We start from the raw sequence: 106,403 nt of genomic DNA, 5'->3' as shown, positions 1-106,403 counted from the left end.
AAGGCAGCTGCATTGCCCACTACCTCCTCTTTACTTAGCGCCCACGACAACAGAAACTTACTACAATTTTTCTTGAGAGAAAAATACTAGTCTCATGACGTCATCATGCAGTCATCCTATCAGAACTCTTCTCTCACAGGCTAACCGCACGGCCGCCGGCGAGAGCTGAGCTGCTAGTGGTCCCTGCTTCAGACCGACGCAAAGGCCCCGGGGGCGGGGCTTAGAGACGAGTAAGGAAGCGTTAGCTACTTCCGGTTACAGAATGATACTGTACTGCTTGTGCTGCTGCACAGATCCTGAACACGGTGTGACACTGGCATTAGCTGGGGAAGTGTTTCAGCGTTGCACAATGCCTGTGTTTGCTTGTTTCCAGAAAACATAGCAGTTTTGACCGTGACGTAAATAAGGGTAGGTGATTACCGTGTTGTGTGCAGTAGCCATGTAGCAGGGGTGTCTCAGGTTGTCCTGTCCCTAGAGATGTCAGTCATAGTTTATACATGTTTCATAGATATTTACTGAATAAACGTGTTATTCACATTATGTTGTAAATGAGAAGCTGTTTATAAATATATTAGTAGAAATTCAGTTTGCCAGTATTGCATACCTCCCAACATGACCATCTCCAGGAGGGACACAAATGCGCTGCTCCTGGACTTTCTTCTTAATGCATGATTACCTTCATCTGTGTTGAACAGGTTAATTGCGAAGAAAGGCGCTTCACCACAGGTGATGGCAATCGTACATTAAGAGGAAAGTGCAGGAGCAAAGCATTGTGTCCCTCCTGGAGGGGGTCATGTTGGGAGGTATGGTATTGTCTAGGTTAGGAGTCTCCAACCTGGGTGCGAAAAGCATGCCCAAATATGGGAACAGTTATTTTGATTTAACCACCTGTGCTGAAGCCTGAATGTCAATAAACCTTTGAATATGTTTTTCACACTGACATATATTTCCTGGGTTATTGCACACGCATCAATATAGGATATTGGTCAGTGGGAAAGGGTCATGGTAGATTATGCCGGGTCCAGCATTCTGGGATTTCAACCCAGGTTTGGATCCGGAACGCTTGCGGGTCCAGGCGCAATGTTACCGGGTATCTATCATCTTCCAGCGCTGCCCTGGCCCCGCCTTCAGATGACGCCACCCACCCTGCTGCTATTGTGAAAGCGTTTGCAAGCCGGGTCGCACCTGTGATTTTTTTACTCGGCTTGCAAGCGTGCGCCTTGAGGACCGAGGTTGGGAATGCCTGTTCTTGGTCCATTTATATAAATACAATATACATCTTTTATCGTACGACATTTTAACCTGTGATAAGATGTGCAATCTCAAAAAAACATTGTACAAAGTTTGTTCTCCCCAGTAGAATGTAATAGATTTCACTTCTCTTGGATTTGCCGCCTAGAGAGATTTTTGCTAACCATCAGCCCACCAAGGGCAATTTGTTCCTGAAGCTAATTAGAGAGCACATACAGTTCCTCATATACAGCTATTTATAATATTATTGTAAATATTTGTTTAACTTTGGCCTTTATTAACTGCTATCTGTAGTTTGCTTCAATTGAATACTGGCAATATTATGAATACGACGATGTGCTGTCAGCTCTTTGTTATGGTATGTTATTTATTGCTTTTCTTTTCTCTCCAGAGTAGAGAAGACCTGGGAGATGGCTGGGCGCAGGAAACAAGCTCCTCCAGTGAAGCTCGACGATGGAGCCAAAAAACGACTATGTTGGAATATGCATGAAGACCGGAGGAACGACTTAACCATAGAAGAGAATGGCGGCGAACCAGAACCAAGCACATCGTTTTCTTTCACAAATGATAGTCTTGAAAGACCAGTTTCCACCTTTGACCAATCCATTTTTAGATTAGAACTACAAACAAAAGATCTTTTGGAATCTAATAACAGTGTGGCCCAATTGTCTGTTGACTTTAGCATTGTGGTCTCTCCTCTTCCTAGAGATGATGTTTGGAGAGCATTGCTTGGTACATTCTGTCTTCATTGTATTTCTGAACAATATGTTAATTCAGATTTTAATGGGTGCACTTTTACATTGACTAGAACTTATCCAGGCTCTTCACAGCTATTGCTTTGTATACATGAAAGTGTAACTGAGGAGGGCGATTATGAAGGGACAAAACAAGGATCAAGCAGAGTTTATGCAGAAGAGATTGTGGTTGAAGCTTCGCTTAGTGCTCCATTTTTTGAAGACTTAATGTGGTTGCAAAAGAAGAAGCTTGTTTCACTTTGTCAGAGGCAAACCCAACATAAAGAAATTGAGGTATTTAAATAACTTTCTGCGTTCATTTTGTTACAAATGTTGTTGAAAGAGTCACTCTGCAAAGAAGTGCAGAACAGGACATATATGCATGGCGTGTGCGTGTGGTGGGGGGGGTCTTTTTAGCATGTTCTTATTGTATTGTTTATTGTGTCTGTATATATGTATATGTGTATATGTATATGTGTGTATATGTATATGTATATATATATATATATATATATATATATATATATATATATATAATCTCGCATGACTTGCTTCGCTCGCCATGCTTCAGCACTGTGCCTCGCTGCACATGGCACACTATTGAATTCTTACTCTATGCCCACTTGGATAGTAAAGTAAGAAAAAACACTTTTTTATTTAATATTTTTATAAAATAAAAGGTACTTGTGTAGTTTCACGGCGCCATGCTACTTCCGGGTTCTACGCTCGCCACAAACTATGTTAAAAAAGTAACTTAACTCCATGCCAACATGGATAGTTCATACCTCCATTATCCATGTTGGCATGAAGTTAATTTTAAATAGCGTGGCGAGCCCGCAAGGGGACTCAGACGCACAGCGCCATACTGGTGCCGTGAAACTACACAAGTACCAAATAAAAACTCATGTCTACCATTTGACCTTGCTTGCGTCGACCCTTTCGCAATGTCGACCTAAGCTGTGTCTACCCTTTTTGTTGTCGACTGTTGACAATTAGTGGTCGACCTAGACATTGTCTATCCACTGACTGCATACCCATGGGAGGTGAAGTATGAAAAGTAGAAAAAATTAAAAACCATTAAAAAAAATTTAACGTAACCTTTTTCTTGTGTAGACATTTTGTATACGTCATCCTTGTTATTATCTACCATATGGTGTTAACCCGCTGACCAGATCCCGGGTAAATGGAATGTATACAAATTCTAGAAGAGCATCAGGTTGGTGTGCATTACATTAATTGATGTTAGCAAGCCTATTGAGTCAAATTGAATAGCTCTGGGCATTAAGGCCTGAAGCTACCTCCCATTTCACCTTCAGTAATTTATCCAGGGTAGTATCGGATTGTCCCAAATCTCATCACGCAATCGCGCTGAAGGCATTACAGATTGTTCTTTCTTTTTTTTCCCTCTACAATGTTCTCCTTAGGGGTAGATGTGCTGTAGTTTCTAAAAATGGTGCAGTTACTCTAGTGCATTTTAGAAAATAATAAAAAATCTGAATATAACTCCTCCACTTGTTATCACCCCAAAGCGACAGTCTAATTGGTATAAAGGGACAGATGTACTAAGCTGCAAAAAATGATGAAATGGAAAGTGATAATCTACCAGCCAATCAGCTCCTGACATTTTTCAAAAACAGCCTGTAACATGGCAGTTTGGCTGCTACTTTAGCTCTCCACGTTATCACTTTTTGAAGCTTAGTATATCTGGCCCAATATGTGCAATTGACTTCATCTACAGATGTGTCCTCATACATCTTGCCTCAATACACCACACACCGTGAAATGCCTGGCTTGAGTGAGCCGACGGATCCCATGAAACTTGATTAGCGTCAACCATGTGTCTTATTCACATTGCTATGGGAATAAGATGCACAAGCAGACTTTGCTGAATAAAATGTGGCACGCGTACAGTATATTCTGTATGCGACTGTGGCTATATCTGAATACGAAATGCAACTTATTATTTGTATTCAGATATAAATGCAGTCATACATAGAATATAGGCATGCTGCATAGAATTTTAATAAGCAATAGCTGCTTGTGTGTCCTTTTTGCATAATTTTGTGATTAAGATACATTTTATTGAAAGAATCGCACTAAAAGATGCTTCATGCTACCAAGCTACTCCGCCGCATGGTGTGACTAGAGGGCTGTTTAACATGCAGGTAGGCTAGATGTAAGTGGACATCTGTATACACCACCTTCCGCTGCTGTAGCTAGCCATGGTAGGCCATAGGGTCAATCTTATTAGGTCCGAAGGATGCGAGGTGCCATTTTCATGCATTTAAACACTGAAAACGGCACCTGAATTAAGCCGATCTCGCATTTTCTGGGCCGCTTTTTAACACCCCTATGGAGATCTCTTTTAAGCGATTTCAGCCTATCAGAAAGTGCGGCCAGTGCTGTGATTATTCGCATTCGCATGGAATTGGATCGACCCCCGTGTGTTCTGCAGTTACTGGATGCCTCACTTCTATGATCTCACTGCCAGAAAAGTTTGTCAATTTAAATTTAAATACAAACTACTGAATCCTGGTAATAGACTTGTTTTAATAAAGTGAGACTGTAGACAGAAACACATGGCAGCAATACTCCGTAAGAGTTTTAAGAAGGGTCAGTGTTATTGTCTTTACCTTGTGCATCATCTGTAGAGAGTTCAAATAAAATCGAACCGTATACCTACAGCACATCATTGTCATCAAAGTACTATTGGGACATTTTAACATTGAATTGCTTGTGCCTGTTAGCATCATTATTCAGTTACTGCATTAAAGAAAAAACAAAAACAAAAAAAAGCATGCTAGCATGGAAGAAAAAAAAAGCTCACATGACAGTTATGCAACTGGGTTACACAAGTGTAGTAATAACAGATGATTTGAATAACAGGGTGTGGCAAGCAGTCACATATTAATGATAGACTGAAAAAACTCATATGAGAAATGTGAGTTTTAAAGAAAATGGAAGACAGGGACAACTGGGCGGTAGGAAAAAACAATTGGGTGTTATCAATAGCCATAAGGTGCGTACACACGGGGCAATATGATCGCTGGCAATATATTGCTAGCAATATATTGCTCAGCAATCATATTGCCCCGTGTCCCGTTTTCATCTGCGACCAGAGATGGTCGCAGATGAAAATTTAAACATTGCCAGGAGAAGAGGCAGGGGAAGTCACTGGTCGGAGGAGCATGCTCCTCCGACCAGCGACCATTCAGGGGCTGAAAACGGGAGCGCCCACCCGGCGATTTATCGCTAGTGCACACTCCAATCACTGGCAATATGGTCGCTCAGCGACCATATTCCCAGCGATTTCAGCCCCTATCGCCCCCGTGTGTACACAGCACTAGTGATGGCGCCCAACGTGATATTGAATTGTTTCTCTGATCAACTCGCTACTCCATGAGGTGGGGGAAATCCATTCAAAGTTCAATTATGAATGTTCCAGTTGCTTGACCGTTTAAAAAACATCTTCAAAAACCTTTTTTTTTTTTTTTTTGCTTGCTTTCTTTTATAAATTATGGTTATCTTTAAATCTTGGCAGAGAGTGATTTTCATGTTTTTATGCATAAACCCAAATGCAAATATGTCAAGATGGGATGTGGCCATGTGAAAAAAAACAAAAACATTGTTCTCAGTAAAGTTTGGCTACATTTTTGGTTTTATGCATAGATTACCTTATTTTACTTTAATGGTGAAATAGAGGGCCTAATGAGAACAAAATGTTACCAAAAATGACCTTTCTTGAAAAGAAATATCCGGTTGTCGGTTTTTATTGTGAAAAAGTACATAAGTGCTAGTAGTTTGCTATTCAAAACTGCTGAAGCTTGAGATTTGTGTTCTACAATATTTATATTAAAGTTTGAAAATTGTTTTCAAACCAAATTTAGGCTTACAAATTTCAGGTGGCAAAATAGAAAAAAAAAAGTTTTGGTACTTGTGTAATATCTGGGCGCCCGATTTTTTGATCGGGTCGGAAAAATCGTGTCGCATGCAACCAAATCGCATGCGATGCGATCAACGCGATTTTCCATAGGATTCAATGTTGAATGGTCCCTGTTCATACCCCCACTATCCAAGTAGGCATGGAGTTGATTTTATGTAGCGTGGCGAGCGCAGCGAGCCACTGAGCCCGAAGTGTGGCGAGGGGACGCGGAATACATGTTAAGTAATCCGCGTCCCCTCGCGGGGCTCACTGCGCTCGCCACGCTTCGGGCTCGGTGGCTCGCTGCACTCGCCACGCTATATAAAATCAACTCCGTGCCCACTTGGATAGTGGGTGTATGAACAGGGACCATTTAACATTGAATCCTATGGAAAATCGCGTCCATCGCATGCGATTTGGTTGCATGCAATGCGATTTTCCCGAGCATCGCATTTGATTGTATGCCTTCAGTTAAGGCATACAATCAAACACATCGGGCGCCCAGATATTACACAAGTACCAAAGTTTTCTATAGAAGTCAAGGTTTATGTAATACACTGTTCTCACTGCCGCAAAAACCCGGGTTTTTGCCAGGGCAAGCAGTAATTTCCCGTGTCCTGTCTGTGTGAAAGGGTCTTTGTGAAATTCCCGGGTGTTATGCCCTGGGAATTATACACAGGTTTTTTGCATGGTTTTTCCTGGGTAATACACGGGTGTATGGCAGTGTGAACAGGCTAGACCCGGGTTTTTCTCACACAATGCAAAAAAGCAAGTTCATCCAATCAAAGCTGTTCTTAGATGCCACACACTTAAAAGCAGGCATACCAGGGGAAGCAGTGTGAACGGGGCAGACACGGGAATTTCCTGGGTCTAAGGTGCAGTATGAATGTAGTCTGTAGAGCTGAGATGCTCTATGCCCCGCCAAAAACATGGGAACAAAAACCCGGGATTTTGCAGGGGCGGCAATGAGAACGCAGCATAATTCTAAGCTGCTTTGAAAATTTCAAATTTGAAACGGAAGTGGGACTAGAGTTATATAAAATTCCTTTCTAGAAGATTTAATTTTTTAAATAAAAAAATAGTAAAATAAAAACTAGAAATATTACTTTTTTCATGTTATCAAAATATTGATTAGTTGGGTTATAGGCTGAATGGCTGAGCAGAGGACAGCTTTTGTCTGTAGAAGAGGCTTTCACAGTTTAGAGAAGGCTGAAATAATATATGTCTATTCATGTTGAGACTTGAGCTTCGTGTTCCCACTAGGTTATTTTAGTGAGGTGCCTCTCCCTGCTCCCTTTTTCGGGACTCTGAAATGTGCCCTGTCCGATTTGTAGCATCCTTCTGAACCAGCATAGTGGGTGAAGGGTTAAAAACTCCCTGACGGGAGAATGAATGCCATGCAACAATTGAATTATTGAAACTGATAAAGTGTATGTGCCATCTTTTATGGGTAAAGGCTGTTTGGATTCCTGTCTATACTTCCCAAAACTGATCACCTGGTCAAAGGCTTTAGCATAACCTTGTAGCATATGTTAAGGCAGATGACCGCTTAAGAAAAAAGTGATTATGATACTCTTCCTCGGCTTAATGTTTGCAGCCCAAGCCTATAGTGCAGGGGTTCTCAAACTATTTAGCTCTGGGACCTCGTTAGACAATAAAATGATTACAGAACCCAGTAAGTGTCTGCAGAATGGTCGCCATACATATGTGGTTGGCAGACCGAACATGCACGGAACCATTGTGGAGGCACAAAATGGTGCGAGGAGTCTGAAGGCAATTCAACTGATTCTTCAGACTCCTTGGATCATTGACTGAGAGATTAGAGAAGTCACCAGCCTGACTGTCAGCGCTGGATTCAGTATTGAATCCCGGCGGTCGGGATCCCGGCGTTCAGAATCCCGACGCCGGAATCCCGACAGCCGAAATGCCGACAAGGGGGGGACGTGGATCACTCCCCCTTGCGGGCTCGCTGCGCTCGCCACGCAGCGGGCCCGGTGCCTCGCTACGCTCGGCACACTAATTTATTCTCCCTCCAGGGGTGTCGTGGACACCCCAGGAGGGAGAAAGTGTCGGCATTTCGTCGGTCGGGATTCCGGCGTCGGGATTCTGAACGCCGGGATCCCGACCGCCGGGATCTTAACTGCATCCCGTCAGCGCCATGGAGTTGCGACCCCATACTATAATGGTCGTGACTCACTTTGGGGTCAGGGACCACAGTTTGAGAACCACTGGTATAAAATAATAAAGATAATATAATAATGAATGATCGTGTAACCATTTGCTTCTTTTGTAGCATCTCTATATCTCGGGTGGTTGTTGTCCTTGCAGGTGTGATCTCTCCAACTTATAATGCGAACATGTCTAGTGAGGGAGATCTGTGGGAGTAGGCTTGACAGCTGTCCTGGATGGGTTCTTATGCTGGTGCAATATTAATCTCTTTGTGGTAACAATATCTGGGTGCCAAATAAGAGGCATGTGGGACATGATATTAGCAAATTATCTGTGAGTCCATTAGCGTGACTAGTTGCTCTACTACAAGATGTAATATAGTAAAGGCTGTAGCACTACATTGGGAATGATTCTGGTTCACTCACAAAAGAAAATTCTCTCTTGAATAGACAAAACCATGTGCACTGCAGGGGGAGCAAATGTAACATGTGCAGAGAGAGTTAGGATTCATCAGAGAGGTAAACTACAGTTGGGGGTTCCGGACGGCTCCCCAACAATCAGGATTCCGACGTCGGAATCCCAACTGCTCCCTCGTGGGGGTCCACGACCCCCATAGAGGGAGAATAAATAGGTGGCGAGAGAGCAGCGAGCCCGCAAGGGGCTTCATTGCGCTCCCCACGCTGCGTAGTCGGGATTCCGACGTCTGATTAATGACTGTCGGAATCCCGACTGTCGGAGTAGTATACCACACCCGTTGGGAGGAACCTGTGAGCGTAAATGACTGCCCATCCCTCTCAGCATTAGGATTCTATGCAGAGTTAAATTACCAAACTTAAGAGCTGTTTCAGGTAGGCTCTGTAACTGATTTCCCTCGTTAACATGCGAGGGGATGTATAACGAAAACACCCCTCCCCCTCGCATGCCTCCAGGAGAAATCATTCGAGTGTCACTGTCCATCTAATAATTTCTCCTGCCTTCGCAAATAGAAGTCAGTGGCAACTGGCTTTTATTTGCGAGCGCTGGGACGGAGACTGAATGGGCAGCATTGGCTGCCAGCGTACCCATGGTAATGCCGATGCTTGCGAGCGGCTCAGCGACTATGCAAGTCGCCAAAGTTATTTGCAATGGGGTGCTGCACATGCACATAATAAACCATGCGTATGTGCCGTCCCAAAAACATTGGGACGGAGCTGAACTCATTAAATAGAGAGTGAACTAGAATCGCTCCCTTAGTGCCTGATTCAGAATTGATCGCTAATCAGAGGATTTGAAGATTAGGCGATTAGCGAACGACTGTGCATGTGTACCATACGCATTGCGCATGAGTGAGGGCGATAAGAGACACAAAATCATTATGGATCTTTAACGCAATGTGGTCGGACTTTAACTGACCGGTAACTGGCGTTTGGGATGGAAACCTGCCGTTTTCTGAGTGTGCCCAGGTGGTTTAAGGGTCGGTCTGTGATGTCAGTGCTGGCCTTATTCAATCTCTTAGTTGCAGATTAGCGTTTCTCACAATTATTCACATTTGTGCAAACTGCAAAAATTGTTTGATGGTTTGGGAATTGTGTATTGATATTTTCACAATTGATTTTACAGATTTGCAAGGGGCGTTTTCTCTTTCTTTTTTGACGGCATATATCTACTCATCATCTGCAACATCTCACATTAGCGATCAGGTCTGAATCAGGCCCTTATTGAGTATAATATACTTTACACACAACTATTAGCTAACATTGGGGCAGATATATTAAGCCTGGAGAAGAGATAAAGTGGAGATAAAGTGATCTGCCCCATTGGCTGATGTCAATACGGCTCCTGTCCACATCTTCATATAAGGATTCCTTCCTTTGGGATGATGGAGTCTGTATCCTGTCAGTGTCCTGGGTATGTGAGAGACTGCAACAGCAAGCAAAGCACTAAAATGCTGCAGTACCATTAGAACATCACAGCAGGACCTCATTAGTGTTCTACATCCCATAAAATAGAAGCGCACAAGATAATCTTTAGTGATGTGTGTGATCTGTTTCTATTCCTCCATAACACTTCTTCCTATTATGCAACTATTCTTTAATAAACAGTTGTCCCTTTGCCATCTTCATATTTGCCAAATTGAATTCAATCAATCATATTCTATTACCTCTTTTTTGTTTCGTTAATCTGCTGGGTTTTGTCTACTTTCCATTTTTCAAGATTGTTACTAGGGCAGAAAACAAGGAATGAGATAGAAATAATATCAAAACCATAGTCAAAATAATAACTAATAATTATAGCTGAAAAAAAAAAATCTTTTTTTCTTTATTCGAAAATATAAGGTTGAACTGAGCCTTAAGGACCCCATACACTAGTCCGACTTGTCCTAGGGACAAGTCGGACCAGTTTGCCCTTGAAAGACCCCCTGCAGCCCCACTTGATATCCCTGGGGAGCTGTCAGTGGCGTGGGGCGGGCAGTGGGGTCCCTGCGGCGCTAGGCATTAAGTCAGCGGGTCTGTGCGGCGGATGGGAACTGAGTATCGCTATTCGCTGCATGGCAGCGTGGGAAGAGCAGCTGAATTTGAAAACACAGACCGGATGCTGATTGGTTGAGATTCAGCCAATCGGCGTCAGGCCAGTGTTTTCAAATTCAGCAGCGCTTCCCGCGCTATTCCACGGACGGCGAATAACGCTACTCAGTTCCCATGCGCCGCACGGACCTGCTGACCTAATGCTCAGCGTCACAGGGACCCTGCTGCTCGCCACACGGACGCTGCTGCCCGGAACCCACTCCTGCACGTAGGTGTGTGACAGCGGTGCTTCACCACTGTCACGCACCTAGAGATCGGACCAACATATCGTGGGTGCTAAAAAGCACCCGCGATGTGCCACTGATGTGTCAGATTGAACCTGCAGCAGGTTAAATTTGTAGGGTCCAACCTGATGTGTACGGGACCGCGCATCAGGTTGGTGGGGATGTCCAACACATCCGATTTGGGCCAATTTCTCCGCCCGATCCATGAGGATCGGGCGAAATCGGCCGAAATCACACAAGTGTATGGGCACCTTTAGATACAGCTTGTGGATGCTGGACATTATGGGTGTTTACTTAACAATAAATGGTACTTGTTTCCTAGCACGGCCACAACGATCATGATCGTGGGCATCGTAAGGGAAAATCGGGGGCCCGCGATTTCCCCATAGGGAACAATGTTAAATGCCTCAATTTAGCCGCGATGCCCCCGATTTCCCATAGGAAACAATGGTAAATGGCCCAGAAACCCCCAAAAACACCCCTGAACAGTGAAATGTCCCCCCAAAAGTATTTTACGCCACCCCACGATCAACGTGAACCCGAAGCGTGGCGAGCGGCGGCGGTACGCGTCCTCCGACCTTTTCATACCCCCCACTATCCACGTCGGCGTGGAGTTGAGAATAGAATAGTGTGGCGAGCGCAGCGAGCCACCAAGCCCGAAGCGTGGCGAGCGGACGCGGATACCTGTGAAGCCCGCGAAGGGACGTGTTTACCTCGCGGGGCTCGCTACGCTCGCCACGCTTCGGGCTCGGTGGCTCGCTGCGCTCGCCACACTATTCTATTCTCAACTCCACGCCGACGTGGATAGTGGGGGTATGAAAAGGTCGGAGGACGCGTACCGCCGTTCGCGTTGATCGTGGGGTGGCGTAAAATACTTTTGGGGGGAAATTTCACTGTTCAGGGGTGTTTTGGGGGGTTTCTGGGCCATTTACCATTGGTCCCTATGATGATTTGGTGAAATTGAGTCATTTAACATTGTTCCCTATGGGAAATCGGGGGCATCGCGGGTACATTGAGCCATTTAACATTGTTTCCTATGGGGAAATCGTGGGCATCGCGTCTGCACCATTTAAGCCTTTTTTAGCCGCATACGACGCGACCGACACGATTTTCACTGTTTTCAATGCATTTCAATGGGAAAATCTGGGGCATCGCGTCGGTCGCGTTGTATACCACTAAAAATGACACACGATGCCCGCGATTGTGGCCGTGCTAGGAAACAAGTACCCAATAAATAATGACAAAGTAATATCAATTTATCACTGATAATACTATAGTGTCCAGTCACAGGAGCTGTAGCTAGAGCACCACTTAACCTAAAATAATGCTCATAATTTAAGATAGGACAAATTGCAGCAAAACTTTTCAACCACTGTGATGTGGCACAAACAGGCAGCACACTTAAGAAGCTGGCTGGAGCCTGCATAGGACATGGATTGGTTTTAGAGAAGATGGCAAATAGGGATCTAGATGAGGATCTGCTCGGGTGTCCTGCTGCTATACTGTCCCCACTAGCTCCATGGGGGGAGATCATCATGGTAGCTAGGCAGTGACTCGTATTGTTCTCTCATGAGCGCATTTTTAACTCTACCCCCATTGGGCACTACACACTGAAAGCAGTTGACATTGGCATAAGGTTTCTCCTGTGTTTTGCAAGCAGATGAGCCTGGCGCAGACTATACTGTGTTCATCTGTTACCACAAAAAATTCCAAGCATACGCAAGTATACCTGGCCAATAAAGATGATTCTGATTCTGATCTGGGGGTCAATGTTTTTCTTTTTTTGTTCTATGCGGACAATGTGATGGTTTTTTCTGATGTGGGGATCAATGTGATATTTAGGGTGACATTCTATACTTTGCGCTAAATGCGCATGTTTTATTCGCGCACCACATCGCCGCAAATCGCCTCTTTTCAATTCGCACTTTTCAGTCAAAATGCGCATATTTAATGTGATGCGCATTGGAGGCTGAAAAGTGCGAAGAGGGGCGATTTGCGGCGAAGTGGTGCGCTGTATTTAGTCCTGAAAATGTGCGATTTTCATGTCTGAAAATCGCACGTTTGCAGGACAGCGCAAAGTTAAAAAAAAAAAACGAGCGCGGGGTCCCCCGCCCGAGCATAACCAGCCCCGGGCTCACTGAGCCAGTGCTGGTGACATAAAATCAGGGTCCCCGACAAATAGGGGTACCCTTGATTTCATGAAACCAGCACCAGGCTCAAGGTCCGGCGCTGGTTCCCAAAATACGGGGGACAAAATGACTAGGGGTCCCCCGTATTTTAAGAAACAGCACCGGACACAACCAGCCAGCAGGGTAATGCCACAGCCGGGGGAAACTTATTATATAAGCTCCCGCGGCCAAAGCATTAACCCCCTGGCTGGTCAGCATGGGCAGGGGTCCTGGGGAAGTGGGGACCCCCCCAATGAAGGGGTCCCCCCTCCAGGACTTACCAGCCCATGCTGATTGTCCGGGGCTGTCCCCGATGCCCCTGGGCGGTGGGCATCGGGCTGATGGCTTGTGTAAAAAAAAGAAGTACAACTATTGTTTTATACTGGCGAACTATGAGTTCCAGCAAGCCTACCCCGCATGCTGGGACTTGGAGAACCACAAGTCCCACCATGCGGGGCATTAAAGGGCCCGCTGGCACTTGTAGTTCTGCAGTACAAAAAATAGTTAACAAAATCACACTGACACACTGTAAAATAAAAGTTTAATACACACAAAACACACACACACTGATACTTACCTACCTTGAGCCCGTAGGTCGGTCCCTGGATCCTGGGTCCGTCCTCCGGGGCTCCAGGGCTGAAGAGTCCGGTTCCGGGGCCTTGGTCCTGGGGTTCCGGGGCTCCTGGGCTGCAGAATCCGGGGTCCGGGATCCGAGGTAGTCCCCAGGGGTACCTAAGGAAGCAAATCCAACTCACCTGGTCCCCGGCGGCGACCTCGGAATCCTCTCCGGTGACAGCGCTGCTCCCATCTGGTATCCGGCTCGCAGGACTTTGACAGGCGCAGAGATGTTTCCTCCTCGGCGTCTCTGCACAGAATGATTTCTTGGCCAATCAGGAGCCGAGAAAGTCGGCTCCTGATTGGCCAGAAATCATTCTGAATACAGACGCAGAGGAAGTAACATCTCTGCGCATCTAAAACAGAGATGTTTCCTCCTCGGCGTCTCTAGTTAGAATGATTTCTGGCCAATCTGGAGCCGACTTTCTCGGCTCCTGATTGGCCAAGAAATCATTCTGTGCAGAGACGCCGAGGAGGAAACATCTCTGCGCCTGTCAAAGTCCTGCGAGCCGGATACCAGATGGGAGCAGCGCTGTCACCGGAGAGGATTCCGAGGTCGCCGCCGGGGACCAGGTGAGTTGGATTTGCTTCCTTAGGTACCCCTGGGGACTACCTCGGATCCCGGACCCCGGATTCTGCAGCCCCGGAACCAGGACCAAGGCCCCGGAACCGGACTCTTCTGCCCTGGAGCCCCGGAGGACGGACCCAGGATCCAGGGACCGACCTACGGGCTCAAGGTAGGTAAGTATCAGTGTGTGTGTGTTTTGTGTGTATTAAACTTTTATTTTACAGTGTGTCAGTGTGATTTTGTTAACTATTTTTTGTACTGCAGAACTACAAGTGCCAGCGGGCCCTTTAATGCCCCGCATGCTGGGACTTGTGGTTCTCCAAGTCCCAGCATGCGGGGTAGGCTTGCTGGGACTCATAGTTCGCCAGTATAAAACAATAGTTGTACTTCTTTTTTTTACACAAGCCATCAGCCCGATGCCCAGGGGCATCGGGGACAGCCCCGGACTATCAGCATGGGCTGGTAAGTCCTGGAGGGGGGGGACCCCTTCATTGGGGGGGTCCCCACTTCCCCAGGACCCCTGCCCATGCTGACCAGCCAGGGGGTTAATGCTCTGCCCATGCTGACCAGCCAGGGGGTTAATGCTTTGGCCGCGGGAGCTTATATAATAAGTTTCCCCCGGCTGTGGCATTACCCTGCTGGCTGGTTGTGTCCGGTGCTGGTTCTTAAAATACGGGGGACCCCTAGTCATTTTGTCCCCCGTATTTTGGGAACCAGCGCCGGACCTTGAGCCTGGTGCTGGTTTCATGAAATCAAGGGGACCCCTATTTGTCGGGGACCCTGATTTTATGTCACCAGCACCGGCTCAGTGAGCCCGGGGCTGGTTATGCTCGGGCGGGGGACCCCGCGCTCGTTTTTTATTTTATTTTAACCCTTTATTTCATTTTTTACAGCAGAACCCTGCACAGAACATTGCGATCTGTGCAGGGTTCTGGCTCATTCGCCAAACAGACCCTGGTTTGAAATAAGTGCGATAATTAGGCACCTAAAAAATGCGATGTGCAAATGCGCATTGCATTAAATAAGCGACTTGTATACTTTTCTATACGAAAACATCTGGATGCGATAAAAATGCGAATTAATCCCACAATTTTAATCAGCATACCTTAACGCACATAATATGCGATTTCAGTCCCTTAGCGCATCCCATTAAATTAACGATTTAATGGGAAAATGCGATATCGCCATTTTGTGGTCTAAATAACGCAAAAAAACGGAAATCGCAGAGCATAGAATGTCACCCTTAGTTTCATGTGAGGGCCAGTGTATTTTATTTTTGTTACCTTTTGGGGTCCAAATCAATTATTTTTCTCCTTTGGGGTCCAATATGTTTTTCCCTGTAGAGGTCTGATGGTGTGCCCTGGCAATTTTACAATTTTGTCTAGTGTGAAAGGGTTGAAATCTACTGCTGTAGACCTTTTATTCCACACCCATATACTGTTCAAGTGGAATGGGATCATTCGTCAGACTGCATTTAGGTCTACAGTCATTAGGTCGACCCCACTAGGTCGACTGGCAGGAAGGTCGACCTGACTTAAGGTCGACATGGGCCAAGGTCGACATGACTTAAGGTCGAATTTGCATAAAGGTCGACATGAGGAAGGTCGACTGGTCATAAGGTCGACATGGGTTTTTCACTGTTTTTTGATCCGAATGTCGACACAGTCGACATGGACACAGTTGGCAATGAGAATCGGACCCTCGCATCGCTCGCTTCGCTCGCGATGCTTCGGGCACGGTGCCTCGCTGCGCTCGGCACACTATTTTATTCTCCCACCACGCCCTAGTGGATGGTAGGGCATGAAATACCGCCTGTCGGCACATGTCGGCTCAAAAAACAGTGAAAAACCCATGTCGACCTTATGACCAGTCGACCTTCCTCATGTCGACCTTTATGCAAATTCGACCTTAAGTCATGTCGACCTTGGCCCATGTCGACCTTAAGTCAGGTCGACCTTCCTGCCAGTCGACCTAGTGGGGTCGACCTAATGACTGTAGACCTAAATGCAGTCTGACGAATGACCGCATCCCGTTCAAGTTGCATAAGGCTAAACTAAGGCCAGTATTCAATGGCTCTGATTCACTGTACTTTCCAGCGAATCTGGCAATTCGCCGGGGTAACAGCGAATTTTCTCACAGAAAAAAACTATTCGCCCTATTCAATGGAGACAATTCGCTGCAAGTGTACAGTGAATGTCTGCCAATTCACCGTATGCGATTCGCCGGTGGTTTTCAATGGGGTTTTTAGTTAAATTCGCCAAGAGTGTATTCAATGCTCAAATGGAGAACTGCTCTCTCCAGTGATTTTCGCCATGATTCTCCAATTTGCATTCGGCATCTTTTTTTGGTAAACTGTTATGTGTACTTTTTAAATAAATGTTTTATTTTCTTTTTTTCAATGTCAAAAAATCAGTTTTAATTTAATCTGATGGGTCTTGCTTATATTCACTCATTACTAGCACCTCTTTAATATACAGATGGGTCATTGTACATCCTTGCTGGCGGGTCGCCAGAACGTACGCGCTGGCGACCCGCCAGCAGCCTCGCCAGCGAGGAGACTGAGACGCGCGTGCGTCTCACGCGCACGCGCGTCTCAGTCTCCGTCGCTAGCGTGGCGGAAACCCTGTCCGTCTCCGCCTCAGGGAGACGGACGGGGTTAGGGGGGGGTTAGGGGGGATGCGGGCAGGCGGCGGGGACCCCGGGTTACCGCCGGCAAGCCGGCGGGGACCCGGGGAAACGTTTGGAAGCGCCGTCGGAAGGGGGCGCGCGCGCCTCTCGTGCGCGCGCGCCCCCTTCTCACGATCGCCATGGCGCTGGCGGGGGATGGCGGCTGGCGACGCCAGCGCCATCCCCAGCAAAGATGGACCGTGACCCATCTGTATTTAGAATTTTTATTACATTTATTTCCCCCCTCAGCGAACTGACACAGCCAGCTGAGCAGCGAGGGGGGGAGGGGGGGGGGTGCGGGGGACATGAGCTGACAGGCAATTGCAGTCATAACTGCAGTGTAGGTGCCTTGTAATACAGGGCTCCAGCAGCAGCAGACCTCCGGCTCTGGCAGCCCCAGCACGGTGATAGTAGATGTCAGCGCTGGGACTGCTGGAGCTGGAGGTCTGCTACTGCTGCTGGACCCGTCCCCATCCTCAGGTTGTGCGGGGGCTCCTGGCAGTATCAGCGCGCTCCCCCGCCATGACTCCGCTCAATCCCCTGCAGTGTCATTGTAGCCGCAGCAGCAGGGGGGAGAGCCGAGTGCAATTCGCCGCAGAGGGTAATTATCGCCGTCAGGGGCGGAGAGCCCCTGACGCGTTGAATAATGTGGACGGGCGGCTGCCGGCGAATCTCCCAGCAGGGAGAATCATGGCGAAAGTGCAGCGAATCCTACACAGGATTCGCTGCCGCCCGCGACCCCCGGCCATTGAATACTGGCCTAAATAGGAACCAATCATAAAGGTCCACTGCATAATGGGCATGATGAAGCTTCTATTATACAGTGCATCCGGAAAGTATTCACAGCATGCCACTTTTGCCACATTTTGGTATGTTACAGCCCTATTGCAAAATCTATTTTTTTTTTTTTTTGCTCAAAATTCTACACACAATACCTAATAATGATGTGATAAGTTTTTTGGGGAGATCCTTGAAAATGTATTAAAAATAAAAACTAAGTAATCCCATGTACAAGTATTCAAAGTCTTCAATACTTTGTTGATGCACCTTTAGCAGCAATTATAGCCTCAAGTCTTTTTGAATGTTATGCCACAGGGTTGGAACACCTACTTTATCTTTGGGCAGTTTTGCCCATTCCACTTTGCAGCACTTCTCAAGCTCCATCAGGTTAGATGGGAAACGTGAGTGCACCGCCATTTTCAAATCTATCCAGAGATGTTCAATCAGATTCAAGTCTGGGCTCTGACTGGGCCACTCAAGGGCATTTATAAAATTGTCCTAAAGCCACTCACATTATATATTGGCTGTGGGCTTAGGGTAGTTGTCCTGCTGAAGGTTAACCGTCACCACAGTCTGATGTTAAGAGTGCTATGGAGCAGGTTTTCATCCAGGATGTTTCTGTACATTGCTGCATTCATTTTTCCCTCTATCCTGATTAGTCTTCCAGTTCCTGCTGCTGAAACACATCCCCACAGAATGATTCAACCCCCAACATGCTTCACTGTAGGGATGGTTTTGGGCTAGTGATGAGCAAAGCCTGGTTTCCTTCAAATATGGCACCTGGTATTCACACCAAAGAGTTCAATCTTTGTCTCATTAGACCAGATAATTTTTAGTAAGAAGTGGCTTCAGTCTGACCACACTACCATACAAGCCTGATTGGTGGATTGCTGCAGAGATGGTTGTCCTTCTGGAAAGTTTCTATCTCCACAGAGGAATGCTGTAACTCTGACAGAGTGACCATTGGGTAAACTCCCTGACTAAGGTCCTTCTCCCTCCTCAGTTTAGACGGCCGGCCAGCTCTAGGAAAAACCTTGGTGGTTTCCGAACTTAATTCCATTTACTGATGAGCTCATTAGGACCTTCAAAGAAGCAGATATTTTTCTGTACCCTTCCCCAGAATTGTGCCTCAAGACAATCCTGTATCGGAGGTATTCTTCAGACAATTCCTTTGACGTCATGCTTGCTTTGTGCTCCGACATATACTATCAAGTGTGGGACCTTTATATAGACAGTTGTGTACAGTACCTTCCCAAATCATGTCCAATCAACTGCATTTACCACAGGTGGAATCCAATTAAGCTGTAAGAACATCTCAAGGTTGATCAGTGGAAACAGGATGCACATGAGCTCTATTTTGAGCTTCATGGCAAAGGCGGTGAATACTTAATAGAAAAATCGCCACTTCAGAATGTGGGATTTTGTGGCAAAAAGTGTGATTTTTACCGCAATTCGGACCTCATTAAGTTTCCCCTTGCGGCCATTTTTTAACAAGCAAAACATTGCATCACATAAAATGTCACCCCCTCGCCCTATTCAACGTTCTGGGGAAATCCTCACCGTCACAGGACGGCGAGAATTCTCCGAAACAGGCTAATTAGACCGCGGCTAATGCAGAAAACCCGCTGTATTTAGCTGCGAGTCTCGGTGCTTCTGGAGCCGCATACGCCAATTCCCCCTTGCGCAAAAAAACGGAGCGAGGGGGAATTGGCGTATGAGGGGGGTGAGTTGAATTCTGACAGGGTGAGTGGTGATAGCGAGCAGGAAGCCCTGCTCGCTGTCGCCCCTCGCCCACGGCATTGAATACACCCCTTAGTGCTGGGGTAGCCAACCTTCGTCCTCGAGAGCCACCAACAGTGCATGTTTTGTAGGTCTCCTCACAGAATCACAAGTGAGCTAATTAGCTCCATCTGCGTATCTTTTAAAATGTGTCAGTGATTAATGAGTGCAGCTGTGCAGCAGCTAGGTTGTCTGGAAAATGTGAACTGTTGGTAGCTCTCGTAGGCTAGGTTTGGCTACCACTGCCTTAGTGTATTAAATATACATTTTTTCAATTTCTTAAAAAATTAATCCAGTTTATTTGAAGTACTGTTTCACGGGTGTTTATTGAGGAATCAGCACAAAACTTGGACCCCTAAGGTAACTTTTCCTCCTTAATTTTAAAGGCTAAACTACAGTATATTACTTTATCTGCCTTGTGTTTTGCATTACTGCAAAAAGGCATGTTTTTCGAATAGAATGAAAAACTCTAGGGATCCCAACTTTTTTGTGGTGCTTAACAAAGGTATACATTACTACTAATCTAGATTTTTCTGATAATTATTCATTCTTGTGTCAGGATGCAATTCAAGGATTCCACTGGGACACTACACAAGCAACACTCCACCCATTTGTTGTATATTTTAGGCAAGATGATTGTGACCCTTTCAACTAGGAATTGGGAACCTTTCGCCTTCCAGCTGTTATTGAACTAAACATCCCAGCATGTCCTGCAACAGTTTTAGTATGGCTAAATAGCAAAACTGTAGCAGGACATGCTGGGATGTGTAGCTTAACAGCAGCTCTAGTGCCAAAGTTTCCCCATCCCTGCTTTAAACTGTGTGAACCTGGGCTTTATTAGTGATACCCGTGACCATGTAGCCATAACTGTGCATGCCTTCATTATGGTTATTATGAAACTTTAGTTAAACTATTATCAAAATTGTATGTTCACCTATTTAGTGATGGTGCTAGTGCATAATACAAGAACTGCAAATACTTTTTGAACTTACGCTTCCATAAGGATGACTTCCACATTCAGGCAGAATGGAATTTATATTACACATTTTATGGTAAGAGTCTGTGTGATGGCATTGGAGGGGCAGTTAAACATCTAGCCACACGCACCAGTCTGCAAGCAGTAAAAACCATCACATCTGGACACCATTGGAACTGTACATACTCTCCAACATGACCCTTTCCATTAGGTACAAAATGCTCTGTTCCTGAAATTCCTTACCAGTGGCAGTTGCAGAGCAGGCGCTGCAGTGCAGTCCAAAATTCAAATAGGGGAGTCCAAACCAACTGCTAGTGAGTACCAGATGGTGGTCTGGCAGTGTTTGGGGTGGCAGTTGGTGTGACTCCCCTATCTGAATTTTGCACTGTATTGAAGGCAAACTCTGCAACTGCCACTGGCACGTTTTTCTGCCACTGGAATGTGATTGATTTGAAGCAACTTGTTTTTGTACATTATACCACCTGCTACTAACTGTTCCCCGAGATACGTGTTTTAGACAGGAAATGCTTATTTTCTTCATGTTCTTTTTTAGGTTGGGATCTATTTGTTGGAAGCATGTTTGTCCAAGCCAGAATTCCTCAGTGAGGGATGTAGAAAGATGAAGAAATCTTGCCTTATTATTCAGAGGCTGATGGAAAAGTTCTACAACTTCACCATCCCAGGTACAAAGGGCATAATTAATGTTTGTACGCAATAATGGCTGATGTTCACACAACTGGGCAGTTATCAGCTGACTGGTACATGTGTCAAGAATTTAGAAAAAAATCAAACAAGGTTTCTGAGGCTTTCCCACAGCGCTGGACCCTTGGAATCAGTGTAACCAGGATGATTCTTGTTTTTTAAAAGTAAATGCAATCCACTCCTTAAAAATTCGCAAAAAATGTATTCAGAAAAAACATGAAAAACTCCACATCTATAACAAAATGGCTTCCATATACCATAAAATATATACGTAAAAAAATTTAGCAGGAATGTATAAAACAGTTCTTTTGCACAACACGGTCACTGTCTCCTAGGGAAATTGGTGATTCTTGATGTAACAAACCAGACCTTTTCAGGGCAACTTATGATTATGCAGAAAAAAAGCAAATAACTCATAGGGAAAGCTGTTATTCCCGGGTGTCTCCTATGAGGCTTTTGAACACAGTCTCATAGTCACCTCTCCAAAGGCTTGGAGCAGAATAGGGAAAAAAAGACCACTCTCACCCTTCCACTGTGAATACTGTTAGGGACTTCTCCTTGGATTGGGGACGTCACGGCCTCCCACGCTGGCACTGCAGTCGCCGTGTGGCCCCTTTTCTTCTGGATGCCGTCTGCTCAGGGAACATGTTATTCTCAGAGACTGCTCCGCCACTGCAGTCTCTGGATTCTCCTGCCTTTCAGTATCACTGACTCCATTTGCGGTAAATAAATGCAGGAGCTGGAAATAATACCAGTCCGTCTCTCACTCCGGTGCGCTAGATCTCAGCCGGCTGTAATCAGCTGTGCGCCTCCTGCTTCCCCCGCGTCTGGTGGTCAGGTTACTCGTGGATGGGTGGTCTATGCGGGACTGTCCATGCACCTGTCTGACCTAAGTCCCACAGGCGCCGCTCAGCTCACCGCGTACAAGTGCTCTCTCTCTCCTCTCCCGCTATCTCCTTAGATCCTTTTCTGCGAATGCAGTGAACCGATAAAGAAACTCCAAGCTGCTGCCGCCAACAACGCGTTTCTACCCTCACTGGGTCTTTCTCAAGGCACAGCTGGAGTCAACGTCTCCTAATTATTTATACCCTCCCTGAAAAAGTCTGGTTTACTTGTTCCGGGGCACTTCTATGCATGTTGCATGGTTCTCTTAAAGTGAACCCACTCATTAATTCTATTTCATGTTTCCTGCCATCATTATCTCTCACAACTCAATGTACCTAGTACCTTATTTCCAAAGCACATTTGATATTGCAATCTATTAAAACAATACAGCATGGAATCATATATACTAACAAAAACATCACCTGCCATAAAAAAATCATTAAAAAAATCATGAAACAGTGATGGCACATATATGTATTGCAGGGGGAAAGCTACCTATCCCTATTACAAAAACCACTTCATCTCGAACTCTCCATTTAACCCATTGGGTTGCAGGGTATCTAATTCATAGATCCAGCGCATTTCTGCGCGTGCCAGATCACCCATTATACAGGTTGAGTATCCCGTATCCAAAATGCTCGGGACCAGGAGAATTTTGGATAACGGATTATTCCGTATTTCGGAATATTTTAATATTTCAATTATGTATTTTGAAGTATCTTGCATGTATGCTGTATAAACACATAAAATACACACAAATATATTTTATTACCACATAAAATACACACAAATATATTTTATTTGTTCAAAAAACAAGGTTTCAAAACATGAAACAAAATTTGTGTACTATCTCAGATATTGAATTTGAATGCCAAGCAATCATTGTCTTGCACATATATAGTGCCAGTTACATATCATGTCACCAGTAGTGCTGTTACATATGTCCCCAGTGAGTTTTTAGCAAAAAAAAAAATTTTTTTTCACTTTCTGGAATGTATGGTTTTCGGAATAATTCGGATAACGGATACTCGGATACGGGATACTCAACCTGTATCCATTTTTCTCTAATTTCCCTTTATACAATCGATTATTTTGAAACTAATTATATCACTGGGGGAACATTGGTGTACTTTTTTTAAATGGGACTCTACACCTTTTCTTATGTTGTTTAGGTGTTCTCTTAACCTTATTTTAAAATGTCTCGTTGTCCTTCCCACATACTGTTTCTTGCATGCACATTCTATTAAATAGATAACATTTTGACTATTGCATGTTGCGAAATGTTCTATTTTGTATGTTTTCTTTGTTACATTCGACATGAAGGTATCCATTTTATTCCCTTCAGAGCTTTTACAGTGCTTGCAACCTGCACATACCCCGCATCTAAAAAATCCCTTGCTCTTAACCCTTGTTAGCATATTGGGTTTGGGGGCTGATGCACTCCTCACAACCCAATTTTTCACATTCGGGGCTCTTTTATAAATTACCTCTGGTTTGTTCGAGATGAAGTTACATAAAATTGGGTCAGCTTTTAGCAGACCCCAGTGCTTTTTCAGGATTTTTTCTGTTTCCTTGTGGTCCTTATTATAGGTAGTTATAAATGCTGTTGAGCAATCCTTTTTCTCCTTATTTTTATTGTTTATCAGTAGGGCTTTCCTATCAATTCTGTCTACCTCTCCCAGTGTTTTTTCCAGTGCATCATTGTCATAGCCCTTATTCAAGAATTGATTTTTTACTTCCATTACTTGCTCTTGATATATCTCATTTTTTGTACAATTTCGTTTGATTCTCTGGAATTGGCTGCCCGGCACCCCCCTCAGCCAATTTGGGTGATGGTTGCTCCCTTTCCTGATAAAGTAATTGCTGTCTGTGGGCTTGCTATAGCTTTTCGTCATGATTTTAGCATCTTCTACATACAGTATATCATCAGATCCAAAAAAATGAATCTGTACCTCACTTGACTCAAAGCTTAGCACAATAGCACAATACCCACATACCTTTTTTTCTGCATAATCATAAGTTACCCTGAAAAGGTCAAGAATCACCAATTTCCCTAGGAGACAGTGACCGTGTTGTGCAAAAGAACTGTTTTATACATTGTCCTGCTATATTATTTTTACGTATATTTTTTATGGTATATGGAAGCCATTTTGTTATAGATGTGGAGTTTTTCATGTTTTTTCTGAATACATTTTTTGCGAACTTTTAAGGAGGAGTGGATTGCATTTACTTTTAAAAAACAAGAATCATCCTGGTTACACTGATTCCAAGGGTCCAGCGATGTGGGAAAGCCTCAAAAATCTTGTTTGATTTTTTTTCTAAATTCTTGCCTAGTATACAATTCTACTATTGTTTGAGGACAAGCAGCTGCGGGACTTTTTTGGCGCTTGAGAAGTGACTTTGTCATTTTTTGTGGTACATGTGTCAAGATGCCACTGCAAATTCGCTCGCAACAAGGACTTCATGGAGAAGTGATTGACAGGAAGTGACTGTTTGGAGGTGTTAATGGATAGTTGAAAAAAAGCAGGTGTACCATGACTGTTTTTATTTATTTATTTATTTACAGTTTCTTATATAACGCAGCAGATTCCGTTGCGCTTTACAATAGTAGACAGTGATAAAACAAACTGGGTAACAACAGACAGACTTGGAGGTTAGAGGGCCCTGCTGCAAGCTTACAATCTATAGGGATATATTTTCAGAGATTGTGTCTGCCATCAGCTGCAAGCTTGTACATGCAACAATACAGCGCCTGCATTGCTACTACTGTGCAAGTCTGTGTAGCACCGACCCTTACGCTTGATGTCCCTCATTTCTGGTTATTGACTGCGATTGTATAATTTAAAAGGAAAATAAGAACATTTTAAAACTTACATCAATTATGTAGATTTCTTCAGATTTTAACAATGGGGGCATAGCCACAGAAAGCAAAACCAATCCTGAAACGTTTTTCAAACACATAAATAGCAAAAGAATAATAAAACAGAACATAGGCCCATTAACCAATCTCAACGGAAATAGCTTTACGGAGGATAAGGAAAAAGCAGAACTGTTAAACACATTTTGCTCATCAGTGTTTACTAGGGAGGAGCAGACAGTGGAACCCACAGGTACCATAAATGGGACGAGCCAGCTAGAACTTAATATTGAATTTCCGACAAATAAGAAAGAGGCTTAGCAAAATCAAAACAAACAAATCCCCAGGTCCGGATGGGATTCATCCTAAGGTTCTAATGGAATTAAGGGAGGAATTTGCAATCCATCTGTATTACATTTTTTAAAACTCATTTTCATCTGGTAAGGTGCCTAAGGACTGGAGAATAGCAGAGGTAGTACCAATATTCAAAAAAGGGAAGACCCAGCAAATGCTAGACCTGTGAGCATAAAACATCAATAGTGGGTAAATTATTTGAGGGAATTTTAAGGAATGGTATCCAAAAAAACATTTAGATCACCATAGTATAATCAGTATTAACCAACATGGGTTTGAGAAAAATTGCTAATGCTGTAGAAGTGGTGGTCTTGGATTTTGCTAATGCTTTTGATACCGTGCCACATAAGAGGGTGATAAATAAAATGGAACATTTGGGACTAGCGGTAAAGATTTGAGAATGGTCGGAAACTGGTTGCGGAATAGAGAACAGAGAATGGTTATAAACGGTGCAGTATCAAGTATGATACCAGTTCTAAGTGGAGTGCCACAGAGGTCGGTGCCAGGGGGCAATTGAGTAGTATCCACTACTAGCGACATACCCTGTAGCTTTTTTTTTTTTGGCCCAACATTAGTCTAACTGTTCTACACTTCTCTCAAGCTGATTGGTCAAATTGTTTTGAAATGTGGCAAAGCTCCCTGTGTAATAATTCCTGATATATTTTGCAGATGGTTGAGGGTAATGGGGCCTATACATGGGGAGATTTTCCTGAGTGATGCTAGATCTCTCAGTGTTTTGTGCTGCGCGATCTGTCAGGGCCAGTGTTCTCTGGTGAGAACACTGGCCCTGACCTGCGATGTACAGTAACTCCATTTATCCAGCATGCTGGATCTTAATTGCCGGGTGAAAGTGATGCGCGAGGCTGTGCATCGCTATCGCTGTACACATGGAGCAATGTAGTGTAAATTTCTAAGTGATTTAGTAAGATCACTTAGAAAATGCCCTAAAATAGCCCCGTGACTCTCCAATTTTAGTGCAGCCATGGTGGAAAGAGAGGTTGAGCAAGTTTTATTATGTTAATTGATATTTCGTTTGATTATAATTTCTATACCTATTTGATTGTTATCTATTGGGTTTAATTATTTGCACTTTTTCCGTGTACCCATCAATATATCACTTCTGCTTAACTGGTTTATTTGTAACTAATCTCTTATCAATGAATATGTACTCAATATGTTGCATTAAGTTCAGTGTACTGTGGGTAATGCATTGCTTCAATAAAAAATATATAAAACAAAATGAAAAGTAATGGGTGCCCGATTGTAGCAATAGCTGAATTGTTCCAATAGGCGCACATTACAGCAATTGAATTCCCCCTTATAGTCCTCCTTTTGTAGACCTGCTTTGATATCTGTAATATTGTCGAACATACCCAAATGGCCAGATTATATATTCCTGGTGCTCTTGGCAGTGGGAATCATGATACAATTATTCTTTACATTAGGTTAAATATACAAAATTATTTTACCCCAAATTGTGGACCAGGGACAGTGTTAAAAAACGAGTGGCTCCCCAAGGGATGCGCTCTCCTGCAGCCAAGCTTAGAGGTAAAACTAATATAACCGTTTTCCTCTAGTGCCCCTGTGTGTTAAGCAGAGTTCGTCTGCAGCAGCCGCCATCCTGTGTGAGCAATGTACTGTGATCTGCAGCATGGCTGAGCCGGACACACCAGCGAAACCTGCTGCCACAGTGGCCAGAGAGAAGCCCGGGGCTTGTCCTGCTTGGAGCGGCCATGGCCTGGTGCGCAGTCTCTATTCCCGGCACTGCCCGCTGCTGCTCTCCTGCTCACCGGTGTTGGCCGCTGGTACCTTTACAAGAGAGCTCAGAAGGCCGGGGAACCGTAGAGCCGACAGCTGGCGCTAGTGAACAGCAGGCCGATGCTGGAACGAGACCTGCCTCCTTTACCCTCATTCCCCTCTCACTTTACTCCACATCACCTTACCCCTGTCACCTCTCCTTACTCCCTCTCACCCCCCATCACCTCACGTCACCCCCTCGCGCCATCCGTCACCTCAACCCCAGTCACCTCACTACCTGTCATCTCAACCCTGTCACCTCACCCGCTTTCATACAAACTCCACACAGATAGATAATTGGTTCAGAACCCAAAAATTGCTATAATACAGTATATATTGGTGAATATGCGTTCAACAGTCAAGGATATCAGTAAGAAGATTTTCATTGTTTATATTCCTGTATTTTTAAATGTGTGTTTGAGGTTAAAACAAAATCTATTTATCTACATGCAGATATCCCAGAGGAGAATGATGAAGAGTCAGATCAAGATCTAGAGAGACAAAATATTGAAGAACTTTATGACTATGTCAGACAGACCCATCAAAAGGAACATATTATTCTACAGGAAGAGGTGCAGCATCCAGCCTTGATACCAGTGCTGCGGCCATACCAGAATGAGGCTGTCCATTGGATGCTACAGAGAGAGAACTACAGAAATGTGCCTTCTAACGGTAGATCTGTGGACCATGTGTTTCAATGTCAACTTTTTTCTAATGCCAGCTTTTAATAGTATAGATACATAAGTGGATGTTATTGATTACCTTTAGAGAACATCTCTCTACTTTTTAGTCCATTACCTTTTTAGATATCTGTACAGTACATGCAGAACTAAAAAGTGGCCATCTGTACCTTAAAAGCATTAACAGTTCTCACTTTATGGAAATGGGTGTACTTCTGTTTTGATTTGGGCTGAATAATCTGTAGTGCTCAATCCCAGTCATTTCATTTATCACTGGACCATGAGCTATATTTACTTCATTTGTACAAGAGCAGCTAATGCAAATGGAATCAGTCCGCTTCAGATGGACTGACATTGAAGTACCCTTCATCTTAATCCTGACAGGAGACTTTCCCTGGGAGGACATTAAGCCGTATGAAGTTGGCAGTGGGCCAACTACCATGTCAGTACCCCACAAGATTTGGAATATTCCCTTATTTTGAACACTTCCCAAAAGTGTATTTTGGAAATGGTGTAGCCGTCTCGGTGTTACCAATTCATGTATACAGTATTTTAGCCTCCATATAAATACAATCATTTGTTCACCACATGTTGAAGAGTTTGCATACTGATTTCTAGCACTTTAATTCTGTAAATGTTTACAATAATCTTTCATGTATTTTGCACTCTGAAGTCTGTACAGATTAATGTGTATAAATATATAAATACCAATTGAGTAGATTTTATCATTAAAACATAAAGCTTGGTTTAGCTGAATATGTATGTGATATTTCACAGACTGAGTGACCCTGTTGTAATTACCTTGCTTCTGTACTTGTGCGTGTTTCTTCTTTTATAGCTGCGGAGGCTCCATTTTTGTGCCATTAACTTAATTTCAAATAGAATGATTGACAAACACATCATAGGGGGGAGTCAGGTTGGTTTGCAAAAGCAAACTCCTTCTTTAATGGACAAAACCATGTGCACTACAGGTGGGGCAGATGTAACATGTGCAGAGAGAGTTACATTAGGGTGAGTTATTTTGTTTCTGTGCAGAGTAAATACCGGCTGCTTTATTTTTACACTGCAATTTCGATTTCAGTTTGACCACATCCCACCCAAATCTAACTCTCTCTGCACATGTTACATCAGCCCCACCTGCAGTGCAGCACAGTTTTGTCCATTAGAGAGAGATTTGCTTTTATGAGCCAACCTAAATTAGACCAATTAGTCTTTCCAGAGAAAATATTATATAACGCCGATTGTAATATAAATCTATGTCATGCATGTTAAGACTATACCATTTCTATTACTTGTGTATAGAAAATACACTCCATGTGTTATGGAGAGAGGTCACTACATTGGATGGAGGGAAAATCTACTGTAACCCCTTCTCTGGAAGGTAAGTGGTTTATTGTTGTTGCATTTAAAAAACAAATTCAGTGTTTTATTGAGCCGACATAGAAGGATGATTAAACAGAGAAATGCAGGCATGGCAAACTTGCATAGAACGTAACATGAGAAAATGATGCATCCAACATGAAGATTGTTGCAAAATAGCAGTTCTGTACTTGAAGAGGAGAGAATACCCCTTCCCACACTGTACCTCATATCTCGTCATTGGGTTATATTAACCATACTTCTCAAATTTGGTATCAATGAGACAAATGCTTAAGAGGCACTGCCTATGATTGTAGCGCTTTCATTAGGCCACGTCCCATTTTTTGCCACTGTGGGGTAATGGCCAGCTCTCTGAGCTGCTTGCCATGCCTCCAGCCGAGCTGTCTCCCTGAGTAGATGCTTTGCCACAGCGCACTGTGTCTATTCATGTACAGTAGCACTGGATTATGAATGCATTCATGAGACATTTACTTATTCTGTAACAGACGCCTCCTGCTTCAGTATCGTATGTGAGCATCACTGCCAATTAAGCAGCAGCAATATACTCTACCCATTTACATCTGAATCAAGCCATAGGTTCCTTGCAACATAATATATACTATATTTTGTTGCCCCACTAGGGAGCTGGTAGCCCACCTGCACACCAATAAATATTATTTTTAAAGGTTTTATGGAGAACCCCAATTTTTATGTATATATACACTGGGGGTGCTGTTCCTCACAGTCAATGGTATACGTTTTTACAGAAAGAGAAGAAAAGGGACTGCTTGGAGTGGAACGCACTAATAATTTACTTTTAAGATATAACTTTTATTAGGTTATTTCTAAAAATTTCCTGTTTTTCAATACAGGAACTAGATCAACAGTGAAAGAATAGAGGTAAAATCACATACAAAGACATAAACATTTAATGTGTTTTTAGAAAGAAAAGAAAAGTGGTGTGTTTAAAAAATACACAGAGGCCAATCCAGAAAATGTATATGCCTGTAACTTGATCAAATAGGTTGCACAAGTGTTCTATCCCCTTACTGAGTGCGATGTGCAGTAACTGGGGTACACATCACACTGAAAACAGATGGTTCACTGATCCACAAGAAAATATATTGAATCAAGAAGCTATCTTGTGATATATATCAATTATTTTAGTGGTTTTTCAGTGCCATTTTGTTAATTAATTAACACATATATACATGTATATTGCCTCCTTATGTTTTTATATTGGCAGGCAAAAAAAGTTGGCTTAAAATGCCAACATGTGAGGTCTATATTTGTCAGGGAAGAATTGGTTTCAGAGACCCACCGCTGGGTTCTCTCCAAACTAAGTCCCTTTATGACCTTAACCTCACTGGGAATACACTGTGCAACACTAATATCAATTTTAGTTAATTAATTTAACATTTCAATTGCAAGTCAACACAACATTCTGGTATTGGCCTGTGCCAACACATGCGTTTCACTGTCTCAAAACAGCTTTATCAAGGCCTTGATAAAGCTGTTTTGAGAGAGTGAAACGCATGTGTTGGCACAGGCCAATACCAGAATGTTGTGTTGACTTGCAATTGAAATGTTAAATTAATTAACTAAAATTGATATTAGTGTTGCACAGTGTATTCCCAGTGAGGTTAAGGTCATAAAGGGACTTAGTTTGGAGAGAACCCAGCGGTGGGTCTCTGAAACCAATTCTTCCCTGACCCTGACAAATATAGACCTCACATGTTGGCATTTTAAGCCAACTCTTTTTGCCTGCCAATATAAAAACATAAGGAGGCAATATACATGTATATATGTGTTAATTAATTAACAAAATGGCACTGAAAAACCACTAAAATAATTGATATATATCACAAGATAGCTTCTTGATTCAATATATTTTCTTGTGGATCAGTGAACCATCTGTTTTCAGTGTGATGTGTACCCCAGTTACTGCACATCGCACTCAGTAAGGGGATAGAACACTTGTGCAACCTATTTGATCAAGTTACAGGCATATACATTTTCTGGATTGGCCTCTGTGTATTTTTTAACCCCTTCCCGACATATGACGTACATTTACGTCATATGTCGGTTGGGGGGGAATCAAGCCAGCTCACGGAGTGAGCTGGCTTGAAAGAGAGCAGGAAATGGCTGTATATTACAGCCAGGTCCCTGCTCTCACGGCCACGAGCGGCGAGTTCGCCGATCGTGGCCGGTTAACCCTTTAAGCACCGCGGGCAAAGCGACCGCAGTGCTTAAATAGCTGATCGGAGGGGGGGCGCCCCCCTCCGGCGCCGATCGGGGCCCCCCGCAGCGCGATCGGAGGGTGCCGATCGGTTGCCATGGTAGCCAGGGGTCTAATGTAGACCCCTGTGCTGTCCGTGTATGCATACCTATTACATCCTGCCTCAGGCAGGATGTAATAGGAAGTGCAAAAAATCACTACGTTCAGCCATAGAGCTCTATGGCTGAACCTAGTACAGGCGATCGCGCCCCCTAGTGGTCAAGTACACTAGGGGGCCTTGTAGTAAAAGTAAAAAAAAAAAAAAAATAAAGTTTAAAAATAAAAAAAAAATAATAAAATATTAAAAGTTCAAATCACCCCCCTTTCCCCATTTCCCAAATAAAAATAAATAAATAATAAAAAAAATAAACATATTTGGTATCGCCGCGTTCCTAAAAGTCCGATCTATTAAAATATAACATTAGTTATCCCGCACGGTTAAAGGCGTAAACGGAAAATAATCCCCAACGCCAAAACTACGTTTTTTGGTCGCATCGCCTACCCAAAAAAAAATAGCTAAAAGAGATCAGAAAGTCGCCCATATCCCATAATGGTATTAATTAAAAAGTACACTTCAGCCCGCAAAAAATGAGCCCTCACCCAGGTCCGTAGGTGGAAAAATAAAAAAGTTATAAGCCGCAGAACATGGCGACGCAACGCAAATTAGAAAAACCGTAAAAGTTGCATTTTTTTTTTTTGGTGGTAAAACATAACGAAAACTATATAAGTTTGGTATCACCAGAATCGTAACGACCCATAGAATAAAGATAACCCATCATTTTAAACGAACTATGAACTCCAAAAAAAACGTAACCAGCGCAAAATTGTGCAATGGCGGTTTTTTTTTTTTTTACCCCACATTGAATTATTTCCTGATTCCCCAGAATATTATACGGTATAGTAAATGGTACCATTACAAAGTACAACTTGTCCCGCAAAAAAAAAGCCCTCATGTGTCTATATAGCCGGAAAATTAAAAAAGTTACGCTTATTTGAACGCAAGGAGGAAAAAAAAAAAAAATTACCTTAAAAGGCAATGTCGTGAAGGGGTTAAACACACCACTTTTCTTTTCTTTCTAAAAACACATTAAATGTTTATGTCTTTGTATGTAACATAATATATACAAAATATAGGTGTATGAAGACACATCTGTATTACTGTACCGTAAATGTATATCCTTGAATTTTTTTAATGATTATCGCTAGATAATCCTTGTACAAAGTAAATATCCTCTGTCCAAGGTATTTTTAAAAATGGAAACGGCAAAGTTAATGAATAGTAAATAGATTTTGATATATATATATATATATATATATATATATATATACCTGTGTATATATATATATATATATATATGTATATAGGGCATAACTGAGATGCCCCAACATGCAAATAGTGTACCTTCTTTGCATTTTATTTGCATACAAAGCTGCAGACATATATGTATGAGGGATGAGGACGAGGAGGTATGACTTAGTGCAAAGTCATAGATTCAGCATAACAATGTGGTGGAAGGAAGAGCAGATGTATGTACTGTATATCCGCAAGACCCGGGGGTTAGTGTATGCAAGAAATGGAGTTTTGACTTTTTACACAAGTTTTGAAAAAGACATGATTGCCAGTGGTATCCAGATGGCTCACAGACAAAGTCTAGGTCGGCTTTGACAAAAGGTCAACACATGAAAAGGTCTACCTGACTTTTTCACATTATTTTTACATTTATTTTAACTTTGTTTTACCATTCCCTTGGGCAGCACGGACAGTGTAATGGTTAGAATTACTGCCTCACAGCACTGAGGTCATGGGTTTGATTCCCATCATGTCCTTAACTGTGCAGAGTTTGTATCTTCTCCCTGTGCTTTGCGTGGGTTTCCTCTGAGTACTCCGGTTTCCTACCACAATAAAAGATTATACCAGTTAATTGGCTCCCATCAGAATTGGCTAATGGCGAACCATCAGAATGTCTGTGTGTGTGTGTACATGTGGTAGGGAATATAGGTTGTAAGCTCCACTGGGGCAGGGACTGGTGTGAATGTAAAAATACTCTCTGTAAAGCGCTGTGGAATATGTGTGCATTATATAAATAACTGGTTATGAATGGGAATGAAACAAATTCACTTGGACTCTGGTTGGGAACAGTAAAGTATGTCGAACACAGCGAGGCACCAGGGCTCAAAGCATTGTGACTGAAGCTGCACATTATTTGGGGATCCACATGCTCTGGTGTTGACAACCAAAAATGTTGTCCTTGTCGACCTTTTGCTAAGTATCAAGAAGCCTGGAACGCCTAGCGCAAATGTAAATGAGGGCTCATCTGTATAAATCTGGACTGGTGGAAGAATTATTTTTGTGTATTAAACGCCATAAACAGAATATAGGACCTTTTTGGTTTCTTTGCTCTTGACATTAAGGTTTTTTTTTTAATGCATTTATACATTTGCAGTTGTAATTATTAAATGATTTACCTGAAATTAGCATAAACGAAGTACTCATTTGCTTTTAATATTGACTTCCAGTTTAATCCGAGAATATCCCGCTGCTCCTCATGAATGGCCTGGAGGTATTCTTGCAGATGAAATGGGTCTTGGAAAGACTGTGGAAGTTCTATGCTTGATCCTTTGTCATCCAAGAAAAGATCTCAGAGCAGACTTACTGACATTACCTGAGGTAATAAGCATTTTGAGTCTTATACATAATACTGTACCACAAGCACATTTAATCGTTTTTTTTAGGATTAATATTTTTAGTTTAATTGCGTCGCAGTCCATTTTTCTTATGCTAATGGGTAATCTATTATATCCATATTTATTAAGGGGCTCATTTAAGGGTGGACGCATTTATGCATTGAATTTACAAAGCAAAAAAGGTCACGGGAAGAAATGGGTGTACTTAACGAAATATGAGTGTCCAGATGTTCTCAATGCTTCTCTGTTCTGTAGGAACTGGTTATTCTTCTGTTCATCTTGTTATTCTACTTGTAAGGATAATTCTTAGTGGCGATCTCCATTTGTGATCATGTCCATTTTGAGGTTCTCCAGCTCCTCTTACATGCCGATAACTGCTGCTGCATGTTTTAATAGATCATGCAGCTCAATCTTTAAAAGGTCTCCAGAAGTCCATGATTTATTATGTTTTACATATTGGTGATTATATTGGTGAAAATATGGCTGGTAGAACTTTCTGAGGTTATTCAGTCCAACATATCAGGATTAGAGTGCTTAACTTGATGGATCATTCTCCGAATGTCATAGAGATAGGGGAGGCAAGATTTTAGGCATGCCAAACACTGACTGAAATCCTAGGATGCCGATGTGGACATTTAGAAGTCTTTCAGATCGCCTCCCAGGTGGAGTCTTGTTTAGTCCAGGGCCAGATTCTCTGAGATTTAAAAATGATAAAATGGAGAGTGATAAACAGCCAGCCAATCAGCTCCTACCTGCCATGTTACAGACTGTGTTTGCAAAATGTCAGACAGGAGCTGATTGGCTGGCTGTTTATCACTCTCCATTTTATCACTATTGAAGCTTAGAGAATCTGGCCCCAGATCTGAGTAAATTTGTTATGCAGTCAATGGTGGTTCCTTTTTGCCAGTTAATGCCACTAGATCTTTGGATCCCTAAATTCAGTCTTTTTGCATCTTGGATGGTACAAGGGGTCAGCCTTTTTGTGATCACCATTTTGTCACTTTCGATCACCCTCGAATTTGTGACAGCAGAAAAGCAGACAGACTTTGATTGTTCATTGCTTGGCTTACAAAAACATGGAGAAGCACTCACCATGGCTTTCTGGTATCAAGGACTCATTGCCGCCAGTGACACATGGGGGTCCTCTCTCAGATGTTTGTAAATCATCCTTTATGCTTATGGCTTTTACTTCCGTCTATGCCTTTTTATCCTCTTCTGAGCACCCATCTGAGGGTGGACATATTTAGTCTCTGAAGTCTCATACAAACAAAATTGGGCACCTTGACAAAATCATGCTGCACTGCAGGGGTTCAAATGTATTTTTATTTCTTACTTAAATCTATGGGTGGATCTTTGTCTTCCAGCATGTAGTTTAATTTGGGGAAAAATACAGAAAAGGGTATTAGATGCTGATGACATGGTACTTCAATATGGCTAGCTACTTCTGTCATTCTAATTAATGTGGAGTGCTCCATTCTGGTCATATCTTGGGAGAACCGTTCTGTATTGGCTGGTAGTGTTTATAAAGTATAGCATTGACCAATGTGTCAATGAATTACATTTTCTTTCTGTTGGGGGGGCACACTAAAATTGTATAGTCTAGTGCTGCTGGAAGCTCTTTCAGGAGGAATCCTCGTGGTTTATCCCCTTCATTTTGCTGCTATGTGTCCAAGTGGTATCCATTCAACAATGTCTAGGTCGGCAATCAGTAGGTTGAACACTAATGGTCGACAATGAGTAGGTAAACACCTAAAAAGGGTTGACACACTCCAGGTCGACATTGACAGGTTGACACAAGCAAAAGGTTGACATGAACATGGTCGACACATTAAACGTTTGACACAAATTTTTCATGAATTTTTTTTTTCTTAACGGACTTGCTCATACTTTACCATACCGGTGGACATGGAGGAAGAATGGCGAGCGGTCGCAGTATGCAACCCTGCACGGCCAAAAGCCGTGCCACACACAGTAGTTAATAATGGACATGATTGTGTCCATTCATACGGGACGGCCACAGACCGGCCACCCGGTTGCAGCCCGATCCCACCACTGGAAAGGACGGCTGCCAGGCTGTGGCCATCCCCACCATTGTAAACTTCTGAGTGCGGCACGGCTTCTTGGCCGTGCAGAATTTCGCCGCCTGGCAGGAGCCGGAGTGTGTGAAAGGGGCCTTATACAGTGTCCATGTCGACATAGACACCCCAAAAGCATGAAAACTCGTGTCAACCTTTTCATTTGTTGACCAAGCTTATGTGGACCTTTTGCTTGTGTCAACTTCTATCAATGTTGATTTACAGTATGTTGACCATTTTTAGGTGTCAACCTACTCACTGTTAACCATTAGTGGTTGACCTAATTATTATCACCCTTGACATTATCACGTCTACCATTTAGCCCAGAACTGTCTGAGTATTGGTATGGCATATCCAATCTCGACTGGTCGTGTGACGGATCGTGTGCACACAGCCGTCATTATGTCGGCCACCAGATGAGACATGCTGCACGTCTTATCCATTGGCTCTCATTACGGTCTACCTTTCGCTTGTTTGACTGCTCCACATCCTGCATACGACCTGGATGTAGGCAGGTCGTCCTGGTGTATGGCCATGTTAAATGTATGAGCACGCCTGAAAAGTATCCAACTAGCTCGTCTCTTCACTCACAGTGATATTGTAGCAATTTTATATGGCCATGTGTATAATCAGTTTTAGACTGCATGTTTTATAATGAATAATCTGAGTTAATCTCTACTTGACACCCTGTCATTTATAGGCAACTTGACTTTTTTCAGTCAATCACAGAGACATACAGTATCTGTGATAACATGTCAGCAGGTATTTTAAACAAGTGTCAGAAGTGATGAAAACAAATCAAGCTTTCAAGCAGAAAGGAAATACGGTTGCTGCTGTTTGAGGTTTAACCCTTTTAGTGTCAACGTTGCTGTGTGAGATCCTCAAAATAACCTTTTAAAAATCGCTCCCAGCGACTGTTCTTTTAGTATAAATAAAAGAACAGTCGCTGTGAGTGGTGCTGGAATTGAAATAGATATTTTGAGGACCTCTCACAGCAACGTTGGCACTCAAAGGGTTAAGAAAAGGTTTGCTTGCCAATTTTCACAACTATGTTGTCAAATTCCCTTGGTATTCAAAGGGTTAAATTTCCAAGCATTGCCTAGAGCATGTTGTAAGGTTGCACCTGGCATGAGCTGTGTATTTGCTAGTAGTGGCTACGGTTAAAAAAATAAATGAAAATGTTAATATTATTAAATTCTATTTGAATGCATGTATACAAAAAGTAAAACGCGAAGCATCTCATTCTTGATTTGATAATAAAAGAGAAGGTAAACATGTTCCATCCTAATCTAAAAGTTTGAAACGGTTGATGCGCTTGAACGTTTTGAATCTCCATAGAGCAACATTATCTGGAAATGCAAGCTTAGTCAGCAATCACCAAGAGCTCCAAAAAAGAACCCAACAAACAATTGCTCTGTTCTAGAACCACTTAATCAGGTTCAAGATGCTCGTTGTAGTAGTGTGTAGGCACAAAAAAAGCAATCCGCTGTGATTATGTAAGAGTTTAGAGAAGGCTTCAGTGTTCATATAGGCATTCACATTAGCAGAAAAAAAAGTGTTCCACGACGGGAGAGATTGCTGATTCACTTACCAGGTACTGTAACAAGCTGCTGCATGACAAAATGCTTCAGAGACTAACCAGAATGAGCCAGCAATCATGGGGAATTGCAAAATGTTTTCTTTAACAGTGATTTACATAATGTGTAAAATTGAAAATGACAAATCTGCTTTAAATAAGGTCCCTGTTCTATTCTAGAAATGCTAAATTGCAACCTGATGCAGCACCTTGCTAAGAAACAGCTGCCGCTGCATGCTCTTAGCCCGTGTCAAGGGTTTATACTATTGTCATGACAAAAAGCTCTATTTATAGTGCCCTGGTTCTTTCTCTTTTCTTATTATACAAAAGAGCAGGTAAAGCTCCATTGGCTGTGTTTTTTTTTCCATTTAAACTTTTACAATTAATTTCATGCTGTTCCAACCTCTGTTTTAATTTTAAGTTTTGCACTGCATCCATTTAGGATTAAAATGTGCAGAGAAACAGAGCGTACCTAAATACTGTATATCCTTGTGAAGGTAGCAATTTATTTATTGGATGTGGTGCATTCTCTGGGTATGGATCATATGGTCGACCTAAAGATGGTCGACAGTCATTCAGTCGACAGTCATTCGGTCGACACCACTAGGTCGACATACTCCAAGGTTGACATGGGTCTAGGTCAACATGGGACACGGTCGACAGGTCATTAGGTCGACACAAGCATTAGGTCGACAGTCAAATGGTCGACATGGGTTTTTTTTACCCGAATGTTGACACAGTCGACATGGACACAGGATTAAGTGCTCCGCGTCCCCTTGCCGTGCTCGGCTCGGGCACGGTGCCTGGCTGCGCCTCGCACACTATTTTATTCTCCCACCATGCCCTAGTGGATGGTAGGGCATGAAATACCGCCAGTCAGCACATGTCGGCTCAAAAAACAGTGAAAAACCCATGTTGACCTTTTGACTCTCAACCTAGACCATGTCAACCTATTGCTTGTGTCAACCTAATGACCTGTCAACCATGTCTCATGTCGACCTAGAACCATGTCGACCTAATGACTGCCGACTATCCTTAGGTCGACCAACCGACTGTATCCCCTTCTCTACGATTTCTTTTGATCGGTCACCTCAAGCGTCCTCTTCATCAGCCTTACTGCCTCTTCATTGTAAATCCCACACTGTCTTGGGAGATACCACATTCTTTCTTATGGCCCATACAAACAGGACAGATGACTACAATTCTGAGTATTTGAGTAGAGGATTGATGTGGCTTCAACATAGAGCAAATACCTACCTATCATTACGGTCTCTCGCATTTTCAATAAAGTTATTTAATGGACACACCCTCTGCCACATAAAGCTTTGCTAAACTGTAAACTGTACAGCAACTTCTAATAATATACTGTATATATATTTTCATACAGGGCATAACCGTAAACTATTTTAGCCCACCTCCACCAACACAAAAGACAAAGAAAGGAAAAGCTGTTGACAACAGACTAAATTACCCTAGTAAGTATGTTCTTTCCGCCGCATAATAACTTGTCATTTGCATATGCTAATCTTTAAATTATGCTGTATAAATATACATGTTAATTTAATTTGCAGGTCTGCGGTAGTCAGAAACTGTTAAATAGTCCTTGGGCTTATTTGTTTTTCTCATTACCATCATTGATAATTGTGATTTTAATGTTTTTTTTTACTATTTGTAGTCATTAAGATCCTGATTCATTGAGTTCACCCCAGTTTGTGTAGCATATATCATCCTCCATAAATTCTCATTGTGCATAAAGAAAATATTGGGCACATCCGTATGCAGGTGTGCATACTGTATGGAGGTGGAGGTTGAAAAAGAATAAGCAGCGCGGGGAGCATGAGGTGAACACTGATCACAGACAATAAGGACTGTGTAGGGGAAACACACATTAAACACTCACTGCCTCTCCGTAGTCATCCAATGCCACCTTCTTCTTCCCCTATCACCCACCGCCTCCCATCTCCCTCCACCGCTCCCTTGATCAATTTGGCTTCCCCTAGCCTCCTCTGCTGTTCCCCATCCCTGTCACCTACTGTCTCTCCCATGTCTCTACAAGCCTTTACAGGGATATAAACTTACATGTGCATAAATGTATAAAAAAATACTGTATGCAGGGGCACGAGAAGGAGCTTGTACTTGCAATGTGTACGAAATTATGTAATCCCGTTAGTGATCACTTCAATTCTGTACATTCGTGGTCTGCTGACCTTACTTGTGCCATTCTGCAGTAACTTGATGGGTTCCTGTAGTAATTTTGTTTTTGTTAGATGGGGTCCCAAAACAAAACAGTTTATGAACCCCTATTTCTGCCATATTATAGAGGCTCACCAGTTTTTTCTTTTCTTTAAATCTGCTGCCCCCGCAGCTCCCCGGGAGTCTTTATATGTGATAAAAATGGCACATCCAGTACCAAATCGTAAGTGAGCTCAGGGGAAATTGGGTCCGACTTGTCCTTAGGATTTGATTGAGGATTTAAATGTGTTTGTTCATGCATTTTGTTTGAATGATGATTTTATCTTTTGCAGATATACGGTTTATGGTCCTAAGAGCAATTAAGGAACTGAGCGTGAACAAAGGTGTGTCCATAATTGGTATTCTTAAATATGTGAGCTCTGTGTACAATTATGGCATGGAGAGGAACCATCGACTTCTAAAGAGAACCTTGGAGAAACTGCTTTCTAAAAAGATAGTGGTACAGGTAAAAGGCCGTGGTCTACAAGGATCTTTCAAACTTGGGGTGAATTATAAAGAACAGATGACTGAAGATAAACCGCAAAAACTGGTGAGATGTCCTAAAAATGTGTTTGTGTTATAGAATTATTGCACAGCTTTCACACTGCACTTATAACCCGGGTTGTTGACAGGTCGAGGTGCAGTGTGAAAGCACCAAACTGAATCCCGGGTCAACCGACTCAGCAATTCAACCCAGGTTATAATAAGGGTATATAACAAGTTTAGTGAGGAAGGATCATAAAGCAGGCTTTAGAGTCTATTTCAGATTTGATCGTAAAGCACATTTTTTTCGCAAATGGACAATAGGCCCTTAGCATAGATGTCTGCTGACATTGGGACTGATTCAAAGACTTATGTAATTTAGATATTTATGTTAATCACCAATTCATATTATTTAAACATTCACAGTAGTCACACGGCGCATGTGCAGATCAGGTCATGCAATGTTGCTTGTATGAATGACATGCTCCCAGAAAATCCTTAAGCCCACCCCTCCATTGGTATGTCGCCATTGCTCTTGTCAATTGCAAAGTGATCGCACTGGAACAGATCACTAAAAATCGCAATATGCGTTTTTTTTTAGATTGTCAAACCGGGTCTGAATCAGGCCCTTATTTCCACCCTGAAAAGGAAGAAAGGGTGGGTGGATAGGGTGGATCATAATTTTAATTATTTTTCTAATAGCTGTTTTACTGAAGACATAATGTAAAGAAGTAAAGGTGCCCTTAAAAATGTTTGACATCCACTCCAACCCAATGCACGGTCCCGTGCACATCGGGTTGAAGTGGGGAGGTTGGACGAGCTCCACATTAAATCTATCAGATCAGACCCATCAATGGCACATCGGACCCGCGATGTGTCGGTCTGATCCACAGGTATGTGACAGCATTGCATCTCTGCCGGCACACACCTATGTGCAGCACTGGGGTCCAGGCACTGGTGGCTGCATAGCTCCCAACATGACTCGTTCCAGGAGAGACAAGATGCTCTGTTTCTGGACTTCCTTGCCAGTTGCAGAGGTGGGGCTGCAGCACATTCCAAAATTTAGATGGGGAGTGCCACCAATTTACACCCAAACGCCACAGTAGTCAGGGACTCGCTGGCAAGTGTGGCTACCCTATTTGAATTTTGTACAGTAGTGCAGTTCCACCTCTGCAACTGCCACTGGCAGCAAGTCCAGTAGCAGAGCATTTTGTCCCATCTGGAATGGGTCATGTTGGGAGCTATGCAGCTGGGAAGCGCCGCCCAGGCAGCGGGGATCTGAGCAGTGCTGTCCAGGAAGCGGGGATCCAGGCAGTGGCGGCTGGGAGCTTGTAACGCTATTTGCCGGATGGCCATCCAGGAAGTGCTTTGAAACATACTTTGAAAAGACCAGCTGGACACTGATGGGATAAATTCTCTCAGCCAATCAGCGTCCAGCCATTCTTTTCAAAGTATGTATAATGTATTCAGCAGTGCTTCCCGGCCCGCCACCCGGCAAATAGCATTACAAGCTGCCGCTGCCCGGATCCCCGCTGCCTGGACGCCGCTTCTCAGCCGCCGCTGCCCAGACCCCGCCCTGCCGCCCCAGCAGCAGCTCCCCGGGATTACATGCAAAAAAATCGCATGCAATTTATTGCATGTAAAAATGCTAAATCGCAAGTGAACCTCCCGGGGAGATGCCGGGGGCTCTCAAGGGAAAACTGGTCCGACTTGTCCTGCACTGATGTAAACTGATCATTGAAAAAACCATAACCTCTTCTACACATAGAATTGTCTCTCAGCTTATTTAGTTTTTTTTCTTTAAATTGTGTTTTTTCAGAAAAGAAGATCTTCCAATCGGCTGCAACAAAATGGAACTAATCTCAGGGAAATTGATGAAGAGCCTTCTGAGACTGGTGCTGATGTTGACATCTTGTCAAAGGATCATGACTATTGTGCACTGAGCAATAATTGCACGCCAGGGAAACCGCAACACATCTCTGATGCAAATAATGAAAGTCCAGAGATGACAGATATTTTGAAAACTTCTCATTTTGATGCGATATCTACAACCCCTAGTGACTTGACTACTTCTATTGGCTCTACTAATTCAGGAACAAAACTAGAAGATGTGGACTGCCATTCTCAGGAAATGGATTGCCAGTACAAGCACATCTTCCCTAAGAATACCTCCGATTACCGCTTTGAATGTATATGTGGTGGTCTGCGGCATCCTGACATGAAGGACAGAGTGCAGTGCTTGCAGTGCCATCTATGGCAGCATGCAGAGTGCGTAAACTATAAAAGAGAGAACTTGAGCACCACTCCTTTCTATTGCCCACACTGTCTTGTGGCCATGAAGCCTGTGCCTACAGGAGCAACCCTGATCATTTCCCCCAGCTCCATCTGCCACCAGTGGGTTGATGAAATTAACCGGCATGTGCGTTCATCTTCCCTTCAGGTTATGGTGAGAATGAAGTACCTTCTTGTTTAAAAAAATAAATGCCCAGGTACTCAGGCATGCTTACTCTTCCTTATCATATAGTTAGTCTCACCATGACAGAGAGGCATGTATGGTGGAATCTCCCCTTAATGCAGACAATAAACCACACCGTCAGGATCCAACTCTAATTTATTTGCTGAGGATCCTCTTTTTAGCATACAATAACAACCTATGCAATAGGTCCTATAGCACTTTGAGCAAGCAGCTCATGAAATTCTGGATGGGGTTTAATTAACAGTCTCGTTATTCGTTTGTTTGCAATATACCCTTGGTAGACAATACACAGGTAAGCACAGGGGTGGGCAATAAGTAGCCCTCCCGCTATTGATTAACTAAACATCCCAGCATGCCTTACGTCAGTTTCAGCATGGTCAAATAACAAAAGTAAGGAAAGGCATGTTGGGATGTGTAGTTCATCAACAGCTGGAGGGGCGCTTATTGCCCACCCCTGGGTAGACAGGTAGTAACAGCTGGCAGGCTTTAAAGCAAACAGTCTTTTAATTTTAGCAATAGGTCCCATAGCACATTGAGCAAGCAGGTAATGAAATGCTGCATGGCTTTTACTTAACACCTTAGCATCTCGCAGTAACAGCAGTAATTCAGAGAAAAACATATGCATTCAACTTCTTCAGCAATAAAGAAACATTTACATACACTCCTCCCTCTTTCAGCATAAATCAACATGATACGAAATACATCAGTAAAAAGGGACAAACACCATTTGCATTCAGCTTGTTGAGCAATAAAGAAAACAATTACTAAACTCCCTCTCTCAGCATAACTCAACTCCTATATAATTACCCCGCATTATACAGTATGTGGTGACTAGGGTAGAGGAGAGCCCACCCCCTATATACATCTAATACAGTGGGGTGCCTAGCCCCTATAATGTGTTCAGTATTATACAGAGTATTGCAGTGGAAGGGTTTATCCAGGGCAGATTCATGCAGCGGAAGGGCTACCATGAATCTCGATCACTGGCTGCTTGGATCTTTAGTGCTGCCCAAATGCTGAGCTCCTCACCAGGCTGCCCTCTTGCTGTGAAAGTGTCCACGCAGAGTCCTTCCATTGCCAGGGTCATACTCTGGTCATCTGCTAAGATCTGTCTCTTTAACTCTCCCTCTGGTTTCCAGTGGGTCCCTTATCCCTCTTCTTAGGGATCAGCAGCAAGGTCTCTAGGCAGGCTTCTTCTCAGTAAAGTATTCCCAGCGGTCCCTGATTTTCCAGTCAGCTCCTTGGACACTGCTCAGCTTAGCTCTTCCAGGTACTGCTTTTCCGAGACTGCACTCCCCTCAAGGATAACCCTTTAAGTCTTCCCTGTAGGCGTTGCTCAGCTCTTGGATGCTGCTCCCTGAGCTCTTCCTGGCACTGTTCTTTTGTCTCTCCGGGTCACTGAGCACACAATCTCGCCAACACAGCTCTCAATTACTGCTCGCTTTGCTGCTGTGGGCACCTCTTTTTATGGGTCCCCTGGGGCTTAGGTACCTCCTCTCTCCCCTGGATCCTCACTATCACTGGCTCTCGGTCCCCTGGTAACAGACTGCCCCCTTTACATTCTGCCCTTCAACTTGCATGCCCAGTCCCCTGGGGAAACTTTTCGGCCTAAGGGCAATGGCGTATGCAGCCTGTGTTGCCTGTCTTGACTGTGCCAGAACTTGTCACTAAAAGTATGTACACACTATGTGATGTGCTCAATCAACAATATCTTTTCCTTGAACTCCATGAAGCTTCAGAATGAACAATAAAATGCATACACACTGAACAATTTTAACATACGATGTGGTCGATCCTATTAGCTCTGAACACTGGAAACGGCACCCGTAATTAAGCTGATCTTGCACCCTTCGCTGGAATGTATTTGCTTCAAGTTGCTAGCAATCCTATGGAGGTGGGAGCACTTTTAGGCAAATTCTGTCCACCATAAAGTGCGCCCAGTGCCGTGATGATTTGCACTGGAATCATCCGCACCTAATAGGATTGACCCCAATATAGATAGATATTACCAGTCGTTCGCTTTACCAGTGACACTTTTGTCTATTGTTCCTACACACAGAACAATGTGCACCCAGAAATCAATGACATAGTGGGTATTCAATGTGTGCTGATATTTTTGACAGTCAGTCAGAAATAGCGTCACACATCTATTCAGTGCGGCTGTTTAAAACCACATTGAAGCCTGTGCAGATTTGACTTTAAAAAGTCAAATCTGCATTATCGAAAACATCCGCTAGATTGTCTAATCTGTGTCAGTTTTTTCGACAAAATACACAAAGACAGTCGGACACAACATTGAATACCCACCATAGGCATATTTGATTGCATATACAGATGACAGGGGGGTTGATAAGCGGGCATCGTTAAAGATATACTGTAGGGCAGAATTATTTAGCCTGGTGTAGTGATAAAGTGGAAGGCTATAATGCATAAATAGCCAGCCAATCAGCTTCTAACTGCCATGTCATAGGCTGGGTTTAAAAAAATGTCAGGCAGGAGCAGGAGTAGTCTGTAACTTGACAGTTAGAAGCTTATTGGCTAGTGTGTGGTCACCAGACATTTTATTACCTCTCCAGGCTTAATAAATCTACCGCATAGTGGGTACACCCTAGACGATATGCACTATAATATCGTTAACGTACATGTCATTAGAAAATATTTTATACTATGTACCCCGGGGGGGGGGGGGGGCTATATTTAGTAACGTGTGGGTTTAGAGATGAGATGATGAGATGTTGTCCATGGCAACCAATCATATTCTACTTATTTATCTAGCACCTTCTAGAAGTTAATAGTTAGAATTTGATTAGTTGCTATGGGTATCTCCATTTGTATAAACTCGCAGTTTTGTCAATATACCCCTAACTTATCTGTGATTTTATTAATTAATTGGATCTAAAACTGGCTTTTTACATCTACTAATTATTTGTGCCCAAGATAAATCAGTAAGAAAGCTGATGTGAAGTTTAGGAAATTCAATTTCTGCCAGATACATTTGATTTTATCACCTTCATTTAATTACCTAACTGAGGGATGTTCTGAGCGTGTGCAAATATATATAACCGTAATACATGTGTGGCCCTTACATTCAGGTATATCAAGGTGTGAAGAAACATGGCTTCCTGCAACCGCAGATGTTGGCGGAGCAGGATGTGGTCATTACCACCTATGATGTTCTCCGAACTGAGCTGAATTATGTGGACATCCCTCATAGTAATAGCAAAGATGGACGGAGATTTCGGAACCAGAAACGATACATGGCCGTACCCAGCCCTCTTGTCGCGGTTGAATGGTGGAGGATCTGCTTAGATGAAGCACAAATGGTGGAATGCACAACAGCAAAGGTGAATTCTTATGGAGGTCATTGGACTCTGGACAATAGGGGCTTCTATAGAAATTTGGCACTTCACCATGATTAACAGTCTGTTATTGAATACTACAATAATGTAGGTTTATAGTTGTTGATGGGGTACAATAGTAAATTAAGCATGCTTAGAAGACATTTAACTCTACTGTAAAAAAATAAAGTAGAAATTTTTAAAGTAGAAATGTAATGGACTATTCATGTTTTTTTAATAGGCTGCTGAAATGGCCCTGCGCCTGTCTGGGGTGAACAGGTGGTGTGTGAGCGGTACTCCAGTGCAGAGGGGCTTAGAAGGTAACTTTTCTTTTTTTTCTGCTTTAGTGCAATTTTGTGTTGCCTCCACTACAGATTTGTCCTCTTACACCTATGCTATTTGCACCATGTTGTGCAACAGATATTTGGCAATGGCCTATGATTCCTGTGCTCACGTACTTAATTAACCAATAGTTTACTAAGTAGCTAATGGTGTGCCAAGCACTTTACTTAGGATTGGTATATTTTGCTATAAAGGAATATGTGTCACATAGCTGATAAATCATGACAATGTGCTGTGCCTGGAGTTCCTATCAGACTTGTGTATTTTCCCTGTTTACCCAGTTTACATTCTTTTTACTGAATTTTCTGTCTTCGCGTATGCTATTTTATGCAGAAACTGCTACAACCCAGCAATGACCAGTACATTTTCCATACATATTCTGAAACTGGGCGTCTCTGGTACGCCTCAATAACAGCTCCGACTTACACACATTTGGTGATGGACAAACACCCCCTTTGTCTGACCGGGGAAGCAGCTGCTCAATACTGTCATACTACTATTATAATGCTGCAGGAGGCACCTGTAGGAAATAGACGCTGCCTGCCAGCATCTGCTTTATGAGTCGGAATGCAGTTGCTAGCAGTGCCACCATACTCTTAGCTGTTCGCACTCCGCTTCTGGACCCAAGAAGTCGGTGTCTGATGTCCTCTTTTTCTAGAACAGCTCAATTCTCCATCCCCAAATGTCACAGCATGGCAATAATGATGTGGCTAAGTGGGGACTGCAAGCCATAGCATGTTCTGCACATGTGCAGTCTGGGTCCTGCGCATGCACAGCACCCACCCCCCCCCCTCCCCTCCCAATCGGATTTGTATATAAACCATTAGATTTACACACAAATCAGTTCAGACAGTAAGTACTTACTTTTTTTTTATTGGTGCAGACTAAAGTAGCAGATTAAGATCTATAATTTGTCTCATGGGGTGGTTAAGTCGCAAAGTTTGTGGCAATCCAAGCATGTCTATTTGCTGCAATTTGAGAACAGGTGCATAACCTTACGTATTTCGAAAATCTGTGAAATGATTATGTGAAAAATACGTCATTAAAAGTATAACTGTTAAGTTAAATACAACGTATTGAAGTGCTGTTTATTGATAATGGTGGAAGTTTAAATACAGAAAACTCACTTTCATTATTTGTACATTACTCATTTTGATTTACGCTGTGTGCTCGTAATATTTGAATTGAGTGGACATGCTGCTTATTGTGCACCATATTTGCAATATATTCTGCATTTAGTGTAAGTGATAGGATTCCAGGAAACCACCAGTATAATTGTTAGCGGTGTAGCCTATCTGTTAAGGTTTGCTGTCCAGATAAGTTAGAAGATATTTGATCAGATGTGTGTTCTTATCCAATACTTTTGATTGACAGATTTATTTGGGCTAGTATTATTCCTGGGAGTGGAACCTTACTGGGTCAAGCACTGGTGGGATCAGCTTCTTTACAGGCCATACTGCCGGAGGGATCCCCTTCCATTATATCATCTTGTTGCCAAGATTATGTGGAGATCTGCAAAAAAGGACGTTATTGACCAGGTAATTATTCATCATTAATACTTAACTGGCAATTTTTTTCTTTAAAACCTGTTTAGAAATTGTCTTTTTTTATGAGTGAATGAGGTGAAAAACATGTATTTAAACTTATCCAAAATGATTTTATAGATAGAAATAATATTTTCTTAAGTATTTGTAAAAAAAAAAAAAAAAAAAAGAGTCATTCATCGGATTATCACCATCAGAACATTGTTAACATCGTGACCCAGCAGATCATCTACATACTAGGGGTGGGGGTGGAGAGGCAGAGGTATTTTACATTTCCTAAGCGGATACTTATGTCTGCAGCCTCCAGGTGGGGGTGGGGGAGTGTCCTACTGTGTTGACCGATCAGCAGCACAGAGACACCTTGGGAGGTTGCCAAGGATACAGAGGGACCTAGAGGTCCCTCTGAGAGAGGCATCTGCACAAATAATGTGACCATGCCAGGCAAGTGGTTAAAGTACTATTTGGACCAGGGAAGGCAGCCATTATGAGGCATACAACATAATTCCCAATAACACAACCAGTGCAGTATGAACACAATGTTTATACACAATTTTTTTTCGTAATAATTGTGCTCTTATTTGTGTTTAATTGTTACATATATCAAGATGTATCAAAATTAAAACAGGCCAATAAAAAAATAATTAAGGAATTGAACACAATCACAATGCTGATTTATAAATGAAACTTTATTTTTATAACCGCCATTATATCACTTTTATTGATAGGGGCCCCCACAAGTTTGTTGTCCAGGGCCCACACAGACCTTAATCCGGCACTGGTTCTCTCTATTTTATATAGAATTTTTCAGGGAACGTTTAAGTGTGTGACGATTTTAATAAGTGACAATTTCAATATTGCATGCATTGGCCAAGAGTGTTATTGTATTAGCTGTGCTTCAGGAAATCATCAAAGCTCACATATGTTCATTGATTTAATTAGAAGCCATATGGGGTGTACACACAGTTAGATTTCATCTATTTGAGTTTACTTATATAAGCAAAATCGAATCAAAATGTAAATCAATTATAAAAACAGACTGTGCAGGCAAGACTATATAGTACAGATCTGTACTCTATAGTCTAAATCGCATTTGTACACGGCGCCGTGCGGTTTGATCCAGATCAAATCGGGATTGAATAGAAAAGGATTCGCCCTGTGTGTGCACCCCTTTAGTAAATCTACCTCTGAGTTCACAGTGTGATAGATTAATTCCTTTCTTTTAGATCCAAATCCCAGCACAAACAGAAGATGTTCACTGGCTACACTTCTCCCCAGTGGAGAGGCATTTCTATCACAGGCAGCATGAAGTCTGTTGTCAGGATGCCCTGGCAAAACTACGGAAGATATCAGATTGGTCTCTCAAACTAAGCAGCTTAGACCGACGAACAGTATCCTCCATCTTATATCCCCTGCTGAGGCTCAGACAGGCTTGTTGCCACCCGCAGGCTGTGCGCGGGGAATTTTTACCATTACAAAAAAGGTAACTTTTTAGAATTTAAAGTCACACCTGGTTTCAAGACAACCATTTGTCCTGATTGGGCACTTGGTAGATGAACTACAGAACACTGCCACACATACTCCGTGTTGCTCCAGTTTTAGTCAGAGATGTGTCCTCATAAGTTAGTGCATCAGGTGCGTCAATTTCCATGCAATTGTGATAGCATCGGGTGGTTTTTTTTTTTTTGTATCTTTTTTTTTTATTATTATTTTAAGTGTGTTTTACTGTAGTTGCAATGAGTTTAGGATACACATATATGTATTTTGGGGTGTAAAGATGCGTAAGAGATGAATGGTGCTAGTAGAGTCACATGAAGCCTACCAGTCACATTGCATATTGAGGGCATGCTTTATGTTTGTATGGAATACAAAATCTGCAAGAAACTGAGTAAAACCATGATGCGCTGCAGGTGGGGCAGATGTAATGGGTTGGGTGTCTCCAAACAGAAATATGCTGTAATTTGCTTTGTAAAAATAAAGCTGTCTAATATGTGTGGGCTACATACAAAAGCAGCCAGAATGTACCCTGCACAGAAAATATAAAATGTACTTGCTCTCCTTGCATGTCAACATTGTTTGTTTCGGGTACAAAGTTATGGGCCCTACACGGAGCGATATTCAGGCATTTTATGAGCTATTTTACATAATTTCACTGAATAGCTCAGAAAATGCCTGAATACCGCTTTGTGTAGGCTACATAGCGATCTAAATGTGCAGCCCCGCGGGTCTGTATCTGGCGTTGTTACCAAAAATACACAATAAATCGCATGGGAATTTCATTTCTACCTGAAAAATTACATCCTATTACATTTGCGAATTAGGCAAAAAATTGGCAAATTCTAAACGTGCGATATGGTGCGACTGCGAAACCTTACTAAAAATCTCATCCTATTAAATCCTATTAAATGTCACCCTTGGTATCAAATAGACAAAGTGGTACAAGGTCCCTAATTGTATACTACTATATAAAGGACAATAGTAGTTTGATGCATGATGTTCACTGTTACATATTATTCACAGCACAATGACCATGGAAGAGCTGCTGACATCTCTGCAGAAGAAATGCCGCACAGAGTGTGAAGAGGCACATCGACAACTTGTCTGTGCTCTCAATGGTCTTGCTGGAATCCACATTATTAAAGGTGATGCATGGCAGAAGTCTTTCTTGATTTTGTTGGTGAATATTTTATTGTACATGTTAGACTTGTACTTTGTATACTTCTGCCATATATTTACAGTATATAGAAAATACTATGCAAGTTTGGTCTGTAAGTTGTTAAAGATACTGTATGCTGATGAATAACAATGTAGTAGGCATAACTAAGAACATTTTACTTATTCGACAATGATTCTGCGCTACATATTTTACGAAGAACTTTTTTTCATGGTTTATATAGAATTATTTTTAGGCATCACTAAAAGCTTCTTTTCTGTGGATAGAGGTTTCACTGCTATGCACATTTTAGCAGTATAATGACACTTGTTTTACACTGATAACTGGACATCTGAGATATAGGTATTTTTTTTCTTATTATTTGCTCCTTAATACATTTTTGAATAGTCTTTTTTTCCCTGCAGGTGAGTACCCATTGGCTGCAGACTTATATAGAGAAGTTTTGAGGTCATCAGAAGAACACAAAGAAAAACTGAAAACTGACTCTCTACAAGTGAGTATGGCTAGAGCTGGCAATGTATTGTGTACTTACCTGTGGTATAATACTTACCTGTGGTAAAATGAGAAGACAACAGACCTCTGTTTTTTGTTTTTAGCCATTCATTTCTCTACAATATATTGTTGGTGTTTTTTTCCTATGAGTGTGGCAAGGCACAGCATCACTGTGATGGAATGTGCACTACTATGGAATATGTAGCCCCTAATTTCCCATTAGGCACATGCCTAGGGGCGGCATTTGTTGGGGGGCGGCACTTGAATGCTTGTGTTGGTGCGGTCAGCCTGAAATGTACAAGTAACTGAAAAATATTTCCATTGTACTTTACCATATGCCATTTTGAATGGAGTGTAAACGTGTAGGATATGCAGATACTGTCCCTGTAAACTGTCCTAATTCGTAAATATGTGTACATAATAAATAATTCATAGATAGTGGCTTTTTTATTCTATTAAACTAAAATAAGGGCTTAAAACCAATCAATAATAATAATTATGATGCCCCTTAGCTGCTGCTGTATAGTTCTCACCAGACAATAACTGGAAAAAAAAAAACATATATTAATAAAAATTTTCAAGGATGGGTTGACCTAAATACCACATCTCCCCAGGGGCGTAACTATAGCACCGCAGCCCCCGCCACCGCGGGGGGGCGCTGTGCATGTGGGGGCGCCGGGGGCTGCGGTGCTATAGTTACCTCCCCCACAATCCCCCGCAGACTTGCGTATCTCGCTGGTCCCGGCGGCTCCATTCTTCTGATGAGGACCACCACAAAATGGCCGTCCCCATATAGCACACTGTTCTCTGAAACTGTCTGCTGTATGGGGGCGGCCATTTTGTGGTGGTCCTCAGCAGAAGAACGGAGCCGACAGGACCAGCGCAGCGCGATTGGTAAGACTGCGGGGGAGGGGGTTAGCATAGGCGACGGGGCGACGGCGGGGGGTGGGTATGGGCGCCCCCCCCCTAACGGCGGGGGGGCGCCCAAAACGTAGCTACGCCACTGCATCTCCCCCACCTGGTATTAAATAAAAAAGGGATCATATCATATAATATTGAAGATTGTCTATTAAAAAACAAACTTAAGTCATTGTTGTGCTACCATATTATTCCTACACATATAGATATGGCCACCTTCATCTTACCCGCGAATAGATTGAGAGTGTGTTTTGAGTCACTGTGACTATTCTCGATAGGTTGTGTAAAGTCACACCCGTGATCGCCTGCGAATCCACACACACGTCGTGGCAAATTTGCCAAAAATACCTGCTGTTTCAGGTAACCTGAAGACATATCTGTAGTAAGATTTTCAATTGAAATGGGATACATTTTGTAAAACAGTTATTGCAGGTTTTTTTCACCATTCACCTTTAATTTGATTAGAATTAGCAAAGATACTAATGATATATTCTGAAAATACTACGTTTTCTGAATCAAAGCAAGGTATAATTAGTGAAGGTACATTAAAAACAGTATCACAGGGCTAAAAAAGCAACAAAAGTAATATCAATATGAATACTAAAGTACATCTTTTGCTAGTCTGTTCCTGGTCTTTTGGGGGACTGAATTGTAGTTTTCAAGGCAGTGAAAATTTTTACTAGATTTCAACATGATGACAATATGACATCACATAGGTGCTAAGTAACTGGCGACAGTGGGTGTACTCTAACACCAATTTACTATGTACAATATATAAGCAGTCACAGTTGATGACTATAATAACTAGGTTACTATCATTTTGTTTTTGTAATTATTATTCACTTATAATCTCCTACTCATATGGGACACACATCATTTTCAACTCTTTTTTCATTAACACTACAACATTTTTAAATCAATTTTGAATCTCCAAATTATATTGTAACAACGCTGAATTTCCTACAAGTCATTTAATGAGGTGTTATGAAAACTTTTTAATTTTATAAATGTTAGCCCATTCTGGTTGCTATGCTCATTTCTACTTTTAATTAAATTTGATATCCCAAGCTAAATTATATATATTTTCATTAATATTGCTTCAGAACTTGCTTTGCTGTAATTTCTTGAATTATACAATATTTAAAGGAAAACTCCACTCACAGACAATTGCCATCCTAATTATTATTTAAAGCTTACATAACATAGAAATTGATGGCAATGAGAACCACTTAGCCCATCTAGTTTCCCCCCTTATTTTATCCTTTAGGTATATTCTTTAACCCTATTTGAGCCTTCGTTCTTTGTAGGGCTAACCTTATGCCTCTTCCAAGCATGTTTAAATTGCTCTACCGTTTTAGGGGTCATACACACATGGGGCGATCTTTCCTCATTTACTAATCAATCTGTCTAGATCACTTAGAAATTTAAGCAGACATCGCCCTGTGTGTAAGTCCCACAGTGATTGTAATCCACAGTCCCACACATAGCCATTGCCTGCTCAGATATTTAGTACATGTAGTCAAGAACTAGGTAAATCTCTTGCATGTACATAACAATGGTTAGCACCGATCACTCAGCATACATCCATGTGTGTATGGATGATCTAGCTAACCGGGAAGCTCAAGGGACATCGCCTACACTACAATGCTCAGCACACATGCTAAACTGAAATGGTTCTTGTGTATTATCATGGCGCCCACAATTTCCATCGTAGGGCATTGTACAACCAAAAATCGCATCGCTTGACTTCACATTTATTCCGCGTCCCCTTGCGGGGCTCGCTGTGCTCGCCACGCTTTGGGCTCGCTGCGCTCGACACACTATATAGAATCAACTCCATGCCGACGTGGATAGTGGGGGTATGAAAAGGTCGGAGGACGCGTACCGCTGCGCTTGCCACGCTTCGGGTTGGCGTTGTTAGTGGGGTGGCGTTAACAGTGGCGGGGCATTTAACATACTCATTACCCTCATCAGGGTGGGTGTACAATTAAAAATCGGGTCTGGGGGGCATTTAACACGGGAATAAGCCCAAATCGGGCATGATCGCGTCGCATTGCATGCCATTATAATGGCATGCGATGCGATATTAAAATTGTACACTCAGCCCCGGGAAAGGCTCAAATCGGGTCCCATCACATGCCATCGCATACCTTAATTAGTGGTATGCGATGCGATGCGATGGGCGCCGTGATAATACACAAGTACCACTAAAATTGCTCAGTGTGTATCTCTACAAACTCTTATGCGAAGCTATTCTATTTAACCACTACCCTTTCTATGCAGTCATTTTCCCTTAAATTTCCCCTGGATCTACCTCCTTCCAGTTTCAGAGCGGGTTCTCACATTCTAATAATTATTTTCCTTTGAAGAATGTTTTCCTCCTATACTCCTGGTATATTTGGAAGCCTCTTTAATGCCCCCCCCCCCCCCTTTCCCTTCTTATCTCTGAAATATCTTAAGATCTTTTAGTCTTCTAGGGTTAAGGTGTATGTAAACACGTTGCAAATTGGCAGCCGAACAGTCTATTTCTGCTTTTGATACCGATGTCACAGGGCGCATTGGGTACAAATTGGGATCGGATGCAGGGGCACATACTCTATTTTGCCCTGAAGTTTTTGAGGCGCAAGTGCAAGTGCATGATGCCTACCCTGTTGCAAACCTTTGTGTCATTTGCATAATTATTTTTTCCCCTTAAATACCATTTGCAATACTGTATCAGCAACACAGATATCAAAGAACACTGGTCCAAGTACAGATCCCTGTGCTACTCCACTGGTAACATTTTTCTGCAAAGTATGCGCTCATTAGCACACATTTGCTACTACTGTTTAATATCCTACAACCAGTTTATTATCCATTAAATTGGTTTGTAATCCATTCCCACACTTTTGCGTTATAAGCAGTCTGTGATGTAGGACAGTGTCAAATGTCGTACTAAACTCTGGATATGCTACATCTACCCCCCTCCAACACCACCACCACCCAACACCACCACCACCCATCTATTATTTTAGTCATAAAGTAAAAAAAGTAAATGAGCCATTTGGGATTATATTATTTGGTTAATTTAAAATATTCCACAATTCTTTATTTCAACAATGTTTCCATTTTCTCTCTGCTACTGGTGTAAGGCTTACTGGTCTGTAGTTACTTGCTTCTTCCTTGCTTCCAGTTTTTTGCACTGGCTTTACTTTCGCTCTTTTCGAGTCCTGTATCTAATAACTGCTTGAATGAATCTGTTCATAGTGCTAACAGTACATCTATAAGCTCTTTTATTATTCCTGGATGCATCCATCTCGCCCCATTGATTTATCCACTTTCAGTTTTGAGAGTGCTATTAGGACCGTATCCCCTGTAAATGTTCTTTTCTTTACCGTATTTTTATTAATGTCCCTGCAAATTAACTATGGCTTCTACCCCTCTCCTTCTGCAGTGAATACTAAGCAAAACTAATAATTTAGATGATCTGTTATTGTTTTGTCATCCTCCACTAAACTCTCACTGTCAAGTCTCATTATTCCCTCATTTGATTTTCTCCTTTTACTTATATATTTACAAAAAGTGTTGCCGCCTTTATCATTTAAAGGACCATTTTCTTCACCTTTGCACAACTGATCACTTTCTAAATGTAGGTACACCTTTCTACTTGACCCCTATTCGATCTGGGTCTGGATCTGGGTTGGCTACAGTGTTCACATTCGATTTTGACTATGTAATACAGATCTGTACTATATAGTCTTGCCTGGCAAGTCTTTTCTTCCATTTGATTTACACTACACGGGAGCGCGCATTGGGATCGAATCTGCATCGAATGTAGAAAAACCATTCGATGCCCATTCGATTTTCTATTCTATTTCGATTCGATTTTGCATCTTTAAGCTGATTCCTCCTCTGTGCATACACTGAACTCTTTATATCAGTGCAGTGACAGTGAAATCTTTCTGTAAGTTGGGTTGTGCAGTTGGTTCCTTTCCTGAGTGCATGGAGGAGAACTGATTTGATACAGATATAACACAGTGTCCATTAAATCTCTAGAAACCGATGGTGCATGTAATGTGGAATATTTTAAAATAAAGACAAGCGCAGCAAAGAAACAACTGTGTAAAGATATTTAATCCTACTGTTCAATTTGTTTTAGAGACTGCATTCCACACACAATCTAAAGGAACTGCTCTCTGCAAAGCATCCTGGGATCCCACCAACATTGCGCGATGACAAGCTGGATGAAGAGGTTAACATTATTCATTTTGAATTACAATTGTAAACATTGTGAAAATATTATAATGCAGTGGCATATATGGAAATATTATAATGCATGAACATAAAAATGTTATCTTTTGCTTATTAAGACTACTGTCTATAATCATACTGCAGAGAGCACAGCCCTGGCTAAAGGCCCATACACACTGAGCTATTTTGAGTTGAAATCTGCTCAAACTTAGGGGGAAATTTACTAAGAATATGAATACAATTTTTCGTATTCGTATTCTTAATACGAATGAATACAAATGCATACGGCTATTTTAGCCGTATGCAAATTCGTGTTCCGGAGGGTAATTTACAAAGCAGTCAAATACGACTGCTTTGTAAACCCCGATGTCGTATTCTTCGTATTAGCGGCCGTAAATACGATTAGTATAGGCAGTCTGCACGTATCAGTTAGATCCATGCAGGCAGCAGTGTGTAAAAAAAAAAAAGAAAAATAAATAAAAAACTGGCGGACCCAAGACTACCGATTTTCGTCGGAGGATATTGGTAAGTAGGATTTACTTCCACAGGTCCCCCAAAGGATTTCTAAGGTCCCAGGATCGCCGGACCTAGGATCGCCAGACCCCGGACCCAGGATCAGCGGACCCCCAGACCCAGGATCATAGGACCCCCGGACCTAGGATCAGCAGACCCCTGGACCCAGGGCTACCTACGGGCTCAAGAAAGGTAAGTATCAGTATGTGTGGGCTATGTATGTATTAAAGTTTTATTTTTCATGTGTGTCAGTGTTTTTATTTAACTATTTCTATTACTGTGTGCCAGCGGGCCCTTTAATGCCCCACATGCTGGGACATGTGGTTCTCCAAGTCCCAGCATGAGGAGGAGGCTTGTCGGGACTCATAGTTTTACAGTTTTAGACAATGGTGTTTGATTCTATTTTTTACACAAAGATGAGCCCGGTACCCAATGCCCAGGGGTACCGGGGACAGCACCAGGCTTCAGCCTGGCCAGGTAAGTCCTGGAGGGAGGACCCCTTTAATGGTGGGGTCCCCACTTCCCCAGGGTTAATGCTTTGGCCGGGGGGGACTTGTATAAAAAGTCTCCCCCCGGCTGTGGCATTACCCTGCTGGCTGGTTGGACCGGGGCTAGTTCTTAAAATACGGGGGACCCCTATTCATTTTGTCCCCAGTATTTTTGGAATCAGACCTGGAGCCTGGGGCTGGTTTTAAAAAGTCAGCGGAGCCCTACGCATTTTTTCCCCTGATTTTTTTAAAACCATTTTTTTTCTGTTTATTTTTTTACACTGAAGCCTGCACGGATCTGACTGATCCGTGCAGTCTAAAGCCAAATACGCCAGGACATTGAAGTCTCTTTTCCTGTCATATTTGACCGGCAATTATCGGCAGTTTGACGATAATTAGTGGCCGTATTTTAATAATACTTTAACCCCTTCCCGACATATGACGGAAATGTACGTCATATGCCGGTTGCGGGGGAATCAAGCCAGCTCACGGAGTGAGCTGGCTTGAAAGAGAGCAGGTAATGGCTGTATATTACAGCCAGGTACCTGCTCTCACGGCCACGAGCGGCGAGTTCGCCGATCGTGGCCGTTTAACCCTTTAAGCACCGCGGGCAAAGCGCCCGCAGTGCTTAAATAGCTGATCGGAGGGGGGGCGCCCCCCTCCGGCGCCGATCGGGGCCCCCCGCGGCGAGATCGGAGGGTGCCGATCGGTTGCCATGGTAGCCAGGGGTCTAATGTAGACCCCTGTGCTGGCCATGTCGGCATTCCTATTACATCCTGCCTCAGGCAGGATGTAATAGGAAGTGCTGAAAATCACTATGTTCAGCCATAGAGCTCTATGGCTGAACCTAGTACAGGCGATCGCGCCCCCTAGTGGTCAAGTACACTAGGGGGCCTTGTAGTAAAAGTAAAAAAAAAAAAAAAAATAAAGTTAAAAAAAAAAAAAAAAATAAATAAATATTAAAAGTTCAAATCACCCCCCTTTCCCCATTTCACAAATAAAAATAAATAAAAAATAAAAAAAAATAAACATATTTGGTATCGCCGCGTTCCTAAAAGTCCGATCTATTAAAATATAACATTAGTTATCCCGCACGGTTAAAGGCGTAAACGGAAAATAATTCCCAACGCCAAAACTACGTTTTTTGGTCGCATCGGCTACCCAAAAAAATGTAACTAAAAGAGATCAGAAAGTCGCACATATCCCATAATGGTATTAATTAAAAATTACACTTCAGCCCGCAAAAAATGAGCCCTCACCCAGGTCCGTAGGTGGAAAAATAAAAAAGTTATAAGCCGCAGAACATGGCGATGCGACGCAAATTAGAAAAAACGTAAAATTTTCTATTTTTTTTTTTAGTGGTAAAACGTAACGAAAACTATATAAGTTTGGTATCACCGGAATCGTAACGACCCATAGAATAAAGATAACCCATCATTTTAAACGAACTATGAACTCCAAAAAAAACGTAACCAGCGCAAAATTGTGGAATGGCGTTTTTTTTTTTTTTTTACCCCACATTGAATTATTTCCTGATTCCCCAGAATATTATACGGTATAGTAAATGGTACCATTAAAAAGTACAACTTGTCCCGCAAAAAAAAAGCCCTCATGTGTCTATATAGCCGGAAAATTAAAAAAGTTACGCTTATTTGAACGCGAGGAAAAAAAAAAAAAAAGTTAACAAAAAAGGCCTCGTCGGGAAGGGGTTAATAAAGTATTTAAGGCTTAGTAAATTAGGATTTACCATTCTTTTGAATGATGATTCCTATTCGTATTTCCCGATGGCATATACATTAGTATTTTTAAATACAAATACGAATGTGCCATAAATACAAATATGGGAAAAATTCATATTTTACTATGAAAATACGAATTTTTTAGGCGTATTTGCCTTAGTTTCCCCCTTACTGTTTTGAGCGGCTTTCAGCTTAAAGCCGCCCAGTGTGTATGGCCCTGCGGTGAGCGCATCATCACCGGGAAAGCCACTCATCTGCTGGTATTACCAGCAGATGGATGGCTTTGCATAGCGCTGTGCTATGCAAAGCCGTCCACCCTTCAATGACAGCGCCAGGCAGGGGCAAAGCTGCTCAGTGTGTTTGCACTGAGCAGCTTTCCCCCCAGCGATGACAACGGTCCACAGTCTGGACATAATCGCTCGGTGTGTATAGACCATAAGTTAAAATGTTAATTAAACTTTACAAAAGAAATGTAATATTTATTTTTTGCATTCCTATTATATGTTTTCAATATATATTAGAGATTTATGATTTGGTCAGGCTTTTCTACTAGCATTCTGTGAAGAAATGAGCAATGAACGGATTGCTTTTAGATTTTTTGCTTATAGCCTGAAACTGTGCCGCACAGCCGCCATAAGTTATACATTCTTAGGGGTATATGTATGAAACAGTGGCATTTGCAAGAAGTCCCTTCTTGGCAGAGTTCAGCTCAAAATTGAAAGTGGCACAAATAGAAAGTGCATGAAATGTTCTTGGCATCCTGGGGTGCCTTGGGCACTTATAGGGGTACTCTGGGTTGGTGTTTCCATTAATTATAGGCAAAATCAGTGCTTGTTGCTTCCAATCATTTCACATGACAAACAGATGAATCATATCCCTCACCACATAACTGAACTTAAGAATGACATATGAACACAATTTATGTAATATTTTCTTTCTGAATTTGTCAATAAGAAACATTTGGCCTAGGGGGGCCTTGGAAATTCTAATACTCTAATAGTAAATGTATTAATAAGAGATGATAAAGTGGATGCTATGATCACTGTGTATAAAAAAATGTAATGATCGATTCTGAACATTCGTAAAGCAACGTGTTCAGTATAAGGACCTATATATATACTGGCAGATGCTCAATTAGTTTAGTGATATCACTCAAGTGCTTGAAAGTATAAGGACCTCCCAGAGCACACACTGCTACCCCTTGCACCTGGAAGTGATTGATTCTTCAGCTACAGAAAGGTTTCTTCATAGTAAGAGCCATGGAACCATAGAATACTTCCCCACATGGCCTGGTATAGCCAGACAGCTTAAAATAATTTCAGAAACAGTTGAACTTTCGGTACTTGTTTCCTAGCACGGCGCCCGTCGGGTCCCATCGCATATCTTAACTTAAGGTATGCGATGGGACCCGACTGACCCGATTTCGGGCTTTTTAACAGCTTTCCCGACAATGTAAAAATGGGGTCCATCGCATGCCATTATAATGGCATGCGATGCGACCGACCCGATTTGACATTGTATGTAATGTTAAATGGCCGTTTAAAATCGGGTCCATCGCATGCCATGCGATGGACCCGATTTTACATAGGAACCAATGTTAAATGGCCCCCCATACCCGATTTGTCATTGTATAGCCACCCAGATGGGTAATTTGTATGTCAAATGCCCCCCCATTGTTAACGCCACCCCACAATGAACACCAACCCGAAGCGTGGCAAGCGGGGCGGTGGTACACGTCCTCCGACCTTTTCAGACCCCCACTATCTACGTCGGCGTTGAGTTGATCTTATATAGTGTGGCGAGCCACCGAGCCCAAAGCGTGGAGTGAAGCAATGCGCGTCCCCTCGGTTGCTTGCCACGCTTCGGGCACGGTGGCTCGCTGCGCTCGCCACGCTATGTAAGATCAACTCCATGCCGACGTGGATAGTGGCGTTAACAATGGGGGGGGGGGGCATACAATGAAAAATGGGGTCTGGGGGGCATTTAACATTGGGGCCAATGTATAATCAGGTCTCAGGGACCATTTAACATTGGTTCCAATGTAAAAAATCGGGTCGGTCAGGTCAATCGCATCGCATGCAATTAGGTTGCATGCGATGCGATTGACACAATTTTTGCAACCCAATTGCATACAATTAAAATCGGTGGCGCCGTGCTAGGAAACAAGTACCGAACTTTCTTTTTACTTCCACTAGGGGGCACTGGGTATAGCCAGGAGAGGAGAGTCCCTGGGCACCAAATAGTTACTACATTTTTCCCAGCATGCCCAGACACAATCTTCACTATACTCTGCCTCCAGCCACTGACCAGTCAGTTAAGTTAGCAAGCCCATGACAGGAGTAAGGAGAGGAAGAAGGAAGACCAGCTTACACTCAGATTGGTGTTCAAAGATCTGGTACAATAGGAACTAATGCCCACAAGCCGGGTGCATCAGGGTCGTTGTCAGCCCCATATTGTCTCTAAGAGGGGTATTCAATGCCCTTATGGCGGGCTATGACGGCGAGCAGTACCGATAGCTCGCCATCAGAGTATTCAACTCCCTCTCCTTAACTCGCTGTTTCCACCTCACTGGTTCCTTTTGACGTGGAGGAAACGAGGATTCTGGCCATTAAAATGGCGGTGCTCACCACAAAATGTAGCGGACTCACTGCATTTGTGGCGAACCTAGCCCTTTAAGGGGATCCTTGTCGTCCTCTGATGGCAAGGATTTCTCCCAAACATTGAATACGGCGAGGGGGTTTGTAGGCGAGGATGGCTTTTCCTTTGCCGAAAATAAGCCATCCTTGTCGTAGAAATCCCCCTTGCCACAGCATTGAATACCACCCCTTGAAAAGGATTTAACTATGTAAGTATTTTTCAAATACTACTATATATATATTTGTTTTGTTTCAGATTAAGCAACTTAAAGAACACTATATGGTGAAATCAGATGCAGAGGTGTCAGAAGCTCACCAAGCTTTGCAGCCAGTTTTGCAGAATATTCGGGAACTACAAAGAAAGGTGATTAATATAGGATGTAATGTGATATGAATGGCCAATTATTCTCTGTAAAGTGCTGTAGAATAGAAGACTACTGCCCATGTGGCAGCGGGTCTCCTGAAACATTATTCCTGGGGACCACTCTACTGCACATGCGCAAAACCCCTGAAATATGTTAGCCATGACATCTTCCTAGTGATTTAGTGCCGGTCCACTGGCCGATGTACAATATAGCGAAAAATGTAAGTGTTATTATTGTAGGGTTTCAGGGTGTGCAATATGTGGGAGGACACATGAAGGATACGTTTTTTCATTAGCGTGTAAGTAGAATTATGATCTATTTAAACATGAGCGTATCTGTCTGACTGCAGGGGAGTCAGTAGTTGCCATTGCTCTGCCTGCTTGGAGTTAAACATTACCTGTGTCACCCTACTGCCTTGGAGTTAAGGGTTTAATGAGAAGTCAAAATAAATCCTTTTTATATGACTTAATATGTTTCCATGATAATGATATATAGCCTGTTTGCACAGCTCACTGTTTCATGCATTTATCATTGATTATATTTTGTCATGATCTTTCCATTTATTTTGTGATTGTTGTGAAGGGTCTTATTACCCTCAGTCTAATAGCTTGGTGCCTTCCCTAGTGAGTGACAAGGGATTGGTTTTGCATGCAGATGCATCGTTCATTACTGTTGCTTCAATCATGCCAAATATCCCCTCTTGGCATGCCAGCCAAGCACGACTCGGCCAACTGAGCACCTTTTAACCCATTGAGTGCCAAAATCTCTGTGGGAGATGTGCAAAATATCTGCTAAAAATACCAGTGTCACTCACATTTGTGATATAAATACAAATAAAAAAAGTGTTGAAGATTATATTTCATATATACGTTAACCATTAGAGGTCATTATGATGAATAAAAATGTTTGTTGGCATTTTTTACACACTTTTTTTTGGGACAAATTCACTTGGCACTCAAAGGGTTAAGTTTAAAGGGCCTAATTCACCATGGATCGTTAATTGGAGAAGTTGCAGTTTACCGTGATCCGTGCAAATTACCGCCTTTATCTGTGCTGCCTAATATGTAGGTCATTGTTGAAAAAATGTCACTATGTTATCCCGAACTATGTCCTGTGACATTGATGCCCTCCAACCAAATGTCCAATGTACAGTAAAAACAAGGTTAATGCTTTCTCCATTTTGTTATTTTTCAGTTCCTACATATTGATTATTTTAAACCTTTGCAGATTAATTTCTCATCTCCCTGGTGGATTGATGTGATCCAGTGTGCAGCCCAAACTGCAAATGATGAAGATCTTGTTCAGCGTGTTCAAAATGAAATAACCACCAATTATAAACATCAAGTGAACAAGTTGTCCATGGCAGACAAGTAAGGATGGGGTGGAGGGGGGTGGGGGCTTACCGTGTTCTGTAAAAGAGTTACAGATACAATGACCCGTAAAACATACCATCTGAAACAAGAGACTGGGTACAAACGAGCCAATATATTGGGCATTCAGTTGAATAATTGATATACAGGGGGCACATTTGTGGTTGTGTGCCAGTGATATGTCTGTGAACAATGTTGTTTGCAGATATATTGCTATGGCCCTGCAGCAAAGCCGATGGATGATATATCAGCTCATCCTGTATAGAATGGCTGATATGTGGGGGGCTTGCTACAGAGGCCACCGGTGACTGACACCACAACGGGGTGTAAATGCCAACCCAGTTTGACTTCAGGCATGACACAGGAAGATGATTTGTAAGTGTGTTTGCACTTCCTGACTGAGGTGTAACTTCCAGAGACCATGAAGACACCTTGCTCCAGGCTCTAAGCCCTGAAGGGGCACATGCATGTACAGCAGCACCTGTGTGGTTCACAGCAGGATACAAGTGTAACCACTGCTCTACCAATGGAGCTCTGCAGTGCACCAGGTAGAGTTAATCGGCTCTGTCCCCTATGGCTAAAATCTGCCATAGGGAACAGAGTTGCTTCTGCCTGGTACTGCTCACCTGGCGCTACAGCAAGCAATGGTCCACCCGCTGCTACTGCTGGACTTTTCATTGGACCTGCTGATGAAAGCTGATTTTGCATGCTGCAGATGACTGAGACTGAGTATAACCCAACGTATCTGGAGTCCTGCACTCGATTTGGACACACTGGGATGCTTGAGGGCGATACACTTGGTCCAGCTGATTCACACACAAACACACCATATTTGTTCTCCTTGTTTTTTTTGTTTTTTTTATCCTAATTCTAAAGTGGTCCACACATTGGTAAGAAGTTTGTATAAGGTATTGGTAGTTTTTGGTTCTGCTTTCTCTGCATTACAGTATATTCTTCTTTTGATGCAGTATGGAGGGGAGCCTACCCGGAATTAACTCAAATCAATAGAATGGGCTAGGACAACTTATTTGGATCGACAGTTGCGCTGAGTGCAATAACTATTATCCTCCTTATGAAATACGATTTGTTTTTACTTATTTATGTAACATTTACTGTAGGAGCAGCTTTAACTTTGCAAAAGTCAAGTCAAGTGTTCGTTGAAGGAAAATATCCATGTACCATGTATTGCTAAGAGAAATGTTGGAATCTTTCATCTCATCTGAGGGCCACTGGAATACTCTGGGTTAGAGGGGTAATGCTGGGTACACACCAGGACGACTAGGGCCCGATCCCCTCAATCTAGATCCAATTCTGACCAATTGGATGTAGATTGTGTGGTGATTAAGCCCTTTTCTGTCCTGGTGTGGACCGATACCGATCCGATGCGCGGTCCCGCGGGTCGGTCGCTCGTTATTGAGATCCTACCTGCTGCAGGTAGGATCTCAATGACGACCATACAGCCGGGTGCGGGTCGCCATCGGATCGGATCGGACCCGCTCACGGTGCACATCGTGAGCGGGTCGTGCCCCCCCGCGTCACCGTGAGCGGGTCGGACGAGACACTGACGACCCGCTCACGATGTGCATCGTGAGCGGGTCGCCCTGGTGTGTACCCTACATTAGATTGTAATGCCATCTGTACTGGAGCTACATTTTGTTTTGTTTTTATGCCATATTATACAGGTTGAGCATCCCCTATCCGAAATGCTCGGGACCACGAGCATTCCGGATAGGGGAATTTTCCGGTTTTTGGAATAAATTGTTTTAGCCATACTTACCTGTCCCCTGATGGTGTCCGGTGGTCCCTCGGCGTCCACGCAGTCCCCGGGCGTCCACAGCAGGCCTCCGGCATCTTCTCCGGGTCTCCAGCGGTCCCAGGAATGCATTGCACGAGTGTGACGTCACCAGCGCGCGCGCACACTCGCGCAATGCATTCCTGGGACCGCTGGAGACCCTGGAGAAGATGCCGGAGGCCTGCTGTGGACGCCCTGGGGCTTGGTAAGTATGAAAAGAGGGTTAGGGGGGTTAAAAAAAACAAAAAAAAATCGAATGATTCCAAAAACCACGGTTTTTGGAATAATTCGGATAAAAGATGCACGGATACGGGATACTCAACCTGTATAATGTACCATAAATCACACCAAATAGGGAGGGACATATGGTCTTCCAAATGGATTGGGATTTATGATGAGTTTATGAAAATCTTGATTCATATCAAATTTACAGTGAGTTAAATAAAAATCTTGATTGTAGTATCTTTACCAAACAATCTGTTTTGTGTTTGGGATGTAACTTACTTTTTATATCATTTAGATTCCGGGACTGCAGAGGACTCCAATACGTTGTTACCTCACAAATGGAAGAATTGAGAAAGTGCCAGAAACTTGTCAGAGAGGCAGTGAAGAGTCTTGAAGGTCCCCCATCTCCAGAAGTTATCCAGACTGCATCAGTATGCCATCTCAGAGTTGGGCGACTTCCTCTCCATATGTGTGTATAATATTATTAGTCACCTGTTTAAATGAATTGTGTGTGTGATTTTCCACATTTGTGTGTTTATTAGAGTGTGCACTTATAAGAGATAGATACTTTGTATATAACCTCCATGGATCACATGAGACACTTTGGGTGAAATGTAATAGGATGAAATATTCAGAAAGTGAGATTTGGTAAGAAATCTCCAGGTTTTTTGTTTTTTTTTAAAGCAGCAATCATTTATACTGCAAAACCAGTTTGATTTTGAAGTGTAAATGATTGCCGCTTTAAAAAAACCTGGAGATTTCTTACCAAATCTCACTTTCTGATTCTCTCATCCGATTAAATTTCACTCATAGTTGTTATTTGTTTAGATGCTAATATGTTTGGTTACATTTTAAATGATTAGTTGTTTTGCGACACTAATAATGATCCTTTTTTTACTTTCTTGCAATGTAAAAAAACCCGATACTTATATGTTAGTTGGGCGCCCACTAAGCTATTTGCTTAGTTTTCCGCGTCCCCTCGCGGGGCTTGCTGCACTCCACAAACTATATAAAATCAACTCCACCCCGACATGGATAGTGGGGGTATGAGCGTACTAACTATAGTGGGCACCCAACTAACATATAAGTACCAAAAAACCTGCAGTGGTGTACTCTTTCCACTGTACAGTATACTAAAGCAAGTAGGAAAGGTAGATGCGAGAGTGCGCAGACCACTACTTTTTTAAATGTCATTAATATATGTTGGCCGAGTTTTCTAGCTCACAAAAATATAAATTATGAACAGCTTTAATACCTGCTCATAGAAAATTTCAAAAGGCAACAGAAATGTTAAATAGATATGCCCCACCATGTTGCTTATATTGCAGGTTTTTCCCTACTTCTTCCACATAACCTGAGAAGAGAAGAACCTGCTAGTCATGCATTGCACTGATTTTCTTGTACCTTAATTACGGGCAGTGGTCCTGATTCTGATGTGGCCATAGTGTCTATCCTTGGATGATGCAGTGATAGCGCTGTATGGTAAATGCAGTAGGAAGGGGCTATTACAAGCAAATGCCTCCTGCTGCAGGACCTACATCATAGCACTGGATTATTGACTCAACATGGGACAGCTTGCTGCACCCATAAGGGCACGCAAGTCACCTGTCTCAGAGACCTGGATATCTCCTTCATTTGGTGATCTCTGGCCTCTTCTCTCCCCCTATTCGGTGTTTTCAGGAAACTGTGTCCACCACCGCCCAGCAAACGATTTTTGACCTATCACTCAATGACAGTCTGATGCTGTACCTGCCTTTTTTTACGTCACAGAATGCTTTAGGGAAAAAATATCAGTACCACAGCAACATGAGTGCGGGCCATGAATGAAAGAGGCCCATATGCTATATATAGGGGGAATAAGTTCTAATAAAATATAACAAGTTATTCATTTTAACAAAGGAAGGCAGACCAGGAGTAAGATCATTGCTTAGTAAATAAAGTAGATGCAGAAGGCATGAATAGGCTCAAACAGAAGAGCCAGTAGTTAACACTTACAGTAGTTATACAAATATGCCTTTTAGAACTCATCTACTGTACAACTACTAACTTTAAATGAACACACTGGGTAGTATTCAGTGCAGCTGGCGAGGGGGTTAAACAGCGAGGATTGCAGAAAACCAGCGATCCTTGCTGTTTAACCCCCTCGCCAGCCGCTCGCCCTATGCAACGTTCCAGGGAAATCCTCGCAGTCACAGGACGGCGAGAATTCCCCAAAACAGCGCGACCCGCAGCGAATGCAGAAAACCTGCTGTATTTAGCCGCGAGTCTTGCTGCTTCTGGAGACGCATATGCCAATTCCCCCTCGCTAAAAAAAACGGAGCGAGGGGGAATTGGTGTATGAGGGGGGTGCGTTGTATAAAAGTAAAAGTGGTACAACCTAGTTCACAGCAAAATGAATCTGCCCCTCAGTGGGGTATATTCAATGCCGTGGGTGAGTGGTGACAGCGAGCAGGAAGCCCTGCTCGCTGTCGCCGCTCACCCACGGCATTGAATATACCCCACTGAGGGGCAGATTCATTTTGCTGTAAACTAGGTTGTACCACTTTTACTGTTCAGTTAGAAACCTGCGAACGCTAGTGTCAGTTGAAGATCTTGCTGCTTAGGTGTCCATTAGGATTAGTTCTTATTAGGATATTTAAATGTCAAGACATAGAGGTTTTTAAGACCTGATCCCTGGGTGCTAATTTCCAAAACCCTCTGATCAAGTAATCACTGCCCAGTAAGAGTGAAATCCTGACCTGTGCAAACCTGCGAATTAGCAGCAAACCCATACGCAAGCCGTTAATTTTACACTGTGTGCAGTCTGTGCATAGCCCAGGACTTATACAGCCGGTGCGATAGAACCAGGCTGATCGGGGCAGGAGCTGACGTCACACGACCCCATCAAACGCCTGGGCACCCCTGCTTTCTCCCTGACACTCCCAGAAAATGGTTGGGTACCACCCCCAAGCATCGGCTTTCTGGCAATCAACTTGTGTACCTGGGCCTGATTCTGGTTCATTTTCAAAAGCAGATTTTCTCTCTAATGGACAAAACCATGTGCACTACAGGGGGGCAGATGTATAACATGTGCAGAGAGAGTTAGATTTGGGCGAGTTATTTTGTTTCTGTGCAGAGTAAATACAGGCTGCTTTATTTTTGCACTGCAATATAGATATCAGTTTGAAGTAAAAATCCCACCCAAATCTAACTCTCTCTGCACATGTTACATCTGCCCCACCTGCAGTGCACATGGTTTTGTCCATTAGGGAGAGAATTTGCTTTTGTGAGGGAACCAGAATCAGGCCCACAGTTTCAGGAGTTCTGAAGTGTTTTTGCCCATATTTTACAAGCTTGCATATAAACTTTTAAAAATCACAATAGAAACAATCTAATGTTCCCGCAAAATTGTCTGAGACCCCAAAATTCTCTGAGCATCTTTATTTGCTGAGTATAATTTTTTCTTCATATTTTAAAAATTAACCATTTTATACCTTCTAACTGCCTCCTATTCTTTGCTTTTTTGGGGTTATGAACTCCTTCATGCCTTCACATTAATCGTGCCATGCAGAGTTACATGCAACATCGGCACAAAGTCTGTGACTAGCCAAATATTATTGGATTGCGCAAAAATATCCTGGGATATGCCCCATAAATTTGCACATGTTTTTACAGTATTGAACTCTCTGCATATGCGTTGCTATAATGGGTGCAATTTCTGTGGTGCACATGTGCCCCTGAATACAGGGGAACCCCCACCACACACACTGCACCCACATTTTGTTACTTACCTTTCCAGTCCCACGCTGGAGTTGGAGCTGCAGTTGCGACAAATTGGCTGCCATGCACAGTATGAATTTTGTCTCTAGAACATGGTAGGCACCATGTTTCTGGAGACCTACACATGCTCAATAGGCTCTGGCATGATGCCAGAGTCTACTGCGCCATGAAGAGGAGGGAGCCCTGCACATGACCTATTCATCTCTAGAGCATTCCACCTCCTTGCTATCACCGAGACCTGGCTCTCCACCTCTGATTCTGTCTCTCCAGCTGCTCTCTCCCACGGTGGCCTCTCTTTCTCTCACACTCCCAGGCCTGACGGTCGCCAAGGTGGCGGTGTGGGTTTTCTCCTCTCAGCCTCATGCACCCACAGTGTCATTCACCCTGAACCCTCTCTCCTTTTCTCCTCCTTTGAGTCTCACTCTATCCGTCTATACTACCCCTACCACCTCCGTGTCGCTGCAATCTACCGCCCCCCTGGCCCTATCTCCCAATTTCTTGACAACTTCGCCGCCTGGCTTCCACACTTCCTCTCCTCTGACCTGCCATCTGTCATTCTTGGTGACTTTAACATCCCCTTGGATAACCCCGCTGATCCTGGCACCTCCAAACTCCTCTCTCTCTGCTCCTCTCTTGGCCTATCTCAGTGGACTACCTCTCCCACCCACATCCAAGGACACTCCCTCGATCTCGTCTTCTCTCGCTCTTGTTCCCTTACTGACTACACTATCTCAGCTTTTCCTCTTTCTGACCATCACCTCATCTCCTTCTCCCTCACTGCTTCCCCCTCTCCCACCCCCCCTCCCAAGCGCATTGTCTCACGGCATAACGTCAACACACTTGATCTTGCTGCCTTCTCAAACACGCTGTGTCCTCTTCTCGCCCCAATCGCCCTCATGTCCTGCCCGAACCTCGCTGCCTCCCTCTATAGTGACACCCTATCTTCGGCATTGGACTCTGCCTGCCCTCCCTCCTCTATCCCCCTTCGATGCTCCAACCCCCAACCGTGGCACTCACCTATCACCCGATTCCTTCAAAAGTGCTCTCGCACTGCTGAGCGCTTCTGGAAGAAATCACGCTCCCTTGCGGATTATCTCCATTTCAAATTCATTCTTTCCTCCTTCAGATCTGCCCTTGCTCTGGCCAAGGAATCCTACTTTAAGTCCCTCATCCTTTCCCAATCATCCAATCCCCGCAGGCTCTTCGCCACCTTCAACTCCTTGCTCTCCCCCCCTCCTCCAGCTCTTCCGTCCTCCATCGTAGCCGCTGATTTTGCTACCTACTTTTCAACCAAAATCTCCTCTCTCAGGACTGCCATCACTGCTGCCATGACCTCACCCTCTCCCTCCTCCCCTCCTACATCTCCACTCCCCTCCTTCCAACCCCTGTCCTCATTTTACCCCACCACTGCTGCTGAAGTCCACTCTATCCTTCAATCCGCTTCTCCCTCCACCTGCCCGCTTGATCCTATCCCCTCCAATATTATCCGTCGTCTCAGTCCATCAGTCTGCTCTCACCTGGCTCACCTCTTTAATCTTTCCCTATCCTCTGGGATCTTCCCTTCCTCCTTCAAACACGCTCTTGTCTCCCCAATTCTCAAAAAAACAAATCTGGACCCCAACTCTCCATCCAACTACAGGCCCATCTCCCTCCTCCCTTTTGCCTCCAAACTCCTAGAACGTCTGACCTATAATCGTCTCCTAAGCCACCTTACTGCTAACTCCATTCTAGACCCCCTCCAATCCGGGTTCCGCCCTTTACATTCCACTGAAACTGCCCTGACCAAAGTCACTAACGATCTACTATCGGCTAAATCCAAAGGCCTCTTCTCTATCCTCATCCAGCTTGATCTGTCGGCTGCCTTTGACACTGTTGACCACCCTCTCCTGCTCAACACCCTCCGCTAAGGCACGGTCTTCTCCTGGTTCACCTCATACCTCTCCGATCGCTCCTTCTCCGTCTCCACTCCGAGCTCCTCCTCTCCTACTACCCCCCAGCCAGTCGGTGTTCCCCAAGGGTCAGTCCTTGGCCCTCTCCTCTTCTCCCTCTACACCACCTCTCTGGGCACCCTCATCAGCTCCTATGGTTTTCATTACCACCTTTATGCTGATGATACCCTAATCTATCTCTCCTCCCCCGACTTATCCCCATCACTTCTGTCCAAGGTCTCCGAATGCCTCACGGCCATCTCAGCCTGGATGACCCAACGCTTCCTGAAACTAAACATGGCTAAAACTGAACTTCTAATCTTCCATCCCCCGAACATCCCCTCTTCTCCCACTATCTCCATCAGCATTGGTGAAACCGAGATCACGTCCACCGACCAAACGCGCTGCCTCGGTGTCATCATTGACTCCTCCCTCTCTTTCACCCCCCACATTCGTGCTCTCTCACAGTCTTGCCGCTTTCACCTACGCAACATCTCACGCATCAGACCATTCCTCTCCACTGACGCGACCAAAATTCTCATTCACTCTCTTGTCATCTCCCGCCTTGACTACTGCAACATCCTTCTCTCTGGGCTACCTCTCACCCGCTTTGCACCTCTCCAAACCATTCTTAACGCTGCTGCTAGGCTCATCTTCCTCTCCCGCCGCTCTACCTCCGCCTCCCCCCTCTGTCTATCTCTTCACTGGCTCCCCATTCCTTTCCGAGTTCTCTTTAAACTCCTCACCACCACCTACAAGGCTCTCTCCTCCTCCACCGCTCCTTACCTCTCTTCACTGATCTCTATCCACACTCCCTCCCGTCCTCTTCGCTCCATCGCTGACCGCCGACTGACCTCTCACCTAATCACCTCCTCCCACTCCCGTGTCCAAGATTTCTCTCGCGCTGCCCCCCTGCACTGGAACAACCTCCCGCCACCCATCAGGCTATCTGATTCCCTTACCTCCTTCAAGCGCTCCCTCAAAACCCACTTTTTTCGACTAGCCTATCCCTCCTCCTAACCTCTTTTGATCCTCCTATCCTGCCTCCGTTCCCCTCCGTTCCTACTTATCCTATTGTATTTCGTTCGTCCACCCACCTATTTTTAGTATGTTAACTCTTATGAGCAGGGCCCTCCTTCCTCACGTACTCACCCTACCTCATTACCTCACCTGTGCTCCTGTCCTGTTCTTCCCTTCCTCTACTTCATCTTCGGTCTCCTTGACTATTTTGACACCTACTTCTGAACTGATGCTGATTTTAGTTCTACCAGCTATACCCCTATTTATACTGTATCTCTCTACACACCCTGTACGTTACCTTGTAATTTGTTTTTTTTTTGTTTGCTATGTACGGCGCTGCGGACACTTTGTGGCGCCTTATAAATAAACGTACTACTACTACTACTACATGAGCTCCCTCCTCTGTTCTCTGCTAAATTGCTCCTGACTCTTGGTTGAACAAGTTTATTTTTTGCGAAAATATAAGACTGAGTTCCTGTACATGGCCTTCTGCACTCGCTGTATAGTTTGCATGGTGTATTTGCATTAAATGTGAAGTCTATGCGTTGGCTGCGTATATACTTGGCCTACTCATGGTTCACCTGTCCTGTACTGTTGTCTGCAAAAGAAAGAAAGCTCTTCTAACAGCAGGCCTGTTGTTTTATTCCTTCACAGCTGTGTCTTTTGTAAAGCTGATGAATTATTCACAGATTATGAGTCAAAGCTCTTCTCTCATACGTAAGTACCTACCTCACAACAACAAAAAGGAATTGTTTTCTGAAATCAGACTAACTAAACATTGTTGTCAAGTAGAATAGCTTAGTAACACATTCGTTTTTATTTAGGACTATAATATTGTTTATAGTTTTGTTATGATGCAGCTGGAAGTTCAAGTATATGATTCATATGTTAATAATACAGGGTACATTAGTAACACAAAGGAAGCATTTTGAAGCCTTTTCCTGCAGTAAATAAACCTTCCTGCTATTTTGAGTGCAGTAAGTTTAGCAAAGTGCTTGGCAACGGCGTTTAATACATAGCAGGTATGTTTGTTAATACAAAGAAACCCAATAAACTATACTTATGGCAAAGTTTATTTTAGTGATCAACATACATTCTTATTTTACAATGAAGTACTGTAATGCTGTGTATATGGTGTGATTTGCACTATATAGTCAAAATCCCATAGCACATAGTGCAAATCGCATCATGCTATGCAGCACCCAATACCGATTTGATTCCGATGTACGGCCTCGCGGCATCGGAATCGACTGAAGAAATAGACTGTCTGTTTCTACTATGTCAGGACAAGGGCCATGTTGCTCAATGCAGCATGCAACCCTACCGATTCCGTCCCTCCCTCCCTGCCAGCAGATACCGGGTCCCGGCACCCATCAATATCGGCAACTGCCAAATCTTATCGTGTGTACACAACTTAAGTCAGGCATGTCCAAACTGTGGCCCTCCAGCTGTTGTGAAAAAATACCTCCCAGCATGCCTTGCCATAGTTTTAGCATTCCCTAATAGCAAATCTGTGGCAAGGCATGATGGGACGTGTAGTTTCAAAACAGCTGGAGGGCCATTGTTTGAACATGCCTGACTTAAGTTATTGAATAATTGGGTTAAGGGCCCAGGGCAGAGGGATTGACGTGGACCTGTAAACAAAGGTGTTTTTTCAGGACGGCCCTTAAAAACGACTCCACCAAATCAAACTATTTGGACATTCTTAGGTGTCACCTTCTGGATTTTCTTAAAACCATTATTTTTCCTCATTAACCGTATAAGTTTCCCTTTTGATATTGTGACATGAGATAGCTTATGGAAAGATGAGATTTTAAAGAAGAAAGATTTAAATAGTTGGAATAGTGGTAACATATGTGTTTTGGCTTCTGTCAAACATCTTGTCATTTACAAATGTTGCTAAATTATTCCATACACACTACCGCATTCCTACTGCATTATGAGTATAAGAGCAAAGATAATTTCCATTAAGTCCACCCAAAGTGGTATCCCCAGAGTACCTTTAACCCAGATAAATTGCATTACTATGTGAAAGACCCACATGATTACCAAAACATTCACCTGTGCTGTTTAGGTGCCCATACATGGTGCGATTATTGGACCTAGTTCAAAACAGTATGTGCAGCACCATACGCATTCCATCGCATCGCACCACCCTGTTGCACTGTGTATGTGCACCTTTTCATGCTAGACATTTAATCCCTTTGGTTACTGTATACAGTATAAGAACTGCTGACTTTTAGTGACCGAACACATTATTAAAAACATTTTAAAAGACAATTTGTTTTCATAAAGGGCCTTAGTCAGAACTGCAGGCAATGCCAATGTTTTCATAGTTGAGGGACTATTTGCAACTGCACATGCGCAAACATCTAGACGGTACTGCATCGCAGATTATGGGGGGTATTCAATCCCAGGTCACTGCTTTTAAAGTCGGACCCATTCTGTCGGTCTGCCTCTTCAATGCTGTCAGGAAAGACAGCATTGAATAGGCGTTCACCTATTTCCCCCGTCGTAAATAGTGGCCCAGATTGAATACCCCCCTTAGGCTCTGATTTATATTACTATGTTCAATGTTCTCACTAGCAATTGAGCATTAGCTAACGCTCTCCCTAAAAACCCAAATGTGACCATTACTGCAATAATATTATCAATTAAAAACAGCGTTTTATTAATTTTTCTTAAATATTGCTGTAACATACAGATGGGTCTGTTCCCATCCTTGCTGGCGGGTCGCCAGAACGTACGCGCTGGCGACCCGCCAGCAGCCTCGCCAGCGAGGAGACTGAGACGCGCGTGCGTCTCACGCGCACGCGCGTCTCAGTCTCCGTCGCTAGCGCGGCGGAAACCCTGTCCGTCTCCGCCTCAGGGAGACGGACGGGGTTAGGGGGGGGTTAGGGGGGATGCGGGCAGGCGGCGGGGACCCCGGGTTACCGCCGGCAAGCCGGCGGGGACCCGGGGAAACGTATGGAAGCGCCGTCGGAAGCCTAATTTTTTTTGGGTTAAGAAGCCTAATCACTAGAAATGTAATAAAACTTGCAGGGTAAAAGGACAGACTGCTATATTTGAAGAAATGATCGAGGAAGAAAACGGCCTGGTGGATGACCGCTTGCCAAAGACTAGCAGAGGCCTGTGGGCCGCAAGTGAGTTGGAACGGTCACTGAAAGCAATACTATCGTTTGCCAGAAGTCACCGGATGGACCCATGGCTTACTGACGAAGGAGCTGGCTTCATGGATCTGTTTGAGGCATGGAAAAAAGAATACAAGGTGAATGTGATTTGATAGTAATGTGAGAATTTGATTCTATAGAAACATTTTGGGCGAAATGTAATAGGGTGGGATTTTTTAGACATGTGCGATTTTTGGTAAAAAACGGCCGAAATCGCACTTTTTCCGAAAATCGCACATTTAATAGGTTGAAAATCTTTTGAAAGTGGCGATTTTTAGTCACATTTCAAATCGCATCCAGATGTTTTCCCATTATAAAGTATACAACTCGCAAATGTAATAGGGTGCGATTTTTGGTAAATGTTACCAAAAATCACAAAAAAAATAGACCAGGTTCTGACAGGCGAATTTGACAGAACCATGCACAGATCATTGAGATGTGTGCATGGTCCTGTTAATAAAAATGTGTAAAAGTGTTTTTATTAAAAAAAAATGGCGTGGGGTCCCCCCTCCTAAGCATAGCCAGCCCTGGGCTCAATGAGCCGGTCATACGTTACATTGCTTTATACCGGAGAACTACAAGTGCCAGCAGACCTCCCCCGCATGCTGGGACTTGGAGAACCACAAGTCCCAGCATGCGGGGCATTAATGGGCCCGCTGGGACTTGTAGTCCACCTGTAAAAAGAATGTTTATAAAAAACTACAAGTCCCAGCGGGCCCATTAATGCCCCGCATGCTGGGACTTGTGGTTCTCCAAGTCCCAGCATGCGGGGGAGGTCTGCTGGCACTTGTAGTTCTCCGGTATAAAGCAATGTAACGTATGATCGATTTAACCCTATCAGGCCGGCGTCCACTGGCCACGGACGCCGGTGACAGCCCCGGGCTTCAGCCCTGGACGGGTGAAGCCTGGGGGGGGGGGGACCCCTTTATTGGGGGGGGTCCCCACTCCTCCAGGTACCCCGTCCAAGGCTGACCAGCCACGGTGCTCATGGTACGGCCGGGGGACCTTGTGTAAAAAGTGTCCCCCGGCTGTGGCATGACACCGCGGGCTGTTGGAGCCCGGTGCTGGTTTCAAAATATGGGGGACCCCCAGATTTTTTGTCCCCCGTATTTTTGGAACCAGGACCGGCTCATTGAGCCCGGGGCTGGTTATGCTTAGGAGGGGGGACCCCACGCCGTTTTTTTTTAAACTTTTTTTTTTTAGCACAAAATTGCATTTATGAAAATGCGCACATTTTCATGACTGAAAATGCGCACATTTTCATGACTAAAAATCGCCCGAAATCGCGGCAAATCGCATTTTTTTGCCGCAAATTTGCATCTCATTACATATGCGAATTCGCGGCAAAAAATGCGATTTTTAAAGGTGCGATTTGGTGCGATTTTTTTTTAGTCTAAAAATCGCACCCTATTACATTTCGCCCTTTATGTTCTGTGACGTCAGTTCAAATAATAATCACTTTTTTATGTATGGGCATATATATCTAACGCTCTCTGCACAAATTACATTTGCCCCACCTGCAGTGCACATGGTTTTGTCCATTTGAGATGGAATTTGCCTCTGAGAGTGAACCAGAATAAGGTCCTAAGTGCCATGTTACACTGTATTTTGAGCTGATTGGTTGGTACTTTTTCTCTCTGAAAGCTTTGATACATCTATACCTTAAAATTATGGCTGAATCAATTAGCTGTCCAGGTGTAAAAAATGTATGTTATGGTCGGCCTTGGAACATGCCATATGGGAATTAAGAGAGTAGCTAGTACTGGTTAAAGTCTCAAGGAGTGGATTCCGGGGATTCTTGGCCCATGTCTTTCTAGTCAAAAAACCGGTAGCAAATACCAGACTATTTAAACTTCAAGGGTGAAATGTAATTAGGTGCGATTTTTTTTTAGCCATGTGCGAATTTTGGTCAAGTTCCTTTCCCATTATCATAGTCAATAGTATAAAGACAAATGTACTATATACCAGAGGATTGGGAACTTTTAGTATGTGGCAGCATTGTCTCATTATATTTGACTGGTTAACAACCTGTCAAAATCACAGAACAACAGAACAACATAACAGTGATCTCAGCACCAACATCAAAACACTTGAATTCCCCTCATATACATGAGGATTAGTTATTATTCATATAAATATATATTCTGAAGGGACTTTATTGGTCAATATTTTGCATACTGTATGTTAACTAATGGTTTCAGAAGTTTGCAATAGTTCAATAGTTTCAACTATGTTATTAGTTTTATTACATTTACATTGAATGTTTCACTTATGTTCTAAAACTGTTTCTTTACTATTTCGTCTTTAGTTACTTCATGAGTACTGGATGGTTCTGCGGAACCATGTGTCCGCTATTGATGAGCTCTCAATGGCAACCCAGCGACTCAGAGTCCGCCTCTCTGATGAGCCCAAACCTAACCCTCCTGTTCTTCACATCATCGAACCACACGAGGCAAGTTAGTTTATACAGTCACCAGAGTCCTGCCTGATTTGTTGCTGTATTCATTGCTGAGCAATACATTGTACAGTGAGCATGATTCAGGTTGTCTCGTATATATTCCTAAGTGTCACCCCGCTGAACGCTCCCCTTCCCTCTTGGCGCCCAAATCCCTCGCTTGCATGCAAGGGGCTTAAATGGTCTGAATCAGCCAAAATATCATTAAGAGCAAACCTGTATCATATATTCCAGTGTTCTGTTGTCTTTTGATTTGTTACTGATAAATTACTGTTATTTGCAGTCTGTTAGACTTCTAAAGTACGTTTTGAATTTTCTGCAGGTGGAGCAGAATCGTGTGAAACTGCTTAATGACAAAGCAGTAGCCAAGTCACAGTTACAAAAAAAATTAGGCCAGCTCCTTTATCTTACTAACTTAGAGAAGGTATGTATAATATTCTTTTTATTGGTTTTATAATCATTATGATAAGCTTTAAAGTAAGTTCAAGTTTACTGCAGAAAGGGCAGCTTGTTAGTATAACCAGATGAACATGCAATATCATTGAGGATGCATCAGCAAGCTAACAGTACAGTATTTCATTACCTAGTCCCGTGATCACACTGTGAGTTCATTATAAATGGATTCACATGTTACTGTCAATGGCTAAATTACCATGAGATTTCTTGGTCACTCATCATGGTACTTTGGTGGTAGAGAGTATAAATCTGTTAGAAGCGCTCTTAACCCCTTCCCAACATTTGACGTACATTTACGTCATGGCCGGGATGTACTTCCCGACACATGGCATAAATGTACGTCATGACTTTAAACTGTCACTGCGTCTCGAGACGCAGTGACAGAGGGACGATGTCTGCTGTCCCTGACAGCAGACATGTCCCTGCATGCCCAGGGGGGGCTGCGATGTCGCCCCCCCGTCGGCGATCGCTGTGATTGGCTGTTCAGTGTGAACAGCCATTCACAGCGTTTTCCTGTGTTACCAGCGAATCGGACGCTCGGTAACACAGGTGTCAATCACCGCCGGGCGTCAGGGGGCATGAGGGGGTCATCGGTGACGATGACACCTCACCCCACCCTCACCCCACCTGCCCCCAAGGCTGTGATTGGTCCGTGGGACCCACGGACCAATCACAGCCAAGGCGCGACATTTAAACTACCGGTGACTGCGCTGCAGACGCCATTCCGGTCTGGAATAGCGTGCAGAGCGGTCACCGTGCCTATCTGCCGTGATACTGACCTGATCCTTGCTAATACTTACCTGATCCTTGCAAATACCTTACCTGATCACTTGATCACTGCTTGTAGCGTGCTGGACGCTTCCTGGATCTGACTTCTTGGGACTTCCTGCTGCTGCTGCAGTGTGATAGAGAGATAGAGAGATAGAGAGAGAGATAGAGAGAGATAGAGAGATAGTGACAGAGAGAGCTATATTTTGTGTCTGCTACCCCCCCTTTTTGGGGGTGCAGGGTTTTTTTATATATAAATAACTGTCACTGCTGCTGCTGCAGTGTCATAGTGATAGATAGTGATAGATAGTGATAGATAGTGATAGATAGTGAGAGATAGAGAGATTTGTGTCTGCTACCCCCCCTTTTTGGGGGTGCAGGTTTTTTTTTATATATATATAACTGTCAGTGCTGCTGCTGCAGTGTCATAGTGATAGATAGTGATAGATAGTGAGAGATAGAGAGATAGAGAGAGATAGTGACAGAGAGTGATAGAGAGTGTATATTTTGTGTCTGCTACCCCCCTTTTTTGGGGGTGCAGGTTTTTTTTTATACATATAACTGTCAGTGCTGCTGCTGCAGTGTGATAGATAGTGATAGATAGTGATAGATAGTGATAGATAGTGATAGATAGTGATAGATAGTGATAGATAGTGATAGATAGTGATAGATAGAGAGAGATAGAGAGAGATAGTGACAGAGAGTGATAGAGAGTGTATATTTTGTGTCTGCTACCCCCGCCTTTTGTGCTGATCACTATATCTGAGGTGATCAGCAACTTTTTGGGGGCGCAGAGGTTTTTTTTTTTTATATATACCTGTCAGTTGCTGCCAGTTGCACTGTCAGTTGCACCAAAGGTTGTGCACCTGCTGCCCCTCACTGGTAATCAGTGTTGCATCACTGATCACCTTCTTTTTTTTTTTGAGGCTGCTGTGGGTCTTTTTTTAATTTTTTTTTTACACACAATGTGATTTTGTGGGTGTCCTGTGGCCACTGTGCGCTGATCAGTGACGTACATCACTGATCATCTTTTTCGGCACAGGGTTGATCTATTTTTTTTTTTTTTTGATCAAATTCCTGTTGCCTTTGAGCGCTGTTCAGTGACGGACGTTACTGACCAACATCTGTGCTCAATTTTTGGCGCAGGGCCTTTTTTTTTTTTTTTGTAACCCCTTCAATTTTTTTTTTTTTTAATTGGGTTCAAATTCCTGTATAAAGTATTTTTTCCTTCAGCCTATGGTGGACCACTGGTACCATGGGATATTCTAGGTCCTCCAGACCAGGCACCAAGGAGTTAAACTTCTGAGAGTGCAGCTGGGATGGCCTCCTTAATACCCTGCCCTGCCCCAGGCTAATCAGTTTTTTTTCTTGGTGCCTCAGGAACAGGCACATTTGTAGGAGCAGGGTTTGTTCTTCAGCCCTGGTTTAAACTTCAGGTTTTTTGTTTTTGTAGCGATCTTCCAGGCACTTCAAGTGGCGGGGCCTCTTCTGTATCACCGTGCAGTAAAGGTGCAATCCGACAATGCCACGGCAGTGGCTTACATCAACCACCAGGGGGGCACCCGCAGTCGGGCAGCAATGCTCGAGGTGTCTCGGGTCCTTCGCTGGGCAGAGAAATTTCTTCTCGCGATCTCAGCTACATACATTCCAGGCCTTCTCAACTGGGAGGCCGATTTCTTAAGCAGGCAGGATGTCCACTCGTCAGAGTGGTCCCTCCATCCAGAGGTATTTCACCAGTTGGTGGTACGGTGGGGTCAGCCTCAGATCGACCTATTTGCCTCACGGCACAACCACAAGTTGCCTTGTTACGGAGCACGCACAAAGGACCCGGGTGCGTTTCTAATAGACGCACTGGCAGTTCCGTGGCCATTTCAAATGGTGTATCTCTTTCCTCCGATTGCCCTGCTTCAGCGGGTCCTTCAAAAGATTCAGGTGGAAAGGGTAATAGCCATTCTGGTTGCACCCAACTGGCCAAAGAGAGCGTGGTTCGCAGATCTCAAGGATCTCTCCAGCGCACCCCCGTGGCGTCTACCTCTACGGCCAGACTTACTCACGCAAGGCCCCTGTCTTCATCCAGACCTTCCCCGTCTGAATTTGATGGCATGGCGGTTGAGCGGTCGGTCTTAAAGGCTAGAGGGTTTTCAGACCGAGTTATTCATACTATGATTTCTGCGCGTAAACCGTCTACAGTTAGAGTTTACCACAGGGTGTGGCGGACTTATTTTGCGTGGTGTTTAACGCGTAATTTGCCTCCTAGGCAATATTCTTTGTCAAGGTTATTGACTTTTTTACAAGAGGGACTGGATACAGGATTGCGTCTGGCATCCTTAAGGGTCCAGGTATCCGCCTTGTCTGTTTTATTTCAAAAGAGGATTGCTCAGTCTTCTGCGGTTAAGACTTTCCTGCAGGGTGTTTTACACTTGCAGCCTCCTTATGTTTCCCCAGTTCACCCTTGGGATTTGATAATTGTTCTCAAGGCTTTACAGAAGGCTCCGTTTGAGCCTTTGGCGGAGGCCACTTTGCAGTGGTTGACGTGGAAGACTGTTTTTCTCCTGGCCATCGCTTCGGCTCGGAGGGTTTCGGACCTAGGTGCTTTATCAGTTAAGACACCTTTTCTAGTTTTCCACGAAGACCGGGCGGTACTCCGTACTCGTTTGGACTATCTTCCTAAGGTGGTATCCAGTTTCCACTTGAATCAGGAGATTGTTGTCCCAGCTTTTTTGCCTTCTGGTTCTTCTTCCGAGGATTCGGATTTAGTTACTTTAGATGTTGTGCGTGCATTACGCTTTTATGTTCAGAGAACCAAGGCTCTCCGAAAATCTGATTCTTTGTTTATTCTTTATGATGGACATAAAAGAGGCTGGCCAGCCTCTAAACAGTCCATTGCAAGATGGATCAGAACGGCTATTCGTCAAGCCTATCTTTTCTCGGGTAAGCCAGTTCCGGCTTCTGTCAGAGCCCATTCTACTCGCTCGGTAGCAGCGTCCTGGGCGGCGGGCCGTGGTGCTTCTGCTGAGCAGATTTGCAGAGCAGCTACCTGGTCTTCTGTACATACGTTTATCCGTTTTTACAGGTTTGACTCCTTCGCCACTGCTGATGCAGCATTTGGTAGAGGAGTCCTCAGTGCAGTTAGGGAGCGTTCCCACCCTTGAGGGACTGCTTTAGGACGTCCCATGGTACCAGTGGTCCACCATAGGCTGAAGGAAAAAACAGGAATTTTGGTCTTACCTGTTAATTCTGTTTTTCTGAAGCCATGGTGGATCACTGGGCGCCCACCCTTCGCTCTTATCTACTGTGTTTGAGTGTATCTGTCTTGTTTCTTCAAGACTCTGGTGTTGGGGTGTGTGTATGTGTGGGTCGGCTTCGCCTTTTCCTGTTCCTTAGGCTTTGGTAGTAAGTAAACTGATTAGCCTGGGGCAGGGCAGGGTATTAAGGAGGCCATCCCAGCTGCACTCTCAGAAGTTTAACTCCTTGGTGCCTGGTCTGGAGGACCTAGAATATCCCATGGTACCAGTGATCCACCATGGCTTCAGAAAAACAGAATTAACAGGTAAGACCAAAATTCCTTTTTTTTTTTTTTCTACACTACATACACACTACACACTACACACTACATACCCCCCGGGTTGAAATAAAGTTTGTACCCCCCCCCCCCTACACTATACACGTGTTGAAACATTTCACTACCAGTAACACAAAAATAAAAATGTCATCCCAAATGTCATCCCAAATGTCATCCCAGTCATCCAGAAGAATGTATTCAGCGGAGGAGGCATATGCCATGCTTGCCTCTGATTCTGACACAGCCAGTGAGGCAAGCGGGGAATTTGAAGGATTCATCTTAACCTCATCTTCCTCCTCTAGTGATGAGGGACCCCCTCAAAGACGCCCCCGTAGAGCAGCTGAGACCCCCCCACCAATAATTGATCTCGTATGGACCCCACCACCAGACAATTTTGAGCCCCAGGTTCCTGAGTTTTTGGCCATGCCAGGAATCCAATTTGATTCCACAGGTCTCAGAGAAATTGACTTTTTCAAATTATTTTTCTCTGATGATTTTATAAATTTAATTGTGGACCAAACTAATTTATATGCCCAGCAGTTTATTGCTCAAAACCCCACGTCATCATTTGCTAGGTGGACCCCTGTAGATGCAGTAGAGATGATGACGTTTTGGGGTCTGGTGTTTCATATGGGCATAGTAAAAAAGCCAGAAATTAGGCAATATTGGAGTACAGATGTTCTGTACAGCACCCCATTTTACCGTATGGCCATGCCCCGGGCTCGATTTGAGACGATCCTTAAATTTTTGCATTACAACGATAATGCACAGTGCCCACCCAGAGATGATCCCACCTTTGACCGGCTATTCAAAGTCAGGCCGGTCATTGATCATTTCAGTGCCAAATTTGAAGAGATGTACATCCCAGATAAATTCATTTGCATAGACGAGTCCCTTATACATTTTAAAGGAAGGGTTAAATTCCGCCAGTACCTTCCCAGTAAGAGGGCAAGGTATGGCATAAAAATGTATAAGCTGTGTGAAAGCACCTCAGGGTACACCCACAGGTTTAGGGTATATGAAGGGAAGGATTCAAGAATTGAACCGCCAGAATGCCCCCCCTCCCTCGTAGGTGTTAGTGGAAAAATTGTCTGGGATTTAGTGCACCCCTTCCTGGATAAAGGTTATCACCTCTATGTGGATAACTTTTACACCAGCATCCCCCTGTTTAAGGCCCTTGGTTCAAGAGGTACAGCAGCTTGCGGTACTGTGCGCAAGAACCAAAGAGGCCTCCCAAAAACGCACATTGCCCAAGTAATGAGAAGGGGTGAAAGCAGGGGAATATGCACCGAAAATATGTTGTTGGTCAAATATAAGGACAAGAGGGATGTCCTTATACTGACAACAATTCACGGAGACAGTACCACCTCCGTCCCTGTACGAGGTACCAGTACCCACACCTCCAAACCTAATTGTATCCTGGATTACAATAGGTACATGGGCGGAGTGGATCTTTCAGATCAGGTACTGAAGCCGTACAGTGCCCTGCGGAAAACAAAAATCTGGTACAAGAAGCTGGCCGTGTATATCATCCAGATGGCACTGTATAACGCTTACGTGCTATTCCGTTCTACCGGCCAGAGGGGGACATTTATGCACTTTCAAGAGGAAGTCATAAAGGGCCTAGTATTTGGGAACCAGCAGGCAGAGGGCCCCAGTACTTCTAGTACTGGCCCCCGTATTGTACCAGGGCAGCATTTTCCTGATGAAATCCCCTCCACTGGAAAAAAGGGCAGGACACAAAAAAGGTGCAAAGTTTGCTATAAAAAGGGAATAAGAAAGCAAACTATTTTCCAGTGTGACACTTGCCCCGACAAACCCGGCCTATGTATAAAGGAGTGTTTTAAAATATACCACACATCTATGGATTTTTAGGTTCATCATTTCACCGTGCTTCGGGGGTCTTGCTAATGCCACATAGCACCCACCATTCATTCCACCAGAATCTGAGCCGCAAAATCCAAAAATCACTCCTTCCCTTCTGAGTCCTGCCATGCACCCAACTGGTATTTTTTGGTCACATGTGAGGCATTGCCGTACTCGGGAGAAATTGGGGCACAGATTTTGGGGTGCTTTTTCTCCTTCATACCTTCTGAAAATGAAAAATTTTGAGCCAGAACTGCATTTTTGTGTAAAAAAATGTAATTTTTCATTTTCACTCACCAGTTGTATCAAAATTGGTGAAACCCCTGGGGGTTTGAAATGTACACTATACCCCTAGATGAATTCCCTGAGGGGTGTAGTTTGCAAAATGGGGTCACTTGTGGGGGGGTTCCACTGTATTGGTGCTTGGGGGGTCTTGCTAATGCGACATAGCACCCACCAAAATTCCACCAGAATCTGAGCTGCAAAATCCAAAAATCACTCCTTCCCTTCTGAGTCCTGCCATGCGCCCAAATGGTATTTTTTGGTCACATGTGAGGCATTGCCGTACTCGGGAGAAATTGGGGCACAGATTTTGGGGTGCTTTTTCTCCTTCATACCTTCTGAAAATGAAAAATTTTGAGCCAGAACTGCATTTTTGTGTAAAAAAATGTAATTTTTCATTTTCACTGCCCAGTTGTATCAAAATTGGTGAAACCCCTGGGGGTTTGAAATGTACACTATACCCCTAGATGAATTCCCTGAGGGGTGTAGTTTGCAAAATGGGGTCACTTGTGGGGGGGTTCCACTGTATTGGTGCTTGGGGGGTCTTGCTAATGCCACATAGCACCCACCAACATTCCACCACCAAAAATCACTCCTTCCCTTCTGAGTCCTGCCATGCACCCAACTGGTATTTTTTGGTCACATATGAGGCATTGCCATACTCGGGAGAAATTGGGGCACAGATTTTGGGGTGCTTTGTCTCCTTCATTCCTTGTGAAAATGAAAAATTTTGAGCCAGAACTGCATTTTTGTGTAAAAAAATGTAATTTTTCATTTTCACTGCCCAGTTGTATCAAAATTGGTGAAACCCCTGGGGGTTTGAAATGTACACTATACCCCTAGATGAATTCCCTGAGGGGTGTAGTTTGCAAAATGGGGTCACTTGTGGGGGGGTTCCACTGTATTGGTGCTTGGGGGGTCTTGCTAATGCGACATAGCACCCACCAACATTCCACCAGAATCTGAGCTGCAAAATCCAAAAATCACTCCTTCCTTTCTGAGTCCTGCCATGCACCCAAATGGTATTTTTTGGTCACATGTGAGGCATTGCCGTACTCGGGAGAAATTGGGGCACAGATTTTGGGGTGCTTTTTCTCCTTCATACCTTCTGAAAATGAAAAATTTTGAGCCAGAACTGCATTTTTGTGTAAAAAATTTAATTTTTCATTTTCACTGCCCAGTTGTACCACAATTGGTGAAACCCCTGGGGGTTTGAAATGTACACTATACCCCTAGATGAATTCCCTGAGGGGTGTAGTTTGCAAAATGGGGTCACTTGTGGGGGGGTTCCTAACTTTTAGCATCTTATGGTGCCTAGAAACCTACATGGTGCCTAAAAAATAATCTCATAAAAAGGAGGCTCCAAAATCAAGTAGGTGCTCCTTCTATTATGAAGCCTGTGGTTTGGTCAACGTGCACACTAGGGCCACATATAGGATATTTATGAAAACAAAAGAATTGGGGGAATCAATTTTTAGTCACATTTCTCTAGTAAAATGTACTGTGTTCCTTAGAAAAATGTATTAAAATTGCAAATCTGCAAAAAAAATGAAATTTTGAAATTTCACCTACACTTTGTTTTAATTCCTGTGAAACACCTAAAGGGTTAACAAACTTCCAAAATGCTGTTTTGAATACTGTGAGGGGTGCAGTTTTTGAAATGGTATCATTTATGGGGGTGTCTCACATACAAGTCCCTCAAAGTCACATCAGAACTGAACTGGTCCCTAAAAAAATCAGTGTTTGAAATTTTCTTGAAAATTTGAGAATTTGCTATTCATATTGTAAGCCTCCTAGTGTCCAAAAAAATGAAAAGGAAGTTGAAATAATGATGTCAACATAAAGTAGACATATGGTCTATGTTAGTTATTAACTATTTTGAGTGGTATGATTATTTGTCTCACAAGCAGAAAATTTAACATTTTGCAAATTGCTAAATTTTCCATTTTTTCACGACATTTTGGTATTTTTCACAAAAAAACACAGACTGTATCGACCCAAATTTACCACTAATTTGAAGTACAATGTGTCACGAAAAAACAATCTCAAAATCACTGGGATAAGTAAAAGCAAAAAAAAGTTATCCCCACTTAAGTGAGACATGTCAGATTTGAAAAAAAGGGCTCTGTCAGGAACGCAAAAACTGGCTCTGTCAGGAAGGGGTTAAGTGGTGATTACATTGGTACATCACCTCCATGCAATTGGGGAAACACAATCAGGTATAGTATATAAATAGTGTTCATTCTAGCACCCGCCAGCTTTGAAAACCCATGCAGTTCCTCTTCCCTGCCTGGGGTGTCGCTGTCTGCTGTGCAGTTTCTAGCACAGGTCTGGTTTGCATAGCAGTTCTTATATACAAACTATACTGTGGTAGAAGCACCGCAGCAGACACCGACACCCCAGGCAGGGAAGAGGAACTGCATGGCTTTTCAAAGTTGGCGGGTGCTAGAATGAACACTAATAAAGTTCCACAGTGTGTTTTAAAACTGCTAATATTCTGGATTTTCTTTTTCAGGGGCACCAAAAACAGTTAACTTTCAAAATACAATAGTTACCATTCCTTCTGTACAATACAAGGGGTCATTGTGTAAAGTCTACTATGTAATCTAGGGGCAGAGTCAACAATGAGAATGATATCCTTGTCATTACAAATGTTAAATAAAGCTACAGACAATCATAGTTCTGTGTGTATGGAGTTGCAAAACAGATTGAGCCACACAGATTCTGAATTACATTGGAACTGTATTGGTTGTTCCTAGGCCGTGACTGCGAGATAGCTATTCATACACACAGATGTTCCATACAAAGGCAGATAAAGTGTTATGGACATACACTCTGAGATCTCTTACAGTTTATTGGCTGTGATATCAGCACTCCACCCCAGGGGAGGAGACATTTGCCCGTTCCTTTCTGATCAATATTAATAGAAAGGGCCACATAGATGTCACAGTTATCTTGCATATTTGCTGATATTAATTGGATCGGTCAGATAATTGTAGCATGTATGGCCAGCATTATTATCTTATGGGAATGTTGTGGGTTTGTCGCAGGAGTGGTACATTGGAGGCCATACTCTGAAGTAGATTCTGCACCTTGCATAGGGCTAGTGCAAGTTCCAATGGTGCTTCCGATGCAAAGATGCACAGAGCAGTCGCCCATCCGTTGCTCATGAAGACGCATGTGGGTACCCCCGGAAAGGTTGTAAACTAGTATTAACATAATGTTTCAAACCCAATTACAGCATAAGACATGGTCGCAACTGCATCTTGCTCAGAATCAGCCCTGTGTATTTGGTACATTTATTCACAATAGTTTATTTGTTTGAAACATTAAGTCAATTCTAGGCTATTGACGACATACTTTCCATCCCAGTCTCAGGACAAAACTTGTGGAGGAGAAAATCCAGAACCCTGTCCAATTTGTGCAAGAAATCTGGGGAAACAGGTAGGCTTTTTTTTAGTTTTGTATGCGTAGTCTATTGTCTATTATGTACATTATACCAACTTGTGGCAGTTACATAATCCTTTATCTCTATTTACTGATTTCGGTGTATGAATTATGTTGATGCCTGACCCACCATTAGGAGGCCATTGCAATACAGTAAATCCTACACTGCATGTTGCTTTTTTTTTCCATCTTTCCAAACTGTAGCCTTTGGCATCTTGCTCACATGTCCTAGTCCTCTCAGAGATTTCTATCTTTGCATCACAATGTAGCACCTCTCAGAGGCAGCAAAGATTTGATGCAGTTATCGTCTAGGTTTTTTTTGCATAAAAGACCCATCTTGGCCAAAGCACTCCCAGATTTAATTAAAAATTATGCAAATGGTGGTCTATCCAAAAATACAGTCAATGGAATAAATATCTGGGTTTGGCCATCATATTACTAGAGTCATCGTTTATGAGTCAGGTTACCACGAGACCACATTAATTGTGGATAAGGGTTTTTTTTTTTTCTTCATACTTGTTTGGTGCCCTGATGGTCCCCCGACATCCACTGTGGCCTTCAGGATCCTCTACAGTGGCATCTCCAGTCCCACGGGTGCATTGTGCAAGTGCGTTGGCGCACCAGTGATGTCACTTGCACGCCCGCCCATTTGCGCAATGCACCCATGGGACCGCCAAGGTCACTGAAGAGGATCCCGGAGGCAGCCGTGGACATTGGGGGACGAGATAAATATGAAAAAAAGGGGCTGGGGGAAAAAAAAAAACTTAAATACAGTATTCTGAAAACCCACGGTTTTTAGAATATTTCAGTTTTTGGAATGCACGGATAAGAGAAACCCGACCTGTATCTACATAATAAGCTCTCTTCAGTTTCCATCCTGCCCAGCGGGAGCTAGGGTTTTCTGAAGTATAAATGATGAATGTCCCAAATTGTAAAATGTTAGACAACTGATCATAACTTAAAGCTTCTCAACCAATTTGATACAAATATATCTGTATTTTAGTTGTTTCATTTTGTAATTTTTATTAAGTCTCAGTTGAGCCCAACATATAATTGTTAAGTAGCACCTTTTAATTGATTGTGTTTTTTCCCCCTGCAGTGGGCAGTGTTGACCTGCGGACATTGCTTCTGCAATGAATGTATTGCAATCATCATAGAACAGTATAGTGTTGGCACACGAAGAAGTGCAATTAAATGTGCTATATGTAGACAGACGACATCGCACAAAGAAATTTCATATGTATTCACAAGTGAGGCTGCAGATGAAGAGAAGGACATTCCAGTAAAGGTAAGACGTTTGTATAGATCGTTTCCTCATGTTTTTGCCCATTCTAATGTAGGCAGCAAGTTTGTTTCAGAATTTTAAGGTTGTGATTTGATTTGCATTAATAAACATTTTAGGGTGAGATTTATCAAACATTTTTTATATGTCAAGGGGAAGAAAATGTACCAAGATCACTTCATCAAGATATTTGTTTTATTGTACACTACTCTAATTTGCCAAGTTATTGTTTCATAACAAGACCATATGTATATTTCTCAAAGGGGAGCCATTCTACCAAAGTCGAAGCAGTCATCAGGACACTCATGAAAATCCAGTCCATGGATCCTGGGGCCAAGTCGCTGGTCTTCTCTACGGTAAGAGCATGAATTCACTTGTGTGGGGGTTTGGGTATTTGTAGCAAACTGAGGCGACATGCGGTCATTAGTTTGATAATAAAAAGCCACTTTTTGTCGACAGGCAAAATGTCGACACGCATTAGGTGGACGTGAGTTTTTTATGACAGCACACTTATACGGTGTCCATGTTGATATACAAACCAAAAATTGTGAAAAAAGCATGTTCACCTTTTCCAGTGTCAACCTTTTGGCCATGTCGACCTTTTGACTGTCAATTAATAAAGGTCAACCTATTGACTGTTGATCTAATGATCCATGCCCACTGAGAGATATTTACTAAAATAAGGTGGGGGAAGTTTACTAAGACGGGGAGTTCTATTTCACATTGGAAGTTGCTATGGGCAACCAATCAGAATCGACTTCCTATTTATTTAGCACCTTCTAGAACAGGGATGGGGAACCTTTGGCCCTCCAGCTGTTGTTGAACTACACATCCCAGAATGCTTTGCTACAGCTTAAGCATGGTCAAATAGCAAAACTGTAGCAGTGTATGCTGGGATATGTAGTTCAGCAACAGCTGGAGGGCCAAAGGTTCCCCATCCCTGTTCTAAAAGATAATAGATGATATCTGGTTGGTTGCTTATAGCAACATCCCATCCGAAAAAGAACACTCATCTAAGTAAATTTCCCCAGCTGTGTCTATGGGGGGGGGGAGGGGGGGCAGGATATTTATCTAAAGGAGTTATGTCCAGAAGAATGTTAGAAACTGGAGGGATTCTACTGCTCGTGTTTAACCAATTATAAATAAGTGTTTCCCTAGATCCTGAAATAGTTGTTTTGTTATACATCAGTTAAATTATTCCTTAGAAACCCAAACAATGTGATAATATTGGATTAATTAAAAGATAAACCACTTTACTTCAATGCCATAGGAATGTACAGTCCTCGCTCTTTGATCATATGACCAGCTTAAAGCGCCATCATTGAAAACAGTAATATAATCATCTACTGATTATAATTGACAGTACTTTAGTGCAGAGAATGCACCTGGTAGTAATGTAGCGTTCATTAGAAATGTCTTGTTTGGTTATCTCAAATAAGTGGGGAATGTTCATCATTCTAATCAAGTGTTAACATTGCTGTAGACTCTAATTTGTTTTAAGATTATTAAATGCAGAATATAGCTCTGTTATTTGCATGAGCATTAATGGAGAAAGCAGATTATCAGGAAACTCCATTTTTTCTCATGTGTTTCTGGCTTCTGACACTTACTCTACTTTTTCTCTTTCCTCTTGTTAGTGGCAAGATGTTTTGGATATTATTGCTAAAGCTCTGCAAGACAATGGCTTGGTGTTCTCCCAAATCAATGGTATTCAAAAGTTTCAGGTACAAAATAGTGTTATGTATAATTAGTATTTATCTGGCAGTTATGGTGGGCAGATTCAGCTTGTATCTCCAAAGACCTCAAACAGAATCTGCCTTCTGAAGTTGGGTGCGGAAGTTGCCGGTGCATATTGCTGTGCTTAATTGAATCTGCCCACTAGAAAAGGTGTACACATTGCTCCTGATTCAGACATGGATATAATGCTGATGTAAACTGTGCAGTGATTACTTGCCATGGTACATACATACGTAAGTCATACAGTGCATGTTCTGTGATGGTCTTGTGGCCTGTGAGGATTTTTTTGCAAAGTGAGTGACAGGCAGGGGGGTGGTTTTGGGAGGTAATCTGGAAGTGACGACTCAATTGCAGGCGCATCACAACCATTTCTGTGGCGGTATGTGGTTCCTGGGTCAACAATTTCTAGGTCAACAGTCACTAGGTCGACCACTAATGGTTGATAGGGACTAGGTCAACACCTTGAAATGGTCGACATACCACAAGTCAGCATTGACAGAAGGTTGACACAAACTTAAGGTCGACATGGGCATAGTCGACACGTTTCTTTCACCATAAGCATAATCCCAATAAGCAGCCCATGGATCAGCCATGACACATGGGTCTGGGAAGTTATCCTGGACCTATATGATATCGCCCAAAAGGGGACCTTTTCTCCTTGCAAAAAACAGCCTCTAATTGGATAGCCTTATAATGACCATGACCATGAAATAGCGTTGGGGATAATTGAATCCCATCCACAGTGTCTATCTTTAACGCACCTATCAGGCATTGCTATATTAATATATACCCCACTGGAACACTAAAAGGCAGATTTAACAATGAGTGGAAGTCTAGTTATTACTCGTTATTAATCCGAATGGTGCTCCAACCAATCGGCTGCATCTTTCAAACACATGACAGGAGCTGATTGCTTGAAGCACCATTTATAAAACTGCCCCTTAGGGGGGTATTCAATCTTTGTCGTGCACCCGCAGCCATCTCCCGACGAGGGAGATGGCTGCGGGGCCCTATTCAATGCTGTCTTCCCCGACAGCATTGAACAGGGGTTTTGCGCAGAACAAGCCCGACAGCACAAGCTGTTGGGCTCGTTCTGCTGAGAAAAGCCGGAAATAGGCGAGCTCCTGGCCGGAGCTCGTCTATTTTCGTCATCAACTCGCGCCCACGCCCCCTTCTCGCCGCTCGGCGGCCGGGACATTGAATCCCGACTGCCGAGCTCCAGGCGAGCAAAACGAGAATGGGACAGGGGCACGGCTGTCGAGCTTGCTCGACAGCCGTGCCCCTGACATTGAATATCCCCCTTAGTCTTACTTGTTGTACTAATACCAATGTAAGGAGTCTGGGGAAGTAAATAAATCCTGCTATTTATGAACGGTGTGAATAGATATGACTGATTACATTACATCTCAGCCTTCCACTTGATTATTCTCAAACTAAAGCTCCATTGGAATTATGTAGGGTTTTTTTTTATTCAATAATTTTTATTGAGATTTTAGCATAGGAACATACAACAACAACCACCCCACCCATATATGTGGGTGGAATTATGTAGGGTTGCCAGCCTTTATCTACCTCAGTGGTTACAATCATTTTGTTGAATATTTTTTTATATAAACGATATCTATGTGTTTATGAGGTACTGATTAAATACAGTTATTTTACCCTTTTACTAGAAGTGTTCACAACTTTTTTTTTTCATGAGTAATGGATACATATAGTATTTTGCCTTGTATACATACACCTACAAATGCATCTAATATGGTGTTTGTTTTTATCACTGTATAGTTTTGTGTGGGTTTTTTTAGGATCTCATTTATAGGGCGCTTGACATCTTACTTATTGTGTGGCTGCTTATATATCACCCTTATCTATTATTGGTATTACCATATTTGTTGTTGGATTACACATTATTTTATAGTAGAGGGTATATTTACTAAAGCTTCTGATAATTGAAAACTAGATTCTGTCTATCATTTCCTTATAGCAGGGAAGGGGAACCTTTGGCCCTCCAGCTGTTATTGAACTACACATCCCAGCATGCCCTGTAACCATTTTAGCATGCAAAATAGCATAATTCTAGCAGGGCATGCTGGGATGTGTATTTCAACAACAGCTGGGAGGGCCAAAGGTTCCCCATCCCTTCTCCTGTATCCATGAAAACTATAGACAGAATCTGATTGTTTGCTATAGGCAACATCTCAAATTGAAAATATAATTTTTTATTATTATTTTTAAAATGATCATAATATAGAATTATTTCAGTTTTCTTTTGTTTGTTTTTTTCTCCAGGAAAATCTATCAGCATTTAAGTATGATCCTAAGATCAACATTTTGCTACTTCCACTGCACACTGGATCCAACGGACTAAACATCATTGAGGCTACGCATGTATTACTAGTAGAACCTATTCTAAACCCTGCACATGAATTGCAGGCCATAGGCCGTGTTCACAGAATTGGCCAGAAGAAGTAAGTTTTGTTTTATTTGATTTTGTTTTTCATTTATATGGTAGCCTCTGTTCCGGGTGAATTTCTAGTAACGGAATGGAATGCAACCATAGGGGAGCTCTCCGGCAATCCACTAAAATCACTTTCCACTGGATACAAGTTATCAAATTTTGCTGCGGCAAACAGACAAATCGTCAGATTTCACAGGCTGGAAATTGTAAACTTGCAAAAAATCAACAGAAAAACTTGTAGAATAATTTTTTTTTCGAGGATGTTGAAACTGCATATACTTTGTTATCTCTGCAGGCAGAACAAAACATGGAGCCACATTAAACGGATCTATTACTCAATTAAGGGTTCCAGAAAATAAATATCTTGGGGGGCATAATTATTTAATTTGATCTTGGAGCAGTAATGTAAAAAAAATAAGTAGACTTTAAATTATGAAGACTATTATTTTTAAGGTACAGTAATTGAGGTTTTCTTCTAGTAATCAATTAATTAATTAATGAATTGATAGAAGTACATCCATTCTGGCGCTGTCACCACTTTGTGCTTTTATCATTGACTAATTAATTAGTATGGCTTAAATTAACATAAAATATTTTGTACACATCATTTTAAATGTTATTACCGTAAACTAAAACATTAATGCTCCCACTAATAAAATCTTTAAATATTTTATCAATATTTAAACTAAACTTTGCATTATTTTTGGGTCACCTTAATTGATTTTTAATTGTGTGACTAAGACGCACAAGGAGACTGCGGATTCATTTGATATAGATGTGTCCGCTTACATCCTTGTTGTCATATGCCTGCATCACAGCAAGGATAACACTGCATCCAATTGTAAAGCACTACGAAATATGCTCTGCTATATAAGAAACTGTAAGTAAATAAAAACACTGGCGAGCAGGCCAGTTTCCCATTCACTTTATATTTCATTTTAATATAAAAATATTGTCAAATACGGAATAATCCGTTATCCAAAATTCTTCTGGTCCCGAGCATTTTGGATAACTGATACTCAAACTGTACTTGTAAACATTGTAATGAAAAAATACAGTTTCTTTTCATTTTGACAGTTTTTTATTATTAACTTTTCCAAATGGTTATATATTGCCAGATTTGTTTACAATTCTAGGTGGTCTTTCCGTCACTGCACCCTCTGATATTTCTTTGTCTATATTATGTTACTCCCACTTAAAGAGGGTTATTATCTTGAGGTGCTGCATTAGTGTATTTAGCACTTATTAGGATTTGTACACCTTTGTTTTTGACAGATATACATATATCAAATAATCAGCACAGTCTCCTATAGGGATGTGGTCAGGAGGTCAACACTCACTATGTAGACAGTGAGAAAGTCGATGAGATGAGGTGATACCTGTGTCAGGATCCTGACATGGGTGTAATGTAACTTACAGAATTTAACCATGCAGGTGTTATAACTTCAAACATGACACTTACCGGACGTATTTCAAGTAATAACCCCTGCACAGTGACTTACACAGAGTGAGTGGCTACCTCCCATATCATACCATAGGAAACATAATGCAGTCCCTAACTATGGATTCACTCACTCATTCACTTTCAAATACATATTTTTGTTTAACATGCAGGTATTTTAGAAGCTAAAGTATTTTATTTATTCATTTATTTTCAGGGCTACAATAGTTCATCGATTTCTGATTAAAGCAACTATTGAAGAAAGGATGCAAGCAATGTTAAAAACCGTTGATAGGAGGTATTCATAATAATGTCCAATTACGCTTAAAATGTCAAAAGTTTTTATGTAAGCCTGAAGCAAAGCCCATCAACCATGAATATTGGCCCTCATTCTGGTTCCCACGCTCTTCCCGTACAGGGAGCCCACAGATCTAAGACACCAGAGAGGTGACTTAGATCTGCGAGCACTTTAGAAATCATTCCATTGAATGATTTCGCACCGGCATGCAAGCCGCGAATGTATGTTTATGCAAAACATCCATGCATGCGAGTGCAATCTGCGGGCAGACCTTTGTGCGGACGGCGTTTAGATGACCTGCAAAACTGCAAATTTTGCAGCTTTTCGGGTCAACCAGAATGTCTCCAATTGCCTGAAAGTTTTATGGTGTGTACATACGGTGCAATTTTGTCTATCCATCGTGACTATACAGTCAAAATCAATAGCAAGTTAGTGAAAATTACTGGAAACAACAGATGTGTCTTTGGCGCTGGAGACTAGGGGGGTGTGTAACTTGTTACCCTGCTGCCAACCACGTGGGAGGATTGCCAGCCTCCACAAACCAATAAGCCAAAAAGAGAAATACGTGGGGCGCTCAAAGGTAAACAAGAATATGAATTTTATTAAAAACACATACACACAACAAAATATTCACAATACATAAGTATATATAAAAGAAAACCTAAAATCAATGAGTGGCACTGTATCACAATTATAAGCACTGGATGAATATGCACAAAACAGCGTGGACTCTCTTCCCTTTCCAATTGGGGAGGGATGGAATCAAATTATTTTAATGGAGTTAGTGTCCACTTCTGCTTGAACCATATAGGTTTGGAATAAATAGCCAGTGTGCACACTTTAGCAGTCCACAGCAATAACGTTTGCTTTTGAAAAAATGAACAAAAATGAGTGAGTGATGACAAGGACTTCTGTTGTAAATAGTGAAAACAGTGTCCGTCCTGTTATCACAATAATAGGGCTCTTACCACTCCGTGGCGCTGGGCAGTAATGAAAGGCTCTGATGCATATAGCAGCGCTTGCTGCCTCCGTCTCTCTCAGCTGACCTGTTTGTAAGACCGGATCAGCCGGCTGAGTGAACCCGACAGGAGCCGCCTCTTCGTTGTATGCCTTCTGTTGCTGGAATTCCCACACAGCGCTCTGCCACAGCGTCTGTGTTTAGTTGGGGGAAAAAAAACTGCGGCTTTGGCGTGGAGGCGATTTCGGCTCTTAGTATGTAGCAGGTGTCGGGGAGACGGGAGAGCGGCACTTCAGGACTTCAGAACGCGTTTCGCCGCACACTGGGCGGCTTTCTCAACAAGGTAACTGTGTGTATGTGTTTTTAATAAAATTCATATTCTTGTTTACCTTTGAGCGCCCCACGTATTTCTCTTTTTAGTGAAAATTACACCATGTTTAGCCGCACCTGATCGTGAGTCGATCCCGATGCGAGGCCACGAGGCATCGGAATTGAATGTATAAATAGAATGTCTATTTATACTATCTCAGAATGAGGGCGATGTTGCTCAATGCAGCAGGCCTCCGATATCCAATCGATAGGATGTGGGAGGTGACATTATTCTAGCAAGAAAAATAAAACCAATGTGCTATTGTCTTTGTATGTCCACACACAGCAATTTGCATAGCAGTTTGGTCTGAATCACTGACCATTTCGATCAGTGGTTCCAACACTCGGTCCTCAAGGATCCCCAACAGCTCAAGGTTTACAGGTCACCTTGCAGGGGCACAGGTGGACTCATTACTTACACATTTTAAAAGATCCACAGACTGAGCTAATTTTTTCACTTGTGATTCTGTCAAGAGACCTGGATATCTGTTTGAAGTCCTTGAGGGCTGAGTTTGGAAAAACCACTGATCTGGATTGTCTGGACACCTACCTGTCAGATTAGTAAAGGTGCATACATACTGTACAATTTTTTTGAACAATTTCGTTCATTTTGGCCCTTCTGAACGATATTGGTAAAAATATCTTTCAGTGTGTACACTGAATGACATTGATGACCAAATTCCCTTGAACCCAGTGTCGTGAACAAAAGATGTTGACGAAAGACGAACAATCTACAGTAGCTACAGTTTATAGGCTTTTTTTGAAAAATATCCAAATTGAGCTGCATGCACAGTTGACGAACAACGTTGATAAACACCTGGCGGGTATGCACATCATCTTTCGTCGCATACACACTGAAAGATATATTGTACAGTGTATATGCACATTAAGATATACCAGTGTGTGCAGCTCTTGGCTTTTTGTAATATTCTCAGACCATGTGTGCATGTGACTAGCTGATTAACTGGCTACGCACGTGTATGGCAACTTTAGGGTTAATGTTGGATTTGTCTTTCTTTTGGGTCTTCGTGGTTAAATAGCCCCAGGCCTTTGTCCTACTTAACCACTTGAAATGCTATTTCTGGATGCCAAAATATAGCACCCATGACCTTTATTAGCCCCTGGCTCTTTGGACTTTTAGTTTTACATGTCGTTTTTTATTTTTCAGTCACACAAGTACATCAATGAAGCAATCTGAGGCTTCCGTTCTGACTGTGGCTGACCTCGCAGACCTGTTTACAGAAGAGAGAGAACTTGAATAAAGATTCAACTTTAAAAATATTGGTCTGAGCTCTTGAGACACACATTCCCAGAACCCCGCACCTTCTTCTATGAACTCTTCCCCTGCTATAGCATGCAGTTATAGGACCACCAGTGACTGAGTATACTACAAAGTGCTGTAGCTGTATTCTCTGTAGAAATGTTTAATATGTTTGTAATGGTGATAAATTGTAAAAGAAAATAACTTTTCATCGTTTAGCAATATTTTCTATTTTGCTAGATGTGTTTTTAAATTTAATCTGCAGCTGTGGGACAAAGTCTGCTTTTATGTAACGCTGTCACTTAAAGGGCTCCATGCTCTGCAAGAAAACTATCTTCCATATATGTTTAATGAAATCAAAAAGTTAAATACAATAGCTTGCAAGTAGGGTGGCCAATCCCGGGATCGGGATCGGCGGGATCCCGGGATTTGGCCCCAAAATGTCCGGGATTTCAATCCCGGGATTGGAGTATCCAATCCCGGGATTTCGGGATTAGACTGCGCACGCGCAGTCTAATGCCGAGCAGCTTCTGAGCACCCGCTCAGAAGCTGCCCGGCTGTTCCCAACCCCGGCGTGCGGCCTGCGCAGCGTGACCTCTGACTGTCACGCTGCGCAGGCCACAGCAGCCTATCACAGGTGACTGCTTCCGGCCGCACTGACCTCCCCGCAGCGTCCGCAGCGCTATGTGCCCCACTGCAGCCCGCCTATGTAAGGTAATCTGCGGGGCTGCAGCAGGCACCCCCCGCAGCGCTGCTCTGTCCGACCGCCCGCCCTCCCGCCCATGTCGATACCCGCCCGCCCTCCCGCCCATGTCGATACCCGCCCACCCTCCCGCCCATGTCGATACCCGCCCGCCCTCCCGCCCATGTCGATACCCGCCCGCCCGCCCATGTCGATACCCGCCCGCCCCCCATGTCCATGCCCGCCCGACCATGTCCACCCCCCCCCCCCCCCGCCATGTTGATTATACGGGTGGACAGGGCATGTTTTTCTTTTAGGGATGCCAATCCCGGGATCCCGAGAATCCCGGGATTGAGCATTTTTCAATCCCGAAATCCGGGATTGAAAAAATGCCCCGGGATTGGCATCCCTACTTGCAAGTGGCAGACAGCCACCATTTGTCAGTGTTTTACTGCTAGATTTAAAGCGGCAATTCTTTCCAAGGTAAAACCAGGTTGGCACTTTAAATCTAGAGGCTACAGTATTTCATAAAGCCCAAAGTGTGCAGCTTCGAATCCGATAGGTCGTAACCAAGTCATATTGACTTTTTAGCTTTTTGCCTTATTTGATTGTGTAATTGGTTAACCTCTGTTTTTATCCTTTCACTCATCCCCTTCTGCGGCCAAGTATACCCCACTTCTTTTAAGAAACTCCCAGTTAGTCATTGTGGAATACAAATATTAGATCTGACCTGAATAGAGTTCCGTTTTGATCTTATGATGGTTAGGAATTTGATTTCTTTTTTTAATATATTTATAGTATACAGGCACATGGACAAGAATGATCTCATTACCATAAAAGACAGATACTGTAACATTGACTATTTTTAACTCTATAGCAATCACATTGGTAAACAATAATCATGTATTGTCTAATATGATGTAATGTGACATAGAATGAAGGGGCCCCACTAGTAAGTACCTAAGTTTTATACCATGTAAAAAGTCTCGAAATTTGCATTTTAAATATGAATTTTGGGTTGCAAAGTTTGTAACAGTTTTTATCGATTTTAGCAATCCTTTTTAACACTTACACATAGGGGGTATGCAATAACAGCAGAGCCCTTTTCAATGCTGTCTTTACCAACAGCATTGACGAGGGTTCACGGCAGAACAAGCCCTACTTTAGATGCTATCAGGTCCGTTCTACTGATAACGACCTTAGATTGTCGCGATCCTGGTCGCAGATTGACCATCCACGGCCGTTTACGTATACACGCCCCCTTTTCACCGATCGTGCAAAACGCTGTCGGGCAAAACGCAAATTGGTCAGGATCACGGCTGTTGGGAGGGATCAACAGCCGTGATCCGGAATTGCATACCTCCCTTAAACTGAACCAAGACTGAAATCCGAACCAAAGTAGTGTAGTTATGACAAAACACGATGATGAATTAGAACCAAAACACAAGGGTCCATGTACACCTTTACTTATTGTTGCTTTTATGTTTATCATTAAAGCTTTTAAACATTAACCGTTAAATTTCGTTAAATTGAGTTCATGTGCACCTCAATGACCATTATTAATTTTATTCCAAAATGTGATTATTTTATGTGTATTAACACATGTTAGCCTAGTGTTATGATAATTATTTTTCATGTCATTTTATGCTTCCAATGTACATGAAGTTAGGGGCACATCATGGCATTGGAAGGGAATTTAACTAAATCTACGTGTGTTATATATTTGATTTCAAAACTTTTTAAAACAGAACTAAAGCCAAGGCAAACAAAAGGATTAGGGTAGTCTGAGCTAAAAAGGGGGCGTGTGATTGGTTGGTTGATTGCTGCTGGAATTCCAGAAAGTGACTGTGGAATACAGTAGTTAGCTTAACTCCAGTTTCTTTAGAATGTATTACTACATAATGTAAAAGGAAAATATACCAACTAGCGCTCCAAAATACTTTTTTATGGGTAGGAATAAAGCTTTTAAACCTAAAGCCATAGATGGCAATGCAAAATAAACACTTAAGCACTTACACCAGTCCTAAACTATAGATGTGTCATCAAACATCTAGCTTCATGGATAAATTGAAAGTGTCCCTTCAGTCTGGGCGGAAGCGGTACATCTGTCAGAACAGACTTAGGTCTACAGTCATTAGGTCGACTGGCCCCAAGGTCGACAGGGTTAAAGGTCAACATGGGTCAAGGTCGACATGACTTAAGGTCAACATGGGCCAATGTTGACATGGTTCTAGGTCGACAGTCATTAGCTCGACATGAGTTTTTCACTACCCTCCTTTTCCTTCCTAATGCTTGCTGTGCTGCAGTGCTTCCTGCTGAGACAAGAACAGGAAGTCACTTGATTTTACACACTGGAGGAGCCAGCAGGCTGCAGGCATAAAAGGAGCAGCCCAGCTAGTGTAGCAGCCTGCACACAGTGGAGCAGCTACTCAGCAATGCCTCAGGTCAGTTGGTCAGTTCTGCTGGTCAGCTCCTACCTGCCATGTCACAAACTGTGTTTGAAAACTGTCAGACAGAAGCGGATTGACTGGTTGTTTATCACTCTCCATTGTATCACTTTTGAAGCTTAGTACATCTGTCCCTAACAATGATATATTGCTATGTGTGTGTGTGTGTGTGTGTGTGTGTGTGTGTGTGAGGTGAGGGTTAATGTCACCCAGTGACTCTCACTGGCTGTCACCTGCTGACTGCCTGTCATCCCCAGTGGTGTAGCTTGGTTCCACGGTGCCCGGAGCAAGGGCATGTTTTGCGCCCCCCCCCCCCTCTCCTCTGCTAGTAAAACGCACAGATGGGGGTTAAGGATTAGTCCTGCCCGTTGAACCTCTGGGTACCTTTGGAGATAGGGCCACACTGGCCAACTCACGTGCCCTGAGCTGGTGTCTGGGGTGGTCTGAGACCTTCCTATTCAGTGCCACCGGATGCTGGGGGCCATCACTGGTCGCTGCCTGATGTGGGGGGGTCAGTTGCTGTGGCCATGTAGGTGCTGGCTCCCTGACGCTCTGGCTGTTGCCCAGGTGACACTGTGTACTGCGGCCAGATGCTGGGTGCGAGGCCTGGGCTCTCATTCTCTCCTGTGGCCACCAGGACTTGCGGATCAAGGATGACTCATTGGCCATGGAGAGGAGAAGTGCCTGGTCCCTGGAGAGGAAGCCCGAGGTCAGGGGTCAGTGCCACGAGGAGGAGGAGAGTGAAGCTGCATGGCGAGGGGCAGGAGGAGGAAGAGCAGCAGCGCATGGGAGCAGCATACCTCCCAACATGACCCATGCCAGGAGGGACAAATTACTCTGCTTCTGGACTTTTTCTCTTAGTGCATGATTGCCATCACCTGTGTTGAACAGGTTTACTAATAAGAAAGGTGTTTCTCCACAGGTGATGGCAATCATTAATTAAGAGGAAAGTGCAGGAACAGAGCATTGTGTCCCTCCTGGAGAGGGTCAATGTTGGGAGGTATGGAGCAGAGAGAGGGCGGAGAGGCCCACATTAGGAGAGGAAGAGATAGCCCGGGGTCAGGGGTCAGCGCGACGACGAGGAGAAGGAGAGTGAAGCTGCGTGGCGATGGGGCAGGAGGAGGAAGAGCAGCCAGCAGCGTTGCCAGCAGCGCGTGGGAGCAGAGCAGAGAGAGGACGGAGCGGAGATTGACAGCTCCAGTCCCCGGCACCCGACAGCAGCGCCCGATACCCGGCAGCCAGGTGCCCTGGACTGGTGCGGTGATGCGGCTGCCGGGGACTGGAGCTGTCAATCTCCGCTCCGTCCTCTCTCTGCTCTGCTCTGCTCCCACGCGCTGCTGGCAACGCTGCTGGCTGCTCTTCCTCCTCCTGCCCCATCGCCACGCAGCTTCACTCTCCTTCTCCTCGTCGTCGCGCTGACCCCGGGCTATCTCTTCCTCTCCTAATGTGGGCTCCTTGTTTCGCCCACCACACAGGCACAATGGGATCTACGGCACAGAGGGGAGCGGGCGAGCAGGGCGGGGAGCCGGCGGCAGAGCTCCGGCGCCAGGTGACATGTCTGCGCCCGGAGCTGGTGCTCCGCCCTAGCTACGCCTCTGGTCATCCCTCCCTTCTGTCAACCTCTTTCTCCCTCTCCCTGTCACCTCTCTCTCCTGTCCTCCTCTGACTCTCTACTAGTCAACTCTTTCTTCTGTAGCCGTTTGGTTCTCCCCCATTCCCAGTCACTTTCATTTTTTACCCTCTGCTTGACTCCCTCTACCTCTCACTGTAACCACCGACCTCTCCCTAAAATCATTCTATGCCTGGCTTGCACTGCCTTTCCTCTGCTGTTACCCTCTCCCCATCACCTCTCTCCTGTCACCTTTTCCCTGTCACCCAGTAAATCTCACCCTCTCCGAGTCACCATTTCTCTCTTTTCACATTTTCAAACTGCTACTTCGATAAGCACGCCCATGGGTGTGCAAGCACCCACAATCCATAAGATCGCATGGTGAGTACACTCCCATGAACAGGCCATGGCTAGGTACAAGCACGATGCAGCTGCTTGTGGGTAGAATGAGACTAACCACATCTGTATTTGTAAGAGGGCGTAAACTTTACAGTTTGCATGTGGCTGCCAGACACCCTAGCACCAGGCCGGTGCCGGCTGGTTGGAGGCCTTAAAAAGTAAACTGCTTCCAGCTGGAATCTGGTACATAGAGGCTACTGACCCGCTAGGCCAGCCCTCTGATGAAGTCCGTAGCAACATGGCCTAGTGTCATTCGTGTGGAGTCCTTGTGATTGTGACTGGCTCCAGCAGTTAAGGCAGTGCCGTAACTTAGGCACCGCAGCTCCAGCAGTGGCGGGGGGAGGCTGGGACTCAGGGTCACGTGCTCTCATTGAGGCTGCCAGTCTGTGTGAGGACTGCCGTGCCAGCCCCTCCCCCCTCCGCAGCATCAGCCATCAGGGCTAGGACTGCATGTGATGTGCCGAGCTATGATTGGAGGAGCTCGGCACATGCTGAATGAATTGCAGTGCCCCTGATTGGAGGAGCTCCTCTGATCACTGGATTGGAACATGGAGGCTACCCTGTCCTGCACAGCATGGACCTATGTCTGTGAGTACGCCTGCTGCCTCTCCCTGCAGCTTCACTATCTCTCTGTCTAACCCCTCCCTGTTCAGCATCTGTCCCTCCTCTCCCTGCCCAGTGTCTACTCCCCACTCTGCCCATCATCTGTCTCCTACTCTGCCCATTAACTTTTCCCCCTCTCCCTGCCCAGCATCTGAACCATCACTCTCTGCCCATCTGTCCCCCATTCCCTGCCCACCATCTGTTCCCCCTCTCCCTGGCCACCATCGGTTTCCCCTCTCCCTGCCCCCCCCCCCATCTGTTCCCCCTCTCCCTGCCCACCATCTGCTCCCCCTCTTCCTGCCCACCATTTGTTCCCCACTCTGCCCATCATCTGTCCCCTACTCTGCCCATTAACTTTTCCCCCTCTCCCTGCCCAGCATCTGAAGCGGTATCAAGCGGTGGAAAGCTCTGGCTCGGTGACTCCCTGCTCAATGCAGTGGATAGGGTTTATCCTCTCTTGGGGGTGGCAGGGCCAGGCTGCGGCGTGCGGGTATTGAGGCCACGCCCACCACTGATCTTTTTATCCTCTCCTGTGGCGGTTCCCTCATAATGCTGGCACCTGCTCACACAAGTCCGCACACCCGAATTCCGCTATGCGCCCGCTATTGCAGTGTTGCTGGCAGTGGAAGCTTAGTTCTGTGTTGCACTGTGAACTGGCTGAGGGGAATCTATCAGACCAGCCTGGCCGAGCGAGCTATGGGAGGCATAGGCGTGCGCAGCCCATTTTCTTAGTGGGTGCACCATTGGCGGGGCGTGTCCATCACAACCTATTGGGTATAAATGCAAACTAATTAGGGGACTTATTTATGTATATGTACTTCAGAGTGAATCTTTCCCCCCACACATACTAGAAACAGGGACAGTGTGCACCTAAGGCGCGCTGCAAAAAATTTAAGTATAATGTCCATTACACATAATTCCGCACACTGTAATGCACGTCACACATAATGCCACGCACAGTAATGCCCATCACACATAATGCCACGCACAGTAATGCCCATCACACATGATGCCACGCACAGTAATGCCCATCACACATAATGCCACGCACAGTAATATCCATTACACATATTGATGCACACTCTAATGCCCATTACTTATATTGCCGCACACTGTAATGCCCATTACACATAATGCTGCACACTGTAATGCCCATTACACATAATGCCACGCACAGTAATGGCCATTACACATAATGCCAAGCACAGTTTTGCCCATTACACATAATGCCACGCACAGTAATGCCCATTACACATTATGCCAGGGCTTGACAATAGGGACAGTGCGCGCTGAAGGCTTGTGCCAAAAATTTACATCGTAGTGCCTATTACATGTCACACAGTCATTACATAGTATACCACATGTCTTACACGTTATACCACACACTGTAATGCCCATTACACGTTACGCCTCACACTGTGATGCCCATCATGATTCACACCGTAATGGCAATGACATATTGGGCCACATACCATAATACCAATTACATATTAGGCCACACACCATTATGCCAATTACCTATTACATCCCATACCATAATGGCCATGACATATTATACCCCACACCGAATGACCTATTACACATTATGCCATATGCTGTAATGCCAATTACACATTATTCCACACACAGCAATGCCCATTACACAGTATGCAACACACCAAATTACCCATTACACATTTTACCACACTTATACGGTGTATAATTGTATACATTACATATTCTACCATGCACCATATTGCGCATTACACATTATGCCACACACCATAATGCCCATTACATATTATGTCATATAAGCGCACTTACCTACATGCTCATTGTCAGGAGTTACATGTTCGATGTCCTTCACACGGGGGGGTGCTTGCTCATTGCCACAGGGACTACATGCTTGTTGCCATTGGCAATTACATGCTCATTGCCAGGAGGGATTACATGTTCATGGCCTAGGGGATTACATGCTCGTTGCCCACATATAGTGTCCCCCTTAGTGCCACACGCATAATGCCCCCCGTAGTGCCACACGCATAATGCCCCCCATAGTGCCACAAGCATAATGCCACACACAAAATGCTGACCCTTTAGTGCCACATACATACTGCCCACCATAGTGCCAAACACATAATGCTGACCTTTTAGTGCCACACACAATGCCCCAACATGGCCACATACATACTGCCCCTCATAGTGCCACACATATAATGCCCCTGTAGTGCCACATGCTTAATGCTCCTTTATTGCCACACACATATAATGCCCCCATTGTGCTATATACACAGTGGCATGCCACTGCTGCGGAGTGTGGGGACAAATATGCTGCTGCCAGGCAGAGGAAGGAAGGAGGTGATGGGTGAAGGAGCTCCCGCTGACGGGTGGAAGGGGGAAAAAAGCAGCCGTTTACATACACATTTCTACACATAAACAATCACAACAACCACATATGTGTATCCAACATCAACATTAGTTGCAACATATCACTGCAGGGCGACCATGAGGTGTGGCCTGTCCTTCTCCAGGAACAAGGGTCCCCTTGGTGGTTTTTTGGAGTGTGGCCATGCCTCACCCCTTGAATAATTGACATAACAGTACATCCAATGACATATCCAACATAAGTGGTGTGGAGGTTATGTGGG

The 106,403-nt window shown here is 43.5% G+C and overlaps 1 protein-coding gene across 3 annotated transcripts; it reads left to right on the top strand.

Annotated features, from left to right (window-relative positions):
• Window positions 1-236: 236 nt before the first annotated feature.
• Window positions 237-98,627, top strand: SHPRH (SNF2 histone linker PHD RING helicase). Of its 3 annotated transcripts, none has more exons than XM_083176178.1 (30): window positions 237-408; window positions 1,648-2,279; window positions 20,971-21,100; window positions 27,466-27,684; window positions 28,995-29,073; window positions 33,847-33,997; window positions 39,053-39,140; window positions 40,191-40,447; window positions 42,200-42,826; window positions 45,949-46,200; window positions 46,436-46,514; window positions 47,911-48,074; window positions 49,304-49,560; window positions 50,598-50,719; window positions 51,156-51,244; window positions 56,300-56,392; window positions 62,024-62,131; window positions 63,360-63,502; window positions 65,815-65,988; window positions 72,881-72,943; window positions 75,269-75,494; window positions 77,705-77,848; window positions 78,174-78,275; window positions 88,158-88,229; window positions 89,332-89,520; window positions 89,778-89,870; window positions 91,152-91,238; window positions 93,541-93,719; window positions 95,368-95,448; window positions 97,944-98,627. In XM_083176178.1, the coding sequence occupies exons 2-30, from the start codon at window positions 1,662-1,664 to the stop codon at window positions 98,035-98,037; spliced, it is 4,980 nt and encodes a 1,659-aa protein (XP_083032304.1). In that variant the 5' UTR covers window positions 237-408; window positions 1,648-1,661; the 3' UTR covers window positions 98,038-98,627. The 3 variants fall into 3 exon arrangements, with proteins under 3 accessions (XP_083032304.1, XP_083032303.1, XP_083032305.1); XM_083176177.1 differs by having other exon boundaries at window positions 1,643-2,279; window positions 97,944-98,626; XM_083176179.1 differs by lacking the exons at window positions 237-408; window positions 1,648-2,279; window positions 20,971-21,100; window positions 27,466-27,684; window positions 33,847-33,997 and having other exon boundaries at window positions 29,054-29,073; window positions 97,944-98,626.
• Window positions 98,628-106,403: the final 7,776 nt, after the last annotated feature.

This window comes from Crinia signifera, chromosome 3, assembly GCF_055691185.1.
Source record: "Crinia signifera chromosome 3, ASM5569118v1, whole genome shotgun sequence".
Taxonomy (NCBI): domain Eukaryota; kingdom Metazoa; phylum Chordata; class Amphibia; order Anura; family Myobatrachidae; genus Crinia; species Crinia signifera.
The sequence above is the reverse complement of the archived record's forward strand: the minus strand, read 5'-3'. Positions and strand labels throughout refer to the sequence as shown.

What these genes read in the sequence shown, in the direction of transcription:
- SHPRH (XM_083176178.1), top strand. Translation starts at nt 1,662, where the DNA reads ATGGCTGGGCGCAGGAAACAAGCTCCTCCAGTGAAGCTCGACGATGGA. An exon ending in CATCTTCCCTTCAGGTTATG is followed by an intron (nt 42,827 to 45,948) that starts GTGAGAATGAAG and finishes CCTTACATTCAG; the next exon opens with GTATATCAAGGTGTGAAGAA. An exon ending in ATCTTACTAACTTAGAGAAG is followed by an intron (nt 78,276 to 88,157) that starts GTATGTATAATA and finishes TTTCCATCCCAG; the next exon opens with TCTCAGGACAAAACTTGTGG.